Here is a 144,179-nt window from a genome sequence, read left to right as displayed (position 1 = left end):
TGACTCTTGTCTGTTGTGTGGTGGCACTGATGAGGGAGCAATGCTCTACTCCCATCCCTCATCCCTTGTGATGTATGGTAGGCTGGAGATCTGGCCCCAGGGTCATCAGAGTCGGAGAACTGGACACAGGCTGCAATACTTAGGAGATTAGGCCCTGCACCTCATTTGGGCAGCACAGTACAGCTGGCTGTGGTTACTGAGCTTGTCAGTGAGCCACCCCTGAGGGTGTGAAAGTAGGAGAGCTGGCAGGCTAACCAGCTCAGATACCTCTGAGGCCCAGATTCAGGGCTTTGAGTTGGTCTACCCCAACCTCTACCCCATTAATGAACTGCTGAAGTACATAAGGGGGCTGGTCTTACAGATTCAAAACAACCTGGATTCCATGACACAGGGCAATGAGAGGATATCCAAGAAGAAACCTAGTGAGGTTCCAGGATTTATAGAGTACCAAAAGCCACAGGCCTCATACCAGACCAAGGAATCATTGTAATGAATATTTACAAGCAAAGAAGTTTGATCAAAAGGGTTAGGGTTACACAGTGACACACAACAGCTTCCACATGATATTTTTTTTCCCTCCATTGATGAGGGGATGTTGGAAGGACGGGTCAAGGGGCAGAAAAATTGAATGGGATCGCATGATGTAAAATTAAAAAAGAACCAATAAAAATTAACAAATTCATTAGACATCAACTTCTGTCCCCCACATGCATGCATACACACACATTTGTTTGCACCTGATTGTGTGTGTGTGTGTGTGTGTGTGTGTGTGTGTGTGTTTGTGTGTGTGTATGCATGCATGTGCATGTGTATCTGTGCATGTGTTTCTTTGGGACATTTTAGTCAACTATTTTCACAGGTGACTCCTTTTTAAACATTTATTTTGTTTAATAATCTCAAGTGATGGCACAATTTATGTCTACTGCTGCATTCAGCCAGGGTAATGCTCAGGATCTTTATCAGCACACAGAGATACCTCTGTATTAAAACATTCCTTGGGCCCCAGCTTTCTCTCTGTAAAATCAACACGTTAAAAACAATGCATAAATTGTTTGGCAGATATCTCAGAAGCTAAAATTTTAGTAAATCAATTTTCAACATTACTAAGATTCTTTTTTTAATCTGTTTTTTTAATGACATATATTACATCCCAACCACAGCAATTTCCTTTCCCTCTTCTTTTTCTAGTCCCTTCTTCCCTCCCCTCCCCTCCTCTCCAGATCCAAACCTTCTCTGTTTCTCTTCAGAAAAGAGCAAGTCTCCCAGGGATAGGAAGTGAATTGTAAGACTTTTGTAAGCCATCACATTTGATATACACAGACTTGCTCTATCCACAGAAGAGCAAACACTGAAGGGATTCAGAAAGGAATTATTAAATTGAGAGTAAAGGCATGCATCCAAGTTCCATCTGAGAATGATGAGAGCAGTCTGACTGGACATCCTAGGTCAGGATCATGCTTTGAAAGTCCTGGAGGCAAAAGAATAGAATGACAGAGCCAGTGGCACAAGAAGATCAATAGGGTTGACCTTTCAATGCTTGAGCTAGAACGTTCCTCTTACAGCTGACTACCTGTCACTTCCCACCGGATAATGCATAAGAGCCAGGGGACAATGTTTATTCTAGAGTGTAGGTGATGTTTGAAGTAGTCATATCTCTTTCTGTATATTGCCATGATGCAAGTTCATAACATGTCTTAAGCAAAATGTAAAGACTTTCAGAAGGATTTGTTTGCCTTAATAATAAAATTGTTCTTAAATCCAGAAATGAAAAATAAGAGGAAGGAAATTTTTTTCATTTAGTAGCTATGGTGCTCCAGGATAATAGTATCTCAATCCATCCTTGGAGAACTTATGATTAATGTGATAATAGTCATCATGTCATAGACTTGGACCAGGAGAGTCCAAAATAATGATTATTTATTATATACAATATTTATAATTTTTGTATTTATATTTTTGTATAAATGAGCATTTATCTATACAATAATGTATCTTTTGTACATTACAGAAGCCCAGAGTTGCATTCTAACAGCCATTTTATATAACTTACTGCCTATAGAGCGTACCTATATAACCTGACCAAAATAACCTATATTTGTCTTCTTACAGCCTATCTATTAGCACAATAAAACATTTTCATTGTGTAGAACTAAACTCAAACCTTTTAGTAGTTGGCTCTCCTCAAGCTGCCTGTTTCTCCATCTCTTTTGCTGAATGGTGGACAAGTTTCCTGTCGTTTCTGCTGAAACGCATGAACTACTTCAGTTACCAGTGTGCTATTTATTATCATTTGCATTCTTTCCTACACATTATGCATTTTTGGTCTCTGAAAATACAGTTGTTGACAAGAACTTAAAAGATAGAAGAGTACATAGTCTCTCTATTAGAGATGGTGCCACACTATCGGGAAAGCACATCTCAGTGCTGTTAATTCCGAAAAGGGTTCTAACAGTGCTTTCAGCTTGCAAAGTAATGTGGCAAATCAGAATGTTCTATCTTCAGAAAACAAAAGCAACTATGTTGACAAAGAGGAGAGAAAACTTTTTTTTTTTTTTTTTTTTTTTTTTTTTTTTTTTTTTTTTGCTCAAGCTTGACCTATACTAAGATGAAAGATTGCAATGACCCAAAATGTTGACAGAATGCCTTTGTTCAGATCACCAGATACCAGTTACTGGTATAATTGCAGCTAAGAAACAAAGCTGACTGAAGTAGCCGTCCACAGTCTATATATGGAGAGGAAAGTAAGTTGTATTGTTTACTTTAACTTATACGGCTATCTTTTGGCTGAATAGCCGAAGTCAGTTAAATCATGATTTGTTAGCGGGCCATCTCACATCATCAACATATGTGGCATTTTAAGGACCAACTCTGCAACAAATCTACTGCCTTCAGCTATGAACTCCTTGGAGAGCATTATTTAATCTCATGTTCTTAGGTATCATGATTATAAGAACGCTTCCCCAATCTTTATCTTAAGTTATTATTCTTTTCTGGGAACAGCACTGCGTGTCCAACACAAATTAAGTACATTTCATGCTACAATCTCTCACCCCAAACCATTCCTTCTCTGAGCTGGACTGCACTTAGAAAACTGCTGTTCGAGTTCTCTTATTAATTGATGCTTAGCGCCTATGAGGATCCTCGAACTTGCCCCAAATTCTTACCACTCACATTCGATGAAATCTTTGCCTCATCTCTCTCTCTAATTTCCACACTATGACTTCAAATACCTGGAATTTTTGTGCATATATGTAAATTTTAAGATTGCTTTACCAATTTTCATGAGCTATTCGGGAGTCTTATGAGAACTGCATTGAATATGTAGATTGTTTTTGGTAGGATGGTCAATATTGCATCATTAATCCTATGGACCCCTGTGCATGTTAGGTCCCTTCCTCTTATGGAATCTTCTTCACTTCTTTAAAACTTTATACCAACACATCACTTGGTTGGTTAGAGTTGTATCAATGTGTATTTTTGAGCATACTGTGAAAGGTATCATTTTCTTGAATTCTTTTTCATTATGATTGTCACGTGTAAGAAGGTTACTGAATTTTGTGTGTTAATTTTGTATTCTGGTACTTTGCTTTTAGTTTTCCTGATGGAGTCTTTAGGATCTTTTTAAACATAAATTATATTGTCTCCAAATTAGAATGTTTTTACTTCTTCCATTTCTGTTTATATAGTTTTGGTGTCTTTTTATGTTTTCTTATTGTTGTAGCAAAGATGCCAAATACTACATTTAATAGGTATGAGTGGACGTACCTATTTTATTCCAGTAGAAGTGTCTTGAGTTTCTTTTTATTAATAGTGGTATTGGCTGTGAGCTTGCTGTAGTGGCCATTACTATGTTCATATACATCCCTTCTATTCCTATTCTTGCCAGGATTTTTAGCATGAATAGGTGTCGGATTTTTATCAAAGGCTTTTCTGCCTCTTACAACATGATCTTGTGGTATTTGTTTTCTCTTCTGTTCATCTGTAACTATATTTACTGATTTATATATGTTTTATCTCTGTTATGAAACCAGCTTGGTAATATTGGAAGTTTTTTTGAATGTGGTTTGTGTCTGTATTCATACGGAATGTTGCTCTGTGATTTTCTTTTTTCTTTTTCTTTTTTTTTGTTGAATCTTTGTGGCTTTAGTATCAAGGTCAAAGTGACCTCATAAGAGATATAAAACTGATCTTTCAATTTCCATTCTGTGGAATATTATGAGGATTATTGGTGTTAATTCTTCTTTGAAGAATTGGTAGAAGTCTGTACAGAATATATCTGGCCCTATGTTTTTATAGGTTGGGGGACTTTCAGTTATGAGGCTGTTTAAAAATGTTTATTTCATTTTGATTTTAATTAAGTAGGTCATATATATCAATAAATCTATTGCCCTTTTTAGAACTTTTAGTTTTGCAGAATATAGATTTTTATTGCTTTATTATAATATTCAGATTACATCCAGATTGTTATCCCCTCAATTGTATCTTCCCGTTCTCACCCTCCCTCCCTCTATCCCCCTTCCATGGGCCTGTGACAGAAGGGGACCTTCTCCCCCACCATATGACCACAGCCTATCAGGTCTCATCTGTATAGCCTGCCTCCCCTCCCTCAATGGGGGCTGATCATGAAGTGCCTTATATATGCCGGTAAGGATGCTGGGTTTTATTCTAAGAATATACAAAGGGAGTGAATGTTTTCAAAGAGTATTGTGGCATTATTGAATTCACATATAGTAAAATATCTCCCAGAAGCAAAACAAAAGAAAACAAAAATATTTGCAGATATCAAGTGTCGAAGAGGGGATGGTCGAATAGATCACACACACACACACAAACACACACACACACACACACACACACACACACACAAATACACACACCGTGCCTTGGAGTAGGATGACACTGGTATAGATCAGAGTCACAAGACCGCCTCCATGGTGACATTGCACCAAACTACTTCTCATCTCCTTTTTATTGATAACTTGTAGTTGTCAAGAGTAACTGTAGAATGTGCTGGAAAGGCAACATCCTAAATTAAGACGGATCTGGTCAGAACAACCCAGACCCTGTTTAGTTCCTGCTCAAGCAAAAGCTATTTTGTGCCATCCGTTTTAGAATATGTGAACAGTGCACACACATGCTGAGAATCTGATGAATAAACTAAGCTGAAGTTTTTCTCCTACTATGATCTACTAATAAAAGGGCTCCCAGTAAGCCATACACATGTAAGCTGAGAGATGGACTATGATGTAATGCTGGTGAGCAAAGTAAACAGCCAGCTTAAACCAGGAATATATGAGGAGGTCTGCATTTTAAAGAGAACTGGTAGACACAGCCTACAAGTTTTAATTGTTTAAATACACATAATGGTCTTGCAGGTAGACATTGGCTTTGCTTGACAATTTTTTAAGTAGGTTTCTCTAGGAAAAACAAATTTAATCTTGTCCATAGTTTGGTTACAAAAAGAAAGAACAAATACCAGGCATGATGGCGTACACCTTTAGTCCCAGCACTCAGGAGGCAGAGGCAGGTGGATTGCTGTGAGTTCGAGGCCAGCCTGGTCTACAAAGTGAGTCCAGGACAGCCAAGACTAACACAAAAAAACTCTTTCTCAAAAAGCAAACAAAAAAGGAGAGAAAGAAAGAAAGAAAGAAAGAAAGAAAGAAAGAAAGAAGAACGGATTCCATGGGAGTAAATGAAGTGTCACATGCAGATGAAACAGTTGTAACGCAACTAAATCAGCATGGATACAATTCTTACTAAATGACTTGTTGCTAAAGGAGGAAATGAAAGAATGCAGACTTGCAGATGGTGTGGAGATAGTTGCATCTCTAAACGTGAATTAATTGATTTCTGGTCACTTACCTTTTTTCTAATTAAACACTGACCTGAGGTTTTACCAACCGTGTGGACTACTTTCTACTGGAATGTGAACTTCTTACTGGTACTTCACATGGCATTCTCTGGCTGTTCCCAGTCTTATTCTTCATCACGGACTACTGACCATACTGGATCAACACTGAAGAAATGGAAGAGGGCAAATGCTCAACACACAACTACCAGCGTTCAATGAAAACCTTGAAAGTGTGGGCAGGGAAGGTGCTACTTCCGGTTGTTATGTGGCACAGTGGCTGAAGTTTATCTAATCCACTCAGAGCTCTTTAAAAGCATACCTGGACCACTCGTGGCTTTGTTGTTCATACACTAGACTCTGTGAGTAGAAAAACCTACTGCAGCTTATGGTATCTCCAAGTTTAGAACTAACATGCTCCATTTCTTTCCCATTCTCCAATCCGATCTTCACTCTTCTAGAACCCTTTCTAGAATAAGTCATTACTAAAACTCTATCAAAGCCCCATAGCTTTCTCCATGTATTGAGCAATTATCTATGGGAAGGTTGAATTCTATTGCCCCCATTTTGCTGCTAACAATGTGGTAATTAGTCATTGAGTTCCCCCAATTTAAAAGCTAGCCAATGCCAAGTAGTCAGCTCTGAAATCATATACATGTTAGTAACATCATATGGACTGAGAATATTGTAGTTACACATTTAGGAATAATTATACACAGAGATATAGATAGATATAGATGATGTAGCCATAAACATAGATGATCAGATAGATAGATGGATAAATGTGTGTGGGGGGCAATGCTGAAAGAGGCAAAGAGAAATAGGAAGTGATGTAATTTTCATTTCGAAATTTGTAAAAGGTGTTAAAAGCGGTTAAAAATCTATCCATAGGTGATTTTATCATTGTGTAACCATCACAGTCTATCTGCTTGCGTAACCATCATTAGATAAGGCTTCTTGCTGAGGTTAGGGGACAGAGATATACAAAATGTATAATATACTACTGGAAAGTGAATCTAATTATTTTGTAATAAACCCAACTTGTAAAGTAAGAGTTCAGTTATTTTAGAGCATGAATAAAAACAAAACATAGTAAAAAATAGAGCAGTAAAATACTGCTTGTCACTTTCAAGCAAGTACATTACATTTTATATGTCATGTGTATTTCAGATTGACAGTATTTATAGAATGCTCATTATGCTAACATCACCACAAATATGTGAGTAAGACATATGTTGTAACGTTACTATGGCTGTAATGTCACCACGTTATAGACACTTTTCTACTCTACTAAAATGTTATGGAACAATCCTTGTGTGTGTCTTCACTTTTTGATGGGTACACCATTATGAAGTGTACAGAGTAATTGAAGATCTAGTTTGAACTGATGGGCAGGCTTATCCACAAAGAGGTACAAAAAAAAAAAAAAATAGGGAGAACTTTTGTATGGAAGAGATAACAAAGTGTTGATGAACACTAATAATTAATATTCATTCATATTATATTTTAAAGATTTTATTTATTTATTACTTATACAGTGCTTTGCCTGCAAGTACGCCTGCAGCTAGAAGAGGTTGTAGATGGTTATGAGCTACCATGTGGTTGCTGGGAATTGAACTTTGGACCTCTGGAAGATCAGACAGTGCTCTTTATCTCTGAGCTATCTCTCCGGCCCAAATGTGTATCCCAGGCTGACCTTGAACTTCAGATCCTCCTGCCTTTGCCTCCTTCAGCAAATCCTACCAGCTTGCAGCACCAGAAGCGGCTCATTTATATTATTAATAAAGCCTAGTTACTCCTATGTCAGCAATTCCCCCCAAATAACCCACATGGAGACTATGATTTATTCTAAAGCTAAACACGGAGTTCAGCATAATATCTAATCTGTTACACTACTAGCATCTTCCACCAATCCAAAGTTCCCAATAATTACAGTTGTTATCTTCTCTAGAATGTGTCAATTGAATTAAGTTTCTCTCTGTAGCCCAAGCAAATTTGGATTTATTTTGTAGATTAGGCTGACGTCAAGCTCATAAGCGTTTGTTTCCCAACCATGGGGATCAAAGGCACGCATTTAATTAATTATTTTTAATTTTTATTTTTTAGCTTGTTCAGTTTACATCCTGATTGTAGCCTCCTTGCTCATTGCTTTTCAGTCCCACTCTCCATCCCTCATCCCCTTTCCCTCATCCCCTAGTCCTCAGAAGGCGGGGGCCCTCCTCATCTATCCTTTGACCTCAGCCTATCAATCCTCATTTGGACTGTTTATATCCTCTTCTTCTGTGGCCTGGCAAGGCCTCTCCCAGGGGAAAATGATCAAGGAGTGAGCACTAGTATCCATGTCAGAAGTAACCCTTACTCTCCATATTAGGGGACCCACAAGGAAACCATGCTGCCTAGCTACTACACCTGAACAGAGGGTCTAGATCCTCACCATGCATGGACCTTGGTTAGTGCATCAGTCTCTGCAGCACTCCCCCACCCCTGCCCAGATCTGTTGGCCCTATTTGTGTCCCCTCAGAGACTTTTATGCCTTAAGTTTCCCATAAGACTCCCTGTGCTCCACCCTAAAGTTTGGCTGTGAGTCTCAGCATCTGCTTCGATTCCCTGCTCCCTTCCTGTTCCTTCTTTTAGGCAGCCTCCAGTGTCTACTCTATTTGCTCTTCTGAATGATAATTAAGCATCCTCCCTAGGGTCCTCTTTGTTCTTTAACTTCTTTAGGTCTGTGTATTGTAGTATGGTTATCCTGTATTATGTGGCTAATATCCACTTATAAGTGAGTATATCCCATGTCTGTCTTTCTGGGTCTCGGTTACCTCACTCGGGATAATCATTTCTAGTTCCATCCATTTGCCTGCAAATTTAATGATTTCTTTGTTTTTAATAGCTGTGTAGTATTCCATTATATAAATTTACCACAGTTTCCTTATCCATTCTTTGGGTGAAGGACATCTAGGTTGTTTCTAGATTCTGGCTACTATGAATAAAGCTGCTATGAACATAGTTGAGCAAATTAAATTATATAATTAATTAATTTGTGCTAGTTATTCTGTCAGTTCTTCTGAACTGTAGGCTGCTCAGAGCACTAATTAATTGATTTATTATTATTATTATTTGTTAATTAGTGCTAGTCATTTATTTATTTTGTGCTGAAATTAACATTTATATTTCTGTAAAAGAGTATATTTGAATTCTATAAAATCTCATTTTAATGTATAAACTTGAAAATATTTATATAGTCAATAATGCTATTATTCATCCTTTTTAGAAGAAGGCAAATTATATCAGGCCTAAAAGATTTGATGGCTAAACTAAATCATTCTGTACTTATGATAACTTCAAACTGGAGGACCAAGGCCATATTATTTGGGAGGGAAGCCTTATGCTTCAGTTAACAGAAAAAAAAGATGCTTTTGATTATATCCAATGTAATAAGGATCAGATTTGACAGGTGGAGACTTCTGGAAGATTTTGACTACAAACAGAAGAAAAAATATCAGGAAGACCAAACAGGACCGGTAACATAATTTGCCGATCCCTCCACATGGGAACAGCTCTGAGATTGACTGGTACATAGAAATGCCTCCAGCCAGAACTTAAACTATACATGGCCAACAAGTCCTTGGCTACAGAATCCTCAGGGTTTATTATGCCATTCTTTTAAATGACGTAGATAAAATTGATGTTACAAGTCAGTGTGCCATCCAGACTGGCTTAAAGAAAGATTCCTTTCTTCTGCTCATACCAGAGCAAAGAAACATCTTTAATTGATCTGTGCATCCTTCACATCTCATACATTTATAATTATAACACTATATATTACTTGTAAGAAAGTACATGTTTTCAGAGGAGCAAAATAACCAGACACTGGTAATGTTGGATTGGACCTGACGTGATTCATCCTTGAGGATGCTGAAACACACTGGCACAAGACTTCCTGCCTCAGATCGCTTCAGTTGCTCTTCCCCAGCAAAGCCTACTTCCAGGACAGCATCACAGAAAGCTAATGATCCTAGTTGGTCCAGCCTTTCTGACTCTTCCAAACAAGACTTCAATTGGGCCTGAAACTTCTCAACATTTAGAAACTGTGCTATACGTGTTATTACTAGCTTAATTAACAATTATTCCCCATTTAATTTGGATCTCCCAAGAGTTATCCTCTGTCTCCAAATCAATAGGAAACAACATGAGAGAGATGTCCCATATCTGTAAGGTGGGGTGGAAAAGTTTGGGTTGTTCTCATTGGCTATGGACATTTGTTCTCATTTAAAGGCACTAGTTACATGGTCTTATTCAGAGATAAAACAAGGTATAAAAACATAGATTTAGGGGTTTCTCTCTTTCTGAGAAAACAAGAGGGGATATAGAAATGTCATATAGAAAGTATATACAAATAATAGGATGAAAGGGTTGATTAGTGAATCTAGTCTTCAAATTAGAGATATCGTTAGTTCAAATTAGGCTATTTTTGATACACTGGTACAGAATTCAAATTTAAGGTTATTTTTGATACACACACACACATACACACACACACACACACACACACACACACACACAGTATTGCACTTATGCATCTTGTTTTCAAGTGCAAAGTTTACTTCAAGTCCTTTTACGAGCTGTTGTAGCAAACTGTTTAGGATAATTAAGTAATGCAAGTTAGTTGACCAGCTCAGGGTCATGTCATTAATTAGTCTAGTTTTTCACAGAAATATGCTTCCTAGGTTCAACAGATGGTAAGTAGCTAGAAGCAAGCAACAATTTCGTGTTCGGATTTATATAGACAGACAGATAGATATGATTACATAGATAGATAGATAGATAGATAGATAGATAGATAGATAGACAGACAGACAGACAGACAGACAGTCAGACAGACAGAGGTCATCAAGGCCCTCAGAGACCCTATTTTAAGACATTTTTGAGTTGAGGTATGTCAGCCATTTCTACTTTGAAAAAGATAATTAGTATTGAAAAATGTCTATTAGGAGATGGCTTCAAATATGACAATCTAGCCACCAGCAGAGGTAATGACCCTACTCTCTCTGAAGACAGTATGATCTCCAAAAATGAACAAAACTTCGATGAGAAGTGAGTTGAGTGCGTAGCTCTCACGTGACAAGTAAGAAAGTCCTTCATACTTCCTGCTTCACAAAGATGTATGTCGGATATCCTGAGTCAAAAGGCTGAAGAGGATGCTCCAACGCTATAGAAGGATTTTGGGTGACTGTCAAGGCAGCAAGCTTTCTCTGTCATTTTTATTAGTTTTGGAAGCTGTTTGCCTGGATTTTTCATTTTATAATAATTTTATTCCTTCTCAAGTTTCTGTTGGGGTTGAAAATCAGATAGCTACAGGTTTATAATTATGCTTAGTTGTTTAGGAGTTAGGAAAATGTTTTAAGGTCTAGTAGATGGTTTGGATGTTGATAGATATGATTAAAAATTATTTAGGTTGAGAAATTTAGACTGATCAAACAAGATAGGATAGATAATATTTTCTTCAAGGTTGCCAAATACATATAGACTAGTTATTATGTATGTAAGTCTTACCTAATAGTTTTTATTACTATTTAATAATTATTCTTACTGTGTGTAATTTTTTTTAAATAGCCTTTTAAATTAGACAAAAAGAGGTGAGTTGTTGATGCATGACCTGGGGCTTTGTATTAAATTAACTGCTTTTCCCCCATGATTCTTACTGTTCTACCAGCTGACCCTCCTGTGTACCAAAGTGATGCTGTGTAACCTTGCCTCCAAATAATCCCTGATTGGTTAAATGAAAAACACCAATGCCAGGGCAGGGCAGAAGTAAGGTAGGCAGAGCTAAGGTTCATAGGCATGGAGGACAAGAAGATCACTGGAGGGGAAAGAGAGAGGAAGATCAGGAGAGGAGGAAGGGGAAGGAAAGACCTCCATGGGTTAGCCTGGAGAGAAGCCCATGGCCAGGAGGAGCCTGCTCTGAGGATTAGCCTGCCTGGAGAGAAGCAACCCAGGTGGAAAGAATGCATGACTATTTATGGAGTTTTTGGATGGGAAGTAGCCCAGATAGGAATGATTGGAGCAAATGACATGGGATGTGGGACTTGGAGATAAAGGGTAGTTTAGGAGGTTAGTTTCAGTTTAGCTCCAGTGTACAGGCATAATAAAAATCTTAACAGATGCCTGTGTCTTTCACTGGTATGCTATCAGTTGAATAATAATTACCAAAATAATTATGTGTATTAATATTAAGCATTAATGGTCTTTAAAAATTATCTACAACAACAAAGTGTGTGCATGGGAAATGCAAAGCACTCTGAGAAGAAAGACTAATTCTCAAAAGTCATGAAAATGGGGAACAGATATGAATAGATATAAAGCCTTGAAAATTTGGATTATTGAGAACAATATGGGCACAAAGTCCTCCGTAGAAAACTCCCTAATTTTCACATGAATGAACTCTCCATAATTAACATTTCAGACTTAAAATAATTTGCACTTGAAGAAAGCCAGGCTACCTCCACTTTTTCCACCATAGGGTGTTTCCCTGAAAAATCCCCTCCCTTCCAAACTCAATCCTAGAACATAATTCACGGCTCAAAGCTGCTTCTGTCAACTATAATGTCAACAGGGGTGACTATAAGGAATGTGTGCCCCAGCCCTGGGTGGGTGAACCAAAAGAACTAAGTTAGCTACAGCAGTGAAAATGGATGCCATGACATGCTCAGAACAACCACTGATGCAACTAATTATCATTTGAGTCGGAGAGATGAATTTAGATATACCTAGTTATAAATACTCGGTGAAATATGAGGGTATATGTCCTTTACAACAGAACTGTGTAAACTGTCAAACAGCTTACAAATTATTAAGCAAATTATGATATGATTAACTTACTTACCCAAGTATTTTTTTTCTCTTTAAATTAAAAAGCAAATGCCTGATGAGGTTTCATTCCTAACCTTGACAATAAGCTACTCTTCCCTATTTCAACAAACTCTATCTATCTACCATGGGGTTTTCTGGCATATTGATTTTGAACAGAATACACCCTGTAGGTAGAAGAGTATAAATGAATGTTTCTGAGTGATGACCCAGCTGACTTGTACCAAAAATGGCATGCCATCTCCATCTTTTGGGTTTCTAGGACATCAGTGTAACACTTGTGAATAATATGCTGGAACTTTCTGTCAGAAAAAAAGTGACAGTCTCTAGTGCCTCTGTAAGGCACTGCTGAGCAATGACAAGTGTTTACTAAAAATAACCTTCTCAATGACCTGGTTTAGTGTTGTAGGGTTCTATATTTTGTGTGAACAGCTCGGAAAGAATCTGGGAATTTCAGTCAATGAAAATTCAAACCATAAAAATATCCCATTGAGTTTACAGATTAGTCACTGGAGCAGAGCAAGGCATTTCCCAAAGGATAAACATACCGTGCCATGCGCAAAACATGGGAAAAGGGTATCCATGTCAAATTAGAATGTCGTTAGCACACACAAAATAGGAAAGTCAAGAAATACTTTTCCAACTCTCAGTTGAGAAGTCAGGAATATATTCTATGTTTGGAAAGAATACCACATGGGGTTGATTATGCTAAATCACTGACATAAATTTCAGTCTGGATACTAATTAGTAAAGACTGGAATCCATTATTTCCCTGGCTATGTTAAGAAGACTTGTATGGAAAGAGCATTTTAATGTCAATCACTCTTGGAGCCAGCCTGTTTTCAGCAGTGCATCCAACAGAGAGGCTCATTACAATACAGATGGCCGGACATTGTCCCCTGAGTCCTGATTCAGTAGGCATGTGGTGGACATCTACAACTTGAACTTTCTAAATTTATAGGTAACATTCATGGTGTAGACTCAGAAAACATGTTCTATAAACCATGTCCCTTTAGTTTATGACAAACTTAGTATTTTTGAGGATTTTGATAACAAGGATGTTGACAAACATCCAATTGGAAAATGAAATAAAATTATAGAAAAGACATTTTTTAATATTTTGTGTGATTATATCTTCTCACTCAATATTGCAGTATTCTTGAACAAAGATAATTCAGTAACCAGCATAGTATAGAAACAAAATGTTTTGTCTTGGCTTTTGTTTTGCGAGACAGAGTTTCTCTGTATAGCCTTAGCTGTCCTAGACTCACTTTGTAGACCAAGCTGGTCTCTAACTCACAGTGATCTGCCTGCCTCTGCTTCTCTGAGTGCTGGGATTAAAGGCTTGTGCCAGCACACCCACCTGGAAACAAAATGTTTAAAACTGAAACACTTTTTACTACTATTCAAAGATTAGTTTGTTGTTTAAAACAATTGAGAGAGTGTGTAACTGTTTATATACTTCTACATTTTTAAGACAATAAAAGATATGAATAGCTCACAAAACACACACACACCAAAAACAAACGAACAAACAAAAAGCCCAAAACTTTCTTTCTATCCTTCCAAAATGTGAACACCAAGATAAGGGTTTTTTGTTTTTTGTTTTTTTTTTTAATATTAAAACAGGCTAGAGGTAACAAGAATTACTGGACCCACATCTGTAGAGCTCAGGGAATTTAGTTAACTGAAAGCTCTAGGAGCATGCCTTGCATTTTCTTTAATATTTATAATTTAAGTTTAATTAGCGTTCACTAAACACAAAGCACAAAGATCCAATGAATGATGACCTAACCTGTCAACTTCTCATAGCCTCCAGTCCCATTTAGTCCTATTGCGATCCCATGTCAGGGAGAGCTATACTTGAAACTCCAATATGCCATAATGACACCCTAGGAGCGCATTTACTAACAGTGATCACTGCTAATAAATATTCTTCATTAGTAGAAGCCTACTAAATCACACTTCATCCACAAGGATTGGGGTAAAATGACCAGATTTCCTTTAGGGGCTTTCCTGGGAGAGAGTGTCTATATTGTAACAGAGGTGCAGCTGATCATTGTGTTTGCTGCTGTGAGAGGCAGTATGCAAACGAAGCAAAAAAAGAGTCAAGTAGGCCTAGGAAACAGAGGTATAAAATCCTAATGAGTGGTGGAATATAAAGCACATTTTAGGGCAATTAAAATGAATAAATGAATAAATTATCTACATAATAGCACTTGGATTTTCTGTATACTTTGAACAGGTTGCTAGACTTTGGAGCCTTGGGTATCCAACACAGGCTTAGGGTCATTTGGAAACATTTTTGGTCCTTATTCTGTCCAGTAATTTGAACTCAGAATTAAAAATTATTTGTGTCTGCTTTATCATCCAAAATCATATTTCTGAAACTTAAAGTTCAGAGTACACATTACTGAGGATATTTAAAGGGCACAAATGTTGAACACAATTATGTTAGTACAGTGGTACTATACTGTACATTCTTTTAGAATTGTGCTTAATACCTTAGAAAATTTTAATTCATGTTGTATGAATTAATTTTAGTTAGAAAATCACAAATAAGTGAAGAAAGACCTTCTGTATGACTCAAGCACACAGTACATCCCCACATGACCATTCTCCTTGTAAACTAAAAAGGATTATCTCCTATAACTTTCAGTTTTATAAATTGTGTCAAAATGTAGTAAAGATTCATCATTTGGCATGCTAGAATCTAAAGACTGTGGTCCTGATGACTGACTTGTCTTTCAGGTTGTTCTGATGACTTCATGCACTTGGTCTAACAGCTTTGTTGGGGGAAAGCTATTTTGATATTCTAACCTAAGCAAATACAGCACAGAACAATCTTTACAAAAAGCAGTGTCAAATGTGATAATAATATTATTTTTGGGGGGAAGAAGAGAGAAGAAACTGAAGGCAGGAAGGTGGTAACGCATGTGAGAGTTCACCACAGGTCACTTTGGGACAGAGTTGTAAATGACGTAGTCTAAGGTATGGTTTATAACCTACATGGAATGCCTTTTATTTTTCCTACTCATTTGAGATATGCAAGTAAACGACCAACTAGGATTAGATACTAGGCCTCAGATGTTAGAGAAAAATAGTTCTGTGTTATTGTCATCTTTTCTAACTGTTGCTTGCATTGTAGTAAGTATATTTCCAAGTTATTTAGATACTCTAAAAAGCAAGAAAAAAAACAAGACCTCCTGGGAAACTCATGCTTTGCTCAGGATAAGAATTCTCAATGAGTCTAAAGTGAGTTCTACACTTGCTCTTAAATCAGCAGTGACAGACTCATTTACCACATTATGTACTTCTTGGTTGTCTTCCTCCTTGCTATATGGATCAAGATACATGACAGGAGGATGAACAAAAGGAGCATGTGTCAATGCAGGACTCAGCTCTTGTGCACGCAAAGTATTTTAAGAAGCTGTCTTGGATTTTTTTTAAAGATTTATTTATTTATTTATTTATGAATTCTGTATACACGAGTGCTCTGTCTTCGTGCACACCAGAAGAGGGCATCAGATCCCATCACAGACGGTTGTGGTTGCTGGGAGTTGAACTCAGGACCTCTGGAAGAATAGCTAGTGCTCTTAACTGTTGAGCCATCTCTCCAGCCCCTGTCTTGGATTTTTTGAAACCAAAACCTGTTTCTACAAAGTACTCTTAAGCCTTTGCTATTGGAGACCATTTCCCTCATATCTGTGAGAAAAACTGGAAAACATGGGCATCAGAATAAGTGTATTAATGTGAGTGTGTGCCAATGTGCTGCCTTGATCCAAACTCTAGACTTCTTCAACTTATTAGCTCTCCCATTTGCTTCCATAGTGGGATTGTTTCTACAGTGGATCTACTTAACCTTCGCTCACCTGGAACTGGATTAGCTTTCGGTTTCTGTTCCCAAAAGACTATTTGGCATTGACATGATTCTTATTGCTTATCTCCCACTCAGGCTATGTTTAATAATGTAGTTCTTTCTCTGGCATGACTTTCTGTAATAAAACTTATTTTCCTTGGCTTAGCTCCCATGACATTAAGTCTATTTTTCTGTTCCCCAGACTTGAGTTTTATGATTCTTACAAAACTGAGGATATGGCTCAGTGGCAAAGTATTAGTCCAACAAGGCATAAGGTCATAGGCAGGAAGACTAAGAGGTCAAAGTCTATATATACTATACATATAAACATGTGTGTGTGTGTGTGTGTGTGTGTGTGTGTGTGTATGTGTGTAGTATATATAGACTTTACCATATAGGTAGACAGTGTCTTCATATATAGGTACATACCTATATTTATGCCGACACACATACCCTCATATATATGTATATATATACATATATATCCTATGTATATACATATTCTATATACAGATTATACTACATAGACATGTCTTAAAATCCCCTAATCATTTACCAAATGAAACAAATTGAAAAAAATAAAACAAAACAGAAATTTTAATATTCTTTATCAAGTCTATCAAGGCAGGCCTAGTTCATGGTCCATATTTCTCTGTACTGATACCTATGGACATCTACAGCCTTCCTCACTGAGCCGAACATTCTAGAACTGTTTTAGAGGGCAATATGGCTTGCCCTTAAGTCTTGATGCATGTAACCTATGCTGGGATCCTGTGTTACAGTCTTCAAGTGGGACACTTTCCAACCTTACTTTTTAATTTTTATACAGTGGCACACTTATTATTTATTACTGGTGTCTCTATTCTGTGACTAAGTTTAGATGGCAGCCATAAGGATCAACGGGATTACAAATATAAAAACTGCCAGTGGCAGTCTTCAAAAGTCAATGGATGACAAGTATAGAAAATTCACTAGGTTATTACTAAAACAAGCAAACAAGAGTACCAGACAGTCACAATGGGGGACCAAAAATGGAAAGCCTGAATCTGTTAACTGCCTTATCCTTCAACATGCCCTGCCTTTTTTCTGGTACAGACTGCATGCTTGTGTTTCCAGAATTCATTTGCAGAAACCTTGACTGCCAATTAACAACTTTAAGTGCCTGGGATTTCAGAAGGTCGTTGGGTTTTGAAGTTGGAAGCATCATGATCCAACTTATACCTTGCTAAGAGACTGTGGAGGTGCTGGAGAAATGACTCAGTGGTTCAGAATAAGAAATGAATGAGTGAATACTACCCTTTCCATGTACCTGAGCTCATTTCTAAATTCTTAGATTTATAGCTTAGAATTATACATAACTACAGCTACAAGGAATCTAATGCCTCATTCTGATCCTAAGAGTTAATAGGTACCTGAAGTATCTCCTTTTTTTTTTTTTTTTTTTTTTTTTTTAATTGAAGGGACCAATACAGGCACAAGACATGCCAAGAACAGGTTCTCAGAACAAATGAGATTAATTTGCCCCACAGGCACAAGCGCAGGGAAAAGAGATAAATAAAGGGAAAAGGAACAAGGGAGAGGGGAAGGAATATTTGCTCAGGACTGACAAAGTATTGCCTCTGAAAAGAGAGAGACAACAGATATGGCCCATAGGCAAATGACAATTTATTAAGGTAAAGGAGAAAACTGTGTTAAGATAAGGTGTTTAATTTTAATTGAGCCTGTTAATTAGGTGAGCCAAAGAGAAATTTTGATTGATGGAGTTCAGTACTTTGATAACTGGACCTTGGTGGTCAGCCACAGGAGGCAGAAGTGGCCAATAAGGGGATAGACCTTGTGGATAGCTTTAGCATGTAGTCTAGTGGTTCTAAGCAGGACAGAGTAAATGCGGGAGAAGGACAAGGCCTGACAGAGTCATTAATCATGCTTGGGCCAGCTAGAGTACTTTTACATAGACTGCCGTGCAAGACACGTGCACATGCACGGTAGTGTTAATGGAGTTAGAAATGTAATATTATATTCCTAAATACACACACACACACACACAGACAGAGAGAGAGAGAGAGAGAGAGAGAGAGAGAGAGAGAGAGAGAGAGAGAGAGAGAGAGAGAGAGAGAGAGAGAGAGAGAGAGAGAGAGAGAGAAGAGAGATATTAATTAATAAAAAATGAACAAGGAGTTTTTTGGAGAGCCTGGGGAAATAAAAGGAAAAGGGGAAATGTTATATATTGTATTATAATCTCAAAAAGAAAGGAAAGAAAGAAAAAAAAGGAGGAAACCCAAAGCATTTTTTAAGAAAAGAAAAACTAAAGAGTGCGAAATGGAGGCCTTGTTTCTGGTCTCCCTGTTTTCACCAGATTTTAACGTAACTCAGAAGGCAGCTATCTTGACAATGGGAATGTGGAACTTCCTAGAATCCAGATCTGCAGGAACTTTGATGCTGAACTGTCCAGCCACTAGATCTAGAGACATAAATGTCTGCTATCTAGACCACTCACCCCTTCAGGTTTCTAGAGCATCCTTAAACATGTTATAAGGGTGGACACAGTGGCTAGTTAATTAGAACTCTTACCTTGGAATTTGCAGGGCTTAGGACTGTTCAAGAAGCTGAGCATATTAACTATCCCAAAAGAAGAGAACTGTCCTAAAAGGTTGAAAGTAAGTGATTACTATTGCTGAGAACAGTCCCTCAACAAGTCTGAATGTTTTTTTGTTACACGTCGCCTTTTAGAGATGAGTGTGCCTAAGTGGAAGCCTTGAACTGAAGGTCATCTGCCGTTAAAGAGACAGGTGCAGTGTGTAGAGCTAAGTGATCTTCAACATACATTGAAATGCTTGCTTTCAGCATGATAAAGTTTGCCTGTTGAAGTAAAGTAGGCCCACGGAAATTGGGAGCTTGGGTGTATGAAATTAATACAATAAACAGATTAAAGAAGAAACAAGGCAGAGGAAACTGTGAATCTGGATGAAAGCACATGGAATGTGGGTATGCATTATATTTCAGGAAGAATATATTGGCTCACAGCCCTGAGAGTACAGTCCATCTTCATGGGGGATGCATGGCAGCAGGAGCCTGCGGCAGATGGTTATGGTACATCCACAGTCAGGAAACAGAGATGGAGTCTCAGCTAAGATTCGCCTTTTTATGCTGACCAGGATATCAGCCCATATAGACTGTACCCTCTCACACTTAGAATAGGTTTTCCCACATCAATTAATGCAATCTAGAAACTCTCAAGGACCTGCCCAGAGGTTTGTTTTCATGGTGATTCTAGTCTCCATCAAATTGATCACAGCATCTCTTTGTTTAGTTTGGTTGGTATTATTAAGTGTAGTCTCAATTACCGGTGATGTTTTTCCCTCAGTGCATTTTAATCCCATCTTTTTGTTCCTCTCATTTTAATTCCATCATAGTAAATAGTTATTTTAGCCTCAAACTTCAGTAGATTGCATACTTCTCCAGAGAGATTGTGCTGTGCAAAACTCAGAGCTCAGAGCAATGCATTCAGAGGCACTTCAGTGACTGTCAGCATAATGTAACTGGAATTAATTTAGCCAGAAAGCATGTACTCTCCCACTCTACAGTACAGATGCTTCCTTGCAGATGAGGACACACCATTTGCTCATGCACCTTTATGCCTTTACTTTTCTACATCATCAACCCCCATCTTTATCAGCTGTAAAGTTTGAATCTTGTAAATGCAAGGCAGGTTCAACAGGCCAGATGAGTGTGTAGCACTCCTATCTTTTATGCAGACAACAATAACTTTTAGTGAAGAGCTTCTTTGACTGCACTGATCAAAATTAAGACTTGCTTGGCAATGTCGACAACAGAATTAAGATCTTGACATGATGTCTTTCCTTACCTTCATATCGATATACTTTTCAAGTTTAGCCACTGCCATGCTTTTGTTTGGAAACGCATCTTACTTCTAGTTACTTTAGTATTTTTAATTGCTTTCTTCTTTACCAGATGGCATATTGCACAATACACAGTTGATTTTCATTATTCATGGTAGTTATGTTCAATAAGTAACTGAAAATGCTGAATTAATAGATGGCGAGCCACTGCTCCTAGTCATTTCTGCCAAGCACTTGTCATAGGATTCTTGACAATCAATGAATATGTAATACTGTGATTGTGTTTCTGCTCAAATATATCTTGGTTCATATTTATGATTGCCTCATTAATGTTGAACTCACTGCATTGTAATCCTTGTCTGAGGAAATATATCTAGCATTAGGATTTTCCCCATTAACCCATATCATTTCACTCTTACCTAGTGCTTAGGTCACTAGACGTCATTTAAGAACTATATTTTTGATCTACCCTGTCTTAAGTGGAGACTCAAACTCATAACTATCCCGTGAATGATTTGAGTGATCACAAAAGTGCCAGCGTGTTACAATTTATCATGTAGCTGAACTAACAATCAGAATTTGTGAAAAAAAAAAAAACTTTCATTAAAAAACTTCAATAAAAGAAAAAAAAACCAAATATGGAATCTGTGAATAACGATGAACCCTCATTTCATAATCACTGGCTATACTAACAGTTCCATGAGAGTAAAAGACAATACATTTTATTAGTTAATTCAGGAGGTTAAATGTTGTTCATTAAGTTCTTCATTCTGTGCACTTGAATTTTCTATTAGTGTTAAGAAACAAGCCTTTTACAGGGCTAGAGAAGTGGCTGGGAGGTTAAGAGAATTGACTGTTCTTACAGAGGATCCTGGTTTAAATTCCAGCAACCACAAGGTGGCCCACAACATCTCTCATTCCAATTTCAGGGGATCTAAAATGCTCTTTTGGTTTCTACAAACACTAAGCCTGTACACATGTTGTGCACAGACATGTATGGGGACAAAATACATGCATATAAAATTTGTTTGGAAAACAAACTTTTTAGCACTGCCACATATATTTATTATTGTATACCATAGACATCTAATTGCACAGTTTCTTCTTTCTGGAAAGCAAAATCCTGTGCCCTGGGTTAATTAATTCACACTTAACCTAAATAATCTCAAGTTAGCATTCTTTCTATCAGAAAATCTACCCCTAAGACTCACTCAACAACCTCCTTCCAGGTTGTTCATTCCTTTATCTTGGTACTTGGGATTTAGCTCATAGTTGACATTTCTAAAATAATAATGCCTGTGTTGACGTTTCTGCCTTCTTAAACATCTAGAACAATTTCTGGCCTGTAAAATAGTAGGCAAATGGAATGAGCTGAGCCAAACCAAAGTAAAAAAGGAGACAAGAAATTCATTTCTAACTGGAAGAATGATATTTAACTCAAACAAGTCTGTGAAGAGCTATGGAAAAACTAGCATTTAGTACAATGAAATCAGAAATTACAATTAAGAAAAAAAGTCTAGATTTGACCGATTTAAGAGATTAAAAACTTCAATGCACAAACGTTACAGGGAAATGCCTCAAACTTTTCATGTAATAAAAGTTAGATGATTCAGCAGGATAAAGCAATATTTTAAAAGCCAGAATCATGCTAGAGTATATTAATAAAAGCTGGTCTAGTTTATCATAATAATCTTGCTTCCATATTTGGCAATAATCAAGCCTTTGCTGAAGTATTTATGAAAGTTGTAGAGAAATTGGATTTCATTCAAGGAAGAGCAACAAAATGAAAATGGCACCATTAGAAAAGATGAACAGGACTCTGGGGCTCCAGAGAGGCCATAGGACACCAACGAAGACCATGGTATAAAGTTGTCATCAAGCTCAGACCAATACTTGGCACAGTACTCAATAAAGCATCATTTTATTAATTAAAGTATTTAAATTAAGGCTCAAAGGACAGAGATCAGTGGTCATGCATTAGTACACTGGCCAGAACTGCATGCAATAAATTAAAGTTCTAGAAACACATTAGGGGTCATTTAACAGAATGTCTTTTGACTCTTACAAATGGTAAAATACCGCAACGAAACTCAGTGACAGAACATGAAGCTGCTTCAAGCTGCATTAAGTCCAGCCTAGGCATGAGTGGTTGTGTTGTTTGTCATTTTTGATTTCTCAACCAGATTTGCAATGCTTATTGGTGTATGATACCATTAATTTTCTTGATCTCGACATTAACTATGGTTTTATTTAATCTATTTAACCTATGCATATCATAATTATTTTTGTATTTTTAAAATTTGCTTCTGCGTTTAAAAAAACAGTGTGTCCACTTAGATTTTTCATGGTATTTTTGCCTGATGGAGAGAGAAAGAGAGAGAGAGAGAGAGAGAGAGAGAGAGAGAGAGAATAAATTAGACATAAAAAAAAAACTTGATTCCTTTGCTTGAACAAAGAGTAGCACGAACAGTTTTATAGCATCTATTATTAACCTAAATTCCAAGGAAGGGGTTTTTATGTAGTTTATATCATGGACCTCTTTCATGTTTTAACTTTCCAAAATTCTCAAAATAAATAAATAAATAAATAAAAGTTGCTATTGTCACTTCTTTTACAGATGTACACCATTGCTATTTGCTGTAAGTCACAAGGAGTAAGAGAAAGAATGAGAATTCAGGGACATTTCTTTTTACTCACAGATTTTAATTTATTGTTCTATTGCATTCATCTGGCCACTCATTTTGCATACGCTATTGATTGACATGCCTATGGCCTACCATGCTCTTCTAAGGTGCTGTGGCCCCTTGCTGTGTCATGGAGAGCAAATATGGTGTCAGAATGTGTTTACAAAAAACCTGTTGGGGAATGTCCTTAGGAAAGAAGTATGGGGGAGGGGAATAAAAGAAATAGAATTGAACACAGGGAGCAGCAGATGAATTATGAGTCAGTAGCAGAAGAGAAAAGCTCATGAGTCTATGTCTAAACATGAATATCTGAGGTGCATAGTGGCTCTTCAGTCATTCCACACTGTGGCAGCATTCTGATATACAAAAAGGTAATCAACTTGGCAAGGCAGATACCACATATTGGGAAGAGATTCAACTGTGGTCCACAGTTGAGATGCAGCAATATACACCTACCTTCATAGTTATTTAATGTTGAGAAAATAGAAGCTATCAAAATTTACCTTTTTATTAGAGGATGCTGTGCATAAGGAGAAAACTAAAACAGAGAGGGAGTGCCAAGCAAAATGGCCGAGTGTGGGACAATTTAGGTAAAACTTCATCAAGAAAGGGGACTTTTACCCAAACATCTGAAATAGATGAGAAGACGATACAGGTAACATCTTTATTGTGAAGAAAATAGAGTCACATAAAACTTCTCAAGAACATTCCGTTCATGAGATGTTTGAGGCATTACATGGAACCAGGGCATGCAGCTGTCCAGGGTGGCTAGATCATAGGCAACACAGGACAGGATGACAAGACACAGAAGCCAAAGACATACAGGAAACCAGATGCTTCATGGGATCTATAACACATTAAGGATTTTGACATTTATTCTGAATGAGATAGAAATTTATATGAGAGGTTTGAGAAGAAGTGTGAATGAGCTGACAAATGTTCCGGGCTCTCTCTTATGTGTTAAGGACAGACTGTAGGGAGACAAAAGGCAAAAATAGGATAAGAGCTATGTTATCAAAACAGTCCAGGCAATATCTGGTGCCAATCAAATGGCTGGACTCTGGGTCCACTAGAAAGAGGAATCAACAGAAATTGCTGGCAAGCTGTACACATTTGCCTTTAAGTCATTTACTACTACAATATAAGCAAAGCATTCAATTTCACAGAGCCTTAGTATAATTTCATTACTTTAAGGACACTGTCTACATTCTACTAAGTAGACTGTGAAGAGTAAAGAAGTGTATGTGATGTGTTGTGCCTAACTAACACTAGTTGGCTCCAACTAGTTGCCTTCAGCTTTTTTTTTTTAAACCGTTTTTAATTCTTTTAAATCTTCATGTATTCTGAAAACACATTATCTTACTGGTATGTCTAACATGTGACCTATAGTCTTAACATGTCCCAGTACAACTACAAATGAGCCCAACACATTGGTAGTTGACAACAGTCTTTCAGAAGGAACCTCTGCAAATCAAATGCGAACATGGCAAGTTAATTTTGTTTCAAATGGGAAACTATACTGTCATTAATTAACAGCATTTATCAAAAGTGAACATTTATGAGAAGTTAATGGATACAGACTACAACGTTACTCCTAATTTGGTGTGTCCTCAAATGCAGAATGAGGGCTTCTTGCTTGTTGGCTTTTGAATCCTCTCAGAAGATATAAGAACTGAAACTTCCCTGGGTGGATTTTGAAAATGTGCTCTCTGAATTTTAAAGGTTTCTTTCAAAGAAGCATATGCTATCCCAGATGCCTATGTCTAATAAAGCAACCACTGACAGAAGGGAATAAAAAGAAATGGAATATAACATTTCAGAGGTGCCTCACACACACTGAGGACATTGCCATATGAATGCAGTTGCCTAAGGTTAAACATGCAAAGTGGGATCATGGGAAACGGCAAGCCCCTACAATTTATGCAGGATTCCCGACTTCCAGGTAAAGTGCTATTTACAACACATGAGTAAGAAGCCAGAAAAAAAAATAATCGTAGATTATTAATGTAAAAACAAGCTGTGAGGTGTTTCAGTTATGGATAAATTATTGGTAAGAACGTTTTTGTAATAATTTACAGTATTTGGTGTTCCTCCAGTCTCTGTATTATGCAGGGTAATTAGTTCATGACTTTAACCTGTTCAAGAACAGAGTAAAAACTGTTACAACTGTTTATACTGTTGTTCATTTGGATATGTGGTCAGAGTGGTCCAAAATACTGAAAAAGGAAAAAACATTACATTTCCTAATAACTGATACCATGTTTTCAAATCAGTTGGATGACATAAATAAAACACATATTTTCATGTAACTACTGGTACTTACTAATTGTACAATTTACCTTTCAAGGCCAATATGGTTTTAGACACATACTATTCTAATTTTCTAATATTCTAATATTACTTTCCCATAAATATGACAATATTAACAGGACTATTAGTATGACTAAAATGGGATATAGATGCCTCCACTAAGTCTTGTTCTTCTAGATACTTTCACTATTCCTTAAACCAGGGAATGTTTTAATAAGAATATTAAAATTCTAGAAAACTTTTCTAAATGTTCCTTTCATAATCCTCTGCAGAGTTAGTTTAACATACAGTTTCCTTTGCCATATGTGAACCCTCCCACCTTCTGGATAGGGCCCAGAAATCTCACTTCAGATCTTTGAACACTAATTTTTTTTTTAACAATAACAATTCACAGGCTATAAAGTGTAAATAGTAGATAATATTAAAAAATCAAATTGTTATCTCTTGCATTGTATGGACTTACGTTGTTATCATTTTGTCGTTTGTGAAGATTATATTAGAGAGGCCTAGATAAAATATTTTGAATCACTATGTTTGACCCAGCATTTGTACTTTTTCGGGAGTGTTTCAAAAGGAAGACAAAAGACAGGAAATTATTTTCAAGATAGCTGTTCCAAGGATGTATTGTGAAGTTCAGACATGTTACTCATTACAGTGAAGGAAAACAAAACATGAAAAATAAATGAATAAAGAGTAAAAGAGTTTCAGTAAAATCAAAGAAAAATGTTTAGTGCTTCTACATTACCAAATTTTGAGGATGGAAATTACTTGGTTGTGTGTATATGTGTGAGTGTGTGTGTGTGTGTGTGTGTGTGTGTGTGTGTGTGTGTGTGTGAAAGAGAGAGAGAGAGAGAGACAGAGAGAAACAGAGAGGAGAGATTGTATCCATGTGTGTGTTTGTGTGTGTGCACATATGAATGCATGTACATAAAAATATGTATTGGGAAGTGGCTGCCTTATAGTCAGGCAGGACTTTCAGTGGAAAGAGGGGGACACTAACCTACCCACAAAACCTACAACCCAAAATTTACCCTGCTCACAAGATGTACAGGATAGAGATAGAGCAGAAATTGAGGGAATGGCCAACCTATGACTGGCCCAGCCTGAGACCCACCCCATGGGAGAAAGCCAACTCTGACACTATTAATGATACTCTGCCATGTTTGCAGAAAGGAGCCAAGCATAGTTGTCCTCTGAGAGGCTCCACACAACAGCAGATTGAAACAGGTGCTGAGATTCACTGCCAAATATTAGGTGGAGATTGGGATGTTTTGTGGAAGAGTCAGGGGAAGGGTAGAAGGACCCAGAGGGGACAAAAACTCTACAAGAAGACCAACAGAATCAACTAAGTTAGGCCCATAGGGGCTGACAGAGACTATCACACTAGCCAAAGAACATGGGTGGATTGGACGTATGGTCCTGACACATATGTAATTAATGAGAAGCTTGGTCTTCATGTGGGTCCCCTAGCAAGAGGATCAGGAACTGTCTCTGAGGAGCAGGGACTGTCTCTGCCAATGACTCTGTGGCCTGCTTTTGCATCACTTTCCTCTAGCTGGGCTGCCTTGTCTGGACTAGGTGGAAGAGAAATTGCTTAGTCGTGATGAGACTTCATGTGTCAGGGTGGGTTGGTATGGGGGGCTGTGCTCCCCTTTTCTAAGGAAAGGAGGAAAGGGGAGATGAGGAACAGGGTGGAAAGGTGGGACCAGGAGGAGAGGGGGGAGGGGCTGCAATCAGGATGTAAATAAATTTAATAAAAAGATAAAATTAAAAAAAAAAGATTTTTGGACTCTAGTAATACTATTAAAAATATAAAAACGGTAAGATTGTGATGTATAGGATGCCAGGTGATATGTGTGGTAATTTAATCTTCAAAAGAAAATAACTATGGCATTTATATATCCAATGACCCCATTTCTCTTTCCTTAAAAAAAAAGTCTTTGTAAGACGAAGAGATTGTAAAAGAAAGAATAAATAGCTGACAAAGGAGTTTACATTAGACATTTTGTTCATCTAAGGAAAAGGCTCTCAATCAGTAGGTCATGACTCCTTTGGGTTTGAAGAATCTCTTCACAGGGGTCACAGATCAGTTATCTTGCATAACAGGTATTCACATTGTGATGCATAACAGTAGCAAAATTGCAGTTATGAAGTAGCAACAAAAATACTTTCATGGTTGCATGGTTGCAGGGGGGGGTGTTGGCGGTCACCACAACATGCAGCACTGCATTAAAGGGTCGCAGCATTAGGAAGGATGAGGACCACTGGGGTAAAAGATCCTTGTTTCAGGAAGGCCCAAGGTATGATTATAGAACTATTGCTTAATGATCAATGGGCTAGAGACCAAGAGGCCTGTGACATCAGCACGCAATGAAGGAGAGGAGATGACAATGTTATTTTGTAGGTGGGCAATGATTAGCAGGCTGAGAGTTGAACAGGAGAAGCCTACGGAGACAGCGTGGCGCGCAGCTCATTTCTACGAGGGATGGAGTGATGGCGCTTAAAGGTAGGCAGGGATGGAGTGATGGCGTTTAAAGGTAGGCAGGGATGGAGTGATGGCGTTTAAAGGTAGGCAGGGATGGAGTGATGGCATTTAAAGGCAGGCATTGCCATGGTTCTCAGAAACCTAAGAGCACACTCCCCCACACACCCAGGAAGCTTCGAAGGCTGTCAAGTTGCTCAGAGGACCATATTATTCAGGACTACAGCGAGCTGAGCAGAGCAGAGGCTGAACATCCTAGGGAAGCATTGTGAAAGGGGCTAGCCTGGGCATATAACTGTTCTCAATGTCTTTAAACATGGCCTCCCTAAACACAGCCTCTTCCTTGTAAACAGGACTCTGAACTTGTGGATTTGTGGTCAGTGCATCTTCTCTTGAAACACCTGACAATTTTATCTTTGAAGTTGTGTTGAAAGTGACATCTGGTAAATCATTAGAGAAGGGGCTAGGACATCAAAACTTGCCTCATAGTCCTTCCTGCCTCCATCCTTTCCCACAGTTTGCCATTTACACACCCCACCCCAGTCCCTGAACAGAGACTATGCAAACAGAAACTACGTCAACCTTCACTGGAGACCTGGATGTCTGTGTGTGTGTGTGTTGTGTAAGTATGGGGTGTGGGGGTGTGCGGTGTGTGTGTGAGTGTGGTGTGTGTGTGTGTGTGTGTGTGGTATTGATGAGTATGGTGTGTGGTGGTGGTGGTGTGTGTGTGTGGTGTGTGTGTGTGGTGTGTGTGTATGGTGTGTATGTGGTGTGTTTATGTATGTGTGGTATGTGTGTATGTGCTGTGTATGTGTGGTGTGTGTGTGTGTGTGAATGTGGTGTGTGTATGTGGTATGTGTGTGTGTGTGTATGTGTGTGTGGTGTGTAGTATGTGTGTGTGTATGTGTTGTGTGTTGAGACCACATAATCTCTCTCTCTCTTCCTCTTCTCCTCTCCCCTCTTCCCTCTCCTCTCCTCTCCTTTCTTCTCCTCTCTCTCTGTCTTTGTTTTTGTCTGTCTCTCTCTCTCTCTCTCTCTCTCTCTCTCTCTCTCTCTCTCTCTCTCTCTCTCTCTCTCAGCTGAAGTTGTGAGCCAAACACGGGGCATCTGTAAGGTTTGTATTTGCCTGTTTCTGTTCATTCCAATACACAAGGATGCAAGGCATTTACCATTAGAAAAAAAATTAATTAAAAGATGTTACAGAAGAAGAAGAAAAAAGCTTTCTCCCCAGTTCTTGCAGTGCTGGCATTTTGTGCTGTGCCTCACAGATCACAGTCTGGTCCTGATGTGCAGTGCCCATATCTCACAGAGAACATGGAAGGGTGGTGCTGGTGAAGAGGGAGGATGGATGAATTCATTGAGGTTATGGGGACTGAGGAACTTTAAATTCTGAGCAGTTGCCAAGGAAGCATTTGTGAGAGACAGGGAGGGTATCCTGTCAAAATTCCAAATGGAACCCAGCCAGCATTTTCATGAATGCACTCTCCAGTGACTATCTTTACTGACAAATGCCCCTGCTCAGGGTACCAGACAGAAAGACTGCAAGGTTCATCTAAGATAATTCAGTGCATCCTTTCCAGGGGTCTATTCATAGACACATCACTTTGAATCTGAAGCAGCTTCCCATGTTAAATGCAGAGGAAGTGTCAAGGTGTATCTAGGCAGAAAGAGCCTGGCAGGTCACATTTTCTTAAATTTGACTTTTATTTTATTATTATTTGAGTTTTTAGATAGAACCTTAACTTTAGAGTGTCACATAATTTTTCACTCCAGAATGGCCTAGAACTCACTGTATGGTAGAGACGAGCCTTGAACTTCTGATTCCCCAACTTCCAGCTCTCGAGTGCAGAGAGTACAGATACAGGCTACTTAACAGGACTCGTTTTCATTTTATGAAATTGGTTAAAACAGAAACCTAGGGAGTTTTCAGGAACAAAAGAAACAGCATTTGGTGCAATGTTTTCAGTGACCCACTTGTTATGTGGGATGAAAGACCTTAGTTTCTTTTAAGGCTTATTTAGAAAGTGGGATTTGTTCTTGCCTTCTAGGTGCTCAGTGCAGTTCATAATGCGTGTTTCATTTCCTTGCAAATGACAATAATTCTTTTACTTCAAATTCCATTTCCCTCCTTTTGGAAGGATTGTAGGCTGTGTCTACCAGTTTTAGGGAAGGAAGTTAGACCCTTGCTTCCTCTTGGCCAGCCCCACATCGCTTGAAGCAGACCGTGTTAGGGGGAGTGGTGGAAAACTGAAATGCAAGGAAAAAAAATAAACAAAGTTAAGGATCAAAGGGGGACAAGGTGAGACCTATAACACGAAGGATGTGGGGCATCTTAGAAGAGTTCTCTGTTGAAGTGAGGACAATGTTTCCTTTTTTCTGAATTTTGTGCGGGTTTTTATCCCACAGTGCCTCTACTCCTAAGTGGTCGGACTATTTTATTTACCGTTGTTTCTTCCTTTCAATACACCACAGCAAAGCCTAGCATGCAAGTAAGCTGAGTCTTACCTCAGGACGTCTCCTCACTCAGGAGAAAACTGACCACTTAAAAGAAAGGTCACAAAAGAACAAACAAGTGCCTGGTGAGATGACTCAGGAGGTAAAAGTGCTTGCTGACAAGATGGCTCCAGTTCTAGCCTTAAACTCAGGAGGTCGAAGGAAAGAACCTCCTACAGGGTGCGTGCTCTGACACATACACATAAACCCTCTCTCTCTCTTGTCATTGTTTCTTCCCCTGCTCGCTTATGTGTGTGTGTTCTTATTACACAGACACACACACACAGACACACACACACACACACATACACACACACACAAATGCTTTTGAAGACTGAAAGACCAGAAAGAAAAATCCACTGTCAGTCTAAAAAGAGTAATAAACATTGCAAAGTTTATAAAAAGATCCTTGGGCATTTAGCCCAGAAACTAACATTCAAGTATAATTTCCACAGCCTTTTCCACAATTAACACAAATCTCAGAATAAATCTTATTGACACATCTTTTCAAATTGTGTGTGTGTGTCTGTGTGTTTGTGTCTGTGTGTGTGTGTCTGTGTGTGTGTGTATGTGTCTGTGTGTGTGTCTGTGTGTGTGTGTGTCTGTGTGTGTGTGTCTGTGTGTGTGTATGTGTCTGTGTGTGTGTCTGTGTGTGTGTGTGTCTGTGTGTGTGTCTGTGTGTGTGTGTATATGTGTGTGTGTGTCTGTGTGTGTGTGTGTATGTGTGTGTCTGTGTGTGTGTGTATGTGTGTGTGTGTCTGTGTGTGTGTGTCTGTGTGTGTGTGTCTGTGTGTGTATGTGTGTGTATGTGTGTGTGTGTGTTGTATAAAGTAAATAAAACTCATCACGATGGTTTCAGAAAAATCGAGAAAAGACTTTAAAATCGTATTGTTCATATTGTGTCTCAAAATTGCACCCCCTCCACCAAGACATAAAAGCAGTATTTAGTGTAAAGTTTATGTGTTAACACCAGCTTTAAAAATAAAAGGTGGTGACTGTAGCTTCTTGGAAAAGATCGCCATCTAGGGGAAGCCGACAGAGCCAACATTACATCTGCAATGCACCACCTTGCTGCTTAATTCCAATAACAGACAAAACAACAACAACAACAATGAAAACAAAAAACCAAAATGAAACAAAACAGGAAATGATTACCACATTTCAGAAAATGAATTGAATTATCTAGAGAACATAGAATACCTTTAGGGATCTAGAGAGCATGCGTACCCCATTTTACTTTTATTCCTAAGATTAGGCCTGCGTATAGCCTAACTAGGTTTGTCCTCATTCCTTTTTCTATATCAAGAAAAGCAGTTAAAATATTTTAGAAAGTATATATATATATATATATATATATATATATATATATATATATATATATATATATACACACATACACACACACACACACACATATATATATACACACACACTAGTATATATATATACTAGTATATATATTATATATAATATATATATATATTCACACTAGACTATAACTTGTGTTTGTGGCAAATTCTGAGATTTAAAAACAGCAAGGAAATTTGATCAGTGTGCAGAAAGGTCTGAAGGTGTTAAGATGCTTTTGTTTCTTTTTCTTTTAATCTGTATGAATGAAACCTTGAGTTATTCCTTTGTTAAACTTGATGAGTCTATTTGTCTAAGCTTCCAAATAATACCAAGTAAAGGTCAAAAGAGTTTAGCTTGCTCTTAAAAGCAGGCTATATTTATTTAATTCAGTTTCTAATGCTTTTGATCTCTGCTTTTGAGAATCCTGAATTTTCTGAAAACATATTAAACACATTCATTTATTAATATTAACATAACTCTTAGAGATAGAAAGATTTTTGAAAGAAAGTAACAAATCATTGGGGAAGATTAAATGGTGGCTGACCAAATAAAAATTGGATGAATGCTCATTTAAAAGTTAGTAATCTTAAAAGCTGACACTTTCTACAAAATCCTAAAGATAATTCTTAATTGAAATCATATAATTTGTAGATAAAAGTTTTTAGTCAACTAAATTATTGTGAATTTTTACGTGTTGTTTTATATGTAAATATGTATGTTCACCTGTGTGTACGTGTGCATTTGTGAACTTGGATGCCAGGTGTTGACATTTGTGTATCTGCTTCAGTTGCTCACCATGATAATTTTTAGGTCATAAGATCTTGCTAAACCTAGGACTCAGTGATTCAGCAAAGACTTGTTGGCCACTGAGTCCCAAGAATCCACCAGTCTCTGCATCCCCAGCCTGAGGTTGTGAATACACACCACGTGTGGCTTTTTATTGTAGGTGCTCGGAATCGGAACTCACGTCCTTACATTTGTGCCATAAGCACTTTCTGGACTGAGCCATCTCCATCATTCTTGGATTATGACTTTTCAGTAGTTCAAGAATTATAGAGTACATAACACCTGGGCATATGCCGTTGGACTCTCTAACCTATCACATAGATGCTCAGACTTCCATGTTAATTATGGCTCTATTCACAACAGCTAGGAAACGGAATCAACCAAGACGTTCATCAACAGATAGCTAGATAAGATGTTATTGTACCTATATACAATGGAATATTGCTCAACTGTAAAGATACATGGACTGCAGATAAATGAAGTTTCTGAAATGACGGTCACTCGGGTCACTGTGCTTGACCTTTACCCTTTACCCTCTGAGCCATCTCACAGAGCCCAAAATAGAGGTTTCAGGTCTCTAGGTCACCTTCTCAAATTTCAGAGAAAGAAAGAGATTGCTGTGCTTTTTTTTTTTTTTGAGACAGGGTTTCTCTGTGTAGCCCTGGCTGTCCTGGACTCAATTTGTAGACCAGGCTGGCCTCCACCTCACAGAAATCTGCCTGCCTCTGCCTCCAGAGTGCTGGGATTACAGGTGTGTGCCACCATGCCTGGCTTGCTATATCACCTTAATTCACTTGGGTAGATATAGCAAACACTCAGGTGGCTTATTAAAAAAAAAAAAAAAAAAAAACCAGAATGTATTTCTCACCGTTCCTGAGGGCAGGGGACCTAAGTTCAGAGCACAGGAATTGTTGGTATACAGTGAGGGCAAGTTCTTGGCCAGAGAGGATGTTTCATCACTGCGTCTCCACATAGCGGAAGAGGTGAAGGAACACTCTTGGGCCTCCATTATAAGGGTACCAATCCTACTCAGGGGTTCTTTCTCATGGCCTGCTCACCTCCCTAAAAGTCCCAACTCTTTATACCATCTCTTTGGGAGTCAGAATTTCAATCTCTAAATTTCTGGGGAGAGGGGAAACATAAGTGCCCAGATCATAGTTTATGAGAAACAGGCTACTTATTTAAAAAGCGTGACTCTCTTTGGAAGCTTATTCCAGCAAAACTGCTGAAGGTGACTGCCTTGTCCTGCTTCTGCAGAGGGTGGGCTATCCACAGCCCAGCTTAGATGTCTAGACTTGCCTCTGGGCAGGAAGCCTCACTAAAAGTCCTTTTCTCCCATGTTCTTGGGGTATTAAAAGCAGTGGACACAGATTTTTCAGGGTTTTCAGGCTGGCCTTCCTCTAGGCTGTTGTTATTTCTTTACATCCCTCTTGACAACTTTTTGGCAATCCTAGAGAGAGACAGGCTAGCCTACAAGAAGTACGGATAACTTGGGATGCTCTTTGTGTAAGTAAGGCCAGCTTGAAAACCCTGAAAATCTGCGCTATAACCACAGAAGGGGGAGAAATTCCAGAGAGAGAGAGAGATTGTAAAAGACCTGGTTAGTCAGGAACAAGTTCCCGGAACTGCTGCTCACAGGCAGCTGGCCTTTAATCTGATTTTACCAGTAGTTTTACTGGAAAAGCTAGTTTATAGCCAGAAAAAAAGTAGCTCTTATTATGAGCTCGGGGGTCTTAGAATGACTGTCCCCCACAACAAACCACAACAGGGTGGATCTATCTTAGTCTTATCTTTAGTTTAACTGCCAAACCACGACAGGGTCAGCTGGTTTCTTGTAAATGACAGACTGCTGGAGAAATAGAAGCCTAAAGGTGCAGGCTCTGACAAGATGGCAGAACACTGGCCATATGGCCTACTGTCCCCAACACTGTCTTAGGGTTGATATTGCTGTGATGAAACACCATGACCAAAGCAACCTGGGGAGGAAAGGGCTTATTTGGCTTACACACACTGTTCATCATTGAAGGAAGTCAGGACAGGAACTCAAACAGGGCAGGATCCTGGAGGCAGGAGCTGATGCAGAGGCCATGGAGGGATGCTGCTTCCTGGTTTGCTCCTCATGGCTTGCTCAGCCTGCTTTCTGATAGAACCCAGGACCACCAGCCCAGAGAAGTCCCCACCCACAATGGGCTGGGCCCTCTCCATCAATCACTAAATAAGACAATTCTTCACTGGCTTGCCTACAGCCAGATCTGATGGATACATTTTCTCAATCAAGGTTTCCTCCTCTTGGGTAACTCCAGTTTGTGTGTCCAGCACAGGGGGCCAAGGTCAGGATCAGAGCATGCAAATACAGAAAAGCCTTTGCTCACTAGCAGAGAGTCTGAAACATCTGGGGCTTTGAAAACATTGGCAAGCATCAAAGATTTCCAAATGTGTAAAGATCAAATATTAATATAAAAATTTAAAGTAATTAATAGTGACTCCAAGGTGTTTCTGTGCCTGGGTCTCTGCTGGGTGCCAGGACTGGAAGGGTCATTCTTCACACTTAGCCTTAGCCTTCGGGACAAGGCTCCCTTGGGGGGTGATGGGGTGATGGGGGGGTACATCATTTCCACTTGCTTCTGGCCAGCCAGGCCAGGTCACAGAGCTTTCTGATGGGCCCCTGGGAAATGAACATAAGGTCATGGGGTTTGTCCCGGGAACTCTCCTGAGCCTTAGCTTCCAGTGTAGTCAAAGACCTCCTCGCCTTCCTTCTCGGCCCCATGATCTGATAGCAAGGATGTAAAGAAAAAGGAGATTCCTTGAGGCAAGAAGATCCATCCTCCCTATTCCTGGGGATTTTCCTGTTGGGGTTGGTTTTGTTTTTGTTGTGGCATTCTAGTGAGGTAAGCATGGGAAGTGTCCCTTGCAGATGTGATGGGCCCAACATTTGTTACAAAGCTGTTTAAAAGTCAGGTCATTCCCAGAGGTGACAAGAGCTCCGCAAGGCTAATAGAGCCAACTAACCAGGCTCCAGATGGGCCTGTGGAGTCTGAAGCACCAACCGAGGACTTGACCTAGGCCCCCTACACAGATGTAGCTGATGGGCAGCTCAGGCTTCATGTGGGTCATTTAGTAAGGGGAGGGGGTTGTCCCTGACATGGACTCTGTTGACTGCTTTTTGATCACCTCCCCCTGGTGGGGCTGCCTTGCCAGGCCACAGGGGAAGAGGATGAACTCAGTCCTGATGCAAATTGATGATCTGGGGGGCGGTAGGGGATCTCCCCTTTCCCTAGGAATATAGGAGGGGAGATAGGGAGGGAGGGGTATGAGGAGAGAGGATGGGACTGCCAGGAGAGGAGGGAGGGGGCTATGAATGGGATATAAGGTGAATAAATAAATACATTCATAGAAAATAATCATACAACAAACCAAACACAAAAACGTCATGTCATTTCGTGTTACAACCTGTTTCTGCTTTGTACAAAGGAGACGCAAGTGCTCCATACACCCCCAACAAACGGCAAGTGAACACTTTTGGCTGAATTTTGTCTTTTCTTGCACCTTTTGTGTGTTATAAGGCTCTTTATAGTTTGTTTCATAACCATTTCCTACGTTCCATATCATTAGCACAGGGCACAAACGTCACTGAGTTTATGTAATTAATTGTCACCATTATCATCATGGGAGAGTGTGCAATGCAAGCCGGGCACTGAACTAAGCACTTTGTAGAAGCAAACTTAATTGAATCCACAGATAAGTGTGGAAGAAGAATCCACAGAGGAGTGTGGGGAGCAGAACCCACAAAGGAGTGTGGGGAGCTGAACTGTATCCAGCCCCTCAGCCCTCAGAATGTGGTCTTGTTTGAGAGTAGGGTCTTTAGAGAGGCATCAAGTTAGAGTGAGGTCGCTAGGACGTGGTTGTTACTTATGAAAGGGAAATTATGAACACCCAGGCAGGCATGCGGGGTTGGGGGGTGCAGAGAGGGTGCGGCACAGGAGAAGGGAGCCACCACACCGAGGAGGACCTGGAACATATCCTTTCCTCACAGTCCCCAGGGGGATCCAGCCCTGTCAACACCTTGATCTCAGACTTCGGGCCCCTTCTACTGTGAGACAATAAATTTCAGTTGTTTAATCTACTCGGTTGATGGTATTTGTTGTGGCAGCCATAGCAAACCAATATAGTACATATATTGTGTATTCTCTTTACTGAGTAATACTGCTGTTATCCTCATTTTCAGAGGAGGATACTGGGGCACAGAGACAAGTGACTTGCCAAAGTTTACAAAGCTAAGTAGGATTCTGTTTCCCCGGCCCTCTGTGGAGAACGTTTGTGGTTCTTGCTTCCTGATACCTGAAGCTTTTGGAGAAGTCAAACATAGCAGGCATCTGCTGTCCTGTTCCTCCCCATAAGATGAACTGAAGACAGCACCTGAATCTGCTGAAAGAGATCTGGGTGAGGCACAGTATGCTTGTGTGCACGTGCTTACAAACATGCAGCATGTGTGTGTATTTGCTTACATATATACTGCACGTGTGTGTGCATGTGCTCGCACACATACTGTAAGTGTATGGAGCAGAGTGATGAGGTATACATGTGAGGAGGACAGACTGCTTGGATGTTGTTCGTGGCCCCTGAGGCTGATTAAGCAGGGCGTGGACAGGCAGTTCAGCAATGGTACCTTGACAAACAGAGGCTATCGGCATGCAAGGGTCTTTTTGCTTCTTGGACCAGGGTATGACATCGGTGATAACTATGTGTGTGTGTGTGTGTGTGTGTGTGTGTGTGTGTGTGTGTGTGTGTGTGTGTAGGGAAGGCAACCAACTGGAAGTACTGCTGTAATCTGGAAGAGGTAGACAGGTTGAGGTTCTGGGCATATACCCCCCTTTCTCCCCCATCCCTCCCCCCCAACGCTTTACTCTTATACCCAGACTGGAGTGCCAGCCATCAGCACACTTGTCAGCTTCTAATGGTGGCTGCAGAGACTGGCTGCACTGGTGATGGATCTATGTGCAGGAAGAGGGTGTGTCAAGAGAGCACAGAGGCACTGGACAGGGGGTGCTCTGTTTTGTTTTGTTTTTTTAATCAGCCTTCAGCAGATTGGGAGCCAATTGGTATATGCGGGACAGCAAAGTCCTCCAACCCAGGGGAAGACACAGGAAGAAACTAGGTATTTTCTCAGCAGTCTTCAGGTAGGCGTTATCTCACCCATTGTGCTGACGAGGAAACCGACACATGGTGAGTTGCTGTAAAGTTTCAAGAAGGCAGCGATATTGCAGGACTTCTGGCTCCTAATGGCCAGCTGCCTAGTTTTCCTCAACTTGTTACTAGCTAGAATCACCTGGGAAGACAGAGCCTCAAATTGGGGGAACTGCCTCCATGTGTCTTTGGTGCATTTTCTTAATTAATGACTCATGTGGGACAGCCCAGATCACTGTGGGCGGTGTTACCCCTGGGCAGGTGGTCCTGGGATGCATAAGAAAGCAAACCGAGCAAGCCTTGGGAGTGAGCCAGTAAACTGCGGTCCTCCATAGTCTCTGCTTCGGTTGGTTCCTGTCCTGACTTCTCTCTGATCAACTGAGACCTGGGAGATGTAAGTTGAAATGAACCTTTTCTTTCCTAAGTTGGTTTTTGTCGGTGTTGCACTACAGCAACAGAGAAGCAGACCAGGAAAGCTGGATTGTGCCAGGGTTATGAGGCTTCTGGGACGGAGCACTGGTAACAATGAGCTTCAAGTGCAGGGTCCCAGATGTCCAGGCCAGGGAGCATCTGCCCTGCTTCGCTGGTTTCCACAGAAGCAGAAGGCAGCCAGGACTTGTGTCTCACTGGCCTAGGCTAGTCTTAGCAACTAACTGGGAAAAATAGTGGGGGAGATTTAAACAAACAAACAAACAAACAAACAGAAACAATGTATTTCTCACGAACCAACAATACTTTTCAGGGACAGAGCACTTAAAAGTTAATTTATTCACCACCACACAGTTCTGCTGAAATAGAAACGAGGTTTTCATTAATGAACAGGGCACATTCAACAGACGGAAGCACTCCCTGGCTCTGTGCTGTTCCTAGACAAAAAGGAGGAACAGCTTTATCTCTGTCTGAATGGCAAAAAAGGTCACAAGGGAGGACCCTTGTGGGTACAAAGGGAAGCCCATCCCAAGGACAAATTCCAGCTTGAGCTCCCCAGCTTCAATAGGTAAACCTGGCCTGTAGTTGCTTACTTAACAGCTGGTGCCACTTTCCAACTGGATGGCTCTGGGTCCTTAATGAATTATTTGTTAGTTTACAAAGTAGCACTTCTAAAGCAGCCTTGGGCCTTCCCAGTGCAGCCAGAAAACAAGGAGAAGCGGAGGTTAAGGACTTCACCGGCTGGGGTCTCTTGACCAGACTAGTCAGGGTGAGTGGGTAGCTACTGTTAATTCTAGCTAGGCTTTTGTTAGAAGTTCAGGATGTGAACTTGGAAGTCTACAGAGTTCAAAGTAAACATTTTATGAGTCTGTCATGTACTTTTAAAGAGGCTTTCTCATTTGAATTTTTAATTTTGAGATCATTATAGTTTCACACATTGGTAAGTACCCTCCCCCCCCCCCCCCCCCGCCACGTTCCCTCCACCTCAGATGAGTATGGAAAGCTCTGTGTCCAGTCTTTCTAGTTACTGAGTTTTCAGCTCTTCTGCACCAATTTGTCCCAACCGTACAACTCTCATTTTCCATTAACATTACAAAGGCAGAAGCTGACCACATATTGTAGAAGTCCAGGCACTAAGGAAATTGACCTAACAAGTGACAGAAAGGCAAACTCTAAAGAAATAAAAAGGGATAAAACACGGCTGCGGAGATAGCTCAGTGGTTAAGAGCACTGGCTGATCTTCCAGAGATCCAGGGTTTGGACCCCAGCACCCATATGGCAGCCTACAACACAGTGAGATCTCATTCATCAGGCATAATGTGGTACACAAACACACACACAGACAAAACGCCCATGTACATACATAAATAATAAATAAATCATAAAATATAAAAATGGTATAAGAGCATATTTATATCTATCTATGAAGATCATAAACATATTAATATTTATGTGATATTTAAAGTAAGAGGTGATATCATCAGAAATGATATGAATTAAATCAGTCAAAGGGATTGTGATTTTGGCAAGTAAAAAACAATTGAGGTAAAGAATTAGAAAATTATTTCAAGTATTATAAATAAGGCTTACAGCCCCATGTAGGTAAAGAATTAGTTTTAATTTGAATTTCATTTGACAACTCATGAAGGCTATGAAGATACAGTTCAAACATAAAGAAGCATCTTTTATTCATAGCATGTTTTATTTATACATTTTATAAGTTACAACTTACAATGTCCGTGTTGCCATATCAGCATAGCAGATAGATTTGCTCTGTGGAAGTCTGTTTTTTTGGGTTTTTTTTTTTTGCTTTACTGTTTTAAAATGGCAAACTAGAGACTGGCAAGATGGCTCAGTCTTTAAAATGTGTGATTCCTAGGACCTGATAAAAGCTGGGCGTGGCATGTACCTGCAATTCCAACGATAGGGCGGGGAGATGAGGAGACTCTGGGGTTTGCTGGCTAGCTTCCAGGAATCCCCATGTCTCAAAAATCAAGGTGGAAGGGCAGGCCAGGTGGTTCAGTGGTTAGCACAGTGGCTGCTCTCCCAGGGGACCTGAGTTCAGGTTCTAGCATGCATGGTAGGTGGCTTACAACTGGCCTATAGCTCCACCTTCATGAGACTGATGTCCTCTGGCCTCTTGAGCACCTCACTCACACATGGCATACATATATGTGCATGTGCGCGCACACACACACACACACACACACATTTTAAAAAGAAACATGTTAGTTTTATGTGTATGAGTGTTTTGCCTGAACGTATGTGTGTGTACCACAAGCATGCTTGGTGCCCATGGAGGCCAGAAGACGGTGTTGCCACCATTTGAATTCTGGAAACTGAACCTGGGTCCTCTATAAGAGCAGCAAATGCTCTTCACCGTGGAGCCATTTCTCCTAAACCAGGTGTGGTGGTGTGAGCCTTTAATATTAGCACACAGGAGGCAGAGATAGAGGCAGGTGGATTGCTGTGAGTTCTAGACTAGTCTGGTGCTACATAGTGAGTTCTAGGTCAGCTAGAGCTATATAGTGAGACTCGTCCAAGAAAACAAGGTGGGACATGATTAATGAAGACACTAAGCATTGACTTCTGGTCTCCCACATGCATGCACACACACGTGCATGTGCATTCTCCCCACACGTGTGCACACACATGGAAACATACACACAATGAACTGATCTAAAAAAGTGTCCCTTCTGAATAAGATTAAAGAAATAGAAATTTGAACAGCTATGGAGTATCAACATTATATTAGTCAAAATAAATAAGATATATGAACACTTTGCTTCTGCAGAGAGAAGCCACATGACATGCCGCAATTGTCCTTTTCCTCAAAATACAAGCCAGAGATTTGTAATGAGGACCGTGCAGCCCTTCATACCCTCTGACTTGGCAGCCCTCCTTTTGGGATTCTGTCCTAAGGTAATAATCCAATGATAAAATAAAGCCATTTGTACAGGATAGATATGGAGCACATCCATAACAGGGGAAGATGAAAAGCAGCTGAAATGGCTCAATGGAGCTCGATGCATCAGAATTTTCTGTGGTCACTAAGGCTGGAAGGTGTGTGAGCAACTCTGTTCACATGTGTGGAAATGTGCCTACACCACAGTGCTTAGTGCACACACGGCACAGTGCAGAGTCGAGCAGCTGGTCTGCTCTCACAGCTTCACAGAGATGGGGGGTCTGTGCTTTGATGAGTCTGCAAAAAAAAAAAAAATACAGATAGCTGGGACTTTTATGTTCATAGGATCTTTCTGTATAAATTTATTTAAACATTTATGGAACACGTATTTGGTCAAGTTGAAATGCTGGTTAAAGCCTACTCCCTGTGGAAACCATGCAGTATTAAAAACCTACTCCCTGTGGAAACCATGCAGTGATTTAATCATCTTTTCTGGCACATAGGGCGTGCTATCTTCCTTTAGACAGCTGACCTCACTGATTCTAAGCTGAGCATCATGGGTGGTACAGCCCATTTCCTGCCTAAGGAGCCATTTTAAGGATGCTGCCACAACTTGGGCTCCCCTTTCTTCATCTATTTTTTTCCTCACTTTTCCTTCAAATGACTGCATTACAGAACTCAGAGGTCGTTAAAGTAATATAGAGCGAGGGCAGGGTTGGTCCAGTCCTCTTAGGATCTGACCGTGGACATTTGACCTAGCATTCTTCAAGTCTTACAATGTATCATGTAGGGCATTACTCTTAGTTGACTTTTTTCCCCCAGATTGGGGCTCTCTATGTAGACCAGGCTGACCTCAAACTCACCTGCACCTCTGCCTTAGCTTCCCCAGTTCTGGAGTTACATTGTACCCAACATACTCAGAGGTAACTTTTAACACTGAGTTTCCCAAAACTTAGCTTCAGCTGATTACAAAAGAAAATGAAATGGCAGGAAAGGAAAGGAAACAAGATAAAGCATTATCAGAACCTCAGTGAGCTGTTTTAACAAGCAGCCCAAGGGCCCGGGTGGATCCTGGCTGATTAACTCTGGGGTTCTATGTCTATCTAGTTTTTCATTCTGCCAGTCACAGAGTGACAACTCTGTCCTTTGCTAGTTTTGATTGTGGCCCCAGGATGGTTGCTGGGATTCCAGCCCACAAACATGATACATCCTGCCAGAACTGTATTTTTCTCTTTCCTTCTAAAAAATCTCAGATTCCCTCCCACCACCCCAAAAACCTCTGTCTTCTGTTGCTGCCACAGTCCCTCGTTTCTCATTGAGCAGAATAGTAGTCCATGTTCACGTTTAAACCAATCACGGTCAAGAGCCCGAGATGATGACTTCTTAGATTTATCAGGGCTCATCCCTGGTGGCAGGGGTGGGTGGCATGAGTGGGGTGTGTGAGGGGTGGATGGAGTGGTGGGGAGCAGCAGTCCTTGCTTCCCAAGGGCCCCCATTTCTCTCCTTTGGCTAGAAAGTTCTATCCCATCTCCAGGGACTGTGTCTATACCTAGAACTACAAGGCAAGTCTGTTCCACCTCCAGGGACTGTGTCTGTACCCGACATGGCTGCACTGAAGGATGTGTCAGCTTCACAATGAGACCAATGCTCACCATGGAGGTGCGGCATGCACAGGGAGGCCATGCCTGTAAGCCGGTGGCCTCTCAGTGACACTTGGTGTCATTGTCTCAAATATGGCCAAAGAACGGTTTTATTACAGTGCTAACTACGTTCCTCTAAAAAAAAAAAAAAAAAAAAAAAATGTAGTAAAATCTCAGTCTCCACTCCTCACTTTATTTGGAGGTAGGAATTTTTGAAAGAATTACATCTCATTTCTTTATTTGGTGTGTACATGTGTCACAGAGCACACTTGAAGGGCAGAACACAGCTTGTGGTATCATCTGTCTTCTACCAAATGGGTAATGGGGTGAAGTTCAGGTCAGCAGGCTTGGCAGCAAGCACACTTACAACTGAGCTGTCTCTCTGGCATGGAAACAGTTCTTTGTCTTTGTTGTTGTTGAAGTCAGGGCATTCATGTGGCCTATAATCTGACATGACTGGTGTCCTTACAGAAGAAAGAGGTTAGGAGAGAGATGACTTGAAGGGTGAAGACAAGATGAGGAGATGATGACATGGGGAGAATGCCCATGTGAGGACGGAGGATGAGATTGGAGCAATGGTCTATAAGCCACAGACCCCCCAGCCAAGCACCAGCAACTAGGACTGAGACAGAAAGAGCTTCCCCACAGTGTCAGAAGGCATCCTTTGCTGGTACTGTGCCTGTGGATGCCAGTTGCTCCAACTGTGAGGGAGTATGTTTACCCAGGTGCATCCGTCCAAAGGTGTAACCCAGGATGCCGTTTAGACCATTTATCTCTTCCCTGCCCGATGGGCTTTCATTTGCAACCACATTACAACCCGTCTGAGTCCCCAGACCCAGGCTCTCTGCTGGGCAGTATTATAATAGGCACAGACTTGCAGAAACATTCACTTTTGCTTTGCTCAAATAATATTACTTTTAATAAACATTATGGAGGCCTTGGTATCACTTGATAGGGATGGCATAGACGGGCTACCAAAGTCATGGAGACCTGTCCTGGAAATCTCATCTTCTGCTGCTTAGCAGCTCATTTTTTTTTTTTTTTTCTAGAAGGAAGGGATTGATCCATGAAGCTGCAGAGCCAGCCGGAGGTCTGTAAAATGAGACAGCTGGTTATGTGGGCCTCAAGTTAGAGCTGTCCTGTGGCAAGAAGGAAGTCTCTCATCACAGAGCTTTGTGTCTGACCTTCTGGAAGGGATGTAAGGGTCTTTGTCTCCTTGTTGGGGCCTGTTCACGTCATCTCGCTCTAAAGTGGGTGAACTGGGAGCTGAGGGAGAGAGAGTTTAGCTGATGAAGTTCATGAACTACAAGCACAAAGGCCTGCATTCCATCCCTAGAATCTGTTCGAAAACAGAACAAAACAAGAGTGATGTGCTGGCAGGCACATGTAACCCCAGCAACAGGGACTCGGGAGGGAAGTGGGGACAGAGGGATCCCTGAGTCTTGCTGGGCAGTCAGGTTAGCCCACTTGGTACATTTCAGGTCACTGAGACCTTGTCAAGAACAAATCATGGACAGCAACTTGGGTATGACACCTGAGGTAGTCCTCTGATCTCTACAAGCATGCAGACACATGCACCTTCTCTCTCTCTCTCTCTCTCTCTCTCTCTCTCTCTCTCTCTCTCTCTCTCTGTCTCTCTCTCACACACACACACAGAGGCATGCACATGCACACACATATTCATGTGTGCACACAGGCTCTTTCTTGCACACACACACATATACACATGCATTAGGCATGCGTGCATGTGTGTGTCTGCACACACGCACGCATACACATATACACACATATGCTGAGATGAACATATAATTCCTGAGTAAACAGTGGTATTTAGCAGCTGTAGCAGAATTACCATGGGCTCATGCTGACATGGGAAAAATCATTAGGGGGTGAAACATTTATCCTAAATGGTGATGTTTTGGGTTGCCTGAGAACTCTGGGTATGATTGACAAAGGCATAGAATCAATCCACAGGGGCCAGAGTGAGGTGTGTGTGTGTGTGTGTGTGTGTGTGTGTGTGTGTGTGTGTGTGCATGCATGTGTGTGTGCACTGTGTTTGGATGACTTCATCTGCTTGAAGGACACAGTGGGTTACACACTGCCCCCTGCCTGGGAGTGTCTGCTTCCTGCATTGTTTCTGTAGTCCTCACTATCACAGTGACATTAGCTTTGGAAGGGGTAGGCAAGGGCTTTGGGTTACTAACCAGAAGGCATCCTTACTATGTGTTCAGCCCACAGACTTTGTAGATAGAGCCTCACTTAATCAGTAAAACTTTCTGAAGAAAGGTGTGGTGGTGTGAACCTCTGATCCTACCACTCAGGAGGCAGCGGCAAGGGGAGCTCTGAATTTGAATCCAGGTTGGCCTATGCACATAATTCCAGGCCAGCTTGTACTACAGAGTGAGACCCTGCCACAAATAAACAAGAAAATAAAAACAAGGGAATAATACGTGTTTATATAAACCAATGGCTGACTTTTCATAGTACAACAGCCTATAAGACTCAGATGACAAGAAATGAGACAAATGTGATGTGATTTATATATTAATTAGTCCAGTGTAATTATTCCGCAATGTATATGCATTTCAAAATTTCATGTTGCACATTGCAAATATGTCTATAGTGTGTAGAGCAAACTAAAGAGGCAAAAAAGAAAAAGGGATAAGACTATGCAAATCTGGATTGATTAGTTATATAGAATGAAAAAAAAAGCCAAAACATTTTTTTCAGAACAAGAAGAGGAAAACAAGGTCAGTTTTTCACGTTGGTCTGGCTCAGCAGATAGGCAGTTCTATGGCACCAGCTCTGCCCTTCTGCTCTGGGTGTCAACCATTTTCCTGCCTCAGTCCTGTTTATCTTCTCTAGTTGTCCTCAGTTTCTGTCATGCATCCTGGGGGCTCACTGGCTAGCCAGCTCAGCCTAGTTGGTGACATTCAGGTGAGAAAACCAGGAAAAGTAGGTGGGTGGTCTCTGGGGAACAACACAAGTATGACCTCTGGCCTCCACACATGTGCACACTCACACACACATGTGCACCCACAAACACACATTGCACATACAAAATACACAATAAAACAATTTTTTGAAGATCTTTGTGTTTGTGTGCGCATGTACATGCATGCACACATGAGCACACATGTGTGTGGTAGTCACAAGTTTATGTTGAATGCCTTTCTTAATTAGTTTCTACTTTTTTTGGAGACAGGGTCTCTCACTGAACTGGGAGCTCACTAACTTGATTATACTGGGTAGCCAGCAAACGCCAAGGATCCTCCTGACTCTGCCTCCACAGTGCTGGGACCAGGCCCCGTCTTTCCATGACTGCTCAGGGTTGACTCAGCCCTCATGCCTACATGGCAAACATTTCACACTTGAGCCATCTCTCCAGCCTGACTTTTTAAATTTTATTTCTTTTAGGCAAGGCTTGCCAACATAGTCCAGGCTAGCCTGAGCTCATTATGCAGTTGAACTCTCAGCAATCCTTCTGCTTTAGTCTCCTGAGTGCTGAGATGTCAGGCTCACCTCTTTCTTGGCATTCCTGCTTGCTCTCTGGATCTCTGTCTCTATCCCTTGACCCCAACCTCTCCTCTTGTCTCCTTGATTGGTTTAGTTCCCTAGGGAAGGTTGGTAGGTGTCGGTGACAGACTAGGGTTAGGGCAGGCAGAGTAGTGTATTGAACAGTGTTGGTTCAACAGGTTGGATGGCACCTTGTGGCCCTGGGATGCTCTGGGCTGTCCAGGGCAATCATGTTTACACAGCAGGGTGTAGCCTCTTAGGCTGACTGGGAGAGGGAAGACACCTTACCTAAGTTGGAAAGTCAGTTTTCCTCTCCATGGATTTGGAATTGAACTGGGGGCAGGCTGGTTACTCAGTTGCCCCTTGTGTAGCTGAGGGGGCGATGCCTTGTACGCTGTGGTTATGAGCTGCGAGTTGAGGATCAGGAGATGGCAGTCCATAGAGACACACCCTGAAGCAGGTACACAGACAGGGCCAGGGATGAGACACAGAAGTGAATCACAGTGACTCTCCAGCTCCACCAGCTGGCTCTCTCCTGGGAAAGGCTGCATCCCTCCTCTTGGGTTTCCTACTACAGCTCAGCGGCTGTACAATAAACGAATGTACTCCCCGACGTTTCCTCTCAAGCTGGACTGAGAGGGAATCTGTTTCTTGGAACTGTGACACTAAAAGGGGCATATTACTCTCCAGAATTCTGTAAGTCCGTGATATGTAAATTTTATGTTTTCAGAGGATGGGGACTATGGGGATCAGCGGTCCTGGAAAAATCCAAATCCTCATGGGAATTTGGAGGCGGTCAGTGTGGGTGAATGACGCCCCCAGGATAGGCAGACCTCCTCCTACTTCACAAGTAGCCCCTGAGGAGAGAGGCTAGCCAGACTTCAAGACTGTTCTTTTCCTTCAAGTTTTGATGCTAGTAACTTGACTCATAGCAGACGGCGAAAAGGTTGATCCATGCAGCTGGTATTTAACTGTGGTGAGAGAAGGTCCTCTTCTGAAAAATATTTCTCTTTATCTTCCCCAGCATGTGCTTTGTGGACTCTGTTTTAAGGAGATTGGGCCTGTATTCATTTCTTCCAATGCTCAGTGTTTCTCTTCTTTTCTGCTGCTCTGACTGACCTGATATGATGTCATTTGGCTTGTATTAGATGATGCTTATTTTTTTTTTAAAGAGTGAACCTTATACATTTCATACAAAAATGCTATTTCCAGGTCTACAATTCATCTCTGCCACTGAATTTTCCCGGTTCCAAAAGGTTTCTGGTATAGACATTCCTCCCTGCCTCCCTCTTCACCTCAGATTAAGCCCTAAAAAATGTAAAAGGCATTAATAAGGTGGAAGGTGCTTTATGCCACAGGGTATAGGTGATACTGCTGGAAATGAGGAATCTTCCCCGGAATATTGTCAATTTGTTACTTTTCTGAATCTGCTGGTGGCGGCTCAGGGTGGGGCCTGGTTATCTCCAAGCCCAAGCAGCTGGCTTTGGGTGTCAATTTGGACTTGGAGAGATTGCTTCATGGCCCCAGTGGGGCATTTCACAATTTCCTTTTTCTCAGAAAAATTTTAAAGAGCCATCTAGGCTCCTCTACCCATGTAGTCAGTTAGAGTTTTTGTCACATGACTCAGTTAAAGAAATACGGCAAACAGATCCCATGCTGTGGCGAGCAGGAAGCATGCTACCCTGCTGGCACCTGGAACCAGGGTGCATTGGTTTCTGGAAGCAGACTAGTTTATTTTAAAAATGCTTATTTAGCAGGATGCGGCTGTACATACTTTTAATCCCAGCACTCAGGAGGCAGAGGCAGGCAGATAGCTGTGAATTTGAGGTCATCCTGGTTCAGGACAGCCAAGGCTAAACAACTAAACAAACAAACAAACAAACAAATAAAAGCTTATTTGACTACTGCTGAGTGAGAGCAATTGTACTAGATCGATCTAGTTGGTATACAAATCAATAGAAATTGTGTGGTCTAAAGATGAAGGTTGAAAAGCAAGCGAATAGAGTGTAAGCGCAGGTAAATGCAGGGAGTGAAAGCCGTATGAGGAGAGGAGGGTGCCAAGACTAGGAGGACTACAAGGGTGTGGAATGGATGTTGGAGGAAGGCCTTCTGGTATGGGTCTCAGACAAATTGCAGTAGCCATCAGTGAAAGTACAGGAAGAATGCTCCAGAGAGTGGGAATGGCATGAGAAAACACGGAAGTGTGAAGTAGGGTCCCTTATTTAGGAGACAAGTAACTTGCTGGAATGTTCGGCAAAGAAGGGGGCTATGAAAGGCAGGGCCACTGAGGTAAGGTGTACCGTATTGTGGGGTCGGTTCTGGAACTGGACTTTTCATCTAAGCGCTGGCCACCATCAAATCGTCTTGCTCCTTGCATAAAATGAAGGCCTACCCTCTATGTGTTCTGCATGGGGAGGCTTCTCTAGGATTCTTAGGAAGTGTCTGGTGGTAAGTGTAGAACTGAAAGACTGATGACAGTTGGCCGGACATGGAAAGGTGTCGAGGATATGGACAGAAGGGCTGTAGAAGGTAGGTAGGTACCCAGCTACGCAAGGACGATCAAAGCTGTGTGCTCAGCCCTTGGAGGATCTGAAGTCTCCCAGCAGAGGTCAAACAAAGAAAGAGGGAAGTATGAAGAATCACATCAGGCCTGAATAGGAAGACTAGGTCAGAAGTTAGACGCCAACCCAGCAGCCTGCACAAGAAAGTAGTGACCCTGGTTGTTTCACCACTGTCCCCCATTTAGCCAATGTCAGAACATGGTACGATTCCATAGCTAAGTGCCCACACTGTCAGAGAAAACTAACATGAAAACTGTCTGGTTACCAAATAGGCGGCTGGTACAGATGAGTTAATGAACGTGGGCTGCGTGGGACCAACAGAGGTAAGGTGTGGACATGATGAGATGTGCTACCACTGCCTATGCTTCCGCAGCACTGGGTGGCACTGACCACGCCTCTGTGGCACTGGGCAGCACTGGCTACACTTTTGCGGCACTGTGTACAATACTGCGGCACTGCGCGGCACTGTGTACGCTTCTGCGGCACTGCCTACACTTCTGCAGCACTGGGTGATACTACTTACACTTCCGCGGCACTGTGTACACTTTTGTGGCACTATGCGGCACTGTGTACACTTCTGCGGCACTGTATACACTTCTGCGGCACTATGTGGCACTGTGTACATTTCTGCGGCACTATGTGGCACTGTGTACACTTCTGCGGCACTGTGTACATTTTTGCGGCACTATGTGACACTGTGTACGCTTCTGTGGCACTGTGCAGCACTGTGTACGCTTCTGCGGCACTGGGAGGCACTGTGTACGCTTCTGCGGCACTGTGTACACTTCTGTGGCACTGCCTACACATCTGCGGCACTGGGTGGCACTACCTACTCTTCTGCGGCACTGTGTACACTTCTATGGCACGGCCTACACTTCTGCAGCACTGGGCGGCACTGCCTACACTTTTGCGGCACTTTGTACACTTCTGCGGCACTGTGCAGCACTGTGTACGCTTCTGCGGCACTGTGTACAATTCTGCGGCACTGCCTACACTTCTGCTGCACTGGGTGGCACTGTGTACACTTCTGCGGCACTGTGCGGCACTGTGTATGCTTCTGCGGCACTGTGTACACTTCTGCGGCACTGTGCTGCACTGTGTTCGCTTCTGCGGCACTGTGTACACTTCTGCCACACGGCCTACACTTCTGTGGCACTTGGTGGCACTACCTACACTTTTGCGGCACTGTGTACACTTCTGCGGCACTGGGTGGCACTACCTACACTTCTGCGGCACGGTGTACACTTCTGCGGCATTGTGTACACTTCTGCGGCACTGTGTACACTTCTGCGGCACTGTGTACACTTCTGCGGCACTGTGTACACCTCTGCGGCACTATGTACTCTTCTTTGGCACTGTGTACACTTCTGCGGCACTGCCTACACTTCTGCTGCACTGGGTGGCACTACCTAAACTTCCGCGGCACTGTGTACCCTTCTGCGGCACTGTGTACCCTTCTGCGGCACTGTGTACACTTCTGGGGCACTGTGTACACTTCTGCGGCACTGTGTACACTTCTGCGGCACTGTGTACCCTTCTGCGGCACTGTGTACCCTTCTGCGGCACTGTGTACACTTCTGCGGCACTGTGTACACTTCTGCGGCACTGTGTACACTTCTGCGGCACTGTGTACACGTCTGCGGCACTGTGTACACGTCTGCGGCACTGTGTACACTTCTGCGGCACTGTGCGGCACTGTGTACACTTCTGCGGCACGGCCTACACTTCTGCGGCACTGGGTGGCTCTACCTACACTTCTGCGGCACGGTGTACACTTCTGCAGCACTGTGCGGCACTGTGTACGCTTCTGCGGCACTGTGTACACCTCTGCGGCACTGTGTACTCTTCTTTGGCACTGTGTACACTTCTGCGGCACTGTGTACGCTTCTGCAGCACTGGGCGGCACTGTGTGCATATGTGAGTAAATGCGTACATGCTGACAAATTGTGTATACTAACATAATTGTAGAGCTTGGTGATTCATTCTGATGTGGAATAGAACTTACTGTTTAAATGAAGACAAATTGATAGAATTAAATGAGTACTTGTTAGGTCCAGGAAGCAGAGATTATCTTTAGTGTGCAGGATACAAGAAGATGCAGCCCAAGTCTAACCTTTGGTGCTTCACACTTGATAGAAGTTAACTATTATGCCTTGCATTCTAAACCCAAAAATGACTCCTCAATTGTAAAGATTATAGTGAATCCTAATCAATCTGTGATGTGTGTCTTATTTAAATAAGCCAGCCCTTTCTTTCATCTTATGTCAGAAATACATGACCATATCTGAAATTTTAGCAAATTTTATCATGTTTCTCTCTCTCCAGGTTTTGTTTTGCATACATCATTTACAGAAGCTGAGTAGTCTATTCCACAGTGATATGTACACTGGATGTCAGCTCTGACCACTCTTGGTATCCATGGAACTTCATGTACATGTGTGTGTGTGTGTGTGTGTGTGTGTGTGTGTGTGTGTGTGATAATAATAATTTATCTTTTAAAAAAATTATTAATTGATTCATATTGAGAAATTGTTATCCCATCCCTTGTACCCTCCCATTCCTCCCTCCCTCCCATTTTCTTCTTACTCCTCTCTCCTATGACTGTGACTGAGGGGGACCTACTCCCCTTGTTTATGCTCATAGTGTATCAAGTCTCTTCTTGGTAGCCTGCTATCCTTCCTCTGAGTGCCATCAGGCCTCCTCATTCAGGGGACGTGGTCAAATATGGGGCACCAGAGTTCGTGTGAAAGTCAGTCCTCACTCTCCACTCAACTGTGGAGAATGTCCTGTCCATTGGCTAGATCTAGGTAGGGGTTTGAAGATTACTGCATGTATTGTCCTTGGCTGGTGCCATAGTTTGAGCAGGACCCCTGGGCCCAGATCTGCCTGTCATAATGTTCTTCTTATAGGTTTCTAGGACCCACTGGATCCTTTTATTTCCCTATTCTCCCAAGCTTCTCTCACCTAAAGTCCCAATAGGATGTCTTCCCCTCTATCCCACTTTCCTGGTAAGTGAAGACTTTCATGGGACATGCCCCTTGGGCTAGTATGCAGATATAAGTGAGTATCTACCATTTGATTCTTTCTGCTTCCGGGTTAACTCACTCATTATGATCATTTATAGTTCAATCTATTTGTCTACAAATTTTGGGAATTCCGTGTTTTTAATAACTGAGTAGTATTCCATAGTGCAAATGTATCACAGTTTCTTTATCCATTCTTTTACTGAGGGACACTTAGGCTGTTTCCATGTTCTGGCTATTATGAATAAAGCCACTATGAGAGAAACACTTAAAGAAATGCTCAACCTCATTAGTCATCAGAGAAGTGCAAATCAAAATAACTCTGAGATTCATTCCATCTTATACCCATCAGAATGGCTAAGATCAAAAATTCAAGTGACACCACATGCTGAGAAGGATGTGGAGAAAGAGGAACACTCTTTCATTGCTGGTGGGAATACAAACTGCTATAACCACTTTGGAAATCTATCTGGCGCTTTCTCAGAAAACGGGGAATAGGGCTTCCTCAAGACCCAGCTATCCACTCCTTGGAATATACCCAGAAAATTCTCCACCACACAACAGGGACATAACAATTTATTTTAATCTGTATTAGTAGTAGCAAAACTCAAGGTAACATGTTTAAGATAGAACATAGATGTGTCATTAACTGGAAACTACTTTCAAGAACAATTTTAAAGTCTGTCAAAAGTGAAAACTATCTCGGGTCTCATCCTTATGTTTGTTCTGATTGGTAACCTCAGTGAACTAGGAGGACTGGAAACTTACTCAGTTTTATTCCTAACTAAAGTCATTATCCAAGTTATATCTGTGTTTTTTATTTTTATTCCTCCTATTCTAATTCCTGTTAATTTCTACAGGCCCAACTTTCTCATTTGATACACTTTGACTCTTCTTCATCTTAAGTCTTTCCCTGGAATCCAGATAACATGATGTTCTTTTATTTTTAATGTTGGGTTTTATTTATTATTTCTAGTGATGACTATATGTGGCAGGCCTTAGACTCCTTTCCTCTGGTAGCCAGCAATTCTCCATTTTTATCCACTTTCATTAGTGATGGCAGATTCACCATTTAGAGGATTAAAAATTCTTAATAAGAGTAATCACTCTACCTCCACCTTAGAAGAAAGGGGAAAGGGGCCAAAAAAACCTTTCTAATGATGTGGCAGGATAATTTGGCACTCTGATTTTTTCTCTTTAAAATATCTCATCCTATAAATAATTTATCATAAAACCTTTGGGCTTCAATTACAGAGACTCAGCACTTTGCAAAGACGGCATTATCATATGCAGTATGACTAAAAGTGCACGGCTTTAAATATTGAATGAAAATCGCATCCTTGAATAATCTGAAGTGACTGCAGCATTTTACCCACAACCTCTCTAATTAAGAGTGGAACCAATGGCATTAGCTGACATATTACTGGCTTCCAATGAGATCTACTAGCCATACGGTCTATCTTTGGCTTTTTCCTTGGTAAACTAACAATATGTAGGTAGCATAATGTTTCTTTCTCCCAGTGTAAGAGTTTGACAAAAATGAACACAGAATAAAATAGGTGTTGACTGAAGGTTCTAAACCAGGTACATTAAAATCAACATGCCTTTTTTAAATGCATTCTGGAAAGAAGTGTGGCTGTGAGCATTTTCAAAGAGGGCTGTTTTCACGATGATTCCACCCAAAGAGAAGGGCTTTGGAATGCCAAAGATGTGGTTGGAACTCCTACCAACAATTCCCGGTGTTTTTTCTTTACTCTTCCAGAATGGATTTAGTTCACACTGGAGTAAGTCATTTTGCTCCTTTGTTAGAACTAGCTAATAATCAGCGTTCATTTCATACATTTATTTTAGTTTTCTCTATTTGCTATAAACATTGATATCATTACAGGAAAGAGATGATCCAATTTGGTCCTATAGAGTTTTCTAAAAGGAAGAGAATCAGAGACCACTGACTGTGGCTTACAAAGTCTCCATGAGGTGACATGTGAAGGTCATGGAAAGCTGCTTCCTCACAGACTCTGTGCTATGTAAGAATGCATTACTAAGAAAGCTGTATGAAACACTCCACCTCAGGCCCAGGGAGAGCTCACTCTCAACCTGGATGTGTGCTCTCCTAACACTACCTGAACAGCTGCAAAGAGATGAAAAGAGAGCAGTAATAAAAATATCAATTACTCCCAGTTTACCTGACCAGTAGCAAACAAGCAGGTTTGTTTCATCCCTTACAAGCTGTTGCTCTAATTAGTGGCTGGAAACATTAACAAATTAAATGATGTTCAAGTCCCAGGAGCCACTCACTTTTAAAAGTAAGGAACGTATACTGTTAATTTTCATTTGTTAGGATTAAGGTACTAAACATTATTTAGCTTAGCATTTTGGATTTCATATTTAAGCATATAAATCACAACTTTGTTAACTGTCTCCTTTACTGGCACCGTTGAACAAAAACACTGCTGGTGAAAAACATGATAATTAGTGGCCTGCATGAAAAACGGAACTCACCAGATTCACGGTGAGAGTGCTTTTATATTAAACGTAAGTAGGTAAAGTTACTGTAATTACATAAAAATATGTACAGAAATATAAAATATACATAAAAGCTAAGGATTTTTTTATCTATTTTCCTTCTATATCCTAGTTTTGTGGATAAAAACAGAAACACATAGCAATATATTTTTATAATAGTGCTTTTTTTTGCCAGTACAATCACATTGCTTTTGTGTATTGATGTGATATATCCTTTCTTATGAATTAAAATCAAATTAGCAGATCCATGATTTTCAGAAGCTTAAATTGTGACAATTTCTTACTGTCTTTATGTATGCGTAACTAGTTAGTGTTGACTTTTGACTCTTAAGGAACACGCCCAATCTCATCTCTGCTATGTGTTTCAAAAATGTAAAAGAAACAGTTATCATCCATAGGCCACATGTACCACGACCACTAGGTGGCAGCTGGATATTGAACTAGGAACATAAGTTTCCTCAGAACATGCAGTAAATGAGAGGGGGGAAAATGTCAGCGGTATTAATGTCATTTTCTATTATAGTATTTGTGCTGAAATAAGTTTGGAGTCACTTAACATTTTCAAGAATAGTGAAAAACATTAACATTTTATGTAATTCTTTTAAGACAAGAATACTGACTTTAAAAAAAAGGGGGGGTATACGCAGAGAACCATTTTGACTTCATTTTGGCAGTCCACATTATGATCTCCCAGTTCAAGGCAACTCTACCATCAATAGAAAGGTAACAGACTACAGAACCCCTAAGTGCCTGGGCAGAATTGAATTTCTGTCTTTGGTTTAGTGGTGACTGTTAAATAATACGTAATTAAAACTTTTTTTCTCAGACATAATACATTACATAGATTAACTTTTTAAATTAATAGAGCTAAAAAGTATAAGAAAGGATAAATATATCTATAGGTAAGACTTGTCAATCACAAGTACTTTAAATGGCGTGTGAAAATGTCAGAGCATGTCAACCTCAACAACACAAATAGCTCCATACATGCAAACTAATGTCTGTTTGAAGTATACAAAAAGCAACATCAAGCTTGATTCCTCATATTTTATACATGTATTAATATTAGCTATGCTTGGATAATGAATCTACTCAGAAGATTTTTAGATTTGAATTTTAGAATTTTAGAATTATTGGAATAAGTTGCAAAAATAAAAGTCCATAACAGCAAACATCCCACATGTGTTACATCTGTGCCTACTGGCGCCCTCTTATAAAGCAAATGCTGCACCACAGTCCTTAAAATCGTAATATTGAATGTACACAGCATTAACTTTGTGTGCAGTAACAATATAAAGTTGACCTGAAATTCACTATTCAGATTGGGCCATTTTTTTATTGTAGCCTGGATTCAGTATCTTAAATCTGGAATTATCTCTTTTGCTGTTTGTTTATTTGAGACATTGTTTTTCTGTGTGGTCTTGGCTGCCTGGAACTCAAAAACAATATCAGAGGGAGAAATTTGCAGAATATAGAAGCCTAGTATGTTAGTATATAGGAACACACGTAAAAGATGCAGAAGTCTAGATAGATCATAGCATTGTCTGTAAAAGATATTTTAAATACTTCGCATCCCCATCTTACTTAAACTAGATTACTTCTCTTTTGCTTTCCTGTAGAGGAAATTTGGAACAAATTGGTGTACAAAGGAACTTGGAATTTATTTTGAGTAAGTTTTGTGTGTGTGTGTGTGTGTGTGCGCGCACGTGCGTGTGTTTGTGTTTGCACATGCCTGCACATATATGTGTGTGTAGCAAAGAGGGGGGGGAGAGAAAGAGGAGAGAGAGATTGAGACAAGCTATTTGACCCTGGAATGTGGCGCTCATCATTAGCTGGCTAGCTGGAGGGTGACCTCCGGGTATCTGCCTATCTCTACCTCTGTTTCCCTAGGGTTTCAAATGCACACCTATCCACCCAGCTTTTTGTATGGGTCCTGAGGATCTGAACTCAAGGTTTTCCTGTTTGTGAGGCAAAGCATTACTGACTGAACCACGTCCACCACCCCTGATATTTCTCACTGGTGGAAGTAAGACTATGCATTTCAGCAGGTAAGATACACCTCTTGCAGGTGTCCTTTACATGAGAAATATCTGGGCACAATTTACATACAGTGATGGAAGTGGCTTGAGCCTATGACTTTTGAACTCAAGCATCTCTAAGCCTTTGAATTAGGGTCATTTATTTTATAAAAATTTATAGTCACAAGTGAATAATTGGAAAGTAAAGTGACCAATGCATTCATGGTCTACACCCCTGAGATCAGCTTCTTATTTGAAAGCTGACTTGGCGAGGTAATCATCTACCAAGGAGAAAGGGTCCTTGCTTATTACTACAAAGCTTTAGAGGTGAAAAGTACAAAGTCATCAGAGATAGTATTCATGGTTATGGAAGACTTTTGTTCTATAACATTCTGTGGCTCTTTACCACCTTTACAGACAGGGCTTTCTCTTAGACAGCCTTCTCATGCGCAGTCGTCCCATTGCAGAAACTCAGTTGTATGAGTTTCTCCAGGCATGTAGACATGATTTTCCTAAAGTAACAAATAATACTGAATATGGTTGGAAGTGAAGTCATGTTTCTTTAGATGAGCTTGCAGAATACTATTTAAATGTAGTTTGTTCCAGCAAGAAATTTGTCTCAAATTCCTCCTTTCTGCCAACAGTAGAGCAGTAAAAATCATTTCTACATCACAATGTATGCAAGTAGAAAAAGCTATTCTATTTTTTTTTGCCAGTGTTGGTTCCAAAGAAACCACCTTTTAATTCTTTTGACTACATGAGAAATACATCTACTCTAGAAAAATTGAGCCCTGACCAGCATCCTGGCAAGAGTCACCCTAGCGTATAGCTTTTATGTATGTGAGCAAAAGGCAAGAACATGGATTGGTATTCCTTCGTTAGATGCTTATTTATTGTTGGTCACATATTGAAGCACATTTGGGGAATAGACTCAATTATGGAAATCTGAATGATTCTTCTGGTCTTTACAATAGTAAAAAAAAATTCTAAGCAATGAATTTGACTGGAGTTATACCAGGGAAAGTAAGAGTCAGTCAACTATTCTGTTCATTGAGAAGTTTCATGTTATTGGCTGTTTTTTAAATAGTAACTAGTATTTCAATGCTAAGTATCAATAGGCTTACTGTGCATTAGTAAAATATTAAAACTAGTGTGTATCAATGCCACCATTCTGTGTATTAGAAACATATTGGCCACTTTGAGGAACGTCACTACATTTTATGTAAATAATATAGATGAGAAAAACCAAAAGCCACAATTCTGGTAGCATGTCTGAGATCACACTAGTAGGAAATGACATCCTTTTTAAATGCTTAAAATATGAAATTCCTCTAAGCTTTAGCCAATATATCTAACTGTAGCTATTCTGTTGGTTCATGAAATTCACTTTAAACATCAGAACGGTGGGCTTTTTCAGTTATATAATTTTACCAGACACTTAAACAAGATTTCACGGTTGAGCATATTAATGATTAGTTCAGGGTGACTGACTACTTTAGTCTCTTATGATGGAATATAATACCCTGGACTTTATTAATGAACTAGCCTGATGTAATGTTGAGAATTAAAGGGTTATCACTTTCACCATTAAATTTAGTTTAGCATATAGTAATTTACATTGGTTTATGGTCCATAACAAAAACTCTTAGATAATGGTTATTTCTTCCCAGTTTTTCGTAGTGACTTTCTGTGATAGGGGAGTGTTATCACTATGTTTGGGAAAACAGAAAAAAAAAAAAAAAAAAAAAAAAGGCCATGCGTCCTGTAGGCACCAGGGTAGCATACATTCACGAATTCTTACCGTGTGCCCAATTCTTCATCAACTAACTTTGATTTTGAACACTATCCAATTCCGTAAAATGAAATAATATACAACAGCTAATACTGAAATACGTAAGACAGAGTGACATTATGAGTTTATTTTGCGTACACAGATAACCCACTACAGTGACCTAGAAGTATTAAATGCAAATGTGAACTATCTATTAATATAAACCTGACTGATACAGCAACGTATCTGTAACATCATTGTCTGATGCTCAAAAACCCAAATTGCATTTAAAAATTCTCTTCCTCAAAGAACACCCATACATTGTTGTTTATATAGTTTGTTTTCTATATTTGTACAGCTAATGCGTCTAGAAAGACACTAGTTAGGTTTTTTTCTGTTTAATTAAATTGAGTATTTTGGAAATAATGTCTTCTTTATATACAGAAGTATATACATTTTTATGAAATCATACTCAGGGCTAAAAGTTGATTTGTAAAGATCAGGTTGGTTTTCCATTCTCAGAAAGCCAACACCTCCACAGAAAAAGAATTTTGTCTCCACTAGTCATCCTTGTGCAGGGGCCATGCTAATCTTCTCTGAATCATTCCAATTTTAGTATATGTGCTACTGAAGTGAACACTTGTCTCCACTGGTCTATGACTAGAAGAGGAAAATACTAGAATATATATAATACAATTTATCCTTTAATAATAAAAATAACAAAACTATAAAAATATGACCAGTTTTATTTAGCTAAGCATTTTTTCTTGCAATGTTGTACATATTTTATATTTTAATTACTGCTATTCCACCCAATTTTCATAATACAACTTTATATTAACTATTTAACAAGTAGTCATGGAAGATATGTCTATTTGTCTACCCATTGCAAACAAACAGCAATGATTATCAAAACTAGGCCTTCTAAATTTTTTTCTGACCTTTGATAAAATGTCTCTGTTCCTGAAAGTGATGTCTAAATGGCAGCTGCGGGACACTGTGATTATTTGATCTGCTTTTAAAATGGCTTCAACAAATAAGCTTCCTTGGGACAATTTTTTCTTCCAGTGTACCTACATAAGCACTGTTTCTGCATTGAGCCACACTGATGCTCAAGCCTACGGTACCACCTCTCAAGTTATGTGAAGAAGCTGTGTGGAGCTCCTGAACAGAAGGCAAGGAGTAAGTCCAACAATCATGAACAAATCTCCACTCTCTTCATTGAGTGACGGCGTGTGGCCTAGTATATGAAATGTTTCATGATGATGCCAATCCCTCCATCTTGAAAGATGGCTTCATTACTTCATCTACCATACAGAATCATTCCAGTATCTCTGGTTACAAAAGAAGCTTGGGTGGTGAGTCATCAATGACTAGTTTTAAAGTTTTGCTCATGTCTTTCAAAAGGTACAGAGAAGCACAAGGGTTAAGTAACTAATGGCTTCTGCCTACCTCTTTTGTTTCTTATTGCCATCTGTTTCCTTGAGGTTCTATGTCTTAGCTCAGTCCTCGGTTCCTTGGTGTGACAAAGATCCTCCCAGCTGCTGTCTTGGACTCTATGCTCGCCACACTCAGACACAGAGGAGTCATCCCAGCTTCACACTAAGGAAGGTTTCCTTGTGGTTTGTGTTTCCTTTCATAGTTTTTCCTCAGATGGGAGGAGTTTGGTGAATCATCATTGTGTTATTGTTTACACTGTTTAGTGACCAATGATAAATTCTAGTAGTTCAGTAATTGTTGAATGATCATTCCTAGATTAGAATGTAAACTCATGAACAATTGTTTATATCCTTTTGGTGCTTGAATAAGAATGCCCTCCATAGATTCCTGGTTTGAATACTTAGTTGTCAGGAAACTGAAATGATTATAAGAATTAGGAGATGTGGCTTTGTTGCAAGAAGCAGGTCTTTGGGAATGGGCCTTGAGGTTTCAAAAAATTATGGGAGTCCCAGGTAATATCTCTCTCTCTCTCTCTCTCTCTCTCTCTCTCTCTCTCTCTCTCTCTCTGTCTCTCTCATCCTCCCTCCCTCCATCTCCCCCTTCTTTCTCCCTCTCTCTCCTGCTTCCTTCCTCCCCTCTCCCTCTGTGTGTGTTTGTCTGTTTGTCTGTCTGCTCTCTCTCTCTCTCTCTCTCTCTCTCTCTCTCTCTCTCTCTCTCTCTCTCTCTCTCTCTCTCCTGTGTGTGTGCCTGTCTGCCTCTCTCTCTCTCTCTCTCTCTCTCTCTCTCTCTCTCTCTCCTCTCCTCTCCCTCCTGTGTGTGTGTCTGTCTGTCAATCTGCCTGCCCACCTTGCCTGCTATGCTCCCTGTGATAATGGACTAAACTTCTGAACTTGTTAAGAGTTGCTTTGGTTGTGGTGTCTCAGCAATAGGGCAGTGACTAAGCCAATCCCTAATAGTGATAAAAGTTTTGGAGGCAATTATTATGCTGAATTTAATTTTTTAGTCATTAAAGTTTTGGAGGCAATTATGCTGAATTTAATTTTTTAGAAGTCACAAAGTTGGGAAGATATGATGTAGGGGAGATGCAGAGAAAAAATGCAGAAGGGTAGATATGATTCTAATACATTGCATACATGTATAAACATTACAAAAAATATATTTAAAAAATAAGTTTCTCTTATAAGAAATTCAGATATCCAGGTATGAAACTTTAAAGCCACTAAAACCTAAATAGATTTCTTGAATAGAAACCTATATACATTTGACATAGTAGTTTTTTACAGGTGTTTTGAGTAAATCATGATTGAGTTCTGATGTGCAAGGAATGCCTGTATCAGCTGCAAAGGGGTTTGTTTTCTTTATATAGACATATAGAAACTGTAATGAGAAGGCATATGATAGCCAATTTATATAGGGCATTTAGACACTTAATCATACAGGCAGTTATTTCTTTCTTAGCTTACAATTAAATGTCATTTACTGGTGTAATTTGTAATGTTTGGTGTGATTTTTTTTTTTTTTAGTCTTCTGGTTTTTTTTCCTTCATCCTATTGGACTCTGGAATACAGATGCATAGATTTCTGATCTTTAAATACAAATGAGAAGGCTATTTGTAATAATTTTATTACTTGCGAGCTTATAATCCTGCAAGTAAAAGTTAATATCAAAGAAAGAGATCAACACAAACTTTTCTGATAACCAATAAGTACCAACTCATGTTTCCAGTTAAGCAGCATAGTGGAAAAGGTGTAATTCTGAAGACGTATCCAGATTCCATACCTAGGATGTCTCTGGACTTATGTGGTCAGTGGAACTCAGGCCACCAGGGGGAGAATGTGTTTTTACTTCTTACAATGTTTGAACCAAAGTTGCTCTTTTGATGATGCCATCTCCATAGGTAGTTGATAATGGATTATCAGAAACTTCACATTTACACATTGTTTTTACTCTCCTTTTTAAAAAGTAGACATACTGGGAAACAAAATTAGATATTCCACCCCTAAAGTCAGCATTCTTTTCTTTAATCTACTCTGCATAACTATGTTCCTATTTCCCTGGAGCGTATTCAAGGCCTTTATGCAAAAGCAAGCCTCAAGATGTAAGCCATGTGCCCTTGTTTGCAGTTACCTGGGCTCTTACATACATGTGTAGATTGACTTCTGACCCTGGAGGATTCTCTCCACGCATGGCTTATGGATTGCTGAGGCCATGGCAGATAACCAGTTCCACAGAAGCAAAAGATCCATAGCACCGTGTACGAGGAATGTAACTGAGTGATGCCACATAGACTACAAGCAGAGTTACCAAAATACAGCCTTCAAAAATGAACTCTGAAGGCAGAATCTCTACAGCTATAGGAAAAAATGCTGTTCTAAAGTGCCCTCAGTTACAAGCACTGACATATATTCAGTGGCTACCATGCATGGGTTTTTAAAGCATGGGACAATCAAATCTGTTGATTCTTAGCTCATTAAGCTGCTGTGTAAATTTAAATGTTTTCCAGTACTGCAAGATTTTCAAACTACAAAACCTCAGTTGTCTGAAGGAGGGGCTGCAAATGAAAATATTCAAACTGTAGTAATAAAATACTTGGCCTTTAATCATTTCCAATAAAATATATCTGAAATCTTCCCCTCTCCCACCCATAGTCATACACAAACACACCAATGTTTAAATATTTTATAATGGCCAATGAAGGTGTTTACATTGATGTTTATTAATGGAACTCACTTTTGAATTTCTTTTTTTTTTTTTTTAACAAGTTGTGAATCCATATTAGCTTCAAATCAGTTCCATTTCGTGGCTCAGTTCCCTTCCTGATGGCTAACGGCTAATGTCCGTCCGGGACCATAAACAGACCTGCCTCTGGCACATTGGGAATGATTTGTTCTTGGCTTAAGTAATCATAGTTTATAAAGTTGTCTCTCTCTTCTTCATCCCCTACTAAGATGGACAAAGGCATTCCCAGAGGCAAGAATTTGTCTTCCTCTTTCTGTTCTCCCTCCTCCAGCGCTGCCTCTTCCAACACATCCTCTTCTTGGTCCTCTTCCCCTTCCTCCCCATTGTCATTATCTTCAACCTCCTCCTGATCCACATCTTCCTCCATCTCTCTGTCCTCCTCCTCCTCGCTCTCCTCCTTTTCATCACAAGCCTCCTCTTCACACTCATCATTTTTCTCCTCTTCCTCTACCAGTCCTGGAGGGGGAGACTGGTTTTGCTGCACTTGAGCAGGACTAAAGGTTAGAGATGTATCCTGCATGAAGCCATACAGATCTTCCGGCAACTGCGGGTCTTCTTCGACGCCCCTGTGGGGCGCATCATTGGTCGTGGAGCCTCCCAGGGAGATGCCACCAGCCTGGGCTTGCTGTGCCCTCAAATCCGCTTGCTGACGCTCCAACTTTTCTTGCTGCCTCATGTCTTCATAGACCTGGTTCATGATGAACTGGGTGGTGTTCCGTGGTGCTCTCATCCCAGGAGCCCGCCACCCACACAGGTTGACAGGGCGCAGCAGCTTGCTCATGTCTATTGGTGGGTTCCTCCGGAAGGAGCGACGAGGTTGGCGGCGCAAGCCACGACCCCTGCGGCCCCATCGTTTCTTTCTAACCGGAGGTCTCTCCCATCCGGGATTCCAGTGCCCGCTCCAGCAGGAGCAGCAACAAAGACAGAGCGGGTGCAGACCATATGCCCGGATCATCTGCGCTGGACACAGGGGACTCTGGAATGCTATGAGGGGTGGGCGCCAGGGCCCTCCATATCGCTCCCAGTTGGAGTACAGGGCCCAATAGGGCCGACTGGGTGGATGGAACCAAGGGTCAGGGATGCGCTGCTGCTTGGGTTGTTTCCTGGGAGCCTCATACTCAGCTTTGGGGCCATCACGGTACCGCTGCTTGGACATTGGTGCACCCCTCTGCCTTCGATGGTAAGAGGACCAGTTGCGCAATGGGATAGAAGATGCCCAACCGCCGCCGCTGCCCAGATTAAGGGGATCCTCCCTTTCGTTGACCGTCTGGGTCATGGTTCAGGGATCTCCACCAGGTCTCAGAGGTTGCGTCCTAGGAGCGTCACTTTGGCCAAATCCGATGGTCAATCAGAAAAGCCTCCTCAGCTGGAGTCCCTAGTGCCACGTGCTTTTGGCTGTGACCACGCCTTCCCTCTTCACGAGGATCCCCCTCTTTCTTCTCCACTTGCTCGCTCTTCCTTCAGAATCACTGTCTTTCGCACCTGGGTTGTCTTGCCCAGGTGGATTGGGTGGGGTAAGGATGGTGGGGGAGGAAGGTGTTGGTGGGCGATGAGATGTGAGAGCCGCTCCCGGGTCCCACACACTCCCGCCTCAGCTGAGGCGAGGGCTGGGAACGGGAGAGGCAGAGGTATGTGTGTTACCTTGCTCCTCCCTCTCAACCCAGGTGCTTCACCGTCGCCGTCCTGGCCGGACTGAATGGGTGCTGGCAGTGGCAGCCTTTAAATACTGGCTGGGGCCCCCTCACGTGTCCAGTGCGTCCTTGGTTGCCCAGGACGACAGCCAATCGGGGTGGACTAGGTGCTCTCTGTGAGGAGGCGTGTGTTCCTGCAGGAACTAGATATCCCATGAACATTCTCAGGGGCCTTGTGACGCAGAATTTGAGGCAGAGAGAAAGGTGGGCGACCTTGGCAACGCTTAGAGGAGGGGGTTATTTGAAATTGCTATCTTAAGAACGTTGGAAGGCAGGCCGCCTTCTTAATGAGAGCGGAGCCATGTGAGCAGCTCTAATAAAGGAAATCAGGCCCCTGTTTCTTCCCCTCTCTTAAGTTCAAACGTTGTACTCATCATACATGAAACATGAGCACAGGCATTAATTGTGTGTGCATCCCAAGGATGTAATGCCTCTTCTTCAAGAGATGGTCACTGGGTTTTCCCAGATTCAGGAAAGGAAGGGGTTTTTAATCCAAGGTCTTGGGGTCTGGTAGACTGTATAACCAGTCTTTAAACCAAACTTGACTGACAGTAGAAGAGATAAGCTCACCAGCATCACTCTACTATCATCAGCTCATCTTTCACAGATCCCGTGCGATAAGTAATGGAATGTGCATGAGGAAGTACCTTATTCCTTCCAGTGACCAATAGATGTGTCTGTTCAAGCATTATTGTGGAGAATGGCATGGACTTGATTCTGAGAATAGGAACATTCTGATTCTCATTGCTTCTGTTCTTTCACTGACCCTGCAAGGCATGCAGCTGGGACCTTTTAAGTGTCATTGCAAAACAGTGTTTGACACAGGTAAAAGACTATGGATGAGATTTATGTTGCCTTATTCTTAGGAACCCTGGGGTTTTTCACTCATATTGCAATCATGGTTCTGTTGTATTTGGCACGTATTTCCCAGAGTTGGAACGGGGACTGTAGTAATAATAATAATAAGAAGAAGAATAAGAATAAGAATAAGAATAAGAATAAGAATAAGAATAAGAATAAACACTGGTACTCCTAAGTATTCAGTATTTTAATCATTTTCTTTTGTCTTAATTTATTCACTTTACATCCTGATTGTAGCCTCTTTCCTCATCTCTTCCAGGTCCCACCCTCCCTCCCTCTTCCCCCTAACCTTGCTCTCCTAATCCTCAGAAAGCAGGAGTCCTCCTCCCCTACCATCTGACCCCCACCCAGCTTATCAAGTCTCATCAGGGCTGCCTGCATTCTCTTCCTGTGTGGCCCAGCAAGCAGACAACAGAGTCCATGACAGAGACAACCCTTGTTCCCTATATTAGGGGACCCAGAAGGAGACTGACTTGTCTATGGACTACATGTGAGCAAGGGGCCTAGGTCCTTTCCACGCATTGTCCTTGGTTGGTGCATCAGTCTCTGCAGCCTTCCTCCTCCCTCCCTGCCCATTGTTGGCTCCATTGGTCTCCTTCTGGAGCTCCTGACCTCTGACCTCTCCAGGTCCTTCATTCCCCAAGACACTCTGTGCTAGGCATCTGATATTTGGCTGTGAGTCCCAGGATCTGCTTCGATCCCCTGCTGGGTGGAGTCTTTCAGAGGACATCTGCTGTGATAGGTTCCCTCCATGTTCCCTCTCTTCAACTGTGTCTAGTGTCTGTCTATTCTATTTGCCCTTCTGAATGAGAATTAAGCATCCTCTCTAGAATCTTCCTTGTTATTTATCTTCCTTAGTTCTGTGGATTATAGTGTGGTTATCCTGTATTACATGGCTAATACCCTCTTATAAGTGAGTATATATCATGCATGTTTTTCTGGAACTGGGTTACCACACTCAGAATGATCTTTTCTAGTCATCATTTTCATATTGACTTCTCACATATGTTTCGCATGTGCAAAAACACCCTGGCCCCACATCTTATGCAACAATAGGCACCCCCACCCCCAGTCCCCTCTCTCTTTTTAAACATTAAAGAAGCTTCCCAGGCTTGATAATGAATGGGGTGGGGTGGGGAATGCAGAATATTACTATTACATTGCTGTGGTGAACAGAATTATGGAAAGTAGAGCACCACTCACTGTGAGCATCAGTCAAGTAAATGCCAGAGGAGCAACACATGCAAAAGCCCTGAAGCCTACTAAGATCCAATGTAAATTGTTTGAAAATTGAGACCTGAATAAGTGTTCTTGAGTTGAGACTCCAGTTGCATTGGGAATGTAAACCCCGCAGGCTTCATCCAATCCCACTTGCTCAATGGCTTACTTCAGGCAGCCCACTTGACTCAAAATACAAAGTGATGACTCTTTCCATCTCCCAGGCCCTCTTCTAGAGGCGTGCTCATAAACTTGTCAGGGACTGTAACCATTAACTCATAATGGCGCTGTGCCGGTCCAAGATCTGTTTCTTGAAGGACTCACTATGGGCTTTAAAGGTGATATCAATAAAAAGCCTATATTATCGTAGTGAAATTCCCCCAGTTCTAAGTTTAAAAGGAAGCGTACCATTTTATCAATAATTTACTAGCATAAGGATCTTTTGGTTCATTGATATGACTTCAGTCAAATAGCATTAGCATATATTTACTAGTTGTTTGGTCCACTAAAATGTTTAGAGTCAGTAATATTTGCCCTGTTCTTGAGAAAACAATGCATCGTAATTCAGGCTTTGAATTTTTCTTTCGCTAAAAAATTTTTTTATTATATTATATTATTTATTTATTTTTTATTTTTGAGACAGGGTTTCTCTGTGTCACCCTCCATTGCTATCCTGGAACTCACTCTGTAGACTATGATGGCCTCAGACTCAGAGATCTGCTCACCTCTGACCCCCAAGTGCTGAGGTTAAAGCTCTGTACTACCATTATGTGGCTTATTACCTTTATTTTTAATATGCACCTGTGTGAGTATATGAAACATGTGCGCAGGTGACTGCGGGAGTCAGAGGAAGGTGCTGGATCATCTGATGCTAGAATGACAGTTTGCTGTGAGCCACCTCGTGTTGGTGGTAAGCAATGGACTATAGTCATCTGGAGGAAGAGAAGGCCTCTTACCCTCTGAACCAGCTAGCCCCCTGGGTTTTCAGATATTTTTCTAAATTGGGATTGTAGTATAAGCTTTTAAATATCTGTGTAGAACAATACAGCTATGGCTTAAGGCTATACAAGCTTTTAAATATACCAGCAGAACAATGCAGCTATGGATTAAGGCAATTTACTGTCACAGTCAGCATTACAGTCGAGAGTGTGAAGGGAAACTTATAAAAAAGACATTTGCGCTTGATTTATGTACATTAAATGCTAACAAATGAAATGCTCTAAAAACAAGATACTTTTCTGTCTTTGCATAACCAAAGTATCAAATTATGACAAACAAGGTTGCTTCAAGCAACATGGATTTATATGTCAACTCCTAATTGCTGGGACCCTAGGAACAGCACAGCCCTTCCCTTCACTATAGATTTTTTATTAATTTACTCATATTACATCTCAATTGTTATCCCATCCCTTGCATCCCCCATTCCTCCCTCCCTCCCTCCCATTTTCCCCTTACTCCCCTCCTCTATGACTGTGACTGAGGGGGACTTCCTCCCCCTTTATATGCTCATAGGGTATCTATTAACAAGCTGTGAGGAAAGGACTGCATTAGATTGTCACCTGAGGACCCAATAACAAGATCACTCATGTTACTGAAGAATTCGCTTTCACGTGACTGTGACTGAGAGTGCTGCCATTTTCCTGTTAACTGGAGGTTACTGCCATAACTCAAAGGCCATCTGCACAACTCAAGACAAGAGAACCAATGTTAGTTACTTGTCATGGAGCCCTGCCTGCCTGTCTGCCTGCTTGCCATCATAATGGCCGGAGCATTTGTGGAAGCAAAGTGATTTTGTTTGCTAAGTATATTAAGTTTATTTTTGACGAAGTGTATTAAGTAAATCCAGCACAGTATATTTTATCAATTCACTGGTATTTACTTTATTTGGACAGTTTTAATAACACTGTCGACATTGTGAAATTCTATCAGACCTTAGGCAGTGCCATAGGTTGGTATGCTTTATGTTAGATTTTTTTTTTTCTATTGAAAACACATATCTCTGTGTTAGAATCCTAACACTTGGTGGCAGTAGTAGTTCACCATAACTGTCAGCACTAGTCTTTAGTGAGAATAAATAGAGATTCAAATGCTTCTTTTAGAATATATATACATTTTAAGTTACAACAAAATTATATCATTTTCCTTTTCTCCTTCCAATTTTCGCATGTACCTACCCTCCAACTACCACTATCAGCGCCCTCAAGTGGATAGTCTTTTTAATTGACTATTATTGTTCCATATGCACAAGTATATACATAGAACCTGCTGAGTGCAGTGAGTGTGTGCGTGTGTGTGTGCGTGTGCGTGTGCGTGTGCGTGTGTGTGTGTGTGTGTGTGTGTGGTTTTAGGACTGAAATGGTATGTTGCATTTGATAACCAATTAAGAGGCTCAACCCTGGGAAAGGCTGGTTCTTTCTCTCTCTGCATTCAGCAGTTGGCTGTAGTTCTCTGTCTAGGGGGTGAAGCCCCCACAAAGTTCTCCCCCTTTTACATTATCATGTCTCCTGCTACTGACATTGTTCTGGTCTCTAATCCATACCCACTTCATAGTAGGCTTCCTGGTCTTTACACCCTTACTTCTGTGATGTTCCCAGAGCCATAGATGCAGGAGCTATGATAAAGACGTATTCACCAGGTCTGAGCTCCCCACTCTCCGTTCATCTCTGCATAGTATGCAGTTGTGGTTTTCTCTGATGGCATCCAGTTGCTGTAAAGACAAAAGTGTCTTTGGTGAAGGGTGGCAGCTACACTGATCTGTGAGTGTAAGTATAGATATGGGTGTGAGATGGAGAAGGTAGTAAGGAATTACACTGCCCTAGCAAAGTGATGGTGGTAGTTTCTCTTCTAGGCCCCCTGTCTTAGTTAGAGTTTTATTGCTGTGATAAAAAGCCTGATCAAAAACGAGTTGGGGAGGAACAGGCTTATTTGGCTGACACTTCCACATCTGAGTCCATCATTAGAGGACTAAGGGCAGGAACTCAAGCAGGGCAGGGATGCTGATGCAGGAGCTGATGCAGAGGCCGTGGAGGAGTGCTGCTTACTGACTTGCTCTCAAGGTTTATACAGGCTTTTTTATAGAACCCAGAACCATGAGCCATGGATGGCACACTTCACAATAGGCTATGCCTTCCTGCATCAATCACTAATTAAGAAAATGCCTTACAAGAAAAGAAAAAGAAAAAGGAAAGAAAATGCCTCACAGGCTTGCCTACAGCCCAGTCTTACGAAAGCATTTTCTTAACTCGAGGTTTCCTTCTTCTCAGATGACTCTAGCTAGTGTCGAGTTAACATAAGACCAGGCAGGACAACAGACCCCTTTGTCAACTTGTGTAGAGGAAATTTTAATCTAGCAACATGGCTGCTCTGGCCAAGGATCACATCCAAAGACCTAGGTCTGTTTGATCAGGCTGGAATACAGCCATGCTCTTAGTACACACCTTTAACCATCCTGGCTGGAATTTAGTACACACCTTTAGTCCTAAACAATGACGTTTACTGAGAGACTTACTAAGTCTCTCAATAATCAGACAGTACAGTAGAGTTCAGGAGCACTTTACAGTTTTGGTAAATTCAGTACAGTTTAATTGAGTGCAGTTTTCATACAGTTAAGTTCCTGGAATACAGAGGCAGATTTTCCAAGCCAAGTAATTCAGTAAGAATCCAAGAGAAGCCATTTTGAATCAGGGAGCTTGGAGAGGTGTTTGAGCCACAACAACTCAAGTTGAACCAGCCAGCCAGAGTTCAGGAAGAACTTGAAAGGATGTATTTTTTCAGTAGTAAGTCTCAGAGGCTGAACACATTCTAACCCTGGGTTAGCAGATAGAGGCTGAAAGCTGAATGCTTCAGGGTCTGGGCTTGCAGAAGATTGCTTTATACAGAAGCTAGAAGCTTCCAAGTCTAGGCCTAGGGATAGTTAGATAGATACACTCTGGGCTCAGCCCAAGCCACGTGTTAGTAAAGCTTGGGTACAGCTCTCAGCTCATCCCACACATGGCACACAAATACGTGGCTCTTCTTTCTTTTTTTAAAATTTGGCACTCAGAGGAAGGACAGCAGGTTACCAAGAAGAGACTTGATACCCTATGAGAATATATAGGGGGAGGTAATCCCCCTCAGGAACAGTCATAGGGGAGGGGAATAATGGGAAAATGGGGGGGGGGAGTAATGGGAGGATACAAGGGATGGGATAAACATTGAGATGTAACAAGAATAAATTAATAAAAATAAAAAATAAAATGCAAAAAAATAATAATTTTTTTCAGATTATGTCTGAATTGTTATCCTCTTACTTGTAGCTTCTCTTTCCCCCCCTCCCTCCATCTTTCACCCTGTTCTCCTCCCCTAGGTCTGTGACAGAAGGGCTTTTAAGCCATCGCCTTTCATTTCTTATTCATTTCCAAGATCTTATGTTTATATCAATATTACATTATAAACATTAAAAGTCAAAAATTCCTATGGTCTTTAAAAGTTCAAACACACCAGGTATGGTAGTGTACAGCTTTAATCCCAGCACTTGGGAGGCAGAGGCAGGCAGATTTCTGTGTGTTCCAGGCCAGCCTGATCTACGAAGCAAGTCCAGGACAGCCAAGGCTACACAGAGAAACCCTGTCTCGAAAACTAAATAAAACAAAAGTTCAAACACTTAAATATTCAGTCTCTTTTAAAATCCAATATTTCTCAACTGTAGGCTTCTTTCATAATCAAAAATTAATTAATTACATTGTTACTTCAGGAAAGAAAAACCAAGGAACAGTCACCATCTGGATGAAGCAAAATCAATCTCTCTTCTAAGGCACAGGAGTCATTGAAGAAGAGAAGGCAGAGAGAAGGTAAGAGCCTAAGGAACTAATGACTATAAGGAAACATCTTCTGAACATAGCATGGTACTTGCACATATGAATTCACAGTGTTTCGAGTAACACGTTCAGTACTTGTGCAAACCCTTGCTAGACCAAATCCCAGCATGAGGAGAAGAGTTGGACAAACAGTTCCTAACCTGAGCCGCAGAGCTATTGGCACTCATCAGCTAAGGAAGAAGGTTAGGCAATATACTTTAAGAGTGCAACCCCTTAAATCACGCCCTCTTTAGGGGCAAACCATGTATCCAACAAAATTTAAGCATCATAAATTGATCTTGAAGGACACAAAGTTAAGTCGATAGGGAAGGGCTGGTGGCGAATAGGGAAAGACTATCCTGGCGGGAGTGAGGGTGGGTATAATAACGTGATGAAGCTCTCAAGGAACTAATAGAAGTATATTTTAATAGCTGAGATGCGAGTGATTATGAAAGGGAACATGGGAAAAATGAGGATAGGATGGCTTGAATTGTGAAGGAGGAGGGAGGAAAATACAGAAGATAAGGGAAGGAAAAGGGATATGTAATTCTAAGGGTGTTTGAAAAAGACATAAAGAATCATAATTTTATACATACCTAACATTACACACCACACACACACACACACACACACACACACACATACATAAGCCAGTTGGAATGATAGTGCTTTTCCCAAGAGCCACAGACTAAAAAAAAAAAAAAAAAAAAAAAAAAAAGCCCCGGTACCAGGCATAAGAAACCTTTGTTTGAGTTGTTGGTCAGGGAGACCAAGAGACTCCCAAAACATTACAGGCTATTGCTGTTGACTTTGGTTGCCTCCCAAAGTACTGGAAGGTGCTATGTAAGCTGCAAAGGCAAGAAAGCAAGTAATAGTCCTACCCAGCTGTGGCACTTGTGAACCACAGTGTCTAGCATGTCAAATATTCTTAAAAATGCAAAAATTGTATTTATAACTTGACAGTAGCCAACATCTATCTAATTGGACATGAAGCCCACTTAACAGAAGGGAAATAATGCCTGATACTGGAAACTAGACAAATAACAAGGGTTTGTGAGGTCGTGGCCTTAGAGAAGATCCTACCACCACCGCTTTTCTAAATCAGCATAATTCCTAACTGCACTTTAAATACAGATACACGCAATTCTCACTCCCCATCAAAGGTTATTTTTACAGCAGAAAACCTCTAGAGCAAGTAACAAGTTTCAACATGTGCAAAATGCAATGAAAATGCATATTGACTCGGGGGTACCCAGCCTGAATTGATACGCATACAAGGCAACCTTTACACATGAGTGTCAAGGAACATTGAAGAAGACATTTTGAAAAAATCGTAAGAGTCATAGGCTTGGGAAGTATGTCATAAGATTATACCTCCTCCATATAGCGGGGAAAGTTTACGCACGAAATCTCAACAGTATGGCTGACTAAACAAGACCTGAACCATTTTGACACCTGTTGACATCCCAGCATATATAGGGGAATAGTCCCACCCCTCGATAAAGACCTATAGATAGTTAACTGCTGAGGGGAGTTGAATCAGCCCTTCTCCAAGGATAATCTTCCTCATTGTGTTACCTAATACCAAGTATTCAGCCCTAGAAATATATAAATACAAGTAACACTAACGGGACTTGGCAGGTTGGGTGTGTGTGTGTATGTATTCGTATATATACATATTCATATATATATATAAATTTAATGGAAAAGAGAGTATGTATTTGTGAGAGAGTGAGATAGCTTGGGAAAATTATTTATTCCTTTTCCTGGAAATCTAGAAAGATCCATAGCTAGCTACTTAACAAATTAGTGAGATTTGCCTTTTCTGATCTATGAACCATTAACTCATCTTAAATTATGAAGAAACACTTCATTTTATTATGAGGACAACGAAAGTGTTTCTATTCCTAGCAAGACAGGGATATTTGTCCTACATTTATAACAGTGTTATGTCCACAGTATCACTCACTATCACCTTTGGAAATTCCCATTAATTCTGCAACAACTCAGGAATTTCAGAAAATCAATAAAGCAGAAATAAAACCAGAAAAAAAAAAAACATGTGCTCAGTGTAGGAATTCAACAAAGGAAACTGGGGGCAACAACCACGGAGGACTGTTATTTGTTGACTCCTGCGCAGCAAGTTTCACTATATAGCTTATGTCCACATGCCTTGAAACGGTGTTGCCCAAAATGTAATGGATTTTCCCACATCAATTATAAATCTCAAGATGCCTCTCATAGACATAGCCATAGGTCAATCTGATCTGGGCAGTTTTTAATTGTGGTGACCTAGTATGACTGTAGGTTATGTGGAGTTGACAGCTGACACTAACTAGGACAATACTTTCAAATTTAGTCAAACAAAAATTAACATTCCAAGGGATGAGACACATTTGAAAACTCTCCCTAAAATCTGAGTTATAGTTCTAATGTCTGTGGTATTGGCTTTACAAATGATATGGAGCAAGGAAAAACATCAGTTATTGCAATGTATTTGAGGAGTCTGGATGAGAACCTACTGCTATTATTTTGCTAAATGTGCACAATAACAAGATGCCTTCTAATTATTTATTTTTTATACCTACAGATTGGCATAGCTCTCAGCTTTTACCAGACTTTACCATTATCACTCACTTTCAAAACCAAAAGATCAGCTCTTCTAATAAAATTTTCTTTTTGTTTTCATGCATTTGCAATATATTTCATACTCCAAATATGTTATTCAAAAGTAGAGGAATACAAGTAGCTTCTCAGGCAATCAGGGGTGTAAAGGGATGTGATGGATCTTAAAGATGAGGAAACTGGGGGCATCTGTTTTGCTGTGGCATACAGTTTCTATGTGCATACTATGGTTATAAGAAATACTTTCTCACACAAGAACATATTTTTTTCAAGCACATTTATTATTTTCTTTATGCTCTTAAGTGAATTAGGTGGAAAACATACAACAGTAAGCATAAACAATAGAAAAGTTTAATTTAAATGTCTACATCTTAGCAATGTAACTAAAGTATTCACTTCAAATGTTTTATTTCTTACGTATTTAATTCAATATGAAACTCTAAGTTTTTCAAGTTGTATGTGATCTGTAAGAGTAGCTGAAATATATTGCCATTTCATTTGCTATCTGTATATTTTGTAAATTTATACCTAATCATGTTTAGTTAAATTATTAAATTCTTATTTTTTACCTTAACACCCTTAGCTTATTGTTTATATAAGCATGCCACAATGTGAAACACATCTGAAATATATCAAATTTGTTCCTGAAGAGGGCTATGCACCACATGGCTACAGAATGCATCATGGTTTTGACAATGTTGTTGTTTGCCTAGCATTCAAACACTACACAAAACTCCCAATGGGCAAACGAGGTAGGCACACATACGCTTGAGGAGTTTTGCTGAGGTTGATAGGGTTTCCATCCAGCCGAATGTCCTCTAATGCCTTGCGAACATAAGTGAAGTTTTTAACATTACAGAAAGTATCCTCATGCATCTCCAAAATATCGTTATTCTAAAAAAGACAAAAAAATATGAAAAGACAAGACACAACATACCCAAAGTATTGAGTGAAACCTCAATACATACATGCATGCAAAACACTGTATACATAATAAATAAATCAATATTTTTTAAAGATGCACCTCTTTTGCTTCTTTTATTTGTCCCACCAGTCAAGACTATTAGTTCTATGATTATCACACAACAGTGTGTGTGTGCCATAGGGATAACTTAGTTAACAAAGTCAATGTGTTCTTATCAGTGGGGATCACATGGGGAATGTAAGTAGGTGAGGGAAGTTATTGAAAGAAAGGAGTGTTTCTAAAAATGATGAAAACTTGAAGAAAAACTGGTTGCAAGAAGAAACGGGCATGGAGAGAGTCAAGGGAATAGCATCCTGGGAAGGGAGAGAGCAAGCACATATTCCTGAGGGCCTGCATGGAGATGCTTCTGCACATTTACCACTCATGTCTTCCTAGCTAAGTGAACTGAAAGAATTTGGAAGCACATGTTAGGAAAATACACTTTCCCTCTTTCTTTCCCTAGTCCTGGACAGCCACTAACATACCTTCTGTTTTGGTTTTTTTTTTTTTAATAGATTTCTCCACTCTGAGCATTTTACATATGTGGGATTATGACGTGTTCTCTTTCGGAAGAATTATCTGTTTCCAAAAAATATTGAATACCGGAAGAAATCAAAGGTGGCCTTGTCAAATTATCTTAAGGGGCAGTAGTGAGGGTTATTCACCTAGTGTCATGTCTTTTAAATTTATGTGCGCTATAGTACATGATGGTGTCTTCTTTTTTTCTATTACCTGACAATATTGCAATATATATATATATATATATATATATATATATATATATATATATATATATATATTCACTCATCCACTCATCTGTTAATGCAAGAAGGAATTGTTACCCAATACAGCAATGCCTTTATGGCTTTCATGAGTATTTGTGTGCAAGTTTTATTGGAAACATACGATTCCTTTCTTTTATGCATATATGCATATACCAAATTATTGAGTTGTAACCATATCTTTTGTATTTGGGGGAACTCTTGAAGTATTTTCCAAAGTAGCTAACAATGTTTTACACTCATGTAGCAGAATACACATTTAACTGAAACTGGACCAATAATTTAGGCATGAGTATTAGCTCATTTTAGATTTGTTTATTGACAGCCTGCAGAAATACAGTTGATCTTATATTATGGATCATGGATCTTATAATAAGATGGAACAATATGAGATATGTTGGCCTTATATCCTGTTTACAGCTAAACTGTTACGCTATGCTATGGGCTTAGTAAGTTCATTATGATTTGCTACATGCAAAATTGCTAGATAAATTTGAGAAGAATATACACCTTAATAATTCAGTTTTCTGATCCACAGTATTAAGGTATTTGCACTTTGTCTAGACCTTCCTACTGCTCACATTCTGTAGTATACCTTTGATTATACAGTGATTATTATTGCTATGTTAAATGTATTCTATGTATTTAAAATATATGGGATTTAAAAAATAGTTTTGTTTGCATGTAATAGTATGCACTTAAAATCTCCACACTGAAGGGGCAAAGGCAAGATTCTCTCTGACAAGTTCAAGATTAGTCTCTTATACAGAGGAAATTCCAAGCTAAGATGGCTACATGCTAAGATTTCTTCTCAAAGACCTGGAAGGTAGGTAGGTAGATAGATAGATAGATAGATAGATAGATAGATAGATAGATAGATAGATAGATATAGATATATGATAGATAGATGTTAGATTGATGGATGACCAATACGTGATATTGATAGTTAGACAATACATAGATAGAAAGTTTCTTGATATAGTTTGCAGACTGATTATTGTTCATGTTTAAGCAATATAATTGACATTTGCATAATGATCTTACAACTTGTCACTCTGCTGAACTCATGAGTGAGTTGAAATAGTTTTTAATGAATTCCTTGGGAGTTTCTGTGTACAAGATCTTGCTATCTGAAAGTAAAAGTAGAAAACCTTTCCCTTGCCATCTGTGTATTAATTATTAATTAATTTACTCTTTCTCTTTTTCTCATCAGAACTGTCAGACATAATATTTAATAAGGTAGTGGGACCTATTGAAAAACCTATCTTGTTTCTGAGCTTAGGAAAAAAATTCAGTGTTTACACACTAAATATTAAGTTTTAGTTGGTATGTATATGTATGTGTATATACATATACATATATACATACATATATGTTCTTTATTGGATTGAGGAGTTTTATTCTATTTCAATTTTTCTTTCTTTAGAGATTTTATGATAAACAGATATTAAATTTGGTCAAGTACATTTTCTGAATCTACTTAAATAATGAGGCAGTTTTATCTCTATTCTGTTACTATGGCACATTTATGTCATTTCACTGATAATGATTAAAAATTGTCCTTTTATTCTTGAACTCTACTTGCTAATTGCATGTTACTATTGTTACATATAGGTACATTTGGGTTGTTTCTTGCTATACTGCATTATGTTTATAACTTGAATTGTTCTACAGTTTTCTCTTTTGTTGATAGATTTGTGTAAGTTTAGTCTTGTTATTGAGATAATATTAACTTTAGTCAGGACATACTCCTCCTCTCCGTTATTTGGGATTGTTCGTCAAAGATTAAAATATATTAATGAAATAATGATGGTCAGAACAATTTAAATTGCAAGTATCTATATCTCACATATATACAGAAATACTACAAAAGTATAGAAATATAAATAGTATTAAGAAAAAGAAAAATGCAGACGTAAAATATTAACATAATATACATAGAAAATCATAGGAACTGGAAATTACTTCTTGCATAATAAAATCCTTCCTTTTAGTCAGCTGTACTTCAGCAAATACCAGATATTTTATTTATTTGTTATTTATTCCATTAAAGATTAGAAAATACTCGAGAAAGCTGATTATAGCTATAAAGCAAGTTTCTCTCATGGATATATGAAGTAAATTATCTCCCATTATCTCAATAACTAAAAATGTCTCACTGGGCATGTTGTGATCATATGGCTGACAATGAAGTATATTTAGAACCCATTAGATCATAGCATTGTGAAAATGTGTTTTTGCCCATTCCTCCAAAAATGAAATGCTGCTTAACGGGAGTATAAATAATACAAATTTTCAAATATGTTTGTTTGAAAAAAAAGTGAAAAGAGAAAAGAAAAACTCACTTTCTTTAACAGAAGAAATGGGGTCTTGTCATTTTCAGGACATAGGGGTGCCTTTGGACTGAATTTACTTCAGTATAAAACTGGATATTTATTTTTTAAAAATTAAAATTGACGATTTTTTTTACTGAAAATTAGAAATCAAACTTCATTTTGGTCTTCCCTTTGTGGCCATTATGTATTTCTTCACAGGATAAAACTTTCAATTTAAAGAACATTTTCTGTTATCTAAATCTTGTTTCTAAATGAATAAAACTAATGACTGACGACGTCACCATCAGTTTAGTAGAATCAATTGCACAGTGAAGATGCAAATACTTTATTAGCTGATGGAATGAATGTGGGAAGAAACAGAGGTAGAAATATTGGTGCACATGTCAATAGGTCATGGAGTGTGGATTCCCTAGTCCTGCCTTCCTTCTGTTGGGTCTGTCTTCCCTGGAGTTTACAGGCTCACTTTACCATGAGAAACCTACCTGGAGGTGAAGAGCTCGAAGGCTCTCTGGAAGTGGCAGAGGGATGTGGTCCAAGCTGTTATCCGTGATGTACAGATGGTGGAGCTCAAACATGTCCTGTAAACATCCACACGCAAGACTGACTTTCTTCTTACTCATTTGTAAACTAGCATGTCCCTGTCTGGGCCCTGCTTTGTAAGTTGCTGGGCAATTCAATTCAGTTTTGGAAAAATCTGACTATAAGCATATTTATTTATGAAAATAGAAAATAGTTTTACCCTCTTAGAGGAAAAAAAATCCCTTGTTACATTCAATATTATTTCTCTGTATACACAGGAAACTGTTTTACCTCAAACATTTTGAAGTTAGAACCTGGAGGGAGTGTTTTGGATACATTCTTTTATTTTATAGGTTTCAGAAATAGATTATTTTTTGAGCCAGAGACTGGTTGGAAATAAGAAAAATGATATGTCTCCATGCGTGGAGTTCTAAGGACACCTAAATTTTCTGGCGTGTGCCCCTTAAGGAGCCTTTTGCAAACATGTCCAAGTACCACTCACTTCTAATTCAAGCCTCACTTTCCATTCATGATGCTTGACCCCTCTCATAATAACCCACAACATATTTTATTTTCAAAGTTTCCATAGATAATGCATGTGAGATTTTTTTTTAAGAAATCCCACTGAAAGCATGAAAAGGCTAGTTAATGACAGAAGAGAAAGCGGCTGCTGAGGCCTACCATGTGCTCGTGACATCAAAAACTTACTTTAAATGCTTCTTGTTTAATCCCCTTCCTTCCTAGTCTATTGTTGCTGATATCAATAAATGTCAAAGTGTTTGGCAATTCCGGGAGCTGCCTTATTTTGTTGTCACGTAGCACAAGCTCTTGAAGACGAGGAAGCTTTCGGAATGCATCTTCATCAATCTCAGATATTAAATTTGATGTCAGATCAATCCTTTTTAAATCACCTAAAAGAAAAAATGATGGCAGTAGCTAAACACTCTTGAATATCGTTTACTGAAATAAAACATGCATGAACACATACCACAAATAGAAATATGAAAGTAATTTGCAATAGATCTGTAATCATTACTTTATGACATTGTTTTTTTCAAATGATACCAGTGCTCATATTCTTAGAGAAAATTGTTGTTTTATGAAATAAATTGCCATATTATACTTTAAGTAGCTGTTCTTTATACTTTTTATAAATTTTGTCTGGACTTCCGTCTTTAAAGTGTTTTCCTCAGAAAAAAAAGTGCCACATTTTTTCTGATAATCCAAGATACAGACATTTTAAAAAGTCTTTAAATTATTGAAATGCTTTATCAGGACAATTACTAATATTCTTTTAAGATAGAAACTATCTCAAGGAGAATTTAAATTGCTATTCTTTAGACGTAAAGCAACTATGCTTTAATGAAAAGAGGCCTACAACACATTTTAGCTTAACACCATGGCAATGTGCTCTTAGTATTACAGTGTGAAAATTAGTTGTGGCTTATAAAATAAGCTATTTATTATTAAGCCTAGTTGAAAATGGCCAGAAAATATCAACAACTATGTAATTTACTAACAGCTATTAACTATGTGTTCTTACATCTTACCATTACTGAAACACTCTGAAATATTTAAGCAAGAATGTAACTAATTTTTGAGTTATTATTTCATCATTTAAGTTTCATTTTATATACCAACATTTCAGATGGTGGAAATTTCTGGGAAGTCGATAAGGAAAGAAGGTTAATATTTATGACCATACTTAGGCTAGCAAAGTCATTTTTGTTGATCTTCTTAATTCTGTTGAAGCGTGAGTAGAAATACGCCGTCTTCTTAGGCAGTGGAGGAATGGCATCAAGTTCATGGTCATCACAGTATACAGTGGTGCTTATACAAGTACACAGAAGGCAGGTTGGAAAGTCTGAAACGTGTAGATAAAACAGTATATGTTAGTAAAAAAAAAAAAAACAGTCTAAGAATAATGTGGTTCTGGTTAGTAAACAAAATGAAATCATCACCCAGACCTTCCTCATATTAGTTCCCATTTTCTCAAAGCATTTTTAGCAGATTGTATGTTAAAGTCAAATCAGTAAGTTAGAGCATCTTCCTTATTGCCTGTAGAACCTATTTTAATGGATATATTATAGATGTTACTTTTACACCTATTGGAAATCCTGTTTTCAAAACAAATATTGAGACTATTGATCTTATAAAGGTAAATTACCATGTACTCATTACATACATGACTCAATATTTAAATATGCCATTAAAATATATTTCAAGAGACCACACAAATTAGTATTTATTAATCTAAAACGTATATGTTTTCTATAAGTGGCGTAATGGTGGCTACTGAAACATTTGTGGAAAAAGGCAAAAAGGACATACAGCTCTACTTCGTAGTCTACTAAAATTAATGCTAGCTAAATGTGCAAATAAATAGATTGAAGGATGATGTGATTTGGATTAATTAGAGAAGTGTGAAAGGGAATCTCTGAGGTCACTAATGTCAGCCTGTGCTATACATGAAGAGAAGAAGTTGAAATGTAGGTAAGAAAAACAAGTAGAAAAGACGTACGCCAGGAAAAGAAAGGAATATTCACCAAAGACCTTGCTTTAGGATCGATAGACGAACCATGAGGCTAACCTCAGAGGAAGCCAAGCACACTCCAGCTGAGAGCCCTTTAGTAGTGTGCTGCAGCAGCTGTTCCCTCTCTTGTAGATGGACGGAGGTACTGGTCAGTCACTACGTCTGAACAGACGTTCAGACTTGAAAGGGGATCAAGAGCGATAAGAGTGTGAACAGCAGACCAAGGAGGTGGGTTGTACATGAAACATTATGGTGGCTTGCCTACGGTAATGGTGACAGCAAAGACTAGAGTGAGATGGAAAGATGGACAGAGTCTTTTTTTTTTTTTTTTTTTTAAGATGAATGTATTTATTATGTATACAGTGTACATGTATGCCTGCAGGCCAGAAGAGGGCACCAGATCTCATTACAGATGGTTGTGAGCCACCATATAGTTGCTGGGAATTGAACTCAGGACCTCTGGAAGAGCAGCCAGTGCTCTTAACTTCTGAGCCATTTCTCCAGCCCCGACAGACAGAATCTTTACTTCACTATATACTTAGCATTTGCCTAGGAGATGATAAGCTTTAAAAGAGACAGAGAAGCAATGAACAAAAAGTCTATCAAATAGAGCATTACGATCATAATGTGGACACAAAATGGAGGGAGAGTTTGAAAGGAAGGAAAATAATATCGTTGTTAGGTAAGTAAGGCTTGAATTGATCCTTGACTATGGGATTGCATGCATTCAGACTTTGGAAAATCTGTAGAATGTGGTGATGGATGATAAACTATAAACTATTGCAGCGAAAACTGGAGAGAAGGCAAAAAACAAGACAGCGCTCTAGAGGTGTTTACTGAAAGGAATGACGGAGAAAAGATGGCAAGAACTAAGACGTAGTTGGGCTTCATTTCTGCCGCTATGATAAAATAATGCGACACAAATGATTTAAGGCACCAAAGCTCCGTGTCCGTTTACAAATGTAGGTTTAAATCCATCACTGGACGGACGTCACAGCAGCAGGAGCCTGGAGCAGTTGGTCACATCGCGTCCACAGCCCAGATCGGAGAGGAATAAACGCACGCACACTTGGTGCTCGCCTAGTCTTCTCTTACTCCTAAACACGCCAGGGTCTCAAACTGGACAACGGTGTCAGCCACTGTCATGCTGGACCTTCTACAGTTATTTGAGGTAAGCAAGACAGTCTCCACAGATTCACCCACGGGCCAAACCTGCTTTAGGTAATGCCTAGCTGAGACTCCCTTTCAGGTGATTCCAATTTGTTTCAAGTTGACAAATTAAAATCAGCCATCAGGGTAAGTAATCACCATGGGAGGAATCGCAAGAAGATACTCGACCCAGAGGAGGCGAGGTTCTGTGCTAACAGGAAGGCAGTAGTAACTGGACCTTGTTGCATAGCAAAAAGGACCAAGTGGGAAGACATATAATCTCTCAGTTATACTAGGAATAAATGGATGGAGTGAATGATGGTAAATTCTGGATTGCGAATCTGCTAGGGCAGGGAGAATGCATTTTCACTGTAGAGTAAGAGATTGGCTGGTGAGGTTCAGGGCTTAAAACAAAAAGAACATCAATAAGAGTAGTGAGGTATGAGGTGGATGGATGAAGTGATGAAGCTTCAAAGTGGAAGGCCATATGAGGTGAATAAAACAAGATATATCAAGATTAGGAGACGAAACAGTTGGGGAGAGGGGTGACTGAGAATTGTTCAGTGTCCAGTTTGTGCCAGGTTACCTGACGCTTTCCTGAAGTACTCACTCAGAGACTAAGAGGAATGTTTCATCAGTTATAGTGTCCAATTGTCATTTCTGATGAAGAACTAATAATGCACCTATCAAGATCTTATGGCGTCACATGCCAGCAATCTCAGCACTCAGGGAGGTGGAGGCTGGGAGATCTCTGTGACTTTGAGGCCAGCCTGGTCTACAAAGTGGGTCCAGGACAGCCAAGGTTACACAGAGAAACCCTGTCTTGAGAAACTAAAAAAATTTAGTTTTCATTTAAAAATTATATTACATACAGTAACAAGTTCAGAATAAAAACCATTTAACCAAAAAAAAAGTAAAGAGCGTTCTTTAAGTGGACTCTGTAAAGTATTCAATCTTTAATTCAAATTAATGATTTGACTTAATAATGAATTAGTTTAAATTAATTTAAATTATTAAAATATTAAATGATATAAATTAACCATTGATTTAATTGCTAGTCTTGTTTTTTTGTTTCCATGAATAGTAAGTGTTAAATGAGAGTACTTGATTTTTCACAGTGTTGGACTTGTATGAGAGCATTAATTGCACAGAATTAATTACACATATTCAAATGGATGGTGATTTCTTTTTGTTTTACTATTCATAGATTGTGACCATTTATATTGGATTGATTTGGTAAAAGAACGTTTTGAATTTTAATATTTTAAAAGTTTCCAAGCTGTTAAACAATCATGAATGTATGCTTCTTTTCTGGAAATTAAAATGTAATTTAAGTTTTAACTTTATTATGTACCATTCATTTACTCAGTTATAAAAATAAGAAAAAATATCACTTTGTTGGTATTCTCTCAAAAATTATTAAAACCAAACTTGAGCATAGGTTTTAAAAGGACTGTGCCCAAGCTATGCAAACAGGGCTAGGCTTAGGAGCATGAGGCCAACTTTTGAAAGATTGAAATTTGTAACCTGCTCTCCCTGAGCTAGGTCCATTTACTTTTCCTATGTGGGTGCTTACTGTGAGGAATTTACACTTCTTAATTATTCTTTTGTCTTTTTAGCTCTCTTTGTGGCATTCTATTTATTACATAGAAGTTTAACTATGTAGAAAGAATGTGATATATTCCCTAAAGAAACTGACTTCGCATTTTGTACGTTGTGTCTGCACTCCATGGCCACTAGCTCATTTCAATGACTTTGCAGAGATTTAGAATACACTGGCATGTCTTGTTTATAAAGGGTGTGGCAGTTCCTACTCCACTTGTTTGTGATTTTGCGAAGAGTTGACATAAATCACTATAAATGACTGGATAGGGAGGATGCGTGTTTACGACTCAATTATAATACTTAAAAGTTTGGACAGTTAGACAGTTAGGGATTGGATATTGATTTTCAGGGCATAGGGTGGTGTAGAAGGGAAACTAACATATAAAGAAATGGTTTTATAGAATAAATAAGTTCCAGAGATATGTTTTCTAGGACTGAGAGATGGGCGGGAGAGGAACCACCATTTTCCTGCAAATACAGTCTAGAATCCTAACAAGCTGGCATTTAACCTCAATTCACTATCCTTTCTAAATTAAGACTTCCTTAGTGAGAAGAAAAACAAACTATTATTAATACCGTAGAAAGACTATAAGGGATAAAGGAAAGATGCAACATCATGTTGGTATAGCCTATAGACAGCAGCTGCGCAACCACCATAACACGTTATCCTTGTGCTGACATGATCTCCCAGGAAGGGTCCTCATTGGTTCATCCAAGTCTGTGCTCTGGAAACACATGGCACGAAGAGATTCCAAGTAATGTAGCCAGGCAATTATTTCCTTCCCAAGTCATTAGTTATTTGATTATTCCCAACAGGACAAAGATGATGCATTATAAAAGCTATTTTATACCCGACTACAAAATATATGTATAGCTCCCTGCTTTATCTTTGTAATTTTCACTTTTCCTTTGGAGTCTAATATTAGTAAGTTCCTTTAATTTTAGCTTTGTTTCTTCTTTGAAGGTTTCATATATTTATACCATGATCTTCATCATGTAATCCATTGCTCTCTGTCACCCCCCTCCCCGTATCTTCCATCTCATATCCCTCCTAATGTCATATCCTCTTATTTAGGTTTATTTATTTTGGCCCACGGAGTGCAGCTAGTACTACTCATGAGCACACAATTATGAATTTATCCATTAAGGCCCCGAGAAGCCAATCGCTCCCCTTGACTGGAGATGGGGTTTTTGAAGCATTTCTCTCATCCATTCTGGGCATTTTAACTGTCTTGATCTTGTGTAGGTAACTAGAGGGGCTTCAGGGTTATGTGGGCAACAGGCACGTCACATCCAGAGGACAGCATTTCACAGCATGCCTCCGCATCCTCAGGAACCTACAGTTCTGACCTCCCTATTCGAAGATGTTTTCTGAGCCCTTAGCTATGGTGGGCATTAGTGTGGATGTCCAATCAGTGCCTGAGCACTCGCAGATGCCTATGTTCAGCACTTTTTCCAACAATAATTCTATATTCCCACTATATACTCCAATAAGAAGCTTCTCTGACTAAGGTTTGGAGCAGCCACAACCTACGGATATAAGCACAAATACGTAGACGGCGAGTGGATAGCATGACTGCTTAGCAATACAATATCAGTAAGTTCTCACCTAGAGCCTATGACTTTAGCCACAGATGAGAGAGACTCCTTGTGGAATGGGTTGAGACTTGATAATTTGGGGAAATGACAGTGTATTCATTCACTTATAATTCAGTATTGACTTTTCTGACCTTCATTGGTGTGTGGACCCAGAAGCCCTGGGAATTCTGGCTCCTGTGGTGAAGAGCCATCGATCAGCCTGGGAGTGGATTCTTCATCCTTGTCCTCATCCTGGGTATCTCCTAGCTGTGGGCCTGGAGTAAGGAGCTCTCTGTTGCCGGAAAGCCTCTCTGTCACCTTCTCAGTCTGAAAACAAGCAGAATTTCACAGCAACATCAAATTTTAAAAAGTGTTCAACTGTGCCACAAGATGTCGCTCGTGTTCTTATATTCCATACAGTGTGCCTCGCCCATTGAGGTTTCTCAGAAGTATTATTGTTTTCAGTTGTTTGCTTCTCAAATCTTAGGGATTGATTTCAATGCCCCCTTGATAGTTGCCAGTTTCTTTTAGGTTCATGCATTTCTTCATTTGATATGTTTTAAATTACATTAATTATTGTTTGGTAATAATACAGCATTGTAAGAATGCATTATTGTTAGATTCACTTTAATCAAGCATACAAAACAAAATTTAAAAGTCCCTTCACTCTTGAACCCAGTTCACTCTCATCCCTCACACACAGATACTGAGATACTGACTAGTATTTTTTTCCTTTAGGTTGTCATTTATTAAATTCAAATCTATTCTTCCTTACCATTATTTTGTGCTACCTTTGATGACCTTTTAGTGAAAATTATTCTTTATACTGAGGCAAAATCTACAGTGGCATAAAGACTATATAATTTGTTTTTGTAACACCATTTGTGCTGTGACAAATTGAGAAATTTTTCAATAGGGGGCTGTTTAAATATATATATATTTCAGAATATATTGTTAAATTTGCCTTTCTTTTCACATTATGTTTTTTTTTCTGTTGGAAGTCATTGGTTCCAAAATATTTAGAAACACCCTCATGTCCAGTTCCTCTCCTTTATGCTGGTGTTTATTCATTTCTATTTCTTGGTAAGTGTATCCTTCTCGATGACCTTGTAAGCGTTGGATGGGAATTTGCTTAACACATCCTGGCCCCAGTCTCTGCCAGTCTCATCACATCACCAGAAACCTCACATTCTTGATTAATCACACAGCAGCACGCACCCATCTGCATTTATTTGAACTCATGAAAACAAGAAAAAGCAAATTACTTCTATGTCTGCACCTTCATATTTGAAGCAGGAATATAATAAGACTAATTATTCACTGCTGGTCTTATATAATCATGTGTGTGTGTGTGTGTGTGTGTGTGTGTGTGTGTGTGTGTGCTTAAAGATAAGCATACTTTTAATGCCACTTTTGATAGGTGTGAATACATTTCACTGCTGATGAGAATATTATTTTAAGGAACTCTTTCCTAGGTTCTCCATTTTAGATCCTCTTTACCCAAGACTTCTGCCCATTGGTTAATTTTATGCCCATGCCTAATAGATAGTAAACACTGCATTGTGCCTTTATTTTTGTACTTTTAGGTTGCAGTATAGTAAGCAACCAATAATATTTATGGAGTACATATTTTTTAAAATTCTTATCCATATCATACTTATTTATATCTGCATATAACCCTAAGGGTTTTCTGCAAAGAGTCAGTGAATATGCGGATGTCTCCTTTCAAACATGCATCTAACTAAGAACAAATTGCTTGATAGTGCAGGAGGCATCCAGAAAGATGCTGTAAAGCCTGGCCAGGAATCTCCAACTGAGAAGCTGGGGTGCATCTTCAGAATGACACACGGTTTCCATCAGTGCGCTGCGCTCATAGTGAGGCAGCCTCAGAAGAATGGCTTTGCAGAGTCTAAAAGGAGGCCCCAAGAAGAGGGGAACTTGAGACAGATGTTTTGTGGAGCAGAGGGACCGCCGAAAGGGAGGAACACATTCCTGACACGTTGCCTTGAATCTTTAACTTTGTAGGAAAATGTTTGTGCATCCTTCTTTTCCCCCCAGATAATTGTTTTTCCACTGATTTGACGTGAAACTGTAAGGTCTCATTTGTCATCCAATATAATGGGGGCCAAGCAGCTTTTGGTGCTCATCAGAAATTGTTTTGTTCATGCTTGCTTGCAAATAAAAAGAACAACCTTTAAACCAAAGAAAGGGAACGCAGTTTCATTTCAGCAAAACTGCAGAACTTTAATCCCATTATACGGTGCCTGGAGAGTCTCCTGCATGGCAGACATATTTATTCTGACTATTAAATAGAAGTCATGTGGGCTCTTGTTTCTCCCCCTCTTTTTTAACAATCTTCAAACTGCAATGTGAGCTTAGAAGCAATTCATTTTAAAACGTGATGCCAGGGAATTGTGAACAAGTGTCTGTCAGAATTATAGATTTTTTTTTTCTCCTTATACTACAGAAACCTAAACGGGGGCATAAGCACAAAATCAAAAAGTATCCTTCAGTGATAATTGATATCACTTAAAGGAACGTACACTTGAGGCTTTTATGTGATATACACTGATTGTTTCAGATCTTTTCTCTAAATATTTCCCCTTTTCTCTTTATTTGTTCAGCTTGGTTTCCTGTAACTTGACTTTTTAACCTGTGCATTGTATCTATCTGAGCTTCACAATTGTTCACAATGTATCCATTGCACTTGAAGATAGTAACCTAGTGCCAGGTAGCAAGGCAAACTATATGATTCTTTGCTGTTTACCTTTGGCTTTACAGTAACTTGTGTGTCCCCGGTACCGTGTTTACCTAACCTTGAACTACAGTGTTTGTCATGGTAGACTGTGTTTAGGAATATATTCTATTTCAACAAAAGAGTAGATACCAGAAAAGACACAGCTCAGACACAGCATCATGGCTTTTTGAGGACACAACAGATGTTGCCTTGGAGAAGTAACTAAAAAATAAATAAGGATAGTCTCCAGCTGTTCAGTGTCCATTCCGTGCATAGCTGGGACTCCAGGTACTCACCCAGCACACAGTGTTCTCTCAGAGCAATTGGTCTGAGGAGAAATTAATGTGAGTCAGACGAACCGTCTGCTTCCTGGAGAAATGTTCTCCATAAAAGTAAATGCAGCTATGTGGTTTTTTTTTTTCATATCAGACAGTAATGAGATTTGTACTAAAATATTACTATTTATATGAGGACTATTTCATAATTAATATCGACATGAATAATAATTAATAGGAACATGATATTCTTGAATGATATAATGTTAACATGATATAATATTCATAGTTCATTCTATAATATGATTAATAATACTGATATTATTAATAATCATCATTTGATCATTGGCAGTGTTGTTTATATGTAGAAGAATCTCCTTATATAAAGTATGTTATACTATTTTAAGTGACAATACCATTTTGTTAAAATTATTTTGACCAAATCCATTCTCTTCTGGAAAGACCACATCTAACTGATCCATGTAATTATATTATTATTTGTAAAAAAACAAAAAAACCCCACTTGATTTATTTGCTTTCAGAGAGATAATATGAAGAATCAATGTGCTGGGAACTAGAAGTCATGTTTCTTCTGGGTTGTTTTCATTGGCAAAGTCCCTTCAATACAGACATCTGTCTTTTTTAAAAAATTATTTATTTTCATCCCCTCATTTGTTGTTATCATACAAAGCAAAGGTTCCTGCGCAGCATTTTTACAGTAGCGTGGACACTAATTTCAAAAAGCTTGAAAATCTTAAAGAAGTTGATCTCTCCCTAAACATATATAAGCTATCTAACTTAAACTAAGACAAAATAAACAACTTAAACAGACTTATATCAAAGAATGAGATGAAAATAGTAATTAAATATTTCTGTATATAAAAAAAACTCCAGGAATTCACAAAATCATAGTTGAATTTTGCCAAATTTTATTGAAGAGATAATACAAATATTTTTCAATATATTACACAAAACAAAAGAGAAAACACTACCAATGTCACTCAATAAGCCTAGTATTATCCCTGTATTCAAACTGAATAAAAACAGAACAAGAAAAGAAAATCCATCAACCACAAATAACACTGACAGCTCAGTTATGAAAGTCATCATAAAATAAAGGTACAAATAAAAAATACCAATAACAACTAAAACACCAGCTTCCATATGACCCAATTATATCATTCATGAACATTTACCCCAAGGACTCTTACACCCATACCTCTTGCTCCACTAACCATGATCACTAATACTAGCTTAAAGTCACATCAACGGATGAATGAGTAAAGAAAATATGGCATATATGCCCAATGGAATTTTACTTAACTGAATAGAAAGATGAAATGATATCTGCAAGAAAATGGTTAATTGGACATTATTATGCTAATAAAACTAAGCCAGGCCCAGAAAGCAGAACTTCACAATCTGTACAAACTTTTATGTATGTATATGCATGTGTGTGTGTGTGTGTGTGTGTTCCTGTATACACAAACACACATGTGTATAGGCCAGAAGCCTAGAAAAGGAATAATGGGAGGGAAGGAAAAGACTTTGAGTGAGTAGGGATAGGGGGTAAAACCAGGTAATGGCAGCAGTATGGCATGAATGCAGAAGCTGTGCATGGTGGAGGAAGGGAGCCCGCAAGAGGAAGGCGTGAATGGCAGTGGAAAAGGGCCAGTACGAAGAAAAGTATATGTGAAAATACCAACATGAAACTAACTAATATGTATAACAACTTAAAGGTAATTTAATAATAATAACAACAACAACAACAACAACAATAATAATAATAATAATAATAATAATAATAACTTGCTGAGATATCGTGTGATTAGGAATTCAGGACATATAAAACTCTTCCTTAGTATTTTTCAATTTTCCACAGTATATGTTCAGTTTTCACAAATTTGTAACTCTAAAATGTAAGTAATTTCCTGTAATCAGTTGAATGTCTAAGTAAAAATAATGCAAAAGATGCAAAAAGTTATTTGGATGTTTATCTCATGAAGCTCTCTAATTTTTGTCTTTTGAGGGATTTTTCCCCTTTAACTCATGTGTTTATTTCCTTGTATTGTGCAAAGACAGTGTCTCCTTCAGTTTTATATTGGTTTTAGCTACACTTTGTTTACCTTATCTCCCCAGGCTCCAGAAACATTCTCAGTTTCCAGACTCTTAGTTTCCAAAGTGTATCATGTAGTTCACCTTGGACATCTTCAAATAATAGTGGTGAGACAGCTTGGACAGCTTGGTAAAGGCACATTTATTTTTATCTCACAATCTCAGACTTAGTTCAGACGTCACTTTTCCTTATAGTCCTACTCACCAAGTAAAGATGCTAGAGGCAAGTGAGACATTGTTAGTGTAATCAGTAATCTTATGAAGATGGGGCAGCAGGAGGATAATGGGTTAATTAGGCTCCATTCTCATTTGGTAGATTTAACTTTTATTATTCTAACACAAAATAAATTATTACTCTCATCCAGCCTTTAATGAGTTGTAAAGTATTGTAGATAAAGATACACTGTTGACAGAGGGATCAAATCCACCCTGTGGTTGACCGCCATCATTTTTACCATTTCAAGACAGATAGAACTGACTTAACTAGTCAAGATTGCAGAATGGTGGATTATTGGCCGTGATGATATCAATCTCTAGAATCATCCTCTTTACCTTTCTGTTATCCAAATTTACTGGTCCTCCTCAGTCTCTATTCATTTACTATGTTTGTTGAAGACTCAATGTGGCTATTGAATAGTTTTATGAAAAATAATTTCCATGTCATTTCCCTCACTTCTTGTCTTCTATTGTAACTTCTGCTTTGATGCCTGTGATCTGTGGGGGATCTTAGGAAATCCATGCCTCTTTCAAGATCAATCAACATTTGTTTACAAGCACTTGCCCTAAGATGGGAAAAGTGAGAAATGTGTACAATCAGTGAAAACTAACCATATTATCAGTGAATGAAGCAAGACAAAGAGAGGCCTAGTCCAATTCCTGATTGGAAATTAGTTCCATGAGAAAAAAATATCTAAGTAGCATAACAGAGCAGAGAAACATGAAAAAAATAAATAAATTTTATGTTATGGTTTTGTGTGTGTATGTGTCCTTGTGACTTAACCACCAACCTAAGTGCATATACGGCCTGGCCCTAAGCCCCTGCATATAGGTAGCAGATGTGCAGCTCAGTCTTCATGTGGATCCCTTAACTGGAGCTGGGGACCTCCTTGACACTGAGGCCTGCCTTTGGATCCCATTTCCCTAACTGGGCTACCTTGTCTGTCATCCCTGGGAGAAGATACATCCAGCCCTGCAAGGATATAATACTCCAGGGTGGATTGGTACCCCTGGTGTACATCCCTCTTCTCTGAGGAGAGTGAAAGAATAAACCTGGAAGGGGATTAACTGAAGAAATAAAAGGAAATCTTCCCCTGCCCCTACCACATAACATTAAGAGAAATAAAGAGACAAGGAGGACATGAGAGTATCATAATGAAGGGCATTAAAAAAAAAAGCCATATGGAAGTGTAGTATCACACAAGCTAATATAAATGTATTCGGAGGGATAGTATATTACCCGTGATGTGAAAGAGAGAGGTAAAACTAAGGGCTTAACGGATTAAGCAATGAAGAGGTAGAGGGATAGGAGAGGAAAGTGTTAGTGGGCAGGCTAATGAAAACTACGGATATAAGAAAAATCTTATGAAAACTCACTAGTTAGTAAGTTAAATTTAAAATACAATGTTTTAAAAAGCAGAGTTAGAATGGGGTATCCTACATTAATGTACAAAATCTCTCACAGAAGATGTGGGTCATTAAATTAAAATCACAGGGCAAAGCACAGCCACCTTATACAAGAAAGACCCCTGCGGCCTCCGAAACAGCAAGACTATTGCCATTGGCCTCAGTTTGCCACCAGAGCTACACAGGAAGACCCAGTTGATGAGGACAAAACACATGTAGGCTATCAGACACAGAAAAAGACCAATCTCAACGTAATTTGGAAAGTTCTTTCCTCTTGTATAGATTTTTTCCCATTTTATTATTTTATTCATATTACATCTCGATTGTTAGCCCTTCCCCTGTTTCCTCCCATTCTTCCCTCCCTCCCACTTCCCCCCTTCTCCCTTCCCCTATGTCTGTGATTGAGGGAGACCTCCTCCACCTATATATGCTCCAAGGGATACGTACCATGAAAAACTTTACTTACCAAGAAAGTGGGTCAGAGGAGAGGACATCCTATTGAGACTTTAGGTGAGAGTAACATGGAAGAATAAGGAAATAGTAGGACCCACAAGGTCCTGGAAACCTACAAGAAGAACTTTATGACAGGCAGATCTGGGTCCTGGGGTCCTCCTCAAACTAAGGCACCAGCCAAGGAGAATATTGGCATTAAACTTCGAACCCCTACCAAGACCTAGCCGACTATCATGATATTCTCCACCGTTGAGTGGAGAGTGAGATATGACTCTCACACGAACTCTGGTGACCCTTTTCTGACCATGTCCCCTGGATGGGGAGGCCTGGTGGAACTCAGAGGAAGGATAGCAAGTTACCAAGAAGAGACTCGATATTGTATAGATTTTATAGTACAGAAAGGTGGTGTGTAACTGTTAAGGGGAAAAGACCTCGGTGGCTTTACCTCATCCTGGACCCAGCACACCACAATACCAACCTTCTAGGGAAAAAAATGTGCCCTCTAGTATCAGGCCTATTATCAGGCAGCTAACTGTATTCATGCAGAAGAATATTCCACTGGAAGAAATTCTATGATTGGTATTGTAATAGCGATTAAAAAAACATGTCTGAGGAGGTTATAGACCTGAGGGTAGAACTTGCTAGTTTTATTTACCTGAATGTTCATGCTATCAGATTACTTTCTATATATTTACATTTACTCCAAAAGGCCTGAAATCCTCCCAAAGTTGGTCAGAAAAGCTTCATTCACAATGAACAGCAGTTAATAGATAGATGTGTAATTGGTTAAAGTACCGAGAATAAGAGAGAGAGACTGTGTGCTCAATTATAAATGGCTCATGTTCGTCACCTCTGCTCAGTCAACACTCAGGAAACAGAGTGCAAGCAGAGGTAGAAGGAATGTAAGATCTAGAGTGTGTGAAAGAGCATTGTGGTATGCTTTTATCCTGAACATGGGATGGCTATCAGCCTTCTGAACTCGGCAGAACTTTTGTTTGCCAGCACTGGTGATTGCTCTCTGGGCCCTACTCCTTACTAAAGAGCTACTGGAGGTTGTTAGCTGCAGGAAGAAATAGAATCATTTTTCTTTGAGGGTGTGGTCACAGGCATAATTGATTCATAGAGTATTATGCAAATAAAAAAGAAGCCACAGTTGGGATGAAGATGTGTTTGGGAGAAGGACAGAAGTGGAAATGGGGGAGGAAAGAATATTAAGGTGTGGATATGATTAGTGTATTCATAGTCTTAAAGAAGAAAATATTATGTATGTAAATGCATATGAAAATAATTTAGAACACAACTGGTCCTGAAAAACAGTAAAAGTACCTCATTATGGATCCCAAATCCATTGACCAGCACACTTATTGCAGTGTTGTGAGTGTGGCTTCCATACTGGAAGATTTTAAATTGCAGAAGTAGTTCAGGTCTGGCAAGATAGCTTAATTTCTAAAGCACTTACTATACAAGTGGAATACCTGAGCTTGAACTCCAGGGTCCCTCATAAAAACTTGACCTTTTGGATATTAGCCCTCTATTGGATGTAGGGTTGGTGAAGATCCTTTCCTATTCTGTTGGCTGCCATTTTGTCCTACTAATGGTGTCCTTTATACCTTGCAGAAGTTTTTCAGTTTCATGAGGTCCCATTTATTAAATACTGTTCTTAGTTCCTGAGCTATTGGTATTCACAGACAGGAGCCTACCATAACTGTCTCCTGAGATGCTTCACCGAGAAGCTGATGGAAACAGATGCAGAGACCCACAGACAAACAATTGACAGAGCTTAAGAATCTATGGAAGAGTAGAAGGAAGGATTGAGAAAGTTGGCGGGGTGAAGGATGCCACAAGACCTACAGAGTAAACTAACCTGGGCCCCTAGGACTCACAGAGACTGAACCACCAATCAAAGAGCATGCATGAGCTAGATCTAGACCTTCTAAACATATGTAGCAGATGTGCAGTTTGGTCATCATGTATGCCCCCTAACAACTGGAGTTGGGGTTGTGTCCAACTCTGTTGTCTGCCTTTGGATCTCTTTCCCCTAGCTGAGCTGTCTTGTTTGGCCTCAATGGCAAAGAATGTTCTTAGTCGTGCTGAGACTTGATGTGCCAAGGTGGGTTTGTACCCCTTGGGAGCCTCTCCTTCTCTGAGGAGAAGAAGAGAAGGAGTAGGGGGTGTGAGGGTAGGACTGTAATGAGTAGAAGGAGGGGACTGTGATCACGCTGTAAAGTGATTAAACTAATCAATTTTTTAAAAAAATAAAAATTTAGACAGTAAAGGGCAACTAACAGCCAAGAGTGCTGTCTAGATTCAACTGGAATGGTCCTAAAGCCACATAAAATTTAATCTAAAAATAAAGCATGAAGAAGAAAAACTAGACCTTTGTGACATCTCTAATCTTGGCGCTTATACTGGAAGATGCTCACGAGCCTGTTAAGCCCACATCTGCAGCAGAAAAAAAAAAAAAAGAGTCTCTGTCTCTACCAAAGTAGAAGGTGGTATCCAAGATAATCCTCTGACCTTTACATGTGTACATCCACGTTCAAACACACACACACACACATACACACACACACACACAGAGAGAGAGAGAGAGAGAGAGAGAGAGAGAGAGAGAGAGAGAGAGAGAGAGAGATCAAATGTTTGAGTCAGTGACTTCCTGAACCAGAGAAACACTTTCTCATATAGATGTGGAAGACAGGAAGGCTAATTGAATCTTGGACAGTTGAAGAGCTCAGGGAAGAGAAGGTTGATTTTCACTACTCAACAAAAGTTTTGTGAAATATCTATAGCAGCTTCCATTGAAGAATATGCTGAGGTTGATTCAACTAAAATAAAAGAAGTGTGAGTCATAGGAAAATCCCCCAGAAGCCACACTGCTCAAGTTTCATGGAAGGGTGTAAGAGAAGAAACTGGGCCTGTGGGGCTCATCCTTGAGAACCCTGTTAGAAAAATCCTTCATGTCATCCGAGAGTCTCTCATTTGACAAGACACACAATTGATGCATCAACATCAAGTATAATTAAATATATGGTTTGTATGGGGGAAAAGGTAATTCCAATTCAATGAATTTGCAGAAAGCAAACTGAACTTCAGACAAGTGCTGGTGCTTGAGATTGCCATGCAGAGTGCCACTAAGCAGGGAGAGAAGTAAAATGGCTTTGGCTGGCATATGAACATCTTCTAAGTTCGTTAAAATGACCTTGAATGTTACTAGCAACTTTACAGTTTCTGATTCCTTGGGGTAAGCAGGTCTTTCCTATCTTCATTTCAGTGTATGTCTTTGTGTGGTTCCTTTCACATGAGTGCAACTGCCCATGGAAACCAGAAACATCATAGCCCTCAGAAGCTAGTTGTAAGGTTTCTGAAGTGGCTCTTGGAACTGAACTCAATGTTGCAGCATATTTGGTCCTGTTGTGAACCCCAAAATTGTGAGCGGTAAAATCCTGTCTTTTGTGTGATATAGTTGAGCCCTAACACATGTCTTTAATCCAAGAACTTCCTGTTTACTGTAAACAGGTGATTATGGTTTTGCTCAGCCATCCCTAGCACACACTGTTAATCCAAGAGCTTTCTGTACACAGGATTTACCAAGCTTATCCTTAGGTCAAGAGGCAGAGCAAGAAACCAACTGACAGGGATGAAAGTGTAGGAGAAACTTGAGTTGAAAGATCGTGTGAATAAGAAGAAGGAGCATTTGAGCTTTGAGCTAGGGAACTCTTTGACTTTTATTTCTTTAGCTTTTCCTCCTGGACTGTCAGCTGAGACACTGTGCTTTTTGGTTTTCCTTCTGGGATTCCAGCTAAATAGGAAGGTCAGCTGGGTGCTTTCTCTGCCTCTCTGAACTGCAAGTTTTCACCCCAGCTTCTGGCTCCTGGGTCAAATTAAACGTTTGGGATTTCCATTTCTTTAAAACAACAACTCACACAATGGAATACTACTCAGCGATCAAAAACAAGGAAATCTTGAAATTTGCAGGCAAATGGATTGAACTGATGCAACAAGCAAAGACATTGTAAGCAGAGAACCTAGACTCCCTGTTCAGATGCAGATGGTGGACAGCTTATTTTCCACATTGGGAGGGGAGGGGAGAGAGTGAGGTGTTACCTCTGAGAGAAACTCTAGTGCCTGCGATTTGATCACTGCCCCTTGACAGAGGGGCCCTGTGGGAACACAGAGGAAGGAGATGCAGGCTATTCATATGAGACCTGATAGGCTGTGGTCAGACTGTGGGGGAGGAGGACCCACCTGTCAGAGGTCTAGAGAAGGGGAACAGAGAGGAAGGGTAGGAACAGGAAGAGAAGAGGGAGGTGATTACAACTGGGATGTGATGTGAATAAATTATAATTGAAAAATTCAAAAAAGTCAACAACTCATCTCTACTGCCAGAACAAAACAGCCTCCTAACAGCTGAGCTATCTTCATGGCAGTTATTTATATAAGTGACCTTAGACATAGATCAGAAAAAGTGGTAGGCTAATACACAGATAGAGTCCTCTTACCTCTGATTGTTTAACCATGTTCATGATGATTTTAAATTGATGGAAAATTTATCAGCATGTGTAATATGTGAATATAATCATATAAATTTCCATTGAAATATTGCAATGCAGAGGTTTAGTTTCTTTTCCTCTGGTGTATTTAAATTGTGCATTTATATGACTACTAGCCTGAAAATCTAGAGGAACAGAGAGAGGTGATCTAATCAGCTGCTCCCTGTAGCTCTCCCTTAATACTGAGTTCCTTGGCCACTGGTCCCCAGGGACAAGGGAGCAAAAGCAATGAACTGGGATTTGGATGGCCTGCAAGAGTGTCAGAAAGATCTTTAGGGGACACTTCAGTGAGACAGTATGCGACATTATTCAGGGTGAACAAAGGCTATCTAGTTCTTGGGGAATGGGTGGGAGGAGTTCCTAAGATAGGTGTACAGCACTGCATGGGGTTAGGAGTGGCATGGGTAGTTTATTTGCATTTGGCAATATGGTCCAGTCAGATGAATGAGAATACAGTACCTACTCATCCTATAGGCACACAGGGGTGAGGGGGTGCTAGCAGGGAACTGTGTCAAGGGTCATGTTCCAGATGTGATTAGAGGCATCTGCATATAAAGACACTGTTCAGGTGACTTCAGGCAGAGAGTAGGAGGCCCTGCTGGGGGAAGGAGCCCTCCATCCAGCATGGAGCTCAGAGAGGCTCAACAGACATGCAGGACGGCAACCTCAAACCGCAAGGTCCTCCAACGTCTCTCCAAGTACAAATCAAAGCTCAGCGGAAGTTAGCACTCCTCATTGCTTAAGGCCCATCACTTCTGTGAAGCAATCAGCCATCACCATAGTCTTGTAAGCTTTGGTAGACTTTCTTTGAATGAGCCCATTATAAAACTACCTGAATTTGTAAGATGGTCTTCATGCCTCGTTAAACAGACAACACATTTGTCCTATCCAAGCTTCAAAAGATATATGAGCAAACCTATACTGAGAGGCATATAAAAACCAGGCTAAGGTCACATAATTGGTATGACAATTACAATGTAATCTGGCTCCCTTGATTGCACATAGTGACAAATTGCCTCCTGATGCAGAAAGGGATCTATAATGGATTACATCTCCTGACGCCTTTAATGTATGTATGTTCAGTCTACAGTTGCAAGAAATGCTAGATTCAAGAGCAAAACCGCTTAACTATGTATGTTCTTAGTGTGCAATTTCTCTCTGTCAGCTAGTTTGTAACCAGTAATCTTTGGTCTTCAGCAGATCATGTTTAGCCTACAGATTCCCCTTTTGTTCACACTTAGAAAAAGTTTCTGGAACTAACTGTCATTTGGAGGTTTAGTCAAACACAAAATAAAGATTATATTGATGAAAATGGATCTCTGAATTTCTTTGTCACTGCTAATATATCTCATAGTTGAGCAAATAAATTTTGGCTCTACTCAATAACATTATGTCAACAACTTGATTCTTGGGTGTTAAAAGGCACGGAGCTATTCAGACTGTGTTGCTAACAATACATTCTGGTGAGCTTGACATGCTGGCATGCAGATATGTTTGGCTCTGTGGAGTTCTACTTTAAACCTGAGCCTCATGATCAAATTTATTGAAGCAATCTATATTAATTATTTAAAAGTAGTGATTCTGAACACATGACAGTAAAAACTGTGCTTTCCTCTATGTACCTTGAAACTGGATAAGGGAGAAATGTGTTGGCAGTAGGCCCCCTCCTCACATTTCCATGAGCTGCTTTCAGGTCAGAAGGATATATTTTCCTCCTCTGTTGAGCTTTTAACAACCTTGACAGCTAAGGCTCACATTGTGATACCGTGCCAATTATAATCACTTGAAAGCTGTTATTTTCCTAATGACTTAATTTTGTAGAAAATAAAGCTCTCTATTTGGACATAGTTAAAAGAAGGCAAGATTAAAGATCAAGCTGAAAAATAGCAGAGGCTGTTAGTGGCAAAGCCTTCTTGCTTTGGCACAAAAAGAATCTAGCTTAAATGTCACTCTGAAGTTTAATAGGTAAATAACCTTGAGCAAAATCTATTCCCCAGCTATGACCGTTAAACGGACACAGTAATACCTTATTTTCAGAAGTAGTCTGAATTAATTTATGTGTATATAGAAACACACTTCTTATGCAGCCCTCTGGCTTGAAATGCTGACATGTGCAGTATAAGTGGCCCATATAAGGTAGTAGTATTGAAATATGAAAGTTAAGTCATAGATTAATTTTGTTACCCAATGAAATAAATAGTAATGATCCTACTAATTTAAGAATTTTTTTCAGGAAACATGAAGAATATGCTTAATATAAAATAAATACTTAAACAAAGAGCTACAGGCAACTAATGCCAAGAGAGAGAGAGATTCACCTTTTCCAGGGTTGAGTCACCTAATTCCCTATCAAATTCAAAGTCATCAGCCCTGAAGTCACATGTGCAGAAATCATATGCACACACACAACAAGAATGAACTTAGGATGCACTTACATATTAGTGCATCAATTTGTAACAATAATAAAAAAAATAGTATAATTTGAAGAGATCATGAAAGACAGTAAGTAACTCAGTAGTCGCTGGAGAGATGATAGGAAAGAGGGGATATTATAGTTATATTTTAATTAAAGCATATTAGATAAAAAGAAAACATCTTGATCAATACAATACCTAATGTATTTTTTTGTTATCTAATATGGAAGTTGATGTTTAGAAAGATCCCTGAATCAATTTGACTCTTCTGACAGCTGTGTCTTCAGATCCCAGCGCATACACACCTGTGCTTAGATCACTGAGTGACACACCATATTAATGGCAGGAGAAGCAGAGCCATTTTCCCTTTGTTAGCTAAGGCAGCTGCTTTCACAGCCTTCTTCCATCCCAACAGCACCACTGAAATAATTTCATTTCTTCAAAGTACCTTATTGATTCATCTCCTCTGTCATTCTCAGACTTATTTTATTTCAGTTTTGAAGCAATTTTTGTAAGAAAAAAATTACTCAGATACATCCTCTCCTTTTTTTATTACTTGTCCATATTAATGATTTGTCCAAGATACTTAGTGACAGTAGCAACTGTGTTTTGACTGGCTATAACAGGGTAAGTGAACATTTGAAAGGTCCACCTTACTCCAAGAACCACTGTTTTTCAAATAACCAAATCATGGCAGTACCAAACCATGCAGAAGTAAGTCTCTCATCCAAGCTGCAAGACAGACAATGAACCTTAAAAACAGAACTAAGATAATTCATTGATGAGGCTTCAGAATCTACAAAAAAAATTAATATCTAAGGTGAGACATACTGTGCAGGACTAGACCAGGAAAACTATCTCTGTTAGGGTGGCTTTCTTCAGAATCCAAGCAAAACAAGCTAATGCAATGAAGCCCAAGCACACACAGAGAGAAGCTGTGCTCTATCAGGCCAGCCACTGAAGGGATTTGCAAAAACAGAAAACAGCACTACTGCTACACACTTGATGTGTTTTTGACTTGAAAAGTGTCTTTTCATAAAAATATGTGTAATTTATATTGATGCCAAACTGGTTGACTGATCATTTTAAATGCATATACTAAATAAACATAAAATCTTCATTAAATAAAACAAAATACACATTTAAAAATTCATGACAAAGCTGGATGGTGGTGGTGCACGCCTTTAATCCCAACACTCAGGAGGCAGAGGCAGATGGATCTCTGAGTTCGTGGCCAGTTTGGTCTACACAGTGAGGTCAAGGACAGCTAAGGTTACACAGAGAAATTCTGTCTTGAAAAATAAAACAAATAAACAAACAAACAAAAAATCATGACAAAAAATACTGTCCTAGTACAGGAGAGATAAAACAAAGAAATCGTTCCTATTTTGGCAAAAAGGAAATTTTGCTTACAAATCTTTTTTTTTTTTTTTTTTTTTTTTTTTAGTATTTAATTATGAACGTGTATTCCATTGCATTTCAGACATTAAAAAGGCAAATTTAAAGCAACATATAACAATTTTGTCCTCAAAACTTCTACACAAGGACTTAGGGTGACTGGACAATCAAGGTGAACGAACTTACAAAAACTATGGAAAGGGGAGGGAAAAAAACACTAGTTCCGTAATTGGGAGCAGGCATGACAGACTAACCCCAACAGTCAATTTCATAGCACATGGTTTATAACAAGAACAAAGGCCTCTCCTACTGGTGAGACAGGAGACATGGCGTGGCATCACTGACACACACTCTATTCCACTTGGCAGCAACTATAGAAACAAACTCCCTTGGACTCTCTCAGACCGTGCTTCTGTTTCTTGAAGACATGGAGTCAATGCAAGTCAAATTAAGAAAACTTAAATACATAGGACAAAATAGTTAGAAACCTACAAGAAGAACATTATGTTGGGCTGATCTGGGCCCAGCGGTCCTGCTCAAACTATGGCACCTGCCAAGGACAATACTTGCAGTAAACTTCGAACCCCTACCCAGATCTAGCCAATGGATGGGACATTGTCCACAGTTGAGTGGAGAGTGGGGACCGACTTTCACACGAACTCTGGTGCCCCATTTTTGACCACGTCTCCTGGATGGGGTGTTGATCATTGATAGCATTCAGAGGAAGGATAGCAGGCTACTAAGAAGAGACTTGATACCCTATGAGCATATAAAGGGGGAGGAGGTCCCCCTCAGTCACAGTCATAGGGAAGGGGAGTAGGGGGAAAATGAGAGGGAGGGAGGAATGGGAGGATACAAGGGATGGGATAACAATTGAGATGTAATATGAATAAATTAATAAAATATATTTAAAAAATAGTTGTGCTTTACATGAGAAAAGTCTAGTTGGGTGGAACCTCGTAGACTGCAGTGGAAGAATAGGAATACCATCAGCGCCACAATTGTCACGGAATATTTCTCTAGGGCAAGATAATTCCTACCATTGGTCCAGCATTCATGTTAAGACACTTTGGAGTCCCTTTTAACCTAGGAGAGATGGACTCCCTGCAATCAAAAGATTAATCCATGGAAACAGAAAGCATCAAGTGACCACAGTCACGAGAAATAATTAAACCACACAAAGAGCAGAAGCCTTTGAAAACTGCAGATTTTGATGAATCATTCAAGCAAGGACAAAACCATTTTCATCTAATCACTAAATATAGGAGATATATATTATACAAATGGTATGTATGTAATATGATGCTGAATGTAAGCACAGGATACATCCACATAAATGTACGTGTTTAGGCTGTCATCGAGAACTGAAACACACATTGTAGAATGTTTATGCAAAATTATTCTTCATAGTCTCAGGGCATTCCTTTGTAGAAAAATTAGTTTTTTTTTACACAGTGCTATGTATACAGCATACCTCTAGTTCATATTTACCCCAACTTAGGTGATTGCTTTTTTTTTTTTTTACACTTTTAGAGGTGTTAGAGCAGTTGGAAATCAGTTCAATTAAAACCAATATCGAGTTAAACATTAGTTTGGAAAAGTGCAGTAAGCAAGGGAAAAAATATATAAACTCTTAGTCCTCTGCTAAAATTGTTTTCTATTGTGAGATAATGTTGTTTGTATATATGGCCTTGCCATTGAGTCTTAGGCAAGTTACTTGAAGGCTTTGTCTTGAGTTACGTCCCTTGGACAGAAATAGTCATCGATCTTCAAAAATGTATTCAAGGAATAAAACAAGCATGAGCTCTGCTTTAAAAATATACTGTCTGTCGCAAATGAGAGATGTTTGCGTGAGGCAAAAGCTGAGGCCTGTACCACGTGGTGGGCCATGGGAATTTGCTTGCTGAGAATATGCAAACACCTGACTGAGGTTGCGTACCAAATCATCTTTATACAGATGTATTCGTAAGTTACTTGAAAGCAGGAGGGACTCTACTAATTTACAAGAGTATCTGGGGGAATTGGGATGATGTACAGGATTTCGACAGAGATGAGTGGTTTTAAATTATATATATATATATATATATATATGTGTGTGTGTGTGTGTGTGTGTGTCTATTGTTATCTTCATAAAAAGATACTTCACAATCATGTCTGAAAAAGACTTAGTGCTAAGCAATGTTTACTACACTGTACATTGGATTCCTCTGAAGGACATGAAGCCTTATACTCTTGCTCAGTCATATTCAAACAGAATTCTCTGGTGATAATTGTTCAATGTTCAGGCCCTGAATTCTTTTTCTCTCTTTTTAAAATGTGGCATGAATCAAATAAGTCTGAGCTAAAGTATTTATCTTGGCAGATAACTGCTAAGAAACTGAAACTTTATTAAAAAACAGAAGAAAAGGAGATAGAGTATGGGGAAAGAGTCAGGCTGAACATGAAGTAGAGAAGTAAGAAATTATTTTTGTTACAAAGCCTGCCTCTTATTTCATAGGCCAACATAAATAGTATCAAACATCTTGTCATCTTGTATTTTATGAAAGTCAAATTCATCATCCTGTATAGATATTTTGTAGCCAAGGCCACGTAAAGTAGTAATTCTAAGATTTCCACTTGAAAGAGGGTCTAAAACTTGCAGTGATCCTTTAAAGCTAATCTGATTTTCTCCCTTATTTATTTATATGTGTCTATGTTTGCCAATGTTGTATATTAATCACGCTTCAGGGTCTGTTTGCTTTTTGACTCAGGAGAATTAGCCTGTATCCTTTAGTTATGTGAAAGCGTAAGAAGCCCAGCACTTAATTAGAAACATGTCATATCAGATTTACGTAATGGACTGTAATCTTGCAATTTCTTGCTTTAGTACTGGGGAGAAATAGGAGCCATTCAGAAATGCCCATTTCCTCCTGGTACACAGTGCCGTTGTGAAGAAGAATGGTCTCTTTGCCTGCTTTTGTTTTTTGTTTCGTTTTGCTTTAGTTTGGTTGCTTTGGTTTGTTTTGTTTTCTTGTCTGTTTTAACCTCACACATTGTTCTTTATGTTTTTCTCAGCACTGTGTAGTGAATTTTGTAAATCTTTTTTTTTCCTGCCTAATTACTTTGTAAATAACGTACCTGTTGTAATTGAATAGAAAATGTTGTTTGCGTTGGGGGAGGGGCTATTGCAATGACTAAATTGGTGAAGATACTTGTTGATCTGAGTGAGGTTGGTCAGAAGAACCCACATGATGGAAGTGGACAAACAAATCTCTCAATTTTTCTTACACCTCCGTAGGTGTCCTTGTGTGCACACGTGTGCCACCCCTCACACACACACATTAACAGTCTTATTGGTTCTTGTGTGTGTGCATTGCTGGGAAACAAAAGACTGTCCTGCATTTACATTGAAAAAGTTGCATATGTTGTAGCCAAATGTTTATAGGAAATTGAGATTCAAACTTTGGTTATAAGTTAGCAAAATCCATTGCAAAAATATATAAGGCCTTATCAGTGATCATTGCATTTAAAAGCATCAACTCTGAGAAGAAGTCTTTACCTCTAATTTGTTGACAGGTATGTGTTCATAGTTATAAAACGTTCCCACGTCCTCCAAGATGGCATCGTAGACCTCTGAGTCATAGTTAAGGAGCTCTGGAGTTGGGGCAGTCAATGTAGCATCAAAGATGATAAGTACCAGGACAATTCTGGCTAGCATTCTCATCTTTCAAGATTTCCTAGCCATAAAATATAAAATTGAGTAAATATATAATTGAGAATAGCTTAGAAATAGTTTACAATAAAGAGAAATGTCAATGTCGGTATCAAGAAACTCAAGCTACTAGCATTCATTACAGAAATAAAAATAATAAAACACATGCAAATTAGTAATTTCAAAGGACCAATAGATTCAAATGTTCTCTTCATACATATAATCATATTTTTATAATGTAAGCTGCAATGAAATATGTTCCATGTTACTCATGGAAAGAAAATATACTAGGATATGAAATGTTTTTTAATGTACTGACTCACAGAACCTTTTGTTAACTGATAATTATAAGCATCAAAGCTCTTACTACCACTTAAGAAGCACTAGAAATCTCATTAACTTTAGAATGTGGATGTGTAGTGAGGATGATAAAAATGGACAATTGATTAAATTGCCATTTTATAGATGAGGAGACTGAGACAGAGTTCATTACTGCTACAACTGACACTCAGAACCTTTTCTTGTGTATACAAGTCTAAAATTTTTCCTTCCCAAAACAGAATAAGGGAGGCCATGCCTCTTATCAGCCCTTTGTTGACACTGCAAATCTGAGTGCATATATAATTCAGTGTTTTTCTCAATGAATACTTTATGCATTGTATTTTGAATGTTTTTAGCAGAGTATAAAATTGACTCTTATTCCTTAGCATTTTATTTTAATTATTCATAACTGAGGCTTAGATTCAGACGGCAACAAGAATACAAGACAGAAAGGCAATATTTGCCCAATTCCCTTAGAAGGGGGTTTGCACACACGTAGGAATCGCTCAATCTTTTCTTTGTAATTATTTAACAAGCATATCACTTGTTTTCAATTATAATATAAAGCTTTGGAAGAGTTCAAACACAGGCCTATCCTTATCTTTTCAAAGATATTAGTTTGGTATATACATACTCCTTTGATTACAGTTTAGTTTAAGAACAAACAAACAAACAAACAAACACCCTTGTGCTTAATTTTGACGCTTTACACTGGTGATATCAAGTATAATAACTAATAATAAATTGTTTACTATGAAAAGTAGTGTAGTTTCTTGTTTAATGATAATATGAAAAGATTTTATGTTCTGGACGTCCTTTTTCAGTTTAAGGACAGTATCTGTGGTGTTGGTGTCCCTGAATCCATGGAGAAAGAAGTCTGTTGTTTTTATACTTAAATGCTCTTCCAGTTACTTGAAACAAGCCTTTATGAAACTGATGTCAGCAGAAAGATCTGTGATTTTTCTGAGATTAAGAATAGGACAAAGACCTCCTTCCGAGCCTCTCCTATGCTTTCTCCAGATGATGATGATGATTATTATTATTATTGTTGTTATTGTCATTGTTATTGTTATTGTTATTATTGTTATTTTGTTATCCACACTGGATGAACTTTGCTCTTTTTCAGTTGCCTTTGGCAATAGTTTTGCAGGTTGAGCATTTAGAAGTTGTATAAATAATAACCAACAGTCTTGTTTAATATGACATCATGGTTCCCAACTTCCGCAGGAGCCACATTCCCACACTCAAGTGCACAGTTTCAGCAATGCTATTGTGGAAACAAGTGTTGTTCTGTACATTCCTAGCAAATTCTGTAATTCAAAAAATATGCTTTTACCAATACTGTTTCTCACTTCGTATTCTCTCTGTAATTTTAAGTGTCTCTCTCTGAGATTTCAACTGCCACCTGCCTTTGCAGTAAAGCAATCAAGACAAAGGCCAACAGCTTGTTTAGAGTAAAATTGTTAAGACTATCTACGTATGTTTTGTTACAAATATGTCTCTTCCTTCAGGTCCTGTATGTAATGTAGTTGTTAGTTGAATTTTTCAGCTTTTCATTCAATTTGCATTTTTAATATAGTCTGAAAATACCAACTTAGTTAACACTTTTAAAAATGTATAACAAAAGACATTCTAAATGCAAAGGGCCATAAAATCATCAGTACATTATAAAATAACCTGAACTATCACTATTTTCCTCCTTCGGCATATTGCAATCACTATTAATCAATATTGTCTTTCTCTATTACCAAAGCCTGAGGTCAGTGTGAGGGCTATTGATTTAAGGCATATATTGAATAGCACTATAAATTTATTCATAACTGTTACAACTACTGAAGTGAACTATTTTGCCCAATGGTATTATTTCTAATGCTAATCCACAATTTTGGATTTTCCAAGAATAATATCAATATTCAGCCAGGAGCAAAATTAAACCAAACCCACTGTATCGATCAAAGTCCAACAGGAGATCTTAAAACAAGTTGAACTGTTATTTTAAAGCTTGTTATACTAGCGGGAAAGAGAAGAAAGTGTGTATAAAAACTTACCTTTGGTCCCGACTTGATGAAGTGGCAGAGAGTGACCGAGGACACAGAGTCCTTGGTGCTCGCCCCTGACCAATGGATATGAATTCTGGCTGGTGGGAGGTGTAATTTATAACACTCAACTTTCTGTTTGGGAAAATCTAACCTGGAGAATGCTTCTCTGTCTTTAAAAACCGCACATTATTTTGTAGTCACACAAGCTAAGCTGCTTCATCCAAATGACACAGTACACAAAGTTTGCAATGATGTTAATGAGCATTAAAATTGCAAACATGTTACCTTAAATTATTTAAGTAAAAAGGCGCTATTTTTGATATATCTCATCTATAAAAATGCATCAATTATGAAAGGAAGGAATGAACATGAGGTTCATTTTAGATGAGGAGATCTTAAGCAAATAGTCTAATAAGAAATAATTCCCCCCGCTTTGCATGTCTTGAATTACAGTCTTCACTTTTCACTAATGTTAACTGAAATCTCAAATGTTACAAAAGACTTACCTGTTTCACTTTGTGTAAGAAAAGATATCCAAAATAATTCTGATTTCCTGGAACGCTTTGATAAAAATAAACAATGAACCTTTTGCATGAGAAATTTTAAAAGCCTTATTTCTAGAAATAATGCATAAATGTGATCTGTGTGTTCTGTAAAGGCTCCCTTAGGCTCCTTTTCTTCTTTTATCTAGCAGAGCCAAACAAATCACATTACACAAGAAAAAGATATCCTCCAAACCAAAAAAAAGTCAGACTTTTCTTACAGGAAATGGTTTGTAAAATTGAGTTTTATTACAGTGAGAGAGAAACAAAATATGTGTTAGTTTTTCATTCCTTAGTTAAGAACTATGAAAGTTCTAGAGAAAGATAAAAGCATTTCAATCTATTCTGTTATATTTTATAGATTTCTAGAAGCCTGCATGTAATGCATCAAGAATCTTTCCTATATGACCAGTGTAAGTAGCTGTATTGGATTCTGAAAGTCAATTTGGTTTGGGCAAACTTATATAGAATATAAAGTTCTATTCTCAAAAACTTCCCTTTTTCTTTTCTTTCTTTTTATTTTTGGATGAAAAAATATTTCAACAACTTTATTATTTCTTCCACAGCTTACATATTACAGCAAGATCTCTCAAGCAGTACAAAAATCACAATGTGATTACATTCTATTTTCTTTAAGTGAATGATTACAAAAAGTAAATGTAAGAAAAACATGTTCCTCAATACCTTCACATGATCAAATGTTTTACATATTATAGGTAAGAAACAAACATGAAAAACAAGTTGTTTCCAAGAACCCATATGCATTGTAACTAAGCAATTTGTTATATATTAACAGAGTAACAGTAAGCAAGGTAATTTCTTTTTTTGTGCAATTTTTATATTTCTTTTTTACATATACATTTATATTATTACACATAACTAAAACAAACTACATACAGCAAGAAGAACCATAAAACAATCAGGAATTATATAAATGTTACATTCTTAGTGTTTTGGCTATTTGTATTTGGCAACGTTGAAGAAAACATCTTTCCTATCTTAGTGCATCTAAAATTCTGAATGAAAATCACTATCTGTCATATTGCAACATTATAAACTTAAAACATCTACCTAGAGCTAAATACATCTTAACCCCTAAACAATTAAGCTTAGTTGTAAGACTGAACTCTCTGGTCTTCAACCCCATCAGATACTTGAAAAGGAATAAAATTAATTACCTGAGTAGACAGGAAGTGCAGGTTAGCAGCTTCCAAACTAAAAAATGACAAAGACATTTTGCTGCCTGAGCAGTCACCCAAAACTCTATATGACGGTGGAGCATCATCTTCAGCCTTTAGGCACAATATATATGACAGACATATTTGTGAGGCAGGAACTATTGGGGACTTGCTTACCCTGTCTTGGCAGAGTTTGTCCATCAACTCTGCCTGACTCCAAGCTTGCCCATTTTTAGAAAGAATTCTGTCTGTAGCTGAAATGAGAACATGTAGCCCAGTGGCTGGTTTGCTGCATTTGAATCCCTCTCCATAGGGAGGTTCTTTGATGCTCATCATCTTCTTTGAGGTAGGCTGGATATTGCCAGGCGTTAACCTGTCTTGTTGTCAAAGAATCTTTAGAATAATAAAAACATCTTTAAGCATATTCGGTAGGTCTCTGGGGCTTTTGAAGACCTTATCTAACTATTTTCCCTTATCTATCTATAGAATCATATCTATCTGTTTAACATAGGATGTATATTCTTGTGATTAAAAATAGACTAGTAACTGACATTACTATTATTTGACCAACTAACAATTAATTTGTATATCTTATTTATCCTAAACAGCCTGAAATAGCACTTTCATAGTATTAGAAGTAAATCCTGTATTATAATTGAGTTGAATGGGAACAATACCTCATTTTAGAGTAGAAATATATATATACATATACATATATATATGTGTGTGTATATATATATATATATAATGTGTAGGAAAAATAATCTTAAATTTGAATTCTATACCAATATATCAGAATTAAACTTATTTTGCATCAGTATAAAAATTCTATACCAATGAACTAAAAATAGCCTTATTTGTGAGCAACAATTAAGATCTTACATTCCAGAAATAATGCTTCCGTAATGCCCATTGGTAAACAGTGATTAAACAAAGTCTTCCTTCAGCTTCAGAACACTATCTCCCAAAGTATTAGGAGACTCATCTTACCACAATGTAAAAGCCAAGGACAGTTAGGAACATTAGTAGAGTGCTTGCCTCACCTACACAAAACTCTGGGTTCAATTCCCAGAACCTGCCAATCAAAGCTGAGCAATGCACACATGTGATCTCAGTACTTGGTAGTCAGGAAGGAGAATCAGAAGTGTCTGGCCATCTTCTGATCCATGAGTTTGAAGCCACGTTGGGATACAACAGCCTCTGTTAAATAAATAAGCAAAAATAAATAAATAATGAAATAATGATTGATAGAAAGATAAATAGATAGATAAGGTATTTGTCCTAGACTAAAATTTAATCCAAAGTATAATTCCTCAAACTTTTCCATTTCTTTTTATTTTAAAAAAATGGATAATTTCTTGAACCATTCCCATTGGTTTTACTTGGATTTCTTGCAAAGTTTCAAAGTGTATTTTGAACTGTTGGTGCTCAAGTTTGTGACAACCTCCTGGGGACTTAATCAGCAGTGAGGAAGGATTAATTACCAGTGTGAGTTGGCTTTATCCTCAGCATCCTTAGTAAACACCTTTTAGTCTCCTGATAATTTTCTTAATAGAGGCTAAGCTTGCTTATCAGAAACCCCAGGGAATCGGTTAGGACAAACTGCATTAGCTCATAACTGGGGTTTTATGGAGCCTTTTCTCCTCTGAAGCTCCAAAATGTTTCACAAAAACCTTTCGATTACAACTCTTCACACGTGTTAAAACTGGGCTGATTGCTTTAATAGCATTAGTGTAAAAAAACCTAAATCTTCTAGTGATTGTTCTCTTTCTATTCTGTGGCAGTAATGACCCAACAGCACCAGTAACTCTGAGGATAATCTATGTCACCTTCCCTTGGCACCCATTCTAAAAGGTCACATCAAAGCGGTACAAGGGGGAACATATACATTCCACCCACTGATGCCAGTCGGTGAGAACATGGCTTATAACGTTCAGTTTTCTTCCTATTAGGACCTGTTAGGATGAATCTCTCACTGGCTTGCAAGATTTCTACACATGAGTAGGGGGGCAAAACCTTCTCCAGTTACCATAAACTGAAACATGCTGTGTTGCCTGCACCCACAATCTTATCTAGTTTTCTTCTGGGATCTTTCGAGCCTGTTACGCAGTCTTCAAGCACACGTGTCTTCAGTTTCCTGAGGAAGATTTTCCTCCCCTTACATTATTGTGAAACTATAGCTCCTGACAAAGATTTTCTCTGGCAGTCAGTTTCACTCACCTTTACTCACATAATTCAAGGAGGAAAGAATATCATCCCAACCTCTCTTTGAACTTGGAGCTCATAGATTCAGCTAATCTCATTGGCTAATTAATTTCAGGCCGATCTGTCTGTCTCTGTTTCTTCAGAATTGGGGTTACAAAATCATGCCACCACACTCAGCTTTTGGGGGGCAGGCGAGGGAGGATAGCCTTGGGTGTCCTGAAACTCACTCTGTAGGACAGGCCGGCCTAGAACTCAGAGATCCTGCCTCCGTAGTGGATGTAAACATGTTTTTGTTTAGATCCCAAGTGTGAGAGAACAGGTTATGTTTATCCACTAGAAGAAGAACTGCCTCTTGTGGAGGCATGGTCTTTGTCAACTGATAAACATTGTAGGATGTCTGAGCGGAGATTTTATATATATAGTTAGGGTCTTGGTATTGTTTCCTATTATTTGGTGGTTTATCGCTCCATTTTGAGATGCTCTTAGAGAGAAACACTTCGCAGAGAAACCGCTTCAAGGTTCCAGGTTCTGGCTGCTGCTCTGGGTCCCAGCGGCTGCGATTGTAGTCACCTTTGCTGAATTGCTGTTTTGCTGTTTAGCGGTCTGCTGAAAGCCTGACTGTGAAGAGGGGAATCATTCCAAGGAACTGAGTCTAACTAAGAAGGTCTACTTTTCCTGTTCCCTTTAACTTCTTTTCTCTCCTATCTAGGATAGGTGGGTTGGAAGGGAGATATAAGCGTTAAAGAACCCCAAATAAATAGATTCGAAAAAGTTCAAAGCCTACCTGCCTCTGCCTCCCAAGTGCTGACATTAAAGACATGTGCCACCACCACATGGCACACTGAGCCTTTTATATTGGTGTCAGGGATCTGAATATGTCCTTACACTTGAATGGCAGGCACTTTAGCAGCTGAGCTATTGCCCTAGCTCTCCCACCTCTTATTGTTCGTTTAATGAATTGATTAAATGGTTGGTTGAATTATTAAATCATCACTGAGAAACTGTCAAGGTTTGTTTGGGCTATTCTAGTAGATACGGGACTCTTTGCATTGATGACAATCTCTAGTTCTTCAAACAGTTCATAAATTAATTGCTATTTCTATGTTGTTCTCATTACTTTTTGCCATCGTGGCCTGATGCCATCCAAAGATGCTTTCCAGACTATGGGTTACTTGAAGTAGGATTTCAAGTATTCAAGGATTTGTCTGTTGATCAGTCTGTCTACTGTTATATACAAAAACATGTTGTGCGGACTTAATGCTGAAACTCCGAGATAGATTCTCTACCATTTAGTTTTTCTTCTGGTGAAAAGTTTACAACACATGACATTAAACTGTCCCAAGATGGCAGGAAATGATGGGTCCCTCTTTCTAGGCATCTTCTTTAAGGCTGAAGATGGAGGAGCTGGTAATATCTGCTTCATATCTCTTACCTATCAGGCTTAAATCACTAGAGGAAGAGAGACATTATCAAATAGTCTTCTTTGTCTTACTAATTATAATCAGGCCAGCCAATACCTGTCATGCAAAAAGTTTTTTTAAAATTTGTCTTCTGAGAGAACATCATGTTGTAATTGGCTGGCTACTCACCTCACTCCAACCTCTGTTCTAATGCAGCCTCTGTTATTCATTGTCTGCCTCTTCCATTGAAATTGAGAAAAATCCCAATAATACTTAAAGCAATGTGGCTTTATCATGTGGGTAATTAATTTATGTATTACCTTTTACAGAGTGATATTTCCATAAAATATGATTTAATTGATGCTCTTTGGTTCATCTGTTTCCAGCTAATAAGAGAGAACAGGCATTTGAAGAATATCCGTTATCACGTATACTAATGAGCTAATTTAGACCTTGGTCCAAAAGCTTTCGCTAAATCTATGATGTCCTGAAAGGGAGTGGAGATTGTGTGTGCTAGAGACTCATAAAAGAAGGAAGGAATGTTGATTAACATAAGTCTTTGACTCTCAGCAGAGACATACTCTGAAAGCTTTTTTGGCCCATTTCAAGCTTCTTTATTTGAAATTATAGTTCTTATTTGTCTTCTAAGTGAACCAGATTAAAAGAAGCCAAAAATAATGGAGAGAGTATCATGTTTACAAAGTTTTTTTTTGAGTTTAGCTTCTGTCATATTAAAAATTTCATATAATTATTCAAATTTCTCATGCTTAATTAATAATTAAAATATGAAATTAGATGTGGTGACATATACCTGTAATTCCAGGCAGTGGGGGATGAAACAGAAAAATAAAAAGTTTGAGAACAGCCTAGACTACAAAGGGAGTGCAAGTCCAACTTGTTCAACTCAGCAAGACCTTGTCTCAAAATAAAAATGAAAAATGACTAGATAAATAGCTCAGCAGTAGAGTGCTTGTTCAGTGTATGAAAAGTCTAGCCTCAACCTTAGCGCTGTGAAGATGGATAGATATAAATATAGATTAGATATAGATATAGGTACAGATACAGATATAGATATAAATAGATTAAATGGTATAAAATAGATAGATGATAGATAAAAATGGATGAAGCTTCTGTAATGAGACGCCAGCAATGTTCACTGTGTTATTATAATGACTTCATGTTGTTATTTTTCATATACCTTCTTTATGCTGTAATTCTTGTAAAAGCTTACTGTAGAGCCCAAGAAATGATGGAAAGATTGAGAATACTTGCTGCTTGCTCTTTAAGAGAACTAGAATTTTGTTACTAGCACTTATATGGGGCAACTCACAACCTCTTGTAACTCATTTCTAGGGTGTCTGCTGCTGCCCTATTCTAGTGTCAGTGGATATCTGCATGCAAGTGCTCATATATACACCCAGACACATATAAATAAAAACTAGGCCTTTTTTTTTTAAAGTTTACTGTATTAATATAAATTATATATAGTAACTATAATTAAATTAAACGGCTATAATTGGATGGGCAAAGGAAATTTAAAACATAGCATTCCTCACCCAAAGCATCATTTTATATGTGTATCTTCAGAAGAAAAGAGATAATATGAATAGATTATTTTAACAAGGTATTATACAGAACCCTTGATATTTTATTCAAAATATATAACTCTGCTTATGTCAATTGTGGAAAGAAATTCCCTCATTTGAAGGGACTCAGATTTTATTACCAGAAATGCTAGTTCAAAATTATCCATTTAGCATATATCTTGGTGCACACTGTTTGTTTGCTTTCACATATTTTAAAGAATTCTAAAGTTCAACTTAATCTTCACAACAGCCTTATGAAATAACAAGTATTATAATGTCCCCCAGATCATAGAGCTAAATGCTTCAGAATGAAAATTTGTTTATGGATTCTGATCACTCACTTTGTCCTATTAGGAACACTTAACCTTAGATATTGTACTAGATGGTTTCATGTCAACTTGAAACAAGCTAAACTCATTTGACAGGCCTGCCTCTCAAATGAGAAAAGCTTCCACTAAAACAAAGCTATAGGGAAGCCTGTATGCCATTTTCTTACTCGGTGACTGGTGGGTGATGGTCTAGTTCACGGTGGGTGCCCTACCCCACCCTGGTGGGCTTGGGTTCTCTATATGATCAGGCTGAGAAAGTCAGTGAGAGCAAGGCAGTAGGCAGCACTTCTCCATGGCCTCTGCTTAGATCTTGCCTGCAGGTTCCTGCTCTGTTTTGAGTTCCTGCTCTGACTCTCCTCAGTTATGAACAGCAATGTGGAAGCATACAAGAAATTAGCCCTGTATTGCCCAATTTTATTTTGGTCATGGTGTTTCATCATGGCAATTAAAACCCTGATTGGGACAGATGTATACACTATAATATTTCATACTTGTGATCCCCTTATTATACATATCAGTCTCTATTTTGTTGTTGTTGTTGTTGGTTTTTTTTTTTTTTAATTCAGGCTTTTGAGACAGTTCTGTTTTCATTGCTTGATCTTTATTCCAGTATCTTCTGTGCTGTGTCCCCAAGTCTCTGTATGCTTGGAAGGACATGCAAAGCTTTTATTCTGAGGATAGATCATTTGGTGAGATTTTCTTGAGTCACATTTTCCTCAAAATTTGGTCAGTACTTCATTATCTTCTTGCACTAAATGTTGCAAAAGAAAATCAGATTATTTTTCACTCTTTAGGCCACTTGCTATTGTCCTCTGGAGGCTCATGAAAGACCCTAGACATTCAACTGTAGTAAGATATCCAGATGCTGACATGGTTTCTACATTTCTGTCTCAGTGTTTCCTAGAGAACATACATGTTTTTGACTCAGAGGCTATTGTTTTACTTTGATATATCTTAAGCATGTATCTTTAAGCATATCTTCTAAATCTTTATTTTTTACTTTTAAATATATTTTCATAATTTTTCCTAAAAGACTAATATCACTAATTTTTTTATTTTGTTTTTATTTACTGTCATATGTTTGCTTTGTTAGTTCTATTCCTTTTATTTGCATAGTTTCAATCCTTCTATTCTATTGATTTTTGGAAAATATTTTGACATTTGTCATGGGAAAGCAAATGCCTGTCCTCTTTTACCTACTCTATCTGAACCCTATTGACCTGTGATTAATAGAACCAGCCAATCGTGCAATCACGAGCTCCTTTAGTCCTTCTTCCTAACATCAGCAGCAAACAAAACAAAACAAGAAAAAAAAAGCCTCTAAAAGCTTCTGAAGACCACAGCTTGGGAATCAAGTCTACCAAACTCTGATATTTAATCCTAAGTGTATAGAATGCTTAGTCTCCCTGTCACCTTGACACTGCTTTTATTATAAAGAATGGAGCACTATAAATGAGACTACCTTAAAACACAATGTATTGAATGAAATGTTCATAGGAAACCCAACAAAAGTGGAAGAGAGGGCAGGCTCAGATATCTCAGCTATGGTATGGGCCATTAGACAAAAGCCAAGGCTTCAGTACCCTACACTGCACTCACAGGACCAAGCCTTCAAATGAAACAAATGACAGAAAACAAGTGACACTGCGCATCACTGAGGAATTAGTGAAGCGTGCATGGAAAATAATTAAATTAACAGAATATCCAAGAACTGTGTGACAGTTATGAAACATGTAAATAGTTTAAATACAGGGACTATTTTTAAAGGCTATAAAAACCAGAAAAAATATTTGAAGTCATAATAGAAGAATTTTGCTTTTGTTTTTATATTGGTAATAGACACCAAGTTATAGATTCAGGGAACTAGAAATGAAAGGCAAGATGGATGTGCAAATTGCAGGGAACCAAAGACAAAGAGAATCTTTGAAAGATACTGAAAGTACTTTCACTATCTTTAGAGAAAAAAATAATAATTATATTAAACTTACTTGAAATTATGCAGTCAAGAAGAATATAGGGCTGGATGGCCCAAAAGTTACAAAAACATCTAAAATTATATATGTCTTAAAATTATGTTTTAAAGTGAAGGAAAATAAAGACGCTTTTCTTCCTCCAAACAAACTCAAATCAGTGCAACATATATTTATCTTTGTTGTAAAATCATTGTTAATAGTCTTTTGACAGACCAAATTAAAAAAAAATGATATAGGTCTGAAGCTTGTATCTAACATAAAATAAATCAGAAACCTAAAATGAAGAACAAATGAAAATAAAATACCATATTTCTCATATTTGTAATTTATTTAACAAACAACATTTTGCTCCAAATAATAGTAACAGCATCTTGGGTGACTATACTATATGGGCATATGGGAGGATGGGAAAACCACGGGAAGGGCTGAAAAGCATGATGGGAATAAGGCATACAGTGGTTCTGTTCATAGGTGCACAACAGTCGGAGTAAGATACTCTTCAGTAGCTAACTGAATAAATATTAGTCTTTCTATACAGAGTACTGTATTCAGAGAGCTTTAATTATGAGCTCCTGGAGCTTAAAAGACAACTGACTATACACTGTTATGTATGAGAAGTCAAATGTGTATTGTGTAGTTCTAACCAAATGTCATTCTAGAAAAAGGGAAAACTACAAAGAATTTACAAACAACAACAGTAAAAAGCAATGAGCCTCTCAAGCTTGGGAAGGGACAGACAGAAGGGACAGGCATACAGGAACTTCAGAAACAGCAAAGCTGTTCTTGTAGTCTACAGAAAATAGGAAGGGAGGTGTCTGTGACATTACATATTTATCAAACCCCATAGAATTAGATAGCATAACTACAAAGTATTAAAAGCTATCTATAAACCGTAGTTATGGATGGTGTATTAACACTGGCTTATTAGTAATTTTTTGGTTTGGTTTTGTTTGATTTTTTGAGACAGGATTTCTCTGTGTAGCCTTGGCTGTCCTGGACTCACTTTGTAGACCAGGCTAGCCTCAAACTCACAGCGATCCACCTGCCTCTGCCTCCTGAGTGCTGAGATTAAAGGCGTGCACCACCACTGCCCAGCTGGCTTATTGGTCTTGATGAACATTACCTACTAACACAGACACTGCTGACAGGGGAAGTATGTGGTGGGTTCTATTGTGTAGGGCTCTGCAAATCTAACCTAGACTCTGAATTTCCAGTACTGTCCTTTCATACCAGTGACATGGACTAATACATTGGTTTATTTATTTTTTTTATTTGTCTTAATTTTTTAAAGATGTTATATCTTGGCTGTAGGCATGGGGACTGAGCCCTTGGGAGATCCCCATGGAGTAATGAGATCATATTTCTACACACAATGTTGATCTCCAGATAGATGATGCCTTTAAATGAAGGGATTATACCTAAATCACTCTCATCCAACACTGGCATGAATAACTTCTAGTATGCACCAGACTCCTTCACTCATCAGCAAGGTAACCACACACTATGCACATCAGACATAAACTCAGTAAATCATGTCTTCTTTAGTAAATGCGTTTTACTGAGGACAACATTTGAAATCAATAGGTGCTTTTACTAGAGCAAGAAGACTGCACACAGTACCTGTGTGGGGCTCTCGCTACGCATCTTCTCTTCCGTGTATGTAATAAGGTCTGCACAAGCCTCTAATGTCAGCAGCCTTAATGTTTGGCTCCTGGATCCCTCACTGTGAGGTTTATGATCATTCACAGCGAGACTTCTTCTGGCTGATGTTGCTTTATGCTTGTCTAGCTTGTTTAACTCAGTTGGCCCGAAATAAAATAAGTTAATTCATGGACTTATTTACAAAATGGTATGATTTGCACCTTGGCTTTCAAAGCTGCTATATGTGAATAGACTTTTGATTCAAAGCCCAAAGCATCCTCCAGACTTCACCCCTTCTTTGCCTCAGTTACTGATGTGCTGCCCTTGGCAACAGGAGGTGGCATTCAGCACAATTTTTAAAAGGTGCTACTGTTGCTTGCTCCAAATTTTATAAGTTCTTTTCTTTTAACTTCTAGAGATGATGTTTTTAAGACATGTATTACTGCCATGATTACAAATGAAAATGGTACATGAGTAATATAAAGCAATCCATCTTAAAATAATGGTTCTGAAGTTTAATTGGCTTTGTTTTATTTAACAAGATAGTTTAAGTATTATTTTGTGTTATTTTTGGCTAGATATAACGTATGCAGAGGTTAACTTTTGTCTTACTTCCTTCTTATAATATGGACTACGGTGTGAATAACTCCAGGAGGAGAGGTGCTCACACTTTATAATTGAGAAGTTTTTACATTCTCCTTGTAATATTTAAGAAATCCACAGTGGAATTTCATGCTTAGGCAAAGTTATGTATGTGGGAAAATGGGGTATGCTTTTGCTTTGCTTGTCTGATTTGATTTTTCTTGTTTTCCTGAATGCTAAGATAACATGTGTGTGCAGCTGTTGTGAGTTGAATATATAGGTTTTAGAGAGCTACTTCCCTCTCTTCTCTTCTTCCCTGACTTCTGCCTATGACAGTCTTCTCACCCTTCTTGAGCCTTGGAGTAGGGGTGTGATATACATGTGACAATCGTGGGTGAAATTGCCACAACCTCTTAAGTTGTGAGCTGCTCTGTCTACCGAACAAAGAACTGTCTACTGAACAAGGAACATTCTCTGATAAAGTCTGAGAGCTCTACTCATCATAGCATATCAAGCTATTAAATTAGCAAACAGTTTTATACAATATTGACTTAGAAAAATAATAGTAGTAATTCACTCCAGGAACCTGGAAGCCCCCCAACATTGGGTTGTCAACTAGATTTATAGTACCAAATGTATGTTTTCTTCCATTCATGTTTAAAGTTTTGGAGAGATCAGGGACACAAGGCACATACCTACACATAATAAAGGCTATATACAGCGAGCCAATAGCCCACATCAAATTAAATGGAGAGAAACTCAAGGAAATTCCTCTAAGATCAGGGACCAGACAAGGCTGCCCACTTTCTCCATATCTCTTCAATATAGTTCTTGAAGTTCTAGACAGAGCAATAAGACAACAAGAGGAGATCAAGGGGATCCAAATGAGAGAGGAGGAAGTCAAATTATCCCTATTTGTAGATGATATGATAGTGTGCATAAGTGACCCCCAAAATTCCACCAGAGAACTCCTGCAGCTGATAAACACCTTCAGCAAAGTGGCCGGGTACAAAATTAACTCAAAAAAATCAATAGGAGCCACACTCCTAAAACAACTCACTTCCCTTCTGCCAGTAACCACCACCTGTCAATAGCTCCTCAGTTAAGAGTAGAAGCTGAGGAGTCATTCTCCACAAACAATGGCTTGGTCTTGTACAGGTCTTGTGAAGGCAAACAAAGCTTTTCTAGTTCACAAGTGTAGTGGTCTTGTCATGGCCAGAAGACACTGATTGTTTGAGGTGTCAACCAGAACTTGATAATGAGACTCTATCATTAAAGACACCACACACTTTAGTCACAGAACATGGAAAAATGAACTGCAATGACCAGGAAGCCACCTCCCTGCTGGCTTCTTGTAGATTGGCCACTTTTCAAAGGATGGATTCACACCAAGGAGTATTTGAGCAACACAAATTGGATTTGGTAAGTTATTTTTATAAAAAAGAGGACGCAGAGTTGAGTAGAAAAACAGTAGAAAGGTTTGGGATATAGATCTGGGAGGAGCTAGTAGAAATAATGAGAGGAGACTATGATCGTGCAACACTGTATGAAATTCTTAAAGATTTAATAAAATATTACATTAAAATATTATTTCCCAAATATTTCTCTCAATTAATGTTTGTTAATTAAAGGAACAGGAGTGCTATATGGTAAGAACGCCGAAATATTTGAAGTAGTGAATACTGCTGCTATCAGTTTATATACATTTAAATTAGAGTAACAGACAATAAAAAAAGTAAATGTTATCATGTGTGTTATTAAGAATATAAGACACATAAAAATAAAATAAACCCACCTTAAAATTTCTTATGACAAGTATAGTCATTATCCCACTCTCTTCTGCACAATTTTTTTGAATTTAACAAGAAGGATGGGAAATAGATGCATAAAAGCCACTCTATAAAGCCATACAAGATATATTAATGAGGAAAAGAAAATAAAAATTTCAAATAGTAAAAAGCAACAGTGGAATAGAAGAAACATGCTTTTTAAAATAAAAATTAAAAAGCATAAAAACCACATACCTTAAAAAGGTAGCATAATCTTAAGACTTAATTCAACTATGGCAGTATACCTGGGCAAATGAGGTGAACATTTTTCTGTATTATTTACTATGAGAAAAGTAAGGTTGAGAGGGATGGATAAGTGAACAATCATAAAGAAAATCACAGTTGTCTATCATCTTTCTAACATCGATCTATATATTTATGTAGCTAGCTAGCTAGCTGTATCTTTTTTATGTTTTTAATTTTGTTTATTCAATCACTTTACAGCGTGATTCCTTTCCCCCTTCCTTCTCCTAGTTCCTCCCTCTTGCCCCATCCCTCCCATTCACCCCTCCCCTTCTTCTTAGAGAAGGCGAGGCCACTGACACCTCAAGTCACAGCAGGACTAAGCATCTTATCCCACTAAGGCCATACAAGGCATCCCAGCTAGGAAAAGGGGATCCAAAGGCAGCCAACAGAATCATAGAAATGCCTTACTCCTATTTTTTGGAGACTCAAACGTTCACCATGCTGTACATCTGTTACATATGTCTAGTCCAGCCCATGCATGCTCTTTGCTTGGTGGTTTGGTCTCTGTGAGCTCCCATAGGTCTAGGTTAGTTTACTCAATAGCCCTTCTTACGGTGTCCTTGACTCCTCAAACTCCCTCAATCCTTCCTTCTGCTTTGCCACAAAATGTCTGAACTCTGCCTCGTGGTTGGCTGTGGGTCTCTGCATCTCTTTTCACCAGCTGCTGTGTGGAGCCTCTCAGAGGACAGCTATGCTAGGCTCCTGTCTGAAAGCACAGCAGAGTATCATTAATAATGTCAGGGGTTGGATCTCTCCCTTGGGGTGGGTCGCAGGATGGGCCAGGCTTTGGTATGCCACTTATTCAATCTGTGAGATAGATATATGGATAGATAGACAGACAGACAGACAGACAGATACTAGATAGGCCATAGATATTAAATCACATATAGACAGACAGAGGAACAGATACATACCTTCATAGGTAAGGTTAATGTTCCTCACCTTTTATAATTATTACTATAAATTAGTAGTAGGAATGAAAGTATATATAGCTTGATGAACAGAATGGAAAATCATAATTCTAAATAATAATTTTATATGAATACCTGAAAAACACTTATTTTGAGAAATAACTAGAAAAATATTTTCAATATTTTTTATAAATATAGTCCTAAGATATTTCTAATATCGATTGGCAGATTTATGCTACTTTAACATGTTTGACCTCCTTAGAATGCAACAGTTTTAAAAATTTAAATTAAAAGCTAAAACTTTTAATTTTAACAAAGAAGAGTGTAAGGTTTGCATTTTCAGCAACAAAACCCTTTGTGTGTGTGTGTGTGTTTGTGTGTGTGTGTGTGTGTGTGTACATTAGAGTAACTCATACTGATTTATTGTAAATCAACTAGATCAGGAAACAGAAAAAGCCAACAATTGTGCATTTTTCCAAGGAGATATTCTTCATATGTCTATGGACTACCTGCCAGTTTCTGACCTCAATATTTTTGGAGAAGTAAAAGCTAATAAACGTCTTGCACATGTCAACCAAATTCATAAAAACATTTCCCACCAGCCTGGAATATAATACTGGCTTATTCTTTGGAAATTTTTTTCTTCAAAAATTAAGCTTTTATACAAACATTAGATATCAACGTAGAGCCAAATGGAGCCAACTACAGTATCAAGTAACTCTGAGCTGCCTAAGAACATCCCCACCACACATTCTAATTCCTGGGAGAAACACATAAAGAGGACTGTATATCCAAAGGGTAGAAACGTTGAAACAGAAAGCTAAAGCACAACAAAGTGAACACTGGAGGCAAGCAAAAGACAACAGCTGGCAAACCAATCAATGAATAAAACCAGAAAAAAAATTAGTAAGAATGTTATTTCCTAAAATAATCCATATCAGCAATTCTATTAAAAGTTAGAGGACTAAACTAATGAAAACAAAAGGAGAGTCCATCCTCTAGATGAGAGAAGCATGGGAGAATGGCAAAGTAGAAGGATCCACAGAGTCCTAGAAACCTACAAGTAGAACATTATGATAGGCAGATTTGGGCCCAGGGGTCCCGCTCAAACTAAGGCACCAGCCAAGGACAATACATGCAGTAAACTTTAAACCCCTACCCAGATCTAGCCAATGGTCAGAACATTCTCCACAGTTGAGTGGAGAGTGGAATATGACTTTCTCACGTACTCTGGTGCCTCACATTTGACCATGTCCCCTGGAGGGGGAGACCTGATGGCACTCAGAGGAAGGACAGCAGGTTACTGAGAAGAGACTTGATACCCTATGAGCATATACAGGGGGAGGTAATCCCCCTCAGGAACAGTCATAGGGGAAGGGAATAAGGGGAAAAGGGGAGGGAGGGAAGAATGGGAGGACACAAAGGATGGGATAACCATTGAGATGTAACAAGAATAAATTAATAATTAAAAATTTTTTAAAAAGGAGAGTCCATCAAAATTAGGAAATATTTTCTTAACTAACCCCCAATTATAAGAAAATATTGAAATAAAATGATACAATTTCATTCAAATCAAAAGCAATGCATGTCCAAGTATATCCAATAAAAACTTGTTTATGGAGGTAAATTAATAGAATGAATGTTTAATCTGAAGGCAAGATAAATTAATCATGATTTAAAATTAAATTTAAAGCATCTAAATAGAAGAAAGGAAAATCAGCCTAGATAATGAAAAATAACAAAGTTATAAAATTAAATTAAATATAATGAAATATAAAATAAAATGAACACAATAAAAAAATTAAATTCAGTATTTGAAATAAAAACAGCATGAGAAGATATCTCATCAGACCTTTCAAACTGAGTTGGACACTAGGGGCCTGAAATGTTGGAAGGTAATAGTTGATTCCTACAGTTCTTTCTCTGACCTTCACATGCACCAACACACACACACACACACACACACACACACACACACACACACACACACACATACACACACCATATACCACACACACCACATACCCCCACACACACCACACATACAAGTACACACACACACACACCACACACGCAAGTTCAAACACACACACACACACACACACACACAGAGCACACCTCACATGCAAGCACATACACACACAGCACACACCACACCACACATGCAAGCACACACACACACCACACCACACTACATATGCAAGCACACACACACACATGCAAGCACATACACACCCACTCACACACTACATACACATTCCACACACACCACACATGCAAGCACACACACACACACATACCACATCATGCCATACATGCAAGCACATACACACCACATACACACATATACCATACATACCACACACGCAAGCTCACACACACACACAAACACAGACACCCTAATAATTATAAAGTAAAAGTTAGTTAATTAATTAATTAAAGTGATAAAATGTTTTTAAGGAACGTACAAAAGTGGTTAAAACTTTATGACTGGCCCATGAAGAAAAGTATTAATATTTCCCATGAATGATTAAAAACTAAATAATAATGTTTCGCAGAAGTTTATGCAAATGAATTTCAATCACATCGTTTGTCATTCATTGAGCTCAATAATCAGTGGACTGTTATATTCCTATGAAATTATTTTAAAGATGAATGAAGCAGTCAGCTAAATAAAGTGGTAATAGTTCATCTTTGCTGAATGGTGGTATTTTTGGGTCAAAACTTTTATGAATTTTTTTGATTTATGAGCTAGTCCACTTTTGCTGCCTACTTGGTAGAATTAAGTAACACCTCCAGAGTTGGTAAAACTCATTTCTGAGTGTGTCTCTGTGAGTTTCTGGCCCATGGACCAGAGCACTAGAAGGGAGGAGCCACTCTGAACGCGGGTAGTATTGCCACTGTATCAGGGGCCCAAAGGGAACACACAGTTGACGAATTGGCATGGGTGCGTGCTTTCGTTACTGCCATTGCCATGTATATTAGACGTCAACATTTTCTGCCATTGAATATGAACTCACACTGGTGTCTCCAGGGAACATTTAGCCTTGGACCTTGGGCTTGGAGCCATTATTGGCCCCAGATCTTTTAAGGCTTCTACCCTCTTGGATTGGGCGTATTCATTAGTTTCCAGGCTTTCAGCAGTTTTTGTGGAACTACCCCACTTCTGGTTCTACAGGCCATGCTAATAACCTGCCACTATATCGCGGTAGGTACGTCCCATTGGCTCTGATTCTTGAGGGAAATCTGACTAATACAATTGCCACAAGTGCCTTTTGATTCCCTGTAAGGAAAGTGATTTTGTTATTCTATCTTGAAAAACAAGAAAACTGAGATGCTTACAGAGTTTGAGTATAAAAAAAAATAGTATTTTGTTAGTGCTGAAGTATAGTGTGTAACCAGGGGCATATAGATTCAGTTAGTGATTAAAATCAATGACACATATGTCCCTGGTGACACGACATTTAGCTAGTAATAGGCAGCTGCAGATATGTTAAGCTCAAAAGCCAAGTGCAGTTCTAGAAACAAACAAAAGAAAGTCATTATGAATTCAATTCTAAAGAAAAGAAGAGTCAGATGGGTGATCAACAAACACTATACATTTTTTGAAAGTTTTAGATTAAATTTTGTTACAAATTCTCAAAAAATTTTTTTTTCTGTGTTTCCAAATATGAACATGGATACGTGAATGTATGTTTTTGCAAGAATGATTAGTGTTGCAAATTATTATTTTTTAATTGTAAAGGAAAGGAAAGGGATTTACAAGATCCAGTAATGATCATGGTTAAGTTGAATGCCAGTTGTCACAGGTGTGACCTTTGAGACTAGCACAACAGTAGAGATGACCTTTGGTCTGAAACCAATCGATCTATCTATTCAGCGTTCCTTTTGTACTTCTCAGTTGCAGAAGGGATGATATGTGAAGCTGACATGAGAATTTCCAAGGCTTCTCTCCGAGAGTCCAAATGATAGAAACGCTGCTTCTCTTGAGTTTGAAGGCTTTTGACTGGGACAAAGTTCGAAGGCCCATGGGTAATGTTTAGAGCAAGCATTTGGAACTTTTGGCTGGTATTTTCCAGTGAAGCATCTCAGACATGTGAACGAAGAATGGGGAGTAGAACGGACTTTTGGGAACGTCAGGAAAGGGCTGTGTTTGGACACCTGTTTGTAATGGGTAGGCCCATCTGCCATTTCTCTTACAGCGAGGAATGTATGAAGAATCCAACTGGAGGAAATAGAATTTCCTTTCAAGTTCATTGGGAAACCTTTAGGATTACTAAATATTAAGTTTAGCATTCTCATTTCACCGACGAGCCTGTCCAAGATTTAGAGATAGGAAAGGAACCTTTCATCTTGTGAGAGTATTGTTTTCTGGATGAAATAGTATTCCTCATGTGATTTGTTATTCAATCATGAATGCTTCAGTTGTACTGAAAATACCTGTGGGCACAGTTATTTTTATGACTTAGCATTATATTTTGCAATAGATACAGATTATTAAGTATTTTGTTCTTTAAAATTACTTTATCTATGTGTTCGTGTTCTTCTATGCTATGGAGAAAACACTATGCTCAAGAAATTGATGCATTTACTAAACATTAACTTATTTGATGCAGATATTAGAATGTTTTGCTTTGAAATGTAAAATATGCATTTCCAAAGCCATTCCTAAGTAACTAGAGGTTAGAGAACTAGTAACAGAGACACCATTTTGGCTAATACTTAGTCTATCACTCGACAAATATGTATAACTCTGGGATCATTTCACTTAATGCAAGTAGTTATTGTCAGATCAGAGATTGAAGTAGTTAAAGTTTAACTACTACAAGTTTCATCTCATCAATCAGGATGCAAGGTGAATAAGTTAGAAACTAAAAAAATTAAATAAAAATGTTTCATTTTATCTTTAATTCATTTTTATTAATCATTTGAAGATTTCACAAGGCGTATTTGAATCATATTAATGCCCCTTTCATCTCATCCCAACGCCTCCCAGATCCATACCTCCTCTTTATTTACCCAAGTTGTGTCAACTTATTTCTTTTCCCTCCAAAGCCATCAAGTATGGATTGTACTTCCCACATACTTGTTGATATGCCTGAGGCCTTCCACTAGAGAATGGTCTGCCTCCCAAGTGCCACACCCTTAAAGAAAACTGACTTCCCTCTCCTAGCATCTATCCTTTCCCAATAGGTCCTTAGGTAGGGATGAAGTTTTGTACTCTCTTTTCCTATCAATGCTGGGATCTTGTGTAACTTGCACTAGTGCAGGTCTTGTGAATGCAACCACAATTGCTGTGAGTTCAAACTGGCAATTTTGTACCTATGTCTGTAAAATAATGTTCCCTTGGCTGCTACCTCTGGGACTTAGAATCTTTCTTCCACAATATTCCCTGTGTCTATAGGAGGTGATGTGCTATAGATGTCCCCTTTAAGGCTGAGCATTAGTAACTCTCTTATTCTTAACACCTCAAGTTGTGGGTCTCTATGTTAATGGCATATACTATAAAAAGAAGCTTTTCTGATTAGAGTTGGGAGCTACACTACTCCATGGATATAACAATAAGTCACTGGGAGTTGGTTTAATACTATGGCCATTTAGAAAAGTAATAGTAGTAGTTTCTCCACTAAAGTCTATGACCACAATTACTTGGCTCCAACACCTAGGTCAAGAATGGGTTTCATTATGTGGTGTAGGCCTTAAATTCAGTTAGAAATTCGTTGGCTATTCCATGACATTTGTGCCATTGTTGTATCAATCAACATATCTGGCCAGTTTGGTCCTAATTAGACCTTGCAAAGTTCACATAAAATTTCCTTCAAGATACTATGGTATCTTATAGCACTATGGATGCTAGCCAATAGAGATAAAGCTTCTTAGTAGGTACCAGCTTGATTTCCCCATGGTCTAATGAAAGAAGTATGCAGTGCTTTCTATCAAGTTCTGAAGGGTGACCAATTGCAATGGCAACAGCCAACGGTGTTTGGCAAGGTCTATGGGACTCCACTGGCCTAAAACTCCGAAAAGTAACTCTTCCCAGCACTAGAATTTTTAACTTTCTGTCCTTTTGAATATGTTTATATATGGGTACATACTTAAGAAACATCTACATTTTCTTTTTCATTATGTTTTTATTATTTAAAAGTTAAATATAAATATAAATATGTTCTGATCATATTATTTCCCTCCTCTAAAACTTTCCAAATCCTTTTCCCTCCCTCCTCACCCAACATTAAGAACTTTCTCAAAGAAACAGGAAACAAAAAGAAACCAATACCACAACAGAAACACCCCAAACCAAGAAAACAAAATAAAACAAAACCAAAAATACAACCTAGCAGGCTATATGTATTCATATGACATTTTTACAAACTAGGCCAAAAAACTAATTATAGATTCATATTAGTTTTTCAATCTACTTAAATAATAAATCTTATCAAGTATATTTAAATCATCATAATTACAAAATGACAGTATATTATTCTATTTGTTGTTCTGTTAAAAGTTAAGATATTGGTGTTTTAGTTAGAAATTGGAATAACACAATAATAAGTGTGTGATCATAAGCACTAGCATTCTTCATTTCAAATAATAGATATTTCACTAGATGTAAATTACGTTTTAAAAAAAAGCGATGCTGTCAGGGCTTTTAGGATATCAGTATCATCTACAGCTGTTTGTCTTCAGTGCACTTAGACCCAGAAGCACCTGTTTCCAAGGCTGCATCTGAGGAAAGTTTAACCAACACGCTGTAAGCTAGCCCAAATAAAATGTTCTGGAGACAGCAAACCTCTTCTCATAATCCCTACTGGTAGTTGGTTTCTTTTGTTAAAAACCGGTAATACTTTACACAATTGTGTCGAGACAAAAATAACCTATGAATGACTTACTGTCTATTTCTCAGCAAAGCTTTGTACTGCCCTTCCTACCATTACCATAGGCGTGAATATCCATGCACAGCTAGGCAAAAAGTGTCACGTAAGCTAAAGTCAGAGATTTGTTTGTGGTTATCATCTTGGATTCATTGCAATATTTATTCTTTTCTACTAGATCTCTAAGGTGAAATATGACTTAAAGACTTAACAGTTTCAATCTGTTTCATGCTATGCAGAGAGAGAGACAGAGAGAGAAAGACAGAGACAGAGAGAGGGAGGGAGAGAGAGAGACAGAGAGACACAGAGAGAGAGAGAGAGAGAGAGAGAGAGAGAGAGAGAGACAGAGAGAGAGAGCAGGAAGAAAGGAAAGAGACAGGGGGAAAAGGAAGGGAACGGGCAATGGAAACGGAGCATACAATTCTCAGTGTCCACTGCTCAGACTTTCCTCCGGCTAACGAGTCTCTCATTTCACTCAACCTTCAACCTTCCAGTAACATGACTGTCGGAAATGCCTCCTTCTCTCTAGCATTTCATCCTTCCTGTAGGCCAATTCTTGTCTAGATTGCTCAATAATAGGCTGTAAGTACTGTATCTCCTGTTGCTAGATCTAACTCTTGGGAGATTTTTAACCCTTCATTGCCAAAAAAAACATTCAAATGAACATAGAAATGGTTGAATGAAACAATGTATTGTAGTCAAAGGCTGACAGAAAACTAATGCCTGACTCGAAGCATTTTGCAGCTACTTTGGTTCATAATGCTTTGTCAGCGCTTTTTTTTTTTTTTTAACCTAAGAGGTTTACCTTATTTCATCTTATTTATTTAGAGGTCTGAGTGTATACTAATGAGAGAGAGAGAGAAAGAAAACATGCTGATTTGGGTAAGTAGAAAGGAGTTGGAAGAGGAAAAATTCTAATTAAAATATATTGTATGAAAAAAATCTACTTTCAAGCCAGCCTTTAATCCCAGCACTCAGGAAGACACGTAGGCAGATCTCTCTGAGTTTGAGGCCAAACTGGTCTACAGAGTGAGTTTCAGGACAGCCAGACCTACATAGAGAAACCATCTCTCAACAAAATCAAAAAAGAAAAAAAAAAATCTATTTTCAATTAAAAAATAACAATAAAAAATAAATTTAATTTATTCAAAAAAATAAATAATTCATAGCAGATGGAAATATTAATCATCATAGTAAAGAATTTTTGGGGGAGAGAAGTTAAATTTAGGCATGTTGAGGTTTTGGAAATAAAATAGCAACTGGGTGCTACTGCAGGGTGGCCAGGGTGCGACTACAAAAGCCGTGGCATGTAGCTTGGGTTATGAGAGAATGCTGGATTCAGAGTCATAACTGCAGGTCTCAGGTATGGTTCATATCATTGAAACATAATTAGTTATGCAAGAACAAAGGCTCTCAATAACCTCTTAAAATACAATCATTTGTTTTGATCACATGCCTGTTGACCTCAAACTGTCTAAGGCTTTTTGCCTCCAAATTATGCATTTTAACCTGAAAAAGAAAATTTTATTATATAAGACATAAATATCTTTGCATGGAAAAAATGATCTATTGTGTCACTGAAGGCTGATTGCCTAACCAGATGTGCCCCAGCTTTATTTTTTTTTCATAAGTTAACATCCTACTGTTTAAAATGAAGATTTCTCTCTCCATAACTTCTTTATCTTCTGCTTTCACGATTAACATCTGGCATCCATCGCAGAATAGTTTGGGAAGCAACTTTGATCATAAGGGTTATGAGAGGACCTGGTTTGTTTGAAATTGAATTTTTATTACTCACACATGGTGCCATTCTTTCCCATTTTCTCTTTTCTTCAAAACTCAAAATTAGAACACTGGCAAACTTGGTTCCAAATTCTGAGGAAATATTACTGGTTCTGTGTGGACTATCATGAAGATTTGTGAACTTTTTTTCAGTTACTTTAACAGATGCGTTAGTTTCTCCTCTGGAAAGATTTTGCTCAATTTTGCTAATTATTCACTTTACAGATTTTTTTTAAAGCACCGTTTTCTCTTTAAGGAAAAGGGTTAATATGCTCTAAGAAATCTTTAGGCTATGATAAAGAAAGGAAAAGAGTAATTTATTATAACACAAAATACATTCAATTAAGTACCCATCGAGCCTAGAATTGGAAAAAAGAGACACTTTAGATGGTGAAAATTTATTCTTTTACAGATGGCAAATCTCATGGCAGAGGCAGAAACTGTTCCCCTTTGCTGTCATCTCTTAACAGGGTCAGCATTTGGTAAAACCTGCAGATGCAATTCTGTTCTCTACTGTGCAGCTCTGCAACTAAGCAAGGGCAATAAGGCATGCTGCCTTACACACGCCAGGCAAGCAATCTAATATTTACCTACATCTTAAACCATTATTATTATTATTATTATTATTATTATTATTATTATTATTATTATTATTATTTTCAGTGCTGCAAGTGTCCTGCCAAACCAGTATCATCATGTTGGATGCATGATTCACCACGGAGATGTCTCAGCAGCCCAGGACTTATGTTAACATAATTAGTTCTCAAACATTATCAAATTTTCAGTTGCGTTGAATCCAGGCCCACCCAGGTTTCCATTTTATAGCGAAGGGGGAAAAATGATCAGTCGGAATGGACAGAGCTTCATAAAAATAACCGTTTTCTCACCTAAATTGGAATCTTTAGAAGATGCCCCAAGTTTCCTGTCAGAGAGTCCAGGAGTAGTTTCAACCCTGTCGTTCTGCCATTGTAATTGGTGGCCTTGTCCCCTGTTGATGTTCCTACTTCATGTCCTTAATTCCTCTGGAGCAACTTTTGTTAACATCCACCCCCACATGCATGTCTCGAAATCTCTCGTGTGGATATTGAAACAGCAACAAAGGGAGAAGCAGACAGTGCCTAGTCTTTCCAGTCTTTAGGACGAAGTTACTCATAGGCAGCAATCTATTCCTGCTTTAGAGTGATTTTTTTTATACTGTGGAATTTCCTGGACTCACATATGGGGTCTGCGGTGTGCGTGACGTTCATATAACCTTTCGCCAACCACTCACTGTGAGACCTTGATGCTCCTGCCTGGATTAAACTAGAAAAACAAGGAGCATTAAAAAAATTTCCTTGGCTCATTCTGCTGTCTCCGGCATTATAGACTAGAAATAATATATCTTTTGTTTGGTTTAATCATAATAATTTCTCCAAATTGTTCATGGAATTAAAAATAGTACATGCACTGGTCAACATGTGTTTGCATGCAGACGGTGTTATTCAAATACCCCATGATTCACTCTCAGTGATTAAAAGCTAGTGTCATTGTGTTCTCTTACGAAAATTTTCTTCCTGATATTTCTTATAACATTAAAGACTAGAATATCTGCCTGCTCAACAGGTTAACTGCTTATCTGTCACAGACCTAGAGGGGAATAGGGTGGAAGAAGGAGGGAGGGGGAGCGGGAAGATACAAGTGAGGGGATAACAATTGAGATGTAATCTGAATAAATTACTTAAATTAAAAAAAAGAATTTCATACACACACACACACACACACACACACAAGATACAGCTGCTATCTAAATTCAGATTTCTTATTCTAAAAGACACCCTGTTCTTTATAATACAGTAAAGAATACTGTTTTTAAAAATGGACTAATTGCTTTCTCTGCTATCCCTGACATGTTGGTTATACTTGTAGATTGAGTCCTCATATCCTCCCACACTTCCCTAAAGGAATTACACTGCCCACCAAATGCCTGCTTAAGCAGTGCAAGTAAAGGCTGACTTCTCACTTAGAAAAAATAGGCCAGCTATCTCTGAGACCTTGTTGCTTTCCAAGAATGCTGCTAGGTGTCATTTGAGAAATGAACACTACTATGATCGCCTTAAAGAAAGAGTTGGGGAGTAGAGTTGGATCTCCAAAACCATTATGCTTTTGTTTTGCCAAAGAGATTTGTATCCTAGAAGTTATGTAACTTTTGATAGATGATACTACATAATATATTCCATCTGGAGTCAAAGTGCTTGTCATTTAATAAGGCAGATGAGAAAGAACATTTGGACATCTTTACAATATTATTGTAGAAAAAGCACTCTCAGGACTGTAACAAATGATACATAGAAATAAACTGCCAACTTTCCCTTGCACGCATGAAATATGAAAAATTAAATGTAAAGCAAATTTTCTTGTGAATTTTTCCTTTGGGTATGCCAATAAGGAGATGACATAATTCTTTCCAGATTTGTGTTGCTTTTATGACTCTGTGCATGTGTGTGTGTGTGTGTGTGTGTGTCTGTCTGTCTGTCTGTCTGTGTATGAGCACATGAGTGCATGTGTTCTGCATGTGTGTGGAGAGAAACATGCAAAATGAGGCAAGGTTTTAGAATATATATTCTGATTTACCACTCTGCACAATTTAAATTTAGCAGAATTAAAACATAGTTTTGGCATGGAGTCACAGAACTAATTATGGAGCGTTTAATTGCAATGCTGATTGGCACATATTTACATGGAATCTATAAAGGTCATTTTAAATGGGTTGAGCTTATTATACTTTTGTGAGCATTCTCGGTTTCATAATTTCATTTCAGAATAGTTGAATATTAATTCATTTCCCCCAGGGTCCTTAGTCACAGCTGCATTTTACAGATGCCAATGCTCGGATGTTTCAGTTCTCATTTTATTCTCCTGAGATCTGTTGAATTATTCTTTGGAACCAAATGATTCTGACAAACAACTTAGAAATTATTAAACTATCTTTATCATTCAATTTTGCTGAGAACTGATGTGATCAGTCATTCTTTGTAAAGTTTATTTGCAGAACTCCTCCCTATAAAAGATGCCACTTTTTGAAATTTGATGTGATATAGACAACCCTTTACTCATTAGTTTAATTTCCACCTAAAATTATACATTAAAGCTCTACGTAAGTCTAATGACTGAGATAGGTTTTGTTCTATCCAAGATGTCTTGCAACCAATTCTTATTTTTAAAAAGCTGAATCCATCTTAAAGCTATAGAAGCCAACTGTATCAAAGTTTCACCAGAACTAGGAAAGTATCAGTACTTTATAGACAGAGAAAGAAATACTCATGCTACCTACAAGTGCATACATTTGACAATAAATGCTGGAAGAGAATAAGACAGTTGCATCTTTAGATAGTATTTTGTGTTACTTAAAAATATCTAAGACTGAGTAATTATTTTTAAAAGATTTATTTTCATAGCCTATGCCGCTCTAAGTCTGTGATTGAGGTGCTAGCTAATGAGGGTCTATTATCTTTGCATCTGAACACATTTGCTGCACTGTTCATCATAGAATTGGACTCACTAAGGTTGGATATCTGTGGTGTGAGATGAATAATACTACATGCAGCCTCATTTTTAAAGGTCTTAGATCCTATTGCTACAGAAAAGTCTCATTACTGGCCCGACCTTCTAATGGCATCACCTGCTCATTACATTTCAAGACACAGGCCGGGCATGATGGTGCACGCCTTTCATCCCAGCACTCAGGAGGGAGAGGGAGGCAGATTGTTGTGAGTTCGAGGCCAGCCTGGTCTACAAAGCGACTCCAGGACCAGGACAGCCAAGGCTAATACAGGGAAACCCTGTCTTGAGAAATCAAAACCAACCGACCAAAAACAAACAAAACCCCACAAATTTAAAGACACAAACTTTGAAATGCATGTATCCAACCCACAGCACACAATTTTGCAGATGAACTATGTATACCAAAAATTTCTCTAGAACTCCAAGTACTTCAATATTCCTGTGAAAAATACAAGTTTGTAAGGGGTGATTTAAGTTAAACCTAGATACTTCAGGTGGAATCCAACCCAACCCAATCTACATCCTTGTAAGGAGGTGGCCTTTGAGTTGTTGGGAAACATAAGACATGAGGCTGCATGATAGGCGGTACCCCAAAAAGACATAAGAAGTTAACCATTAAGCAATCAGAGTTTTGGAGGAACCAAATTTATCTGTGTACTCTCAACTCCAGAACTGATGGAAAATTAATTTCTGTCATCCATGCTACACAATTGCGTGTATTTTATTATAGCAGCGCTCAGCCTGACACACCTATCGTGCCAATGAAATTGGATTTTAATATCTTGGATAAAGAGACATTTTTGAAAATTAGTGATAAGTGTTTGTTCTTTGGAGTAGAATGACTGAAGATATAAGAAGCAATACCTGACTGTTACACAGGTAAGAAAGGTATATTTAAACTGCTGAGAGTCACAAGGATACAGAAACATGGAAGGAGTTAATTGTAACACTTAACTGAAGAACAGAACATTGTTATTACAATGAAGAAGGGTCTTCACTCTATTGGGCACTTAGTGGAAATGCAGGAGAGGGCTATAACACTGATGTTAGAATACAGACATGTGTCAGCAGTAAACATGTAAATGATGTTTCTAAAATAGACCAAGTGAAATGCTGCAATATTGCTAAAATTATACACACACAGATGTCTATAGGCTAACACCAGTAATATTATTGTGTATATATGTTATATATACATTACATATACATATAATATGTATATATACAAATATACAAATATGTAATATATATAAAAATTTTCAACCTGACCTCTTAAATACACAATAATCTAGCCCCTTTCCATAGTTGGATCTATCAGTTCAATCATTTATTTTTCCCCATTCTTGATTTGTGCATTGGTCTGATTTTGAAAGGAAAATCCTTAAAATTCCATGTCTGGGTGCCAGCTAATAATAAAATCTTGACGTTTTTCCCTTACTGGGTACTTTCCACACGTATCAGGTGATAAAAGATCAACATCTGTTCTCTCATCTGTGAGATGGATGGTACTGCTCCCTGTTTTATAGACGAGAGGCCAGCGCCTAGAGCCAGCGAGGCACTTAGCGAAGATCAGAGGCCTGGTGAAGAGCTCTATAGCTGGTTATAAGTGTGATCTTTTTCACCCAAAGCATTTCATAATCACCATGTCACCTGCTTAGTGAAACAAGGAGTTTCTGGTGCATTGCTAAGCTTTCTGTGCCCTGTGCCCCTTTGAGGTTCCATAGAGACTCTGATTTTTATTTTTCCTTTGTATTAGTTTGACAGCTGCAAAATCTCTATGGTACAAATTTCTTTGGAAAATAAAATATATTCACAGCTCAATAAGCTTTCTACTCCCAGACACAGTGGACCTCTGAGAGATTTTAAAGTATCACCCTATGTATTTATCTGTCAATCAAATACCCATATTTTGACAGAAATATCTGTTTTGTCCTCTGTCTCTTGGCTCTAGCCTTTGTAGATGAGTACCCTAGGATAAGCTTTTGTTGTTTAAAAAAAATCTTTCTTTCTAAGTAGACAATTCTAGTGGCTTTGGCATAGAGGCTGGTTGATAAGCCGACACGTCTTGCAACTGAAATGTTACAATTTTTCTGATTCGCTTGCTTTTACTCCCCCCAAAGCTAGGAATACGGGCATGTACAAACACACCTGGCCCAAAAATCTATATTCTTTAACTCATCGTTAATATGTTATAATATTAACTGCCATTGTATTGTTACATGTTTCTTTTGCTGTTTGATTGTGCCTGTTCCTTCTAGCATATCTGTGCTAAGTTCATGTTTCGTATATGGGGAGTCTGTGGAACAAGATTGTTTTTATTGTGTGTTTTAAATGGTTTCAAATTTAAGTTGAGTTTCTAATTAGTATTCTTTGAAATTTTTCATGGTGGTCACGTGTATTGACATCAGAAATGAGACCACCCTTTGGTGTAAAAGCATACGTGCATACAGATACTTTGATGTATATTCTGATATTGCTGGCAGTGAGATACTCAACCTTTCATGGTTTTGTTTGTCATTACTTGGAATAATGTCTTCATATTCAGCATCTGCCCCCAAGCAATAACGCTCTATAAATACTTCAATGCAGAGTTATTTTAAAAATCATTGGTTATATTAACAAAACCTATCTAAGCATCCCAATCACTTCTTAAATTTATCTACATTTATATGGTAAAATCAATTTCAAGCTGCCTAAGAATAAATGATCTCTGAATGTGTCTCCTGATAAATGTGTTGTCATGAACCTTATTATTTGAGACAAGAATGTTAATATCTTACTTGCTCCAAGTCCCCTCTATATAAACCATCAGCAACAATTTAAAGACTGTGTAATCTTTGGAAGAATTCATGAATTACAGAAGACTCCTAATAGCAACTCCTAACTATTTTGCCTACAGATGTCCTCAAACCTGTAAGATGCTATTGCCACTGTCACTACCAGTCTCCTATATTCTAACTCATGTTTGTTTGTTTGTTTGCTGGCTTGTTTTAATTATAATCAGTGCATAGGACTTAAATTCTAGCTATTTTTTCCATATGTGATCTTAGGTTCCCTCTAAGATCATTTTCCTTATTGCTTATAAGGAACACAGGTTTGTACACCTAACAGTATTGATAAATCACACAGCATTTACCATGTGCCAGGCTCTTGCCTAGACTCTCCCAGTGTTTACACTGCCTTAATCCTCACTATAAGGGTGCGTTATTACTTGTTCCTATTTTACAGGTGAATATAAGCTGAAAAACAGAAAATTTGAAAGTTCTGCCCAAGACTAAATGGCAAAGTTGATTATGTGAACTCAGAGTGTTTAGCTTTATGCTCGGTGGTCTTCACCAGTACAAGATGGTACCCCTCATGAACATAATTGTTTCCATATTAAAAGTCTTCTGTAATCCATGAATTCTTCCAAACATCACACAGTATTTAAGTTGTGCCTGGAATATTCTTTTCTCCCATCTCATGCTATTAAGTACTTTTCATTCCTTGTTTCTTTAGTCATCATCCTTTGAGCAAATTCTCCATCAAATTAGTGTTACTAATTACTTTGCAGAATGCTAACATTTGTTGAATAAAAATAAAGTTTTTCATGGTTTTGTAATATTACAGTGGTCTGTGTATTGTGCACTATAATATAAACTGTACAAAACTTGATCTTACCTGTGTGGTACAGTTTGGTGCATGGATACCTACACATACACACACACACACACACACATACACACACACACACACATACACACACACACACACACACACACACACACACACACACACTAAATGCTTGAAACAAACACAAAATAATACAGGAAGGCAGGCTGAAAGGAAGGGATGGGACTAAAGGGAGAGATTGAGGATGGAAAGAATATTGGGAAGGAGGGAACAAATATGGGGCAAGTTGCAAATTGCTGGCAAAAACACTTCACAGGAAGTCTGCAGGTTGGGGATGCTTTTATACCTTTTCTCTTGATTCATTATCATGTCTACATTTAAACAACACTAATTGCTTCAAGATAAATTTCTAGGAAAATCTGAATACATAAGTTTTCACCTCTTATCTATGAATGATGGATTTGAAGATCCATAGAGGGTAGCTGAAATCATAGATAGTACTGAGCTATAAATATGCTGTGTTCTCTCATTGTGTGCATACCTTAATAGAATAGAATTTCCAAGTGAAGGACAGAGAGAAATTCACAGTAGTGACTAATGAAGACTGACAGAATAATAATAGCAATCTATGGTAATGAGGTATTTGATAGTCCTTTCTCAAAATATCATATGGCGTCACATCTCAAAATATCATATGGCGTCCTTTCTGTGGCAAAGACTGGGGATGACACAGTGCCTATAGGATGAGATGGAGTGAAATGAAGGACGCAGGCCTTGTGGGACATGTATACATAGTGTTTATAACCAAGAACATCATGATATTAGGCAGCAGGTCACTTAACTCAGATGGCTACTAAGTGACTAAAGACTGGCTAGGGTTACCAGCATGGATACATTGGAGAAAGGGATGGTTCCCTTCCTGACTGGAGTGTAACAGAACAGTGGGAATTATCATGATAATTCTTAGAAAGGTGCACACATTGAGAATAATTCTGAAATGCTTACTTTAATGCTTTCAGACCACTGGGAACAGCTGTAACAGAAACTGTAGAAAGCCAAACTGTGGGTAATGGAGGATGGTCATATGGGAAAGCCTGTCTTTACATAGAATTTGATTCCTTTTAAATTTCACCCATCCATGCAATTTTTCCTTTTGAACTTCCTAAAACATATTTTCAAATCAAAATACTTCAAATATCTGTAGGTATTATATTTTCTTCATGTATGGTTTTGCCAGTCTGGTAATAGTAATAACCTGTATTTTTAGAATAGATTTGTATATGCCATAATTTTAATAATATATGTGCCTTAAGGTCATTTTTAAAGTTTGACTTTATGTCAATTAATTTGATTTCTTGCTTTAAGAATATTTTATTTGGGTTCTAATTTCAAATAAATTTGAGTGTGAAAATAAATAGATAATATTTCATGTCATGTTTTCTTCATGATAATTCATGCTACAAAGATAAAAAGTTTTTGAAGGGCTTTGGAGTACAGGAACCTATTGAAATCCTCTAGCATTCACAATTATATATGGTCTTTTCCTATGGAAATATATTGATTTGTTGAGAAAATCATACAGAAATTCATGCATAAATTTTGTATTATACATTTGTTATTATAGTATATGAAAACCTTATAAAAGTAGAATACAATGTCAAAGTATACCTTGATGAATAATGACATACTGAGTCTTTAAAAACTGATCACAAACAGGTGTATTACATAATGTACATAGAATATAATTTTTCTTATGATTACCAGAAGAAAAATAAGATAGGAAGACATATTTTATATTTGTTTATATTCATGCTGGTGAAATAATTGAGCTATGACACTTTCTTGTTCTCTTTTTCTATTTGTTTTTGTTTGTTTTTCGAAACAGAGTTTCTCTGTGTAGCCTTGGCCATCCTGGACTCACTTTGTAGACCAGGCTGGCCTCGAACTCACAGCGATCCTCCTGCCTCTGCCTCCCGAGTGCTGGGATTAAAGGTGTGCGCCACCATGGCCCGGTGACACTTTCTTATTATAGCATGTTCCTAAATGAAAGTTGTAAATAGTGTCCTTGAAACAAATGTCACACTTCAAATTTGTTAGGAAACATTCAGTCTTTTTATTTAGAAAAACTCTGAAATCATGAGCAAAATAAGAGCTGAATAATTTGAAATTTGAGTGAATTCCTCCTGTTAAAACAATGTGCTTCTATGAGAACTGTGTTATAATAACTGCAAGTTTTAGGACTTCAGTTTCTGGAGAGAGAGAGCATAAGATTGAAGGACATGAAGGATGCTGAACCACTTGGGTCCCCTGCTTTGTTATTTCGCCCTACATGACTAGAGGATCTCTCTCCTGCTTTACTGTTTAACTCTAACCACTAGCTATCTCTTTTTATGAATCATTTGACTAGTAGGTTCATGATAATTATGACAAAGGAAAATTTCAATTATTCGTTTTCTTCAGAGCTTCCTACCGCTGTCTCACTTTTGTGTTTATAGGAAATATAGACTGCCAGCACAAATACTTTTGGTCGTATCCACGCAAATCATTTTCAATGTTGTAACAATGAAAAAAAGACTTATTTGATATTAGTAGCTGCAAAGAGACAAAAGTAGCTTTGAGTTGAGAGGCTACTTCAACTCTGTGTCAGTTTCGTTAATCATAGAAAAAAGCAAATTAATGCAAGTGCTTCCTGTGTGTCACTGACTGAAGCATCTTTGACTAGAAACAATAAGCTACGCCTATGAAAATGGTGGTTGATAATGACTGCAAATGTTGTTTGTGACACTAGAAGTAGCAACTGGATCTCATCCCACACACATGTCCTCTTAAACCGATCTGCATCTGGCGAAGCTGTGTTTTATATGATGAAAGCCTGAAGAAGCTTGAAGCAGGTCACTAAGTCCATCGGGATCGGAGGCTTGATTTCATTTCCATCCAGGCGCAGGTAGCTCAGCTGAGGTCCGTGAATGAAGGCATCCTGTTCCGCACGCAATGTGGTAGGACATACTGCCGAGACGTTCACATCTATGGAACCAGAGACAGCATGAATGATAAAATGGAAAGACCAAAGGTTCTGGGGATCTGGACCGAGAAGGTACTCCAGTGGTCCTAAGAGGCCGAGTGACCTCGCATAACGAAAGCTGTAGAGATACAAGCCACTCTCATACAAGTGACTGTGCACATCTGTTTCAGAAAAGAAAGCCAGGAAAATTGTGAAGTAACAGCTGAAGTCCCTCACTCTTGTGTTCTGCTATATTTCAGTGTCGAACATTATATAGGTAACATTGTTAAAAACAGTGCTGTAGCCAAGGTAAATAAGATATATCAATTAATGTCTAGGCTTGCACGTGTCTAAATTGCCTTACTATACAAATGTGTTTTATATCATTCTACATATATTATTTACAGACACAAATCTGCCCACATAAATCTATTTAGTGGCAAAGAAGGCATTTGCCAACAGTTGAGTTACAGAGCATTGAGGTCAAGAAATAGCCCATAGATGTATATACCTTGTATTAATGAGAGAACAAACACCTGCCTTGGCCTAGAGCTCGAGGCATCAAAAAAAGCCACATTGAGAGTCTTCTCCAGGGTGAAGGCCTGATCCTCCAGCAAAATGCCGGGAATCTTGGGGAAAATATCTTGAACATCCATATTATCTGCTTTTACCAAAACCATCGAGCAAGAGCTTGTTTTCAACTAGACCCTTGTTAACTTGGGGAGAGTTTCTTCCCTGGGTCCTATTGGTGCAAGAGAATCCACCTGATAATGGTAAATGGTTTTCTACTTGGAAAATGGCTGTGTTGTCCAAACCTTATGTTTTATTGTGAGTTTACTTGGTATAAATAATGGCCCACCTGTGTAAATCAGCCTTGTGATTATAAGGTTTTCACATACATAATCACTTTATCCTCACACAGGCTTTATTGGGAAATGGGACTACTCTTTTCACCTGAGTATTGTAGAAATGCTGAGCCGAGATTAGCCCTTCTCTCTTACCTGAGATCCTTGCCCAATAGGGACATTCTGTTTCATTTAGCGACTTATTTGATATCCCTGTAACCCTCATGCCTCATATCCAGTACATCCAAATAACTGGGATAGGAGAAACATGAGTTTGGGATTTAATTATTTTCCATAAGTTAGGATTTTGCTCTGAGATTTTTGGTGAAATAACTTATTGAAGGGTGTACATATTTTATTATTATTGGTTTTTCGAGACAGAGTCTCTCTGTGTAGCCCTGGCTGTCCTGGACTTGCTTTGTAGACCAGGCTGGCCTTGAACTCACAATGATCCACCTGCCTCTGTCTCCCGAGTGCTGAGATTAAAGGCGTGCGCCACCACGCCCAGCAAGGTGTACATATTTTAAATCAAACTTCAAGTCCCTTAGCATGTTCAGAAGAAAATCGTGGTTTTCCAAAATCACAAAAGAAAAAAAAAAAAAGTTTTGTTTCTTGGTAACAATTTTGTAGCAGCTTGATCATGTGACAAGGAGAACTGTGTACAGGAACAACCATTATAACACAATGTGATGGATTGAGCTATAGTCCAGCAATCCTAACAAAGGGGATCCTCACTCTGCGTTTGTTTCTTTGACAGATAGAACTAGGATTCCTGTGTTAGATGAGGGCATATGGCTTCACTGGGTTTAAGGGGGGAGGTGGAGCCTCTGCCCTTGCTGTGCAATTCTTCTCTGTCTTTGAACTACTGTCAGCCACCTGCACTTCATTTTCCTCTTTGAACTTCCTGACAGTGTCACACAGGGCTCCTGGTAGGTTTTGTGTCTCTCCAAACATGGACAATAGTACTATTACAGATGTGAATTGTTCAGCTCCGTTTCAGAGCCTCCATTCATAAATACCTGGCGTGGGGAATCCCTACAAACTTGCACAAAAGCCAGTTGACTCTAGCACATGCTTATATATAATAATGATCAACACATTGGAAAATATGAACACGGCCTTTGAAAATCCTCTGCAAAAACTCTGTGGAGGAGGACACGTGCTTTACGTCTCAGCCTTGCCTTCAAGACCAGTACCTCATTCCTGGACACGGGATGTCAAGTTCTCAGCATCTGCAACTCACATAGAAAAGTCTCTGTAGAATCGTTTGAAATCACTTTTCTACTCTAGCTATCAGTGGGGTTTCATTGTAGATTAGAGAAAAGACCTCTCCTCCAGAAAAACTCACAAACTCGGCATCCTTCTTAGGCCTTATGATGTTTGACTCAGCTAAATATGCTCATCTAACAGTTTTTCTGTGTTGCATCATTTTCTCCTGACTGGAGTATTGAACAGTACATTTCCTCCCCACAGAGAGATGGGGGAGAGATGTAACTGCTGTGGTGGCAGCATGCCATTTAGTTCCAGGATTTTAGACTCAAGTACACGGCAACAATATAGAAAACAAAATTCTGTGATGCCCAAGCAGATCACAGTGGAAAGACGATCTGATCCTGTAATGGAATGCTTATGGGATCACATGCTTAATGGGACATTCATGAATGATAAATACAAGGCAGAAGCCTGTGCAATGTGCCTGGTTTACTGTCTATAAAATATTTTCATCAACTTTCACACCAAGACAGCATGTAAAAACAACAAAAACAACAAAAAACTTTCCTGAAAAAATCACCCTCTGGTTATCTTCCTAAAAGGCTCATACTGAGATTGAAGATGAATTCAAGGCTGTGAACCAGTAACCCTGTGCATGGAGGATAGAACTGTTCACTTCTATCATCAAGGACAGCCTGCCGTAACAAGGAGGTCAATTTCATCTCAAATGTTCCCAAGAATGGACTCTTTGTAACCACTTCGTCTCTCAATGACGTCTTTACTTCAAAAGACTTCAACCTCATCCACTTTCCACTCCATATCCAAAGCTGTTTTCAAGCAACAATAACATGTCCCTCGCTGTGGGTATGTCATTAAGGCCCAGTGATTAACAGTTCCCAGGGTGCTGGTTTCCATTTCAAGTAAGTAAAATTCTTGAGCAGTGGTCATAGTTCTAATTGTGTGATTCCCAGAGCATCAGGACCAACACCTGGGAAGTTGTTGAGGATTCAAGATCTACCCAAGACCTAATGACTCAAGAACTCAGGGGTGGGTATCATAAAACATACTCTGAAGTAGGAGAAAGCCACTCTAATTGGGGATATATTTTGTTTTTGTTTTTTATTTTTGGGTTTTGTTTTTGTTTTTGTTTTGTTTTGTTTTTGTTTTTTGAGACAGCAATCCTCTGTGTAGCCTTGACTGTCCTGGACTCACTTTGTAGACCAGGCTGGCCTCGAACTCATAGTGATTCACCTGCCTCTGCCTCCCAAGGGCTAGGATTAAAGGCGTGTGCCATCATGGCCTGGCTAATTGGGGATATGTGATTGGTGACAATAGTTAGGAAATTCAGACATCAACTCTTCTGTAATCCCATTCTTAAATCACATTCTACATATTACTCATGAGGTTGTTTGTGCCTTACATAAATTCTTCAATAAATTCACCCACAAAGTGTGAGGCATAGTGGCACAAGCTTCTTATACTCAAGGCCACCATGAAAGACATATTGAGGTATAAATGATGTCTACCCAACAGAAGAAGAACTATCAGAATCTCCACAGAAAAGAAGAGGGGTGTTTACTTTCTCCCATACATAAAAGCCTTATGTAGATGACTAAGGTTCAGTTTTCAATCCCGAACTTGATGATTTGGCCATCTTAGTTTTTTTCAAGTTGTGTAATGAAAACTGAAAATAAATTGCCAGTCCTAACAGCCCATTAGTTGTGGATAGGGGACAACTAACACAGTTGCAATTCCTACAAGGGGGTGGAAACTAGACATAATGAAGGACATTTTGGTCCCAGGCACCACATCGTGGCTACTTACTTCTAATCTTGTTGTGATCTAGGTGAAGATGCTGCAGGTTAGCATTGATTCGGGGGAAGTTGGTGAGCCGATTGTGAGACAGCTGGAGGTCTAGGATCGATGATGCATCAAAGCCCCTCGATGGGAGGCCCGCATCTGATAGTCTGTTGTGGTTGAGCCTCAGGAAGGCCACTTTGGGAATCACGTTGAAATAGTTTTCAGGTATTCCTTCAATGGAGTTGTTGTCCAGAAACAGTTGCATGGTGTTGGCTGGCAATCTTGGGGGCATGTTCCTTAGGGCATTCTTGGCCATGTTTAGCTGCACGAGGTTCTTAAGCCCCTTAAAGGTATCTCTTTGAAAGGTGTTATCTACCAGTCTGTTGTGCTGTAGATCAAGAAGGGTCAGGTTTTCCAGGTTACTGAAAGTCCCCTGTGGGATTCTGGATACCTTGTTTCTGGCTAATTGTAATTGTTCCAAACTTCTTGGCAA

General features: G+C 38.8%; 3 protein-coding genes, 1 long non-coding RNA gene and 1 pseudogene across 4 annotated transcripts in view; 1 reads left to right on the top strand and 4 right to left on the bottom strand.

Annotated features, from left to right (window-relative positions):
* Positions 1–58,649: 58,649 nt before the first annotated feature.
* On the bottom strand, positions 58,650–58,749 carry LOC127183811 (uncharacterized; annotated as a pseudogene).
* Positions 58,750–62,379: 3,630 nt separating this feature from the next.
* On the bottom strand, positions 62,380–63,564 carry Ccer1 (coiled-coil glutamate rich protein 1). The gene has a single exon (XM_051139701.1). The coding sequence runs from the start codon at positions 63,562–63,564 to the stop codon at positions 62,380–62,382; it is 1,185 nt and encodes a 394-aa protein (XP_050995658.1).
* A 10,655-nt stretch (positions 63,565–74,219) lies between these two features.
* On the bottom strand, positions 74,220–104,260 carry Epyc (epiphycan). Its single transcript, XM_051139618.1, has 6 exons — positions 104,088–104,260; positions 85,137–85,311; positions 79,825–79,983; positions 78,828–79,030; positions 78,083–78,178; positions 74,220–74,412 (listed from the first exon to the last, which is right to left on the bottom strand). The coding sequence occupies exons 1-6, from the start codon at positions 104,250–104,252 to the stop codon at positions 74,242–74,244; spliced, it is 969 nt and encodes a 322-aa protein (XP_050995575.1). The 5' UTR covers positions 104,253–104,260; the 3' UTR covers positions 74,220–74,241.
* Positions 81,668–130,224, top strand: LOC127183534 (uncharacterized). The gene is made up of 3 exons (XR_007830045.1): positions 81,668–81,823; positions 128,723–128,776; positions 130,147–130,224. It is a non-coding gene; the product is annotated as an uncharacterized LOC127183534 (long non-coding RNA).
* A 9,406-nt stretch (positions 130,225–139,630) lies between these two features.
* Kera (keratocan) overlaps positions 139,631–144,179 on the bottom strand; it is a 4,988-nt gene continuing 439 nt past the window's right edge. Inside the window, exons 1-2 of the mRNA XM_051139649.1 lie at positions 143,711–144,179; positions 139,631–139,852 (exon numbers count right to left, since the gene is read on the bottom strand). The exon at positions 143,711–144,179 is cut by the window's right edge and continues 439 nt beyond it. Of these exons, the coding sequence (XP_050995606.1) occupies positions 139,686–139,852; positions 143,711–144,179 (636 nt within the window). The 3' untranslated portion in view covers positions 139,631–139,685. The remainder of the gene's footprint in view (positions 139,853–143,710) is intronic.

The sequence above is a fragment of the Acomys russatus genome, chromosome 31, assembly GCF_903995435.1.
Source record: "Acomys russatus chromosome 31, mAcoRus1.1, whole genome shotgun sequence".
Lineage (NCBI taxonomy): Eukaryota > Metazoa > Chordata > Mammalia > Rodentia > Muridae > Acomys > Acomys russatus.
This window is presented reverse-complemented; position numbering and strand designations above follow the sequence as displayed.

Coding starts and splice junctions, on each gene's coding strand:
- Ccer1 (XM_051139701.1), bottom strand. CDS start 63,564: ATGACCCAGACGGTCAACGAAAGGGAGGATCCCCTTAATCTGGGCAGC.
- Epyc (XM_051139618.1), bottom strand. CDS start 104,252: ATGAGAATGCTAGCCAGAATTGTCCTGGTACTTATCATCTTTGATGCT. Junction 85,312..104,087: donor TACCTGTCAACAAATTAGAG/GTAAAGACTTCT, acceptor GCTTGTTTTCAG/ACTGAGAAGGTGACAGAGAG. Junction 74,413..78,082: donor TTCGAGCTCTTCACCTCCAG/GTAGGTTTCTCA, acceptor TGTCTTTTTTAG/AATAACGATATTTTGGAGAT.